Source organism: Apodemus sylvaticus, chromosome 16 (assembly GCF_947179515.1).
Source record: "Apodemus sylvaticus chromosome 16, mApoSyl1.1, whole genome shotgun sequence".
Classification (NCBI taxonomy): Eukaryota; Metazoa; Chordata; class Mammalia; order Rodentia; family Muridae; genus Apodemus; species Apodemus sylvaticus.
Window position 1 is genome coordinate 67,653,521 of NC_067487.1, and position 135,303 is coordinate 67,788,823.

General features: G+C 42.9%; 2 protein-coding genes across 2 annotated transcripts; both read left to right on the top strand.

The window, feature by feature from the left end:
* The first annotated feature begins 54,290 nt into the window (after positions 1-54,290).
* LOC127666550 (40S ribosomal protein S25-like) lies at positions 54,291-54,653 on the top strand. The gene has a single exon (XM_052159429.1). The coding sequence runs from the start codon at positions 54,291-54,293 to the stop codon at positions 54,651-54,653; it is 363 nt and encodes a 120-aa protein (XP_052015389.1).
* Positions 54,654-56,396: 1,743 nt separating this feature from the next.
* Jmy (junction mediating and regulatory protein, p53 cofactor) lies at positions 56,397-120,612 on the top strand. Its single transcript, XM_052159388.1, has 11 exons — positions 56,397-57,900; positions 76,360-76,533; positions 86,448-86,598; positions 90,127-90,296; positions 101,536-101,701; positions 102,086-102,273; positions 102,780-102,866; positions 108,129-108,224; positions 109,385-109,973; positions 111,120-111,430; positions 115,394-120,612. Exons 1-10 carry the CDS (start codon positions 56,908-56,910, stop codon positions 111,425-111,427), a joined length of 2,922 nt encoding a protein of 973 aa, XP_052015348.1. The 5' UTR covers positions 56,397-56,907; the 3' UTR covers positions 111,428-111,430; positions 115,394-120,612.
* The last annotated feature ends 14,691 nt before the right edge of the window (positions 120,613-135,303 follow it).

Genomic DNA, 135,303 nt, shown 5'->3' on the forward strand with positions numbered 1-135,303 from the left:
TATTTTACTTGGCTTTGAGAATTACTGGTGGGGGTGGGGGCTGGGGGTGGAGGGCGTGGGGTGGGGTAGGGAGCGTAACCGCTAATCTATGTTTCTAACTGCTGGAACCCCAGCAGTGTACCCCAAATTCTTGCTGTCTCCCCCAGCCCTGTGCTCACAGTCCACAGTCCATCTCCCCCTCATGGTCCTTCCTCCTCTCTTCATGTTCTTCTCCCTTCTCGCCCTGCTCTCTCCTCTCTTCTCTCTCTTCTCCATCCCCAACCAGGTAACTGAAAACCCACCTACACCCTAATCCTTCCAGTAAATGGCTGTAGCCACTTAAAAAAAAAGATTTATTTATTTATTATATGTGAGTACACTGTAGCTGTCTTCAGACACCCCAGAAGTAGGGCATCAGATCTCATTATGGATGGTTGTGAGCCACCATGTGGTTGCTGGGATTTGAACTCACGACCTTCAGAAGAGCAGTCGGCACTCTTAACTGCTGAGCCATCTCTCCAGCCCAGCTGTAGCCACTTTTATTTAACCAGCAGTTTTAAATCAAGGTACAAAGTTTGCACAACAAAAGCTTATAAATGTGAGAATTCACCGTAGGCCTAGACCTTCTGGTACAGAATTTAGCACTGCAATACATAACAACAGATCAGACCTCAACAAAAATCATCTATTAACCTAAAAAGTGTATTTGGAAAACAGAGTGTTATCAAATGTTATCAAAACTCATACAACTGGGCTAGGTCCAGGGACTTGAACTTGTAATCCGGAGGCAGGAGCATCTCCTAGCTAAGCCAGCTAAGCTACATAGTGAATTCCAGCCCAGCCTGGGCTACTCAGGGAGGCTTTGTTTCCAAAAGTAAAATAAAATTAGCCTCTAACATGGATATATTGGTTTAGCAATAAAAATATAAGATTTTTAAAAAATGTGTCTTTGCCATGGAAATCTAAAATACTCGGCTTACCAATTAAAGAGCCCTGGGGCTCTCCAAGCTGAGATACACCCATGGGCTCTCTACTATCGACGGCACAAAGAACTTGTGTGTGCATTATGCAAGAGAGGAAACCAAACCCAGAGGGAGCAGGGAAACAGTACTGTTTTAGATCGTCACACCAGCAGCAACACCCCTGAAAATGACACCCCCGTAGTATTGTTTTCCTCCGCAGAGTGTAGAGTGAGTTTCACAAGCCCTCCGTGCACAGAGCCCTGTCTATGCCTGCCGATCCTCCTCCTCTGGGCCTCTGTCTGACTGTAACAGAGGAAAGGGGAGAGAGAGGAGCCCATCTGTCGCTGTGGCGAGCAGGCTTGTCCGGTTTCCATGGTGCCGGGCCAACGGATACAGTGGCAGGATCGCCCTGTGAGCCAGCAGGGATTAGAATCAGCTGAAGCAGACTGCTCTGAAGATGGGCTCCAAGTCATGAACAGAGGCCAAGGTGGCTGCCCTGGCCTGTGCCTCGCACTGGTGAGAAGAGAAGGGAGCCCAGACACCTTGAGCGGCCGCCCTCAGCGGCTTTCTTCTTGAAGGGAACCTTGGCTGCAAACTTCTTTGGGTTTATTCTTTTCCAAGTTTTCTTTCAAAACCAGAATAAGGAGAAGTACTTGGGCTGAGATAAAGAACTATGCGAGGGTTTCTGGGTTTTTAAGACCAAGTTGTTCTTTCTAGCTTAGGCTAGCCTGAAATTTACTATGTAGCCCATGCTGGCCTCCAATTTACAGTGACCTTCCTGCCTCAGCATTCCAATTATGGATTACAGGCATGAACTACTATACTTGCCTAACCAAAACTTTTTCTGGAGGTGCAGAGGACAGGGTCTTATTATGTAGTCACTAGCTGGCCTTGAATTCAATGTAGACCAGGTTGACCTAGAACTTACTTCAATCCCCCTACCTCTCTAACTCTGCTTCCAGAGTGCAAAGATTACTGGCACATGCCACCACACCCAGCAAGAAGTGATTTTTTAAAAAAATATCAGAAAACAATAAAATAATAAAATAAACTATATTGTGATATATGTAGTCAACTTGTCATTTTAGGGTTTCTATTGCTATGATGAAGCACTATAACCAAAAAGCAAGTTGGGGAGAAGGGGCTTTATTTGGCTTATACTTCCATATTGCTGTTTATAATTAAAGGAAGTCAGGACAGCAACTCAAGCAGGGCAGGATCCTGGAGGCAGGAGCTGACACAGAGGCTGTGGAGGGGTGCTGCTTACTGGCTTGCTCGCCATGACTGGCACAGCCTGCTTTCTTAGAGACCCCAGGCCCCACACACAGTGGGCTGGCCTCTCCCCTATTGCTTACTGATTGAGAAAATGCCTTATAGCTGCTCCTCATGGAATTTTTCCTCAACTGAGGCTCCTCCTCCTCTTCGGACTCCACTCCTCCTACAACTCCTCCTTCTCCCATGACTCTAGCTTGTGCCAGATTGTCACAAAACCAGCCAGTACAAACTTAAAATTTGAGCTTTCGTAGAACACACTTCCTTTGCACAGAACTAGTAGTTCCCTGTTCTACAGGAGACGGAAGTTTCTCAGAACCTTAAGCACAGACCAAACATTCGACTCTTTGGGTCCTCTCAGTCTATCATCCCTGCATGCCAGGCAGGACAATATTTGTAGGAAGGGTTTGAGACACCCACTGAGTCGCAGGTCTAGCCACAGAATGACCAAGGAAGGAGAAGAAACACACAGACCGGAAACCGAATTACTGGCACTCACTTTTATTAAGGAACCAGGCCCAGCTTGGGGGCAGATATGTTTAATCTCAGCTGGCTGGGAGGCAGAGGCAGGGGGCTGGCTCTCTGTGGGTTAGAGACTAGCTTGTCCAAAGTGAATTCCAGAACAGCCAGGACTATATAGAAAGGCTCTGTCCTAAAAAGCAAACAAACAAACAAACAAATAAAGAACTAATTTGTCTCGACCTTTGATTTTTTGATGCCAAGGATAAAACCCGTGGCTTTGCAGCTGCCGGAGAAGCACTCCACTGCTAAAGCAACCCCCAGGCCTCAAGACTGTTCAGAGTGGATAGTCCAGGAAATTTTGCCACCTACAGAGGAAACTAGAGTGCCTTGTTGATAAACAGCGGCTTCCTTTCGTCAGAAACCTTTTTTTCTGTGGGTGTGGGTGTGCTCAACAGCTGGTTTCTTTGGTCCCTTTGTCAAAAGCTTGGAGAAAAGTCCCCTGCGGTCTCTCCAGACTAGAGGAACAGTGAGGAATTCTGAGCCATCACAGACTCACAGACGTGTGTGTGTGTGTGTGTGTGTGTGTGTGTGTGTGTGTGTGTATGTGTGAAGATATGTGGGCAGAAGCGGGAAGATTAGGAAACGCCACACTGCTATTAGGCCTGTCATCCAGAGCCAATCATCCCAAGCGTCAGAAACAAAAGAGGAGACTAAAGCTCCCTCCCAAGAATGATGTTGATGATACTAATTAAATTAGCAGATACACTAAAAGCAACAGACAAAGCAAATCAAAGGTACTTCAGGGCTGTGCAGACAGAAAGGACTTCAAAGCAAAAGAATGATGCTCAGCCTCGCAGAGGAGTCTAGTCTTGCTGACTAAAGACAAACCTCTGCTCCGCGAAGCAACGTGAAGAAAGCCATCCGTGATCCTAATAAACACGGCGGTCATTTTGAAAGAGGGGAAAAAAATAGATTTTTTTTTTAATGGCTCCTGCATACTAGTGTTTTTCTGAAATGGTGTATGTCGGGGGAGTCTAGCAAGAACGTCTCAAACACACTTAGTCACTGGGGCAGTGGTTGAGCAAGGACTTCTGCAGTCTGTTGTCTCCGGAGGCCAAGACCAGTCGGACCAGTCTGCAGATAGGAAGAAAAATAAATGGGAAAGAACAGATCAGAGGACTGGCCCTGCGCAGAGGAGGAAGAGCCTGTCAACAAAGTACATGGACAATTCTCAGCTCAGGTGAAGGGAAAACTCATCGTCCCCTTAAAAAGACGCTGATGGAAGTTCAGCAGCAGACTTTCCATTATCAACCGAGGGCAAGTTACTCTGCATTAGAAACAAGAGCTCTTGCATGAGAATTCGATCTCGAGATGCAAAATGGCTCTGAGACATTGTCTCACTAATCTAAAACCACTGTGAAGCACTGGGGGAGGGGCAGTGAGAGGAAGGGGGGGCTAAAGGACACCATGTGACTGTGACTCTAGAGTTGATGGCCTCAATGCCCCATCAGATTATGACTGAACCAGTATTTGAGAGGATTAAAGCTGGTGAAAAGAAGGAGGCAAAGACACGCACTTTAGAACATTGTCTTCTAAACTCCGGTAAGTCATCAAGTTGTCTTCCAGTGAGGAACCGAACATAACCGTTTTATTTTGGTTTTTTTGTTTTGTTGTGCCAGGGTCTATGTAGCTGTCCTGACACCCATTATGGAAATCAGGCTGGCTTGTAACTGACAGAATCGCCTGTCTCTGGCTTAAAGGTGTGACCCATCACACCTAGCCATCATATATATCTTCTGCATAACCATTACAGTATAGACTTTTTTTTTTCTATGTAGCCCAAACAGCCTTAAACCTCCCCCAAAAGGTGTGATTACAGTTATATCCCAGCACACTGGAGTGGAAGTCCCCTCTTGAGGTTCCTTCCCCCACAATATCATGGGATCAGTTGGGGCTTTCACCCTAGGGATCGTATGGGTAAATGCAGATTTCTGTTTGTCTTATCTTTTGTTTATATTTTGTTTTGAGACAGTCCCTCCTCCCTGACCCTCTCTGATATCTTGATTCAATAATAACTTCAAGGGGTGGCTATGGGATGGGATTAGTGGCTATGGGACAGGGCTGGGGCTATGGGATGGGGTTGGGGCTATGGGACAGGGCTGGGGCTATGGGATGGGGTTGGGGCTATGGGACAGGGCTGGGGCTGGGGCTGGGGAGTAACCAGACCCTTTCATCACTAGCATCTCCAATAGAAAAATACAGTTTCAATTCAAGACCAGCTGGATGATAACCTCTGACCTACTTCCATACCAAAACTCTACAGACAGATATAGCATTATCTGCCTTTTACAGATATTGGGGATATTTCTAAGGATGAACCCTGCCCAAAGCTCCCTCCTCTGAGTGAGAGTTAGGACTGTACCCCTGGCTTGAGGGGCAGAGGGTTGGGTCAGAAATAGAATTCTGATGTCTCATGGTTTTAAGGCTGGAAGGACCTTAAGAAGAATACAAGACATAGACATCCCCAGTACTGTAAATCTTGCAAAACTGGAAACTAAAACCAGATTAGATTCCCACAGTGCGCCTTTCAGAAACAATAGTTAACCATTATTGAGCACCAAACCCCATAAACGTTTCCTGATACTTATCTAATACCAGTTTCCCTCTGCGGAGCAGGACACTGTCAGCACATTGTAACCAAGTTAATCATGGCTTCATGGGTGAAACAACTTCCTCAAGATCAAAGGCTGGTGGGTGGGGAAGACAGGATCTGACCTTGTAGGTCTAGACCCAGGCTCTGTCCCTAACACGTGCTGCTGTAGGTCGGCATGCCTTCACATTCTAGACCCTCATAACACAGTGCCAGTGACTGCCACAGAGAGAGTGTCTCTGTGACATACATATATGAATGTGTATATATCACAATAGAGTACATGTCTAGACTTCCTGTTCTGGTCTCAGTTCTGCCAATTAGCCCTGAGAACAAGGGCATATCTCTTGACATGACCGCCTCATAGTGCCTTCATCTAAAACAGGCTGACATGAAACTGAAGGGTCACAAAGTCACCCCAGGCTTACTGGCACTCACTTGTCATCCTAGGACTTGATAGGTTAAGGCAGGAGGATTTGGGGTTCAACGGCAACTTTGACTATATAACAAGCTCAAGACCAGCTTGGGCTATGTACCAAAATCCTGTTTTCTTAAAAAAAAAGTAATAATAAGCCAAATGTGGTAGAGCATGCCTTTCATCTTGATGCTCAGGAGACACGAGCAGGTGGATCTCTGTATCGGGAAGAGCTGATACTAAAATCTAAAATCTGGTTCCCTAATTGGTTCTTGATTTGGTCAATAAAGAAGGTGGAAGTCAATTTCTGGGCAAAGAGAAAGGTGGGACTTCCAGGTCCCGGGAGGAAGAGAAGGAACACAGGAAAAAAGGAGGTCATTCGGCCGGGCTTTCCAACGGGAGGCACAAAACAACCATGTAAGATCTTGGGGGGTTGGAAACAGCGGCCTCTGCCACTGACAGATGCCTGGAATAGGCTAGCTGATAAGGTCAGGGCAGGAGCTTCTTCACCCAGCAGTTGTGCTATCTGACAAGTTCAAAATTAATAAAGCTGTCTAGTGCTTTTCTACTATGGAGCTAAGGTGGGCAGGAGAAAGAGCAGCAGAGGCTTGGTGAAGCTAGTCGGAACTAGCTGGGAGGAAAGGGCAAATCGGGAGTGAGGCCCGCAGCAGCCGATCTCAGAGCTAACCTGGGAGGGGCTGGCGGGAGCATGGTCTCCGAGAGAAGCCTCAGCAAGGGCTGTGGCCCCGTGTGAAAGAGCAAGTGTGTTTTTAAAATGACACGCAATAGATCTCTGTGAGTTCAAAGACAACCTGGCCCACAAACTAAATTCCAGGCCAGCTGGGGCTACAAAGTGAGACCCTGTCTCAGAGTAATACTAATTATTTATTATTATTATTATTGTTATTGTTATTATTATTATTATTATTATGTCCTAAGGTAAAGAGTGAATGTCTCTGCACGTCTTGCAGGCCTCCCGTGGAGTCCAGAAGGTATTGGATCTGGAGTTACAGACAGTTGTGAGCCACCATGTGGCTGCTGGGAAATCACACCTGGGCTCTTTGGGAGAGCGAGCAGCCAGTGCTCCTATCCACAAGCCATCTCTCCCATCTCTTAAATTATAATTCTTAGCCTATATTTGTATACCGTATAGGAAAGGTCCAGGAATGTTTTAATATTACGCAGCTGTTGCAGAAAGCTGTGGTAGTTAATGCCTTGTATCTGAAGCACAGGAGGAGGCACGGCAGGGATGGCACTTTTTTTGCAATGGTCTCTGGACCCTGCCCTTGACATAATGAGATACAGATGCCAGACAGCATTGCTGAGAGCTGTGGAAAGACAGACGTCCAGAGGAGGGGAGGAGGTAGCTGAGGGAAGTGTGGAATGCACACAAATCTAACCATTCAGACTCTTTAAGATTCTGCAGCAACACACATCTCATGTCCTGCGTTGGTTTCTGCACAGGAATGGTTGCAAGCGTGAAGATGCATTGACTTCCCACGCAGTGACCAGCTGCCAAGGAATCGGGATGGAGAGGCAGGATCTGTCTAAGGGCATATTAATAGCATCATATTTGAGTGTTCTAAATTTTTTCCTGTATGTTTTATCTTAGTCAAACAAGACATTTACATGTCACTCTTTTTGTGTATTGGTTCATATATTAACATAATCATAAAATATGCCAAATAAAATAAAAGCCTGTTGACTCAGAAGTAATTAAATCTCTCAATGAACTCACGACTATTTGCTTTAACTGCTTCACTCTCCTGATTAAACAGCAGAAATAATTTGATAAATTATCTAAACAAATCAGCACTTGAAATGAATGGTATAGATCTTCTAAAAGCGAAGCTGTTTATTTTAATCGGAGAACAATAAGAAGGCTAAATTACATAAGAGATAGGAAGCCGCAGTCAAACTTATTACATTTCCTCCCCCCTTCCTGAGTGGTAATCTAAATTTAAATAAGTTTCATTTAAATCAATTCCGTCTAAATTGCCTGCATCAGTGCAATCATCTTGAATAGTGGATGAGGCAGAATTTAAGAAAAAAAAACATACTCAGAGATTCATAGGATGAATAATAAAAAGCACACCGTCCTCTTATTCTAATTAGAAGAAACATCAAGGGTAAAGAAACAACTTAGGGGACATATGATATAAAAGGAATTCTATGGCCTCATAAAAGGGACACAGTAAGAAAAAGTCCCCAAACGAATGTCTGTCAAAAACTGCCCAGTTACAGTCAGGGTGGGGGAGGTTGTGCATCAGCTAGTGACATTATCAACTAGGATTCTTAAAAGGATCCTGCATAGAAAATGAGAAGTTAAGAGGACTGTCAATCAGCATGCTAAAGTTTCATCTTGTCCCTCCCTCATCAGTCTACAGTGTCTAAGATTTATCCTCACCTTGCTGTATGTGGCCATCTTTTATTCTAAAAGTTGTCTCTTCCAAGTCACAAGTTAATCTGTGTAAAATAGTCACATGAAGTTCTAACTCAGAGAACACATTCATTAGAGCACCGGATGCAGTCTCTCACATTTATAATCCCAGAACATGGGAGGTGAAAGCAGGAGAATCAGAAATTCAAAGTCAGTCTCGGCTACAATCTGGCCAGCCTAGGCTACACAAGTTCCTGTCTACAGAAAGGAGGGGGACAGAGGGAGAGAGAAAAAGAGATGGGGAAAGAGAGTGGAGAGAGAAACATACACAGAAAGAGACATACAGAGTGAGACAGAGATACAGGGAGAAGAGAGAGACAAAGACGGAGACATGGAGAGATTCATGGTGAAATGGTTTGGGCATAAAGAAGCCCCCAGTTCTCTTTGGAGTTAAGAGAAGTTTGGATTCCCACTCTGCTGTAATTGCAGTTAGCATGGGTATTTATAAAACTAAATTAATACAATGTCATTTTTTATCATCAGCACCAGAACTTCATTTCATTGGATTATTTCCATTCTCCTACTGACCTGTGACCCCTGACGTTGGAATCTTTTGTTTGCACTGGGTGTGGTCTCGCACTGGACAGAACGCCAGAGCGAAGCAGGATGCAGGTGTGTAACTACACAGAGGAATGCTAGCTGCTTTGGGTGGGTGTTCTACCCAGCGCTGCTTCAGACTAATTTCCTGTGATCTGGGGCCTTAAGTCTGACCTGCTCGATTGCATTAGCCAGCAGCAGGATAATGCCATAGCCTCATAGTCACCAGACGAGTCAGTCCACCCTCCTGAGGCAGGTGTGCACATTGTTAACATCAGATGTTGTTAGAGCTGGCCTCTGTGGACGTATTATTTGGTAAAGAAATGTGTTCTCCTCAGGGACTTTATTAGAAGCCCACATTTTTTTAGGATTATGAGAGCAGTAGCCCAGGCGTGAATAAAACTTTGGATCCTCCTGCTTCAGCGCCCTTCCAAGTGCTAATGTTCCAGGCGTACACACCACCACACTGGGGTAGAGAGACAGATGAGCCTCACACCACACTCAGAACCGACTCAGAAACTCTAAGAGGCTCTGGTGTGAGCAAGCTCTCTGTCTGGGTGATTCCAACATGCACTCAGTTCTCAGTGTTAGAGTGTAGTGTGTGTGTGTGTGTGTGTGTGTGTGTGTGTGTTATTGTTTTCTGCCATAAAGATCACTGAAGGGGCTTAAAAAAGAGGATTGGGGGTTAAGGGAGTGTGGCACGGTGGTGTGGGGGAAGGGAGTGCCTAGTCGGGCCCTTGTCCAGGCACCTCTTCCCCCTGAGGGACCACACGCACACAGACATGGTATAGAATAGAGTTTATTCAGGGTAGAGGATGGGAGTTAGTGGTAGAGAAAGGCAGAGAGAGAGAGACAGAGCGAGCGAGAGAGAGAAAGAGAGAGACAGAGCGAGTGAGCAAGAGAGAGAGAGAGAGAGAGAAAGAGAGAGAGAGAGAGAGTAGTGGAGGCTGGCCATGACCACATGGAGAGAGGGGGGAGGGGAGGAGAGCCCAAGGGGCAGAGAGATGAGAGTGGGATGAAAGAGAGCAAAGAGAGAGAGGGAGGAGGGGCAAGTACCCCCCTTTATAGTGGGCCAGATCTATGGGGCGCGGCATGCCTGGCTATTGCCAGGTAAATGTGGGGTGGAGCTTAGACAGAACACCAACAATCACTCCTTGCTGGGTGTGGTGGCATGTGCCACTCTGGAATTAGAGTAAGAGAGGCAGGGGGATTGAAGGAAGTTCGAGGTCAACCTTCTAGGTCTGCGGGGCGCCCGGCCTTGCAATGCTAGTCTCTAGGTCTCTCCTTTTTATCTTGGCCAGGTCCTATAGCTAAAACCTTCAGCCCCAAGAGCCACACACACACTCCCCTCCCTTTCCACCCTCTCCAGTGCTCGGCTCTCCTACCTCTGCCCTACCTACGAGCTCTTATCTTCTGGGCTTTTGGAGCCTGAGGCAGGATGGGGGTGGGTAGGGAGGGATGATCATGAGCACCGCACAGCCTCCATCCAGGCGTTCTCTAGGAAGATCACCTCCTCCCTCTCTTTCTGACCTGCTTCTGCTGCCTCTCCTAAGACCAAGAACTGAGCAGTGGGGCCTTGGCTGCAGGCCTACAGCTCTGTAGGTTCTTGCTTCTTGCAGCCCGCAGTCTCCGACTCGGTTCCCCAGAGCCCTCTTGTCTGTTCTGCTTGTTTCCCATTCCTCTCATAATCTCCCCTCTTTCTATCCATTAGCAGCTTCTAGAAGCTGGGGCTGCTCTGTGATCCATGTTGGATGGAAGGTGACCACCACAGGGCAGCCAAGGTACTGCATATAGGAAGCAATGCATTGATTGTCTTGTCTTTATAGATGTATTATGGGCGCGACTTGGGGTCGCATCAACATGAGGTATCAGGACTGCCCCTCTGTGAGGGATTTACATTTAGGGGTCTTGGTTTTGGTGGAGTCAAAGTCCCAAGGGTTATGTTTGTCTCAAAATTTCTGTCATTCCCCTCTCTGCCTCGAGTTGCTCACACACCGAAGGTGGCTTTGATCTTCCCCATTACAAAAACAGAGCTTTACGGAATGAGGCCCAACCAGGACTTCCTGTGGAGCAATTTACACATTTGGGGCTTTGATTATACCTGCCAAGTCCCTTCCTGCAGTATGTAACCGCACATGTGATTGCTTCCGCGGAAAAGGATGTGTCCAGTTCCCACTAGGGCAGGAATCCCAAAGGATCCTGAGTCCCACAGTCCAACCTGCCAAACGAGTTTGTGGAATCTACAGCGAGCGTCTGAATTTCTTTTCTATGTCACTCAAACCCATTAATAGAGGGAATGTTGGCTGGGCATGGTGGGACGTATAATCCCAGCACACAAAATGTCAGAACTCTAAATGAAGCTAGATGATCTGAAGTGAGTGAACCCAGGCTACGAAGCAAGTCAGCCTGCTGCACAGCATCAAAACAGTAACAGCAGCAGCAGCAGTGACAACAACAACAACAACAACAACAACAAAAATGGATGGCTGACCATTGGCTTGGCAGATGTTGACTTCTGCCAGAATTTGGAAGAGTTCAGGCATTAGGCAGCAGTTAAACTGTCTTCAGTTAAGTAAAGCAAGGATTGTAGCCCAGGGATGGGCACTCAAAGTGTGTTTTATGTGGGTGCTGAAGGTCCCAACTTAGGTCTTCATGTTTATAGCAAGCACTTTACCCACAGAGCCATTCCCTAGTACCAGGAACTAAGAGTCTCATTATGTAGCCTTGGCTAACCTAGAACCTCATCATATAGACCAGGCTGACCTTGAACTCACAGAGATTCTCCTGCCTTGGCTTCCTGAGTGCTTCAATTAAAGGTGTGTGTATCAAGTGGCCCTAAAAAATATCTGTTTTTTATTTTTGTTTTGCTTTGGGTTTTTTGTTTTTGTTTTTTTAGGGTTTTTTGTTTGTTTGTTTTATTTTGTTTTTGAGACAGGGTCTCTCTATGTAGCCCTGGCTGTCCTGGAACTCATTCTGTGGATCAGGCTGGCCTCGAACTCACAGAGATACACCTGCCTCTGTCTCCCAAGTGCAGGGATTAAACACATGTGCCATCATATGCAACCTCTAAAACAATAATTGATGAGAAAGAATTTAGAAGGAAGTTACTACATTCTGAGGATACTGGATGTATCCCAAAGAATTGCATGATGTTTTACGTTTTATAAGATTTTATGATTGCCTTTTTCAAGGGGAACATGTGTGTGTATGTGTGTATCTGTGTGTGTCTGTGTGTGTGTGTGTGTGTGTGCCTGGTAGAGCAGAACTATAATTCTAGCTAATCTGGAGACCAAGGTAGGAGATCATAGGTTCTAAGGCTACCTGGGCTATAGAACAAGTTCAAGGCCAGCCTAGGTAATCCAGAAAGACTCTACCCCCACAAATGAAAAGGTAGAAAGATTTGATCCCCAGCACTGGAGCCAAAAGCATATATATTTCTTCATCTTTACAAATATCAGGCTAGGTACTTGAAGAAGGACACTGATGGATCTGGAGTGGGGGTACAGGTGGGGGACCCCAACGAAGACAGTCTACTTGTGTCAGCTTTGGGTGGAAAGAAGGCTCCAGTGTGGAAGGCTGCACGGCCTATGTCCTATGAGGGGACCCTGGCCAGCGTGACAGACAAGGCTCCTGTAGGCCTTACGTCTCTCTTCTATCCCCTCTGCATTGCTAAAAACCATTAAATTATATTCCTAAAGCTAGTCACCAAGGTCTGCTCCCTTATTTGGCCACTTCCTCCCCCTGAGGCTGACTACCAAAGTCAAGCTATCACAGTGTTGAAGTCCAGCAACGAAAAACGTCAATTAAAATCAAACACCTCACCTTACACGGGGTTTCCCCTTTACCTTTATAAACCCCCATTTTCTTGTGACCCACAACTTGTCTCCTCTCTATCCAGAGGCAGTCCTTTGTCCCCTGGGACAAATACCCCTCCCCTCTCTCTTGTGCTTTTCTGATTCTCCCTCTTCATCTATCTCTTGTCTTTGTCCCTTACTCCTGACCTCTGTCCCTCCGGGGCAAATAAATCCCCTTATTCTAAGTAGTTGGTCTTGGGGTACTTGAGCTGACTTGCAAGGTCCCAACATACTAGATCTGAAAGGGACCGTTGGAAAGTCTGTTTCTGTTGGATATCAAGACCAGCAAGTATATTTAAAATTTGTTTTTATTTTGAGATGGGGGTCTTGTGGTGTTAACTGGGCTGTTCTTGGCATTTCTTCTAGGCCCCACCCAACAGTTACTTGGCAACAGTCAGGTAGGCCTGGCTTCCTATAAAAGGGGCTGTTTGACCCTTCATCTCTCTCTCTCTCTCTCTCTCTCTCTCTCTCTCTCTCTCTCTCTCTCTCTCTCTCTCGGACACCATGGTAAGATTAATGACCCCTTGGTTCTAGTTATTAATTTATACTCAGGATGCTGCAAGTGATAAGATTAATAACTCCTATTTTTACCCAAAAAGGGAAGGTCTTCGCTACTACTCCAAGGATGCCTCCCAGTCCAATACCCACGGAGTAAAAACTCTAAATGGTTGCTTAACGGTGCTTTAAAAAGAAATTTTTACAACTCTTCCCAGTGATCCAGAAAATGGAAAGGTTCCTTTGTCCAGGCTTTGCTCCCACCCACGTGCTCTCCGCTCGGCCCCTCCACCTCTGCTCTCACTCTGTCACTCACCACAAGCCTCCGCTCTCTAAGTCTGCCCCTCCTCTCTCCCTTGCTCCTGCTAACCCAACCCCATGGCACCATGGGATACTGCAATGGAGCGGAGTTGCTGGGAGGCAGACAGAGTGCAGCTACAGTTGCCTCTCACCCTCCCCACACGCCTGGCCTCTCGCTTTGCCCCACTCTCCACTGCCCAACACCAAGCCAAGCTGCCGCCTACACTAATGCACTCTCTTGGCCGCCGCCCGCCGCCCAGCCGTGTTCCTCACACTGTAGCTTAGATTTGTTTGCCTCTGCTACCTTCTGCCAGTCCATTCTAAGATATACAGCCACACTTCTGCTGTTCCCTTCTAAGGTATAACAAACACATGGATTTCCTCCACATGGGTCTATCACTTCAGCGCCATCTAAGCTAAGGGCAGTCACATGACAGTCTGAAGCTTCAAAGCCATCTTGGTTAAAGCCAGTCTCATGACTAACCACCATCTTTGTTATGGGCAGTCCCCACTTTGCTGTCTTTAGAACAGCCTCCAATCTTCATCCTGCCTTGACAAATAATAATTTTAATGCTAATTTAAGGATTTACAACAGTAAAAATGGTTAAAGACCACTGCCTTATGTTTAACCTTAATTTTGCTACTGTCATTTCTGTCAGTAAGTTAACTTTTTTTACTAGATACATTAAGACAAATAATTAAACAATACAGATTGTCTAACTCAGATATACTTAATAGATACTGGTTCCCAATCTGGTTAGAAATCTGCTAAGTATAGCATTAAATGTTTAACCTTATTATGACAGAAACTCCCAAAGCCTAACAGTGATCTTCCCCTCCCCACCCCCCCCATCCCCGCCACACACAACCCCTCCCTCACCCCAAAGTCTCTGAGAAGACACAGCGACAAGACTGCCTAGATTGTGGTATGATAACCACTGAGAAACATTGCTCCATTGCCCTGCCCGCTGCCAGGGCTCAGCCTAAACTGTGGACAGAGGACACCCAGAGAGTTAAATGTCTCATATTGCCTAAGACAAGGTGAGTCATTTCTCCCACGTTCCTACTCCATAGAAAAATGCTTCTTGTCTTCTGGGTCTGGAAGCCAGAATGACTCTGTCTGAGTTGTGATGGAGACCACAGGGACCTGGGAACTATTTAGGTAGTGGACTATAGACCAACCTCTGTCATTTTAATTACTACATGACATCTAGATTATAATTTATTCTTCCCAGATTTCTGACTATATTGACAGCTAAGCTAATTGCAGCTTGACAGCTAGAAAACAGACCTCTAGCTCCTTATCCCATATTAGCTCATTAGTCAATTCATTAACTAGCTAAGTATGACAGATCTCTTATCAAAAAGAAAGACATGTTTGTCTACTGACAGATCTCTTATCAAAAAGAAAGACATGTTTGTCTACTGACAGATCTCTTATCAAAAAGAAAGACAGGTTTGCTCACAAGCCTCACAAGTTCAGAAGTAAGCTCTCACAAGCACAGCCTTCTACTACTTCCTTATCTGTGGAGAACTTTTGGGGCCTGTTTCTAGAAACTTGAATTTGACATTGGGCTAGGATATGGAAATAAGCTCAGGCACGAATTTGACTTTGGACTAGGACAGGCAAGTAGGCTCAAATAAGAGTATTTACATTTGGCCCAATACAAAGCTCAAGGTGATCACAGCAGAGGAATGTGGCGTTTCTTTTATCTTGGACATCCTGGTAAGCCCCTAGAAACATTGATCACAGGACTTTGTTTATTGCCTTGTTTGTTCCTTAACCTAGAACTGACCTTATTACTTGCTTGTAATTAAAATGGTATAAAAACAGACTGGGAAAATATCAACCCGCTTCAGCCTCAGAGCTGTCTGGAGTCATGCTACAGTGTTGTCTAATTGTCTTTTTCCTTTTAATCCTCACTCCCTCCCTGGAGAACCATTAACTGACTGAGCTGGCTTGGTCACTCATCTAAACGTAGCTTCCATTGACTAAATGCTTCATATTTCCTTGCCTTGTTACGCCACTGTCCTAACATTTACCAGCGGAGTTCTTATAAATTTAATAAAACATTCCACTATATGATCTACTTTTATAATCACAAGTTCAAATTTTAAATTTCTTTTGTTTGTCTTCTAATTTATTTAGTGTTTCTCATGCTAAATCTACGCTCTCAGCTAGCCTAGTTCAAAAGCTAAGTTTCCTTTGGTTGCCTTTTTACTATAGACGTAGGGTGTTTCTCATGATAAATCTATATGATCAACTATATTTTCACAAGGTCAAGGTTTTAAGTTTCCTTTGTCTTTTCTCTGTAAGCTTAAAAATGCCTCTCATTGTACTAAATTTATATATATTCTGTCTCTTAGACAGAAAAAAAAAAGCCCTTCTGGCTCCTTCTGCTCCATGAAAGGTGTTTGTCTTTCCTGAGCTCACCTTAAAGACTGTGTTGTTAACAAATTTATTTTTCTTATAAACTTATAAGCTCCAGGAAACCCATTTCATGGACCAAATAGACTCCATCTATATAAGTACACCTGCCAATCAATAGCCTAAGTCCCCACTTGCTATCTATCCCAGAAGGTGGGATTCCTCTCCTGTTCCCTGGTATTAGAACTTCCCTCACCCAAACCACTAAGATGTACAACTTAAAAAAAATGGGGGGGGGTCTCTCAAACCTACTTTACTTTATTTTCCAGTTTTTGTTTTTTGTTTTTTATTTTTTGTTTTTTTTTGTTTGGTTGTTGTTGTTTTTGTTTTTGTTTTTTTGTTTTTTTTGTTTTGTTTTGTTTTTTTGAGACAGGGTTTCTATGTATAGCCCTGGCTGTCCTGGAACTCACTCTGTAGACCAGGCTGGCCTCGAACTCAGAGATCTGCCTGCTTCTGTCTCCCAAGTGCTGGGATTAAAGGCGTGTGCCACCACTGTCTTTAATATGTATATGTGTTTTAGTATCTTGCCAAGTCAAGGCGTTTATATAAAACCTACATCCCGGACAGCTTCACAGATGCAATCCACAGATGCTCCAATCTACTTTCCCAGACACAGATGCTTCTGCTGGACCTGCCCCTTCTACCCACTGATGGGTCCACAGACCCTGGACAGCAAGGAAACAGCCAACTCTCGGACTGGACCAACATCCTCATCCACATTTTAAGTTCCCAGAAACACATTGCCCCAAAGTCAACAGGAAGTAGCTAAAGGTCACTGCGACCCTATTTCTGCTTCACCTTCACCTCTTTCTAGTTTCTCCTTTTTAAATTAAACCAAAACTGAGGAATGCTAGCATTCCTTCTAGGCCCCACCCAACAGTTCCCTGGCAACAGTCAGGTAGGCCTGGCTTGCTATAAAAGGGGCTGCTTGACCCCTCCGTTGCTCTCTCTGACTCTTCTCTCCCTGACCCCTTTCTTCTTCTCTCTCCTTTCCCCTCCTCCCTGTTTCTCCAGTGTTCCTAGCTGACTCCTCCTCCTCCTCCTCCTCCTCCTCCTCCTCCTCCTCCTCCTCCTCCTCCTCCTCCTCCTTCCTCCTCTTCCTCCTCCTTCTCCTCCTTCTCCTTCTTCTTCTTCTTCTTCTTCTTCTTCTTCTTCTTCTTCTTCTTCTTCTTCTTCTCTCTCTCTCTCTCTCTCTCTCTCTCTCTCTCTCTCTCTCTCTCTCCTCTCCCTTCTCAACTCCCCTTCTTGGGCCCTAAATAAACTCTATTCTACACTATATCTGTAGTGTAGACTTACACTGTCTTATGACTGGTACCTCAGGGAGAAGGGATGCCTCAGCATGGGCCCACCGAGGTACCCCTCCCACCAATGTGTTTCTGGGAACTTAAAATATGAATGAGGGTTGGTCCAGTCCCAGAGAGCTGGCTGTTTCCTTGCTGTCCAGGGTCAGTGGAACCATCAGTGGGTAGAAGGGGCAAGTCCAGCAGAATAGATTGGAGCATCTGTGGGTTGCTTCTCTGAAGCTTTCCTGGATGTAGATTTTATATAAATGCCTTCAGCATACTTTACTCTACAAAACATATCCTTGGCTCTTTAAAAAAACAAACAAAAAAAACACAACAACAACAACAGTTTTATAAATCAAGATCCTCCTGCCCCAGCCTCTGAAGCAGCTAGGATTAAGGTGCACAACTACACCCAGCCAGAATAGGTCTTTTACTAACAAGAATTCACGATTACTCTTGGAGCCATGCAAAGTTTTTCATCTGTCCCTGAATTAGAGAAAATGAAGTAAATAAAGAAGTGGTTTGTTGTAAATGATGGGGTTTGGCATCGTTGTAACTCTGGGGGGAAAGCCGATGTGTAAATATAGCTCTGAGCAAATACCACGGTGGAGTTGTGCAGAAGGGAGTTTGGTAAGGCACCTGGCTCTGGGTCAAATGGCCTAACTCCCAGAGACAGGGCCAGCCCAGACCTTTCAATCAGCCTCTGTCCTTTAGCCTTTACACAGGCTGACTTTTCTAAACATAAAAATATGGCAGTGGGCTTTGCCATCTTTGTGTAGCCAAGATCCATGGTGAAGATTGATTGGAACTTGAAAGTACCACCCTTTAAGTTTGGTTTCCATGTTTTCTTGGGATGAAAGCCAGGTCGTGATGGAGTGCTAGGAGCTAAGGGTTGTTGGATGTCACTTGAGATGTACTGAGGGGCAACATCAGTGAGATGGAACATGAAACTGTGCGGCTGTTAGCAGCAACAAGACAATCGCACTTCCAAAGAAGCATTAGAGCCTCACAAAGTGGAGGAGAGGTCCCAGAAACCTCAGAAAATCTGAACCCCGAAAAGCTATGCATGTTTCAACTCTGTGAGGAAGGGCACAGAGTGACCCACAAGTAAGGAAAACCCCACAAGCTGAGAAAGGCAAATGCTGTCATGCAACACACTGTCTGCCAGACTTATAAAACAACAGTCGGCCAGCACCTGGAAACCAAACTCCTACGAATAAAAAGGAAGAATCTGGCTGAGAAGCAGGCTCTAAGGGCTTGAGGGCTGATGTCAGGGGAGCATAGTGACACACAGGCACACACAAACACACCCAGAGACACACACACAGACATATGTATACAAACACACATATAAACACACACAGACACACAAACACACAGACATATGCACACAGACACACATATATTCACACACAGACATACACACACAAACAGACACAAACACACACACACAGACATACAAACACACAGACACATACACAAACACACAGACATATACACACAAACATACACACAGGGACAAACACACAGACATACACACACAAACAGACACAGAAACACACAGACACATACAGACATACAAACACACAGACATACATACACACACACACAGGGACAACACAAACACACAGACATACACACACAGAGAAACACACAGACATACACACAAACACACAGACACACACATACAGACATAGACATACAAACACACAGACACACACACACAAACACACAGACATAAACACACAGACAAATGCACAGATAGACACACAGACATACATATACACAAATACACACATAGACACACACAAACACAAGACACACAGACATATACACACAGACACACACACACAAGCACACAGACATGCAGACACACAGACAGACATACACACAGACACACACAAACACACAGACACACAAACACACAGACATATACACACAGTCATGCAGACACACACAGACATACATGTGGACACACACAGACATACATGTAGACACACACAGACATGCAGACACACAGACAGACAGATATACACACACACAGACATATGTATACAAACACACATATAAACACACACAGACACACAAACACACAGACATATGCACACAGACACACATATATTCACACACAGACATACACACACAAACAGACACAAACACACACACACAGACATACAAACACACAGACACATACACAAACACACAGACATATACACACAAACATACACACAGGGACAAACACACAGACATACACACACAAACAGACACAGAAACACACAGACACATACAGACATACAAACACACAGACATACATACACACACACACAGGGACAACACAAACACACAGACATACACACACAGAGAAACACACAGACATACACACAAACACACAGACACACACATACAGACATAGACATACAAACACACAGACACACACACACAAACACACAGACATAAACACACAGACAAATGCACAGATAGACACACAGACATACATATGCACAAATACACACATAGACACACACAAACACAAGACACACAGACATATACACACAGACACACACACACAAGCACACAGACATGCAGACACACAGACAGACATACACACAGACACACACAAACACACAGACACACAAACACACAGACATATACACACAGTCATGCAGACACACACAGACATACATGTAGACACACACAGACATACATGTAGACACACACAGACATGCAGACACACAGACAGACAGATATACACACAGACACAGACAGATATACATACAGAGACAAATACACAGACATACACACACAGACATGCAGACACACAGACATACATGTAGATACACACACACTCACACAACACACACACACACACACACAGACATACACACAAACCCACAGACACATACACACAATGTGCCGTAGCTTTACAGCAACATTTGAAACAAACAAGAGAAATACAGTTGGAAGCTCAGCCTCTCCAACCTTGCCCAGGCCTGGCACTACAGTCTATATAACTTGCTGTCTGTGACAGAGGGCCATAGTTACACGAGCTTTCTGTTACAGTCCCCACGTTATAGGTGATGAACAGGTGAATGAAAGAACTCATCCCAGGCTCTCAGGAAATGAGCAAGGTCTTCAAACTCTTAAGTCTTGCCCTGCGCCCTCTTCATACCACAGTCCCCAACGTTCCCAGCACCAGGGTCCACAGCAGGGCCTCTAGAGCCAGCTCTATGAACAGAAGGTTTCCAATCCAAAATCAGATTACATGTTTAGCCAGCAAGGCTGGTGCCACCCAGAGACCCATTTCTAGCCTTATTTAAACATAGCACACTCCACCAACACACAGATATTGGATGAGTGTCAATGAAGTCTGGGTGCCCTTCTCCCAGAGGGAAAATCAAGGAAGCTCTAGGAATCTGTGGAGCAAGGCATAGACATACAAGAACTGGGCCAGGGAGCTCTGAATTCCAGTTCTGATCGTCACAGTTGTGGGCCCAGTGCCTCATTGTCTTCCACTGGTTTAGGAAAAGGAAGGACACACTGAATACCCCCATGCTGTTATGTCTGTCAATAGAGTCAATTCAGGCTGTTCACGGAGAGGGGGCTTCTCAAGTATGCTCAGAAAGAATGAAAGTGGATGAAAGCCCCATGGCATAATTACTTCTCTTGCTTCATTTTTTCTGATCAAGTGGGTTGACGGCCAACTTGAATCATTCATTTTCTAGTAATTTTATTTCCATGTGGACAGATCTCTAGCAAGGATCCCCAAAGAGCCATGCAGGTGACGTCTGTTCACTGTTGAATTTACAGCTCCCAGTGTGGAGGTTACATCAGGATACAGCAAGACCTTGATGTAGTACAAACCCCTGAAAAACTCAGGAACTGAAGTTTTGAAACAAAGGATGGCTTCCTGTACGAATGAGGGGGTCAATGGAGGCTTACAAGGGGGGCTGGGGAAGCAGGGAAGGTGAGGGTTTATAAAAGAGGTCATTTTGGTGGGGTGACCAAAGTTGTGGGAGATGGGCTGGGATCTGGACTGGATGGTGAGCAGCTGGGAATCCCTTGATAGCCTATGTGTAGAGAGGGCTGTGGTGACCTCTTCTAGCCTGGTGTCTAACAAAATGAAAAGCCTGCAACGGTGCTGACACACTCACGCGTATGGCCATTGGTTTGTACGAGATAAATTACCTTGGATACGACACGATATGAAGCAATAGATCTGCACGTTGCTCTGAGGTAGCACCAGGGCAGCTCAGGCAGTTCTTCTGTCTCCAGCACATCTGGTGATGTTATTTGTTACCTTTCTTGTTCCTGAGTCAAAATCCCTAACATGATAGTTTTCCTTTGGCCCAGAGGTTTAGATGTTTTGTTCCATCACAATGAGGAAAACACAGAGGAGCCCAAGAACGCAGGTGAGTGTGGTGGTGGTGGTATTCCCAGGGTATGGACTAGGAAACAGAACCAGGATGGGGTTTTTTGCCTTCAAAGTTCAATGACCACCTCCACTACCCAGGGCCTGCTTCTTAGAGGCTCCACGGCCTCCCCAGAGAGCATCATCAGCTTGGGACATGCCTGTTCAGACCATGACGGCAGCTACACCACAGAAAATGTGTGAGAGAGGAGGAGCACAGTTGGTTCTTGTAATCACCCTGTAATCATGAGCTGGAAGGAATAACATCTCATTATCACCCCAAAAGAGAAGAGGTTCTTTGTAAGTCATCACAAGAATACAATCAGTCTAAAGTCTGGGCCTTTAAGTAGTGTGGATCATGCTAACTTCTGTTAACACTGTTCCTCTACAGTCAGATGGCCTCTGCCAGGAGAACCAGAGGGTCAAGTACATGCACAGGTGTGTGTGTGTGTGTGTGTGTGTGTGTGTGTGTTACTTGTGTGTGCTGTGGTAGATGCTATGAGAGTTCTGACCTCAGAATGTCACACCAGCTTCCAAGGTGAATTGTTTTGTCTGGCAGATAGGGTCGTCATTCTGAACAGCCAAAATAGACCTGGCAAATGGTTCTCCCTGGAGTCTGACCTATATGGGCTAGATGCTAGGACAAGAGTGTGGCACTAGAGCAGCCTTGGATTCATGCAAGGTTGAATTCAGAATTCTGGGAATATGGTTGTTCTAGATGGCCCAAGTTTCCCATAACTCAGCCTGAATGGCGCCTTCTCTCTCCCTAGGCCTCTCACTGGCTACTCCACTGCCCACCCATCCTGCTGAGGAAAGACATCATGTCTGGGTCAGCGAACTAAAAAGATCAGGGAATGAATAATTACCAAGGTTTTTCATTGATGAAGAGGAGGGGAAACTGAAAGTACTAACTGAACAAGAGACTATTCAAGGTGATTTCAGAGCACAGCTTCCAAACTGGAGTAACAATACCTCAAAGAACACAGGAAAACGATTACATCCCACTCACCTGATGTGGGCCACAGGGCTGGGGCTGGGAAACTAACTCAGAACCAGATTTGGGGCACAGAGAGAGCCTGCTACCAAAGAAACAGAGAAATAGCCTTTCCCAGGGAAATGTTTAAAAAGAGAGCTAGAGGAAGCAGCCAGGGAAGGAGCCTGGACGCAGCAGGAAGTCAGGCTAAGTCAGGCTGGTAGCGGATCTCTGCTAATCATCATTTACCTGGAAGAATGGAGGGAAGGAATACAGATAGACAGGAAATCACATCACCTGGCATTCAACGCGGGGGCTGAGAGGGTGGGCATGGGTAAGTGACCAGACAGTTACAAGCAGCACTCTGTAATCATGTCAATTACATGAAACGGAAGAACTGGCTTGAGTATGAAGTTAGTTTTATTTAGGGACCAGATGTAAGATGTACAATGGCTTTACAGCGGAGCCACGGGCTGGGTGTGGCGATGGGTGTGGCGATGTGTATGGACCTTTAATTACAGCACGCGGAAGGCTGGTGGGTCTCTGTGAAGGAGACTAGGGGAGTACATTCTGAGCCAGCCAGGGCTGCAGTTGCATAATGAGACCTGGGATAGGGAGGAGGACAGGGAGAGGGGTGGGGAGGGGAAAGAGAGGGGAGAGGGAGAAGTTGGAGGACAGAGACAGGGACAGGAAGAGAACAGCCTATGATCTGGAGGTACTTTAGGGTCAGGAAAGGCTCTAAGATGATTAAACTCTTTAGCAGTTTTCTGACCTTGACTATTTCGCTCTCTAAACATATTTTCACCTCTCTGCTCCATGGCTGCCCCAAGGTGAACAGCTTTGGCCCACAGTACGCCTCCTCATCACACCTATTGGAGGGTTAGCGATTTTCTTTCCTGGTGTCTAGCAGTCAGAAAAACAGCTTCACTTTATCTTGGTGATGAGGGCCTTTTATTCTTTTTTTCTTTTTGGTCTTGTGTAGGAAACTAGTTCAAAGCAAGTGCCACAGTTGTGTAACTACCATTCCTAGTGAGATATTATTTATAGTTTTAAATAATTTTAATTATTAATTTTTATGTACTGTGTGTGGGTGTGGGGTTTTTTGTTGTTGTTGTTTTGTTTGTTTGTTTGTTTTGAGACAGGGTCTCTCTGTGTAGCCTTGGCTGTCCTAGAACTCACTCTGTAGACCAGGCTGGCCTCGAACTCAGAAATCTGCCTGCCTCTGCCTCTCGAGTGCTGGGATTAAAAGCGTGCACCACTACAGCCTGGCTCTGTATGGGTGTTTTGCATGCATGTTTGCCTGTGTGCCATGTGCATGTATAATATCTGAGGAGGCCAGGAGAGGGTCAGAGCCCCTATAACTAGAAGAGTGTGTGACTGAGCCATGCTGGGGATCGAACCTAGGTGGTTTAGAAAAACAGCCAATGCCTTTAACTGCTGAACCATCTCTCCAGTCTCACAGTTTCAAATTTTAAACAATATACTAATTGTGCCCAGGTCACAAGCCTTAAAACTCAACTTAGAAGTCTTTCATGCCTTTACATACTTTCTCATGGCATTGTACAAATGAATTTGTTGACATAAAATAAATAAATAATAATAAAAAAGAGGGGCTGGAGAGATGGCTCAGTGGTTAAGAGCACTGACTGCTCTTCCAGAGGTCCTGAGTTCAATTCCCAGCAACCACGTGGTGGCTCACAACCATCTGTAATGGGATCTGATGCCCTCTTCTGGTGTGTCTGAAGAGAGTGACAGTGTACTCATATGAGTAAAATAAATAAATAATAAAAAAAAATCGGTTGATCTTAATTTTTCTTAACTCATAGACTGTTTTAAGACTAGCAATAGGTTATCAGCTAAACTATACAGAAACTACATAGTCCCCACACATGTCCACTGACTGACCATCCACAGCCTCCTCCATCAATATCCTGTGAATTATTTTACTCCACGGACCAAAGCACTGTCAGCTAAATCGTATGGCATATATTAAAAGCTCTTTTTCCTTTCTTTCTTCTCTTTCGATATTTCTTTTCCTTTCTTTTTCCTTTCTTCCTTCCTTTTCTTTTTTCTTTTTTCTTTCTTTCTTTCTTTCTTTTCTTTTTTTTCTTTTTTTTTTTCTTTTTTGGATTTGGTTTTTCCGAGACAGAGTTTCTCTGTATAGCCCTGGCTGTCCTGTAGCTCACTCTGTAGACCAGGCTGGTCTCGAACTCAGAAATCCTTCTGCCTCTGCCTCCCAGAGTTCTGGGATTACAGATGTGCGACACCACCGCCCAGCACCTACCTTCCTTCCTTCCTTCCTTCCTTCCTTCCTTCCTTCCTTCCTTCCTTCCTTTCTTTCTTTCTTTCTTTCTTTCTTTCTTTCTTTCTTTCTTTCTTTCTTTCTTTCTTTCTTTCTTTCTTTCTTTCTATATTTTTCATTCCTTCCTTTCTTTCTAGATTTCTTTCTTTTCTTTCTTTTTTCTTTCTTTTGATGCTGGTTAGCCTGGAACTACTATGTAGACCAGGATGACTCCAAAATGACAGAGATCTGCCTGCCTCTGCCTCTCAGATGCTTGATTAAAAGTGTGTAGCACCACGTCCGGCATATGAAGAGGACTTGCTTACACTGAGAATCCGTGAATGAACAAATGTGATGACAGATATTTATCATTGGCATAAGGGAAATACTTTTGTATTTATTTTTTAATTAGAATATTTCTAACTCATCCATTCACTCGCCAGAGGCAAGGTTTTATTTTTTTCCTAAGCTAATCTAGAACCCCGGGGATCAAGTGATTCTCTTGGCCTCACATGCTGAGTCTGGAGCTACAGGTTCAGGTGGGCCAAGGAGCCTGCCTCAAGGTACTAAGTTTGACAAAACAGATTAGGGACTAAGACGTGACTTTGTTTTAGAGTGTTTTTCTAGTAGGCTCCACTGGGTTCCATCTCTAGCATGTGCCCACAAAAAATTCAATCGTGGAATTGGAAAAATATCATCATCAACTCTTCCTTCCTTCCTTCCTTTTAATATATCTTGAAAATACTTTATTTGGGATTTGTGAACATTTAAGAATTCTGGGCTGTTTTCCAGGCTAAAGTAAAACTCAACACCATCAGTCTTGCCTTTGTTCAAAATGAATGATATCAATTGTCGCAATGCGACTCAGGGTCATAAATCTAAGTGTGGGTGACATGCAGTGTAAAAATAGTTCCCTGATCGTCCCAGCTGCTTGTGCTTCTCACAAAATCAGCGGAACCATCTTCTAAGGGAAGATGTGGAAAGGTCAATTATTTTAGGGTCAAGAGATTAAATAGGAACAATTAAATTGTTAAAATCTAGAGAACAGTGCATTGGTAGAGAATCTACCTAGTAAAGGCCCTCGGTTCGATCCCTAGTACCAGAGGTGTGTGTCTAGATACGGAGTATCTAGTCATCTTCAAGAAAAAGGAACTGTCCCACAGACCCATGGAAAGGACCATTCTTCAACTCTGAGACACAGCTTCTGGGAACAGGCTTCAAAAAATAAGAGAGAGAGAAAAAAAGAGAAGTGATAAGGAATGCAAGAAGTTGTTCATAGCATCTAAGGGGTCAATGGGTGAAAAGCCTTTGAAGACCTGATGCCATTGGTTGAGTTCCTGGACAGGAAGCTGTAGGAAGCCTCAACAGTGGTATCTGCAATTGTGGAGGTGGTGCTGCTGGCTCAGGTAAGAGAGGCGTGGCCAGAGCAATTCATCACATCTTCTTGGTAGTCCCCACAGTGGCGGGTCCACAGAGAAACCGGCCCCATGAGAGCACTGCAGTGGGTGACAGCTTTCTTGAAGCACGTACTCTCAATGCAGGGGAAAGGCCAACTTCAGGGCAACCTGGATTTCAAGGGTGATCTGACCAGTTTGAGGCCAGAATGCTCAGTGACGTCATGTCCGGAAGGAGGAGGGGGAACAGTGGCTAGGAGATAGCAAAGAAACATGGAAATTAATCGAAAACTTGCTAAACATTGTCAGTGAATAAATGATAACAAGATTCAGTCCAATATATGAATGAGCATAGTGTCCGGAGATGTTTTTCTCATTCATTATTGATCTGCAGTTAATGAACAGTTGCAATATAGCTCAAATGCTACAAAACCGGGCCAGATCCAGATAGCCCGCGATTGTGCCAGACAGCTCTCTACAGAACACGAAAGAGTCATTTCAGAACAGACTTTCAGAACTAAGCGGCAGCATGGTAACACTTACCTACAGCCTCAGCACCCAGGAGGCACAGGCAAGCGCATCGTGAATTCACTGGCAGCCTGAGGTACGTGGTTAAGAAAAAAGTGGGAGAGACGTATATCAAGTATAAAGTATCAGAGATTTATTAGTCTAGGTTTCTTAAACTTAAGAAAAAGGATTAATTTAGAAAAAGGATTTTTAAAAAGTCTTTGTGTACAGACCATGCACCCATATCCTAGTTTGCATGTGGATGTCAGGACAACCTCCTGTGTTGCTCCTAGTCTCCTAGTCTTCTGCCTTGTTTGGAGACATAGTCTCTTGTTTGCCACTGTGTTATACCAGGGTAGCTGGCACACACCTCTCACCCTTCCTAATGCTGAGGCGCGGTCGTGTGGTGACCCCAACCATAGCATTATTTTCATTGCTACTTTACAACTGCTATTTCACAACTTTTATGAATTATAATGTAAATATTTTTGGAGATAGGTTTGCCTGAGGGGTTGCCACCCACAGGGTGAGAACCACAGTAACTAAGTTATCCCCTAGAGAAGAAAGGAGAGTTCCTGGCTATGTGGAAGACTTTTAAAGCAGCTTTTTGTGAATTGTTTCATTTAAGAGTTTGGGTCATCTTTGTTCATTTTTCTGAAAATCTACATTCACCAAATTGAATTTTGCGTTTTGTTTTGTTGAGGCAGGGTCTCCCTATATACTCCTGGCCGCCCTAGAGTTTACTCTGTTGACCATGCTGGCCTTAAACTCATAGAGATCCTCCTGCCTCTGCTTCCCAGGTACTAGGATTAAAGGCATACATGACCAAGCCTGGCTCTGAATAGAATTTTTATTGTTCTCAAACTCAAAGTAATACTTCTGCCTTAGCCTCCAGAGTGTGTGCCAGGGTTACAAGTCTGCTGTCTGTCTGTCTGTCTGTCTCTCCCTCTCTCTCTCTCTCTCACTCTGGCTGAGGTAGCACATGTCTGCTCTAAGATGAAGCACTTCCTGCTCAGAGGAGGACCCCTGTCACTGGTTTGTCCTCATCATTGCCACCACAGGCATTTACCATGCTAGGCTTACTATCTTTAGCTTGTTTTACAGGAAGTTTCCTTAAGGAACCTGAGTGTCCGCTTCCTACTGCCTGCCTACCTCACAGCTTTGACCTAGTTCCTCTGACTAGATAGATGTTTTATTGTTATTGTTTTTAAAATAGTACTTTTTGGTAAACATAGAAAGAAGCAGATTTCACTGTCCTCATACATATATCATTGTATCAACACTTTGTCTTATTTTCCCTACCTCCCACACCGCATACCTCAGAGTCGGCGTTTAAAAGCCATCAAAAGTTCTTTGCTTCTTTTGGGGGTTGTTTTATCTTTTGTCTTGAGACAGGATCTCTATGTAGTCCTTGTTCTCCTGGAGCCTGTTATTTAGATCAAGCTGACGCCAGACTCAGAGATCCTCCTGCCTCTGCTTCCTGAGTGCTGGGATTAAAGGTGCGCACCATCATGACTGCCCTAGTTCTCTCTTCTTAAGGTCCCCAAAATATCATAAGAGATCCTCCAGCTGTCGGAATGCGACCTTCCTTTCTCGCCTCAGAGGGGGAACCACTGAAACCCTGTATCTCAGGCCTTTTCTTTTAGAGATGTAAAAGACATTGTCTGTTTATCCAAGATAGAGAAGGAACCAGCAGCCAAAGAAGGGATTCTAGTTAAATCTAGTTTGGTGAGCCAATGAGTTTATTGGGGTTACTTACAGGAGCATGGGTGACTCAGAAACAGCTGTGTGACCCGAGTTCCACCCCCAGTCCATTGTTTACCTCTCCTATAAAACTGGTGACAGCTGTGGTGTCTTGAATGAAAATGTTGCCCAATGTCGTGGGTTTCTAGTGGTTCCCAGTTAGTGATTCTGTTTGGGGAGGTAGGGCTGCCTTCTCAGACAAACTGAGTCACTCTGGGCAGGCTTTGAGAATGAACGGCCTCACGCTGCCTCCTGTTTGAGCTCGCGGCTTCTCGGCTGAGGTTGAGATGTGATCGCTCTCCTCCTTGAGTGGCTCCCAGCTGCCATGTCTTCCTTGACATCATGGATTCTATCTCTCTTGAGCCATAAGCCAAACTCTTTTTTTTTAAAGATGTATTTATTTACTTATTGTATGTATAGGAGTACACTGTAGCTATACGGATGGTTGTGAGCCATCATGTGGTTGCTGGGAATTTGAATTCAGGACCTCTGCTCACTCTGGTCGAGCCTGCTTGCTCCAGCTTAGAGATTTATTTATTGTTATATCTAAGTACACTGTAGCTGTCTTCAGACACACCAGAAGAGAGCATCAGCTCTTATTACAAATGATTGTGAGCCACCATGTGGTTGCTGGGATTTGAACTCAGGACCTTTGGAAGAGCAGTCAGTGCTCTTAACCAATGAGCCATCTCTCCAGTCCCAAGCCAAACTCTTAAACTGCCTTGGTCTTGTTATTTCATCACAGCAAGAAAAAGTAACTACATAGGGACCTCCGAGTGTACGCCTTGTGAGCCAGCCTCTTTTCTCCACAAAGGGATTGTTAATAGGCTTAATCTCTCAGAGATGAGGGTCATCTGTTGGTCATCACAGTTGCTCTAATTCAAGATGGCCCCAGTCTGGAAACTGATATGCAACAGCCAGGTATTAGAAGATAACCAAAGGAGATTTGTGGGTGTTGGCGTCATAAAATTTACTGCAGCTCCTAAAGGTGCCAGGTTGTCTTTGTATCTTTGAAGCTATAACTTCAATTACAATAATGTTGTTTATTTTTACGTTTTGCTTTTGAGACAAGATCTTTTATAGCCCTGGATGCCCTAGTACTCACTGTGTTGCCCAGGCTGTCCTTGAACTTGTGATAATCTTGCTGCCTGAACCTCTGGGATTATAGGCATGTGTTAACATGCCCAACATCAAACTTTTGATCTTTTAAAAATGTCTTTTTTTTTTTTGGATTTGGTTTTTTCGAGACAGGGTTTCTCTATATAGCCCTGGCTGTCCTGGAACTCACTCTGTAGACCAGGCTGGCCTTGAACTCAGAAATCTGACTGCTTCTGCCTCCCAGAGTGCTGGAATTACAGGCATGCACCACCACCGCCTGGCTTTAAAAATGTCTTGAAGCATTCTGTTTAACCTTTGAAGACTCAAACATAAAGCAAAGACTTAAGAAAACTATAGCATTTTATCGAAGGCCTAATGTCTTCAGAAAGATGAGAGTTGTAGTTCTCATTGGTGAGAACTGGTCTAGTGCTGGTACTTAAAAAGAAAAAACAAAGCAAAAATAAACACAAATAAGCAAACAAATAAAAACTTCCAGGCTGGTGAGATAGCTCAGTGGTTAAGAATACTGACTGTTCTTCTGAAGAACCTGATTTCAAATCCCAGTCACCACATGGCGGCTCACAACCATCGGTGATGAGATCTGATGCCCTCTTCTGGTGTGTTTGAAGACAGCTACAGTGTACTTACATATAATTAATAAATAAATCTTTTAAAACAAACAAAAACAAAAAAACCTTCCATAAACCACAAAGACAGTATGAAAGCTAAACAAACTGAACTCAAGCTAGTAAGAAGCAAAATTATAAAATCATGAAAATCCAAAGAGAAGAAAATTCCCTAGCTATATGCTAGAAAATTCTGATTCAAAATGCTTTGCTTTCATCTTTCCTTTCTTAATTTTGTTGTCGCTAGTTTTCAGGCAAGCTTTTGCTCTGTAGCCCTGGTTAGCCTGATGCATTTTACCTGAGCTTTCTCAAATTCAAGACAATCCTCCTGCCTCGGCCTCCCAAATCAACCACTCTGAGTTATTTTTGACGTGCCTTGGGGGTGGGGGTGGGGGGTGGATACTGGAGATGAAGCCTAGGGCTTTGGGTGCCCTAGGCAGATGTTCTTCTATTGAGCTACATGTGCAGTCCACACTTTTTCTCTTTTCTTTCTCACCACATAGCTGTGACTGCCCTGGATGTCACCACATAGCCAGGCTGCCCCTTATACTCTCAGAGATCCACCTGCCTGTGCCTCCCAAGTGCTGGGATTAGAGGCGCTCCCTGTAACACCTAGGCAATACATACATATTCTTGAATTAATACTTTCCTGAAGCAGTGTTGTGTTAATCCGCTCGGCTGGCCGGCGCATGCTTCTCCCTACTGCCTCAGTGCTCTGAATTCTTGGATGAAAGGCGCCCTAATCAGCACAATGGTTGGGCACTTCCCAACCTCTCTGTGGCTAATGCGTTCTCCCCTCCGATATTTCCGAATTATTACTATTAAAACCTATATTCCATCCTGGCTGCCATGGAGCCAGGCCTGCAGCCCTCCTGGGCCACAATCCCCAACTCTCACACCTTGGCAGTCTCTCTGGTCGGGACCTTCTCCTTCCCCAGCAATGACGACTTTCCTCCTTCTACTTTCCGTGATTCCCTTCTCTGGGAAATCTAAAGTCCTGCCTCTGTCTCCCTGCCCACCACCAAGTTTATTTACTAATTAGATCCAACTGGAGGCAGGGACCCACAGTGTCTTACAGGCAGATGTGTGAGTTTGGGAGCTGAATTAATACCAATAGCATTAGAACTAATCCACAACACTTCCCCTTCCTTTTTCTTAGACAGAAAAGTGGATTTTTCAGAAAGGGATTTTGCATTTGTTCAAGTTATTTTCCTAAAAACTTAGTGCTCAAAAAAGTATTGGGGCCTTGGATTATATGTTTGTTTCTCAACATCAGACAAGAGATGTCTAACACTGAGAAGAAAAACAAAGTTTAAAAAGTTATCTCAAGAAAGGCAGCAACAACACTCAATGGTAGAGTGATTGCCTACTGTGTATAGGGCAGTTATCCTTAGATTCAAGAAAAAGAAGTTTCATTTTGGGAAGATTGCTGGAGCTAGGAAGTTTGTTCAAGGCCAGTCTACACAATGTGACAAGAACATGCCTGGTGTTATGTGGTATATATTAAGACAGGAGAATCTAAAGTTCCAGGCCAGCCAGGACTACGCAGCAAGACCCTGTAACAGTGCTGGATATTTGTAGCAGTGCTAGGACTATAGATTCATATAATCACATTCAGCCTTGTTACGTGGGTTCTGGGATGGAACCAGATCATACTCACTGACAGAGTACGTGATGAGGATGCTGTTACTGCCTGGACCGTGAATGAACTGGGATGGCCCAGAATGGGCAGTTTAAATTCGAACCCATCCATCTGCTTTCTAAATCCCTGTTCATCCAGGAACTGAGGCAGGGGGGCTGTTTCAAGTTTGAAAACAGCCTGGGCTATGTAGTAAGTACCAGGACAACTATAGCTAGCTACACAGTAGGAGCCTGCCTCAAAAACAAAGAAATAACTACTTAAAAGTTAAATACTAGAGCTCAGTTGACAGAAGGCATGTCTAGTATGCATGAAGCCCTGGGCTCAGGCATGGTGGTGCATTCCTGTGATCTTAGCACTTGGGAGATGGAAACATAAGGACTGGAAGTTCAAAGTCATCCTGGACTGCGTCTCAAGTTCAAGGACAGCCTGAGCTACATACGACCTTGCCCCCACCCTATATACATATTATATATATATATATATATATATATATATATATATATATGTGTGTGTGTGTGTGTGTGTGTGTGTGTGTGTGTGTGTGTGTGTAATTTATATATAAGTATATATTATATAATTTATATATGTTATATAGATTTTTAAATCTATATGACAGATATAAATTTATTTTATATATACATATATATATATTTAAAAATTAATCTGAGCTCAGCCACTTGGAAGTCTGTGGCCTTCTCACCTACACAGCAAGAGTGAAAATAAGGCTATTCTAGTGTCTTAGCAAAAATTAATATTAGCATTCATAGAGCATCTAGACAGTGCCTAATTCTGAGTGAGCCAAAGATATGCTCTGAGCAGTTCCTTGTTATTGTTGTTAATTACTTTTTTAAAAAAAGAAAAAAAGGAAGCTGGAAGAAAGAGTCAGGATAATCTTTGGAAAGCTTTCCTGAGAAGGAAATAGCTAGCTATAAATATATCCAAAAGCTGCAGGAAAACGAGTGGCGTTCAGCACATGCTAACCCCCAAACATGGCGCCGTGGCACCAGTGCAGCAGAAGCAGAGAGGGCTCAGTGCCCTTTTCCTCTGAAGCAGGTCGTAAAACCCTCATTCCAAGGGTGCCCTCCTCATCCTGGCAGGAAAGCAACGTGTTTATCCTCAAAGACACAGAGCCGCCCAGAAGAATCTGAACAGACAGGCTTGCTGAGTTCACCCTCATTTATTAGCATGAGCTCATGATCTCTTTGTTGAAGCACACCCCTGCACTCCCGTCTGCTCTTCACCAAACCTAAGCTGAAACAGCTCTGCTCTTCCTTTGGCTCTTCATGTCTGAAGGCTTCCGGGCCACATAAAATCAGTAGTAATAAATTTGTGTGTTTTTCTTCTATCAATCTGTCTTTTATTATATATTACTTAATCACAAACCTTGACGTGGGTAAAAGAAAACACAGCCTTTTCTCCTCTGCAGAACCAGTGGGAAGAGACTGTAAAAATGTGTCCCTGGCCATAGCTAGGTAAGAGGGTTGTAGAATGATGGAGCTGGAAAGATAAGGGGAAATAATGCCGAGAGCTCCTTTGTCATGGGCCTCCTTTTAGTTAGAGTTGTTCACAAAGAAGGTTGTAAATTGGAATCTCGTGGTGGTGGAAGAGCCTTTTCAAACGTGAGATTCCTTATTCTCGTCTCACAGAGGCACCTCCTCCCTGGATATACCACACCTAAGGAGCTTAGTGCTGATGTTAGTGAGCACAAAGAAGACTTGGTGACTCAACCACTCATTTGTGCTAGAAAACATTCCTTCAGTTTCTTCTACCTTAGGACACTCATTACAGATGTCTCACTTCTACTTCCCAATCTTCCCTGTCATTGTCCCAAGTGCCTAGGTCCCCTTCTCCTAACTTTACTATTCATGAATACACTAGGGATTTCTCCCTTATTTTACTCTGTGTTGCTGTTGCTGTTTTCACATTTATTTACTTATTATTTATTTATTCACTTTACAACCTAATATCAGCCCTTCCTCTCCTCCCAGTACCCCCTTCATACAAGTCCTCCCTCCATTCCACCTTCTCTTTTGAAAAGGGGAAGCTCACCTCAAGGTGTCAAGTTGATCCAGGAGTAGGTGTATCCGCTCCCACTGAGGCTATTCAGGGGTGTAGAGTCCATAGGCAGACAGGCAGGCAGGCAGGCAGGCAGGCAACAGGCCCAGGGGCAGCCCCTGCTCCAGTTACTGGGGAGCCCACATGAACACTAAGCTGCTCAGATGCTACATATGTGTGGGGAGGCCTAGGTCAGCCCATGCTCACTCTTTGGTTGTTGATTTGGTCTCTGGGATCCCCCAAGGGTCCAGGTTAGTTGACTCTGTTGGTCTTCCCGTGGACTTACGCTCATCTTCAGGTCCCTCAATCCTTCTCTTCCACAAGACTCCCTGAGCTCCATCTTATGTTTGGGTGTGATGCATCTCTTTCTATTGGCTGCTGGGTGGAGCCTCTCAGAGGACAGTTACACGACATTCCTGTCTGCAAATATAACAGAGCATCATTAAGAGTGTCAGAACTTGGTTCTTGCCCCTTGGATGGATCTCAATTTGGGACAGCCATTGGTTGGCCATACCCTCTGTCTCTGCTCTGTCTTTGTCTCTGCACATCTTATAGGCAGGACACATTTTGAGTCAAAGGTTTTGTGTGTGGATTGCTGTCCTTATTCATTCACTGGGAGTTGTGTCTGAATACAAGAAATAGCCACTTCAGGATTCCCCACTGCTAGGAATATCAGCTAGAGTTGCCCCCATAGACCCTCTGGGATCCCCCTACACACTGTCACCAATCTTCCTTCTCTCTCTCCCATTCTCCCTATGCATGATCTGCCCTCCTTCCCTCCCCAACCCCTCTTCCACTCAGCTCCTTCCTTCTATCAGCTCTGATATCTATTTTGTTTCCCCTTCAACCATTCTCTCTTGGGCCCTCCTTGTTATTGACTTCTTCGGGTCTGTTGATTGTATGTGGTTATCCTGTCCTTTATGGCTAATATCCACTTAGAAGTGAGTACATACCATGGATGCCCTTTTGGGTCTGGGTCCCCTCACTCAGGAGTGAGCTGGTTCCAAGGTTGTGAGTGTGGGAGAGATGGCCCTGCAACTCATCAGCCCGGCAGTGACACGGGCAAGGGAGAAATCATTCCCTGGCCCCTGTGCTCCTTGGCACCTACAGCAGCAGGAGAGCTGGCCCTAAGGTCATCAGAGTCAGAGAGCAGGCCCTGTCCCTCACCTGCCGCAGCACTGTTGAGAGCAGTCTTTGTACCTTGCCTGGTCAGCACAGTAGACTGTCCAGGGATGTGAGGGTTGTGGGTAAACTGGCCCGAGGGCTAGAGTGTGGGAGAACTGGCCCAACTTCTTGTCTGCTGTGTGGTAGCAGCAGCAGGGAGAGATTCCCTCCCTTCCCTTTTGCCCTCATCAGGGGTGGTGTGCAGGAGAGTTGCCCCTGACTGGGTCATGAGTGCAGGAGATTTGGCCCTGCCCTTCACCTGGGCAGCATAATAGAGCTGACCCTGATGGTGGGGGGTGGGGTGGGGTGGGAGATGGGGAGGGGGCACATCCAATCCTGAGGGTATAAGGATGAGAGAGCTGGCCCTGCAGCTTGTCGGCCATATAGTGACATGGGCAAGAAAGTGATGACCCCTCCCCCTTGTCCCTTGCCACCAATGGTAGGCAGGAGAGCTGGCCCTGAGGTCATCAGAGTGGGAAAGCTGGCCCTGCCCCTCACCTGCTATAACATTCCAGAGAGCAGGCCCTACCTCTTGTCTGCTGTGGTGCAGACAAGGGCGAGATGCCTCCCTCCCTGCCTTGTTTCTCACCATCTATGGCCTCAGGGTCATGAAGACTGGCCATGTCCCTCACAGACTGCAATACTCAGGAGAGCAGGCCCTGGACCTCACCTGGGCAGCAGGTTCGAACCGGCCCTGGTAGTGGGCATTGTTGAGAGCAGAAGAGCCAAAGGTCTGAGCAGCTCAGATGCCTCTGAGGCCCAGAGCCAGGGCTTTGAATTGGCCCACCCAATCATCTACCTCATCGCATGAAGGGGCTGGTCCTACAGATTCAAGACTACAGGGTCTCCATGGTCCAGGACAACAGGATATGGGAGAGGAGTCCCAGTGTGGTTGCAGTGTTCATCCACAGGCTTCACACCAGACCGAGGAGTCATCGTAATGAACACTTGCAATCAAAACCATGTGGGCAAAGTGTGACATACTAGAGCTTCCACAGTGAGATGCCTCTGCTTCGGGAGGAAGTTCAAGGGTGGGGGACTGGTGTGAGGGAGGTCCGGGAGATGAGTGGGATTGGAGTGAATGATGTGAGATTCATAGAGAACCAGTAAAAAGTTAAAAAAAAAAAAAAAGATAGATGGCAAGATGGCTCAGTGTGTAAAATATTTACCTCACAAGCCTGGTGATCTGAGTTCAGTTCCCAGAACCCACTTAAAGGAGAAAGGAAAGAACTGAGTCACAGAGCTGTCCTCTGACCACCAAATGTATGCTGTGGCACTTGTATCTACCCGGCCCATCCCCAATGTCCTACCGCCGGGGCCTCTCGGGAGACAGCTATTTCAGGCTCCCTACAGCAAGCATTTCTTGGCATCCACAATAGTGTCAGGTTTGGTGACTGTGTGTGGGATGAATTCCCAGGTGGGTCAGTCTCTGGATGACCTTTCCTTCAGTCTTTGCTCTACATTTTGTCTCCATATTTGCTCCTGTGAGTATTTTGTTCCCCTTTCTGAAGCACCCACACTTTGGTCTTCCTTCTTCTTGAACTTCATGTGGTCTGTGAATTGTATCTTGGGTATTTGGGGCTTTGGGGCTAATATCCACTCATCAGTGAGTGTATACCACGTGTGTTTGCTTGTGATTGGGTTACCTCATTCAGGATGATGTTTTCTAGTTCCATCTATTTGCTTAAGAATTTCATGAATTCATCATTTTTAATAGCTAAGTAGTACTCCATTGTGTAAATGTACCACATTTTCTGTATCCATTCCTTGTTGAAGGACATCTGGGTTCTTTCCAGCTTCTGGCTATTATAAAGAAGACTGCCATGAACATAGTGGAGCATGTGTCTTTGTTATATGTTGGAGTATCTTCTGGGTATATGCCCAGGAGTGGTATAGCTAAGTCCTCAGGTAGTGGTATGTCCAGTTTTCCCAAGAAACACCAGACTGACTTCCAGAGTGGTTGTACCAGCTTGCAATCCCACCAACAATGGAAGAGTATTCTTCTTTCTTCACATCCTTGCCAGCATCTGCTGTCACCTGAGTTTTTCATCTTAGCCATTCTGACTGGTGTGAGGTGAAATCTCAGGGTTGTTTTGATTTGCATTTCTCTGATGACTAAGAATGTTGAACATTTCTTTAGGTGCTTCTCAGCCAATGGACATTCCCCAGTTGAAAATTGTTTGTTTAGCTCTGTACCCCATTTTTAATAGGATTATTTGATTCTCTGGAGTCTAACTTCTTGATTTCTTTGGATATATTGGATATTAGCCTCTGTTGGATGTAGGAAACCGAAACTGTTATAAGCAGTTGTGGGCTGCCTGATATGGATGCTGGGAACTGAACCTGCATCTTCTGCAAAAGCTGCAAGCTGTAAGTGCTGCTAACTGCAGAGCCGTCCCTCCAGCCATGTAAATGAAATTTTGATGCATTGTATGCATGTGCACACATGCACAAGTATGTGTAAGCATGTGTGCATATAGCTCAGCATTCCCCAACATACCGTGGCACATGTAGAGGTCAGAGGACACCTCAAAGGAATCACAGTTTTCTTCCAAATGTATATCAGGGGGGACTGTCCTGTCCTTCCACAGGAATTGTTGTTGGTCTTTGTGTCAAACAGACCATGAGTGCTCTGAGGTAATAGTGTGCTGCTTCCACTGCTCACCTGTTAAAGACTGAGGCTTTGGCTGCTGAGTGTTCTCTTTCTCATGGACTACTATCCTCCATCTCTGCCTCTGTCTCCATTTGTGCCTCTGTTCCATCGTCTCCTTTCCCGTCCAGTTCACTAACTGGGAAATATGATGTCACGCTGCGAGTGTCCCTGTGTGGAGGCCCACAGGGTGCAGACTGCAGCCTCTGGGCATCGGGCGTCCATGTGAACATGGAAGATAGATCCCCTAAGACACTTTACCCAGAGCGTATGAGAAACCCCGAGGCAGAATCATCCAATCAAGCTGATTCAAAATCCTCGAGTCCCAGGAACTCGGAAAGCTAATAAGTGTGTTCTTTTAAGTGGCTGTTTTCCAGTAATTTGTCATGCAGCCATAGAAAGTTAATATGGATGATGGTGTGTGTCAGATGTCTCTAGAGGGCTTGCTTCCCGGGTCACAGTTAAATGAAAAAAATTTTTGGAGCAAAAGCCAGGAATCAAACATACCCCTCCTCTCCCTCTTCCTCTCCCTCTCCCTCTCCCTCTCCCTCTCCCTCTCCCTCTCCCTCTCCCTCTCCCTCTCCCTCTCCCTCTCCCTCTCCCTCTCCCTCTCCCTCTCCCATATATATATGCTTACAAATACAGAGGCAGATGCTCATAGCCAACCATTGTATGGAGCGTGGGGTCCCCAATGGAGAAGTTAAAGAAAGGACTGAAGGAACTGAAGGGGTTTGCAACCCTATAGAAAGAATAACAATATCAACCAACCAAAACTCCCAGAGCTCCCAGGGACTAAGCCATCAACCAAGGGGTACACATTGCTCCAGTCGCATTTGTAGCAGAGGATTGCCTTGTCAGGCATCAATGGGAGGAGAGGTCCTTGTTCCTATGTAGGCTCAATAGATGTCCCAGTGTAGGGGTATCGAGGGCAGGGAGGTGGGAGAGGGTGGGTGGGTGGGTGGGTGCTCATAGAACAGGATAAAGGGTTTCCGGGAAGGGAGAAACCAGAAAAGGAGATAACATTTAAAATGTAAATAAAGAAAATATAAGCCGGGTGGTGGTGGTGCACGCCTTTAATTCCAGCGCTTGGGAGGCAGAGGGAGGCAGATTTCTGAGTTCGAGGCTAGCCTGGTCTACAGAGTGAGTTCCAGGACAGCCAGAGCTACACAGAGAGACCTTGTTTCGAAAAACCAAAACCAAAAAAAAAAAAAAAGCCAATTATATATATATATATATATATATATATATATATATATACATGCATACATACATATATATATACATATATAAAGAAAGAAAGAAAAAGGATATGCTATGAGCAAACTTTCCATCACTTTATACTTTTTCTTAGATTCAGATCTGAATTGAACTGGTATTCTTAGCAGGTAATAAAACATGAAATTTATTACATAATAGGTTGGGTAGTTTTCAATATAAACAATGTGGCTTGAGTTATGAATGGTTATTCATCAGGCAATTAGGAAAACTCAGCCTATATGGCACACTTTTTGACACTGTAGACCAGAGAGTGCATATCAGTACACAATGGCCTTCTGTGGCTGAAGGCTGGTGCTCAGAAGAGGATGCCAACATCTGGCATTATTGATCAGAAGGAGGATAATGGCTCTCTCTGTAGCCAAGCCATCAGAAACTGTTGGCTTCTGGCCACCTTGTCCTTGTGCCTTTAGAGAGATGTTTCATTCTCTTGTTCTTTTTACCTCCAGGTTTCTAGACAAAAGTCACTATGTGATTCAGGTTGGCCTCAAACTCCAGGCGATTTGCCTATGCCAGCTTCCTGAATGCTGGAATTCCAGGCAAGTACTACCACACACAGTACATACCTCACGTGCTCTCTCTGATGCTCTTCCCTCTCCGCTCCTTCTCCTCTACCTCCCGACCTCATTTCTGGGATAGGGCTTGACTATGTAGCTTAGACTGAACTTAAACTCATGACTCTCTTCCTGCTTAACCTACTAAGTGCTGAGATTACAGCTACGTGCCTCTTCATCAAGCTATCCCTGGTCCTTTGGCTCTCAATTTTCTGTCTTAAATTTCTGGTGCCAGGCTTCTACTTTAGTGATCAAAACTTATTTCGAGCTGCAGAGCCCCTGCTGCTCATGGTGTTACCCTTGCTCTGTTATCCCAGGACATGTTCTTCTCTCCCTGCCCTCTGACCTACCTGATTTAGACCTGGTGCCTGTAATTCCTCCTGGTCCAGCTAAAAGGTCCAAGTTACACACAGTCTGTTTTTAAAAATAATTTCTGTGAGACAGTCTTATTATGTATCCCAGGCTGCCTTCGAACTTATAATTCTTCTGTCTTGCCTTCCTAAATACTGAAATTACAGGTATATACAGTCAGGATTGGCGACAATCTGTCTTTTTTAGGGATTTTTGTTTTACTGTCTGATATGGAGGATCGAACCTAGAGTCTCACACACATTAGGCAAGTGTTCTTCCACTGAGCCACACTCCGAAATCAATAATTTACATTTTCTGACCTGTCCATTCAACCACCCATCCACCCACACATCCACCTACACATCCATCCATCCATCCATCCATCCATCCATCCACCCTCATTCAATAATTCCAACTGACATATATTCTCCTCCACTGGTTGCGTACCTGTGTTCCCCTATTCAACCATGCTGGTCCTCGTCATGGAGGGCAGATTCTGTTTTTGTTCTCCTTGAATCTGGACTTGCTTGTGACTTTATCTGACTAATAGCATAGATCAGATCTAGATCTATGTCTGGCCATAAAAACAAGACAGACTCAAAGACCCAGAGCCATTGTATAAAATAGTCCAGCTATTTTGTTGAGAAAAAGGCAGTGGGGGTTGGAAACATATTTTTGAGTCCCAGTCAATCTTTCCTTTCCAACACTACTTGGAACAGAGAGCTACCATGCCCATCCCCCGTGCCCAACCCACTGGAACAAAGACAGGGTCATTGTTGTGAGATATGAAGTTCCCAGGGTGGTTTGTAGTGGGACAATCAATACCATACGTTAAAATGGGAAGCACTGAAACAAGCAGGAAACTTCTAGGAACGTTACCAGAGTCAATTTGTACATCTACCAGTTTAGGACTAGGTGGTATTGAATTGGGTCAGAGAGAAGTTACTGGTTTTAGAAAAGCAGTGGCTGGTCCAGGAGCAGTGGCGTAATTTATATTTCAGCACTCAGGAGACTGAGGCAGGTGGATTTTGAATTGAAGGCTATATAGTGATAGATAGGTGTGCCCTTACCCCAGCCTTGAGTTGGCCAAACCACGGATGGTTTTTACAGCCTGGTTGGAGCCAGCAACTGACCTCGATGTATTTGTATTTTCCTGCCAGAGCCTTGAGGAGTTGACTGCCTACTGAGCTCACTTTCCAACTCAATCCAGCTGAAACAAACCAATAGAACTCAGCCAGAACAAAGAACCAGTCTCCAGGTTCCCCCCTATATATTCTGGGTTAAGATATTAAACATTGGGCCTTGATCAGAAACCTTTGTCTTGGCTTCATTCCTTTCTCGTTCGTCCATAACATTCCATTCCCAGCTCTCCTTTCAGGTACCCAGTGTGACCAAAGATGCTGGACAGCTATAGAGAGGGGGAGGGGAATAGGGAAAGAGGGGGAGGGGAATAGGGAGAGGGAAGGGGAGGGGGAGAGGTAAAGAGGGGGAGAGGAAGAGGGAGAGGGAATGGGAGGGGAGAGGGAAAGAGGGGGAGGGGAAGAGGGAGAGGGAAGGGGAGAGGGATGTACCTTGCTGATACATTAGGGTCATTAGAGGTCTTGTGACAAATCTCTTAACCCCACCCTTTATCATCCTGTTTTATATTATGTGGAGTGAGAAGACTTGTCCCGAGATGTGACTGATGTTGTGAATGAGCTGTGAAGACCGAAGAAGGTGCTGAGCACTTGGCTTAGTTTGGAAAGTGCTTGCTGTGCAAGCCTAAGGCTCTGGATTGGAATCTCAGCACTAGGGATTCTAGAAGCAGGAAGATCTCTGGGTCTTTCTGGCCAGCCAGCCTGGCTGAATCAATGATGCCCAGGCTCGGTGAGAGATCTTATGTTCGATATGTTGCAGAAAATAATCTTTGATAGCAATAGTTTTCATTTGGGTGAATGGATATATAGCAAAACATCATCAAATCAGGAGCTCAAAACTCCAGCAGAAACTGAGTGGGGAAACCCCACTGAGACACTCAGCTGGAATTCCCCAGCTAGTCGTAGGCAGAGTGGAGTGTCCCTTGGGTGAGGCTCCCAAGTAAAAGAGCAGATAGAACAGGCAGAGATTATGTCATCAAATTGGACTCTCCTAACATCCAGCAGAAGCCAAGTGGGGACTGTCAGCTGGTTTTCCTGATGAGCTTTCTCTCCATGATGACTTCTCTGCCTCTCTTCTCACTGAAGACACTTTTATGTCGTGGGATAAATAATAGTAAAATAATAGTAACCTCTACTGGAAATGTCCACCCTCCAGCTGTTCTCAAAGATAGAATGTTGTTACTCTTGGGCTGTTTTACTGTTGTTCTCCCTCCTAGTCTGAGTTCGGGGGAGCAGCCCACCCCCATATAAGGGGAAGCTTGACATAAACATAAAAGTATGCTTGGATCTGATGACAGATGATATAGGGTGACTCTGTTCACACAGCCACCTTCTCAATGAATTCAAACAGCAGGTGACAATTTGCCATCCATCCATCTACCCCTTCACCCTCATTCAATAATTCCAACTGACATATATTCTCCTTCACTGGTTGCATACCTATGTTCCTCTATTCACCCATGCTGGTCCTCGTCATGGAGGGCAGATCATTACACTTTGCCTCAAAAATAAGGCAGATAGCTGGAGGGGATGGCACACCCCTTTAATTCTAGCACTTCTGAGACAGAGGCAGGCAGGACTGTTAGTTCAAGGCCCTTGTGGTCTGCACAGTGAGTTCTCAGTCAGTCAAGGTTATCATGGTGACACCCTGTCAATGATGATGATGATGATGATGATGATGATGATCTATGACCAGTTATTGAGTCTTCCACACACATGTGTACACACATGCATAAGAATTCATCAAGTCAGGTGTTAGCAAGCACAAGATCGAGAAGTTTGTATTACTTTAGAAGAATCAGAGAAAAGAGCTGGCAGAGGGTGGTGCAATGGATTCGTAGGAAAGGAATATGAATCAGGGAGCTAAGACAAGAGGGAAATGTAGTGGACAGACTGCAGAATTGGATGACTTCTAAAGACCTGCTGAACGCACCCGGCACCATCCAGAACGAGGCTCCTGCTCACAAGTGAAGGCAGAGGAAGGGTTAAACCAAGGGCAGCAGATTAGCTTTTGGGGAGATTAGAAGGCACCTTCTCTTGACTTTTTTCCCTCACAGCGAGAATTCATCTTAACTAGATAAAAAGGCAAGACCAAGGCCAAGTGTAGGGGCACAGGCCTTTTATTGCAGCACTTAGGAGGCAGAGATAGGTGGGTCTCTGTGAGTTCTAGGCCGACCTGGTCTACATAGTGAGTTCCAGAATAGCTCCAGGGGTACACATTAGAGAGACCCTGTTTTTAAAAATTAAAAAGTAAAACCAAATACCATCTGGGAGAATTTCGAATGATGCAACCTAAAAATAAAAGACAGTTTAACTGTGGCAGCCCAGGTGGTCCTAGAACTCTCCATTGTTGCTGCCTGAGCCTCACAAGTGACGGTATGATAAACATGTACAACTCCTCTTGTCTTAGAGAGCACATCTGCAGCCAGCCCAGGCGCCTAGAGATTTTATTTTAAAAAATAAAATGAACAGACTTGAATAAAAAAAGAGTAAAATGGCTGGGTGGTGGTGGTGCACGCCTTTGATCCCAGCACTCGGGAGGCAGAGGCAGGCAGATTTCTGAGTTCGAGGCCAGCCTGGTCTACAGAGTAATTTCCAGGACACAGAGAGACCCTGTCTCAAAAAAAAACCAAAACCAAAACCAAAAACAAAACAAAACAAAACAAAAAAAAGAGTAAATAACTTGTTATAGTAGCCTGAGAAAACTAATAAATAACTGTCCATATTGCCCACACACCTTCAGTGCCAGCACTTGGGAGGCAAAGGCAAGTGGAGCTCTGCATTTAAGGCAACCAGAGTGAATATAGCCAGGGACACACACACACACACACACACACACACACACACAGAGAGAGAGAGAGAGAGAGAGAGAGAGAGAGAGAGAGAGAGAGAGAGAGAGAGAGAGGGAGGGAGAGGAAACAACATTGTGATAGTTTATATATGCTTGACCCATGGAGTGGCAGTATTAGATGTAGCCTTGTTGGAGTAGGTGTGTCACTGTGGTCATGGGCTTTAGGACCCTTATCCTAGCTGCCTGGAAGTCAGTATTCTGCTAGCAGCCTGCAGATGAAGATGTAGAACTCTCTGCTCCTCCTGCACCATGCCTGCCTGGATGCTGCCATGCTCCCACCTTGATGATAATGAACTGAACCTCTGACATGTAAGCCAGACCCAATTAAATGTTGTCCTTTATAAGAGTTGACTTGGTCATGGTGCCTGTTCACAGCAGTAAACCCCTAAGACAAACATATAAAATATATATATACATGTAAAATAAGATTGGGCAGGGAAGATGCTCAATGTTTAAGAGCATTTATTGCTTTTGAGGAGGACCCAGTTCAGTTCTCAGAATGCACACAGTGGCTTACACCCATCTGTAATGCTAGTTCGGGGAGATCCAATTCTCTCTTCTGACTTCCACAGGCAATAGGCACAAATGTGGGGCACATATGTCCACATAGGCAAAACACTAATACACACAAAATGAAGTTAAATACTTGTAAAAATATTTTTTTTTTTGAGACTGAGGGATTGGGGAAAAGTTAAAGTCAGCCGGGGCTGAATAATGAGATCTTTTTGAAAAATAATTAATTAATCAATATATTATCTTTTGATAACAGTATCTCACGATAGCCTAGAAAATTCTGTGTTACCAACTGTTCGGCTTTGCACCCAGGGACCTGGGACTGAAGTGCACATTTCAAAGCAGCAGACCTGGCCTCGGGGTTATCCCAGCATCTCTCAAGTCTCTACCTGGCATACCCTGTCCCCAACCCCGAACTTTGCAGCCCAGGAGCTGGGCTGCCCTTCCCCCAGAGGCTCCTACCTCTCAGGATCCCAGATTACAAGCATGTACTAGCATGCTGGGCTCAAAACATACTTTTAAAAAAAGGCTTATAATGATTGGAAAACAAGATGAAAAATTGTACTTGGAGATGTGTCTATTTCCTCTCTCAAAAACGCTTGGTAAAAAATGTAGCTATTGTGTCGTATCTAGACCTTATTAATATTAGGATTTACTACACCACGAAAAATTAGTACAGTAGATTCTACCCAATGAGGAAAAAGCCCAAACCCATTTTGTAGTTTCCTTTGAATTGCAAAAGGAAAAAGACATCATTGCAAATGTAAGTGAACCTCTATGCTGGCAATTGGTCTTGGGATATTCTGGAAATGTGTCCATTTCTAATTTCTGGGAGTACGTCCTGGTAGTCCATCAAACTGGAGTTGAGGACTAGTCTGTGAGCACCTCGATCCTGCTCACAGTGTGTCCTCGATGTGTCACGAATCAATGAAGGAGTAGTAGAACGCCTTTCCAAGCCCAGATGGTGTTCACGGCAGCCATGAGAATGAGCCTTGGAGCGCTGAGTGTAAGCGGCAGATGCCCAGGCAGCCGCTTTAGGATCTGCCACCCTTCCCCCGGGCTCCCAGCCGGTGCTGGCGTGAGGCAAGGAGCTAGGCAGGGCTGGTCGGGCGGGCGGGCGAGGCATGGCCTCGCCCACACATCCTTAGCTACATTCTACTCGGGAAGCTCTCTGAGCTTTCCTTTCTTCCCTTTCCTTCCCAGCAGTCGGGGGTCACCTCAGCCTTCCTGTTCTCTCTTTCTCTACATCCTTCTTCTCCCTCCCAGATGCTTTCAAATCTCTTGCACCTCCGATCCCACCAGATGTGTGTCGCTTAGAGGATTTTTAAATAACTGTTTCAATGTCTGAATTTCAGAGGAGCTCCTAGAAGAAGGAAAAGAGACACAATTAAGGATGTACTCAGGGCTATAAGTGGTAGCAATTTAAATGTTCTAGTCTGGGTGTGGTCCGCAGCAATACTTGTGTGCATGTGCATACACATACATTCATTAAATGTTCTAAATGGCTATTATTATGTAAACTTACACATCAGAATTCTTGGATTTTATTTGTTTCTTTTGCTTTTGGACTGGTATTACTATGTACTCCAGGGTAGCCTTTAACTTGCAATCTCTCTGCTTCTGCCTCCCCAGTCCTGAGATTGCAGGCATATATTGCCACATGTAGCTTGGAGTTCTTTTAAAAAATAACATTAAAGTCCTTTAAAGACGTTAAAGATACATTGGGTGAGAAGAATAGCTTACAGTGGGATCTCATTTTTGTGTAGATAAATGGAGAAAGAAACATAATAAGACATACACCAAAGGTTTTTTTGTTTGTTTTGTTTTTATGGTGTTGAGGTTTTGGGTATGCTGGGCTAGCGTTCTAACGACAAAGCCATGCCCTCAGTTCTGCCACAGACAGTTTAAAGCAGTTGTCTCTAGGTAGCATTTCAAGTTTTTAGTTCGAGTGTGGAGGGACAGCCCTTTAATCCCAGCATTCAGGAGGTGAAGAAGACAGGTAGATCTCTGTGTTCAAGGCCATCTTGGTCTACAGATCGAGTTTCAGCACAGCCAGGGTTATGCAGCGGAAACCCTGTCTTGAAAAACAAATTCCCCCTTGTTTTGATGATGCTAGAGAGATGCCTCAGCAGCTAAGAACATTTGCTATTCTTGCAGAGAACCCAGTTTGAGTTCCCAGCACCCGAATGGTAGGCACACATATGACACATTACATACAAACACACGTGCAGATGAAACACAGAATAAAAATAAATAAATTAAATAAATAGAACACAACTTACTGTTTGGGAGCTGGAGAGATGAATCAGTGCTAAAAATGATAAAGTGTTCCCTTTTCTTCTTTTTTCATTCCTTCCTCCCCTTTCTTGTTCTCTCTCTCTCTCTCTCTCTCTCTCTCTCTCTCTCTCTCTCTCTCTCTCCTCTTTCTCTTTGAGGCAGGGTCTCACTGTGTAGTACTGGCTGTCCTGGAACTTACTGTGTAAATGACACTAGTCTTGAATTTATAGAGATAATCTGCCTCTGCCTCCCAAGTACTGGGATTAAATGTGTGCTGCCCATACTTGGCATATACTACCCTTTCACGGAGGACTTAGATTCAGTCCTTAGAATCTAATTCAGGTAGTTTCCAACTTCCTATAACTCCAGCCCCAGGAGATCCCATGCCCTTTCCTGGACTCAGCGGGCACTAGCACTCACATGGGTAAATACCCACACATAGCACACATACACACAGACACAACTTAAAATGGTACAAATCTTGGACCAGGTGTGGGGGTGAGCACCTTAATCCCAGGGCTTGGGAGGTAGAAGCAGGTGGCTCTCTGAGTCTGAAGCTGGCCTGGTCTACATAAAGGAGTTCCAGGACAGTCAGGGCTATGTAAAGAGATCTCTCAGAAAAAAAAAATCTATATCTTGATATCCTTAAAAAATAAATAAAACTTTGTTTTAATTTGCCTGAGGTTTTAAATATATATGCATGAAACACACATTGTTTTTTGCAGTGTCCGATTTTCTTAAGCTTTAAAGAAACTGTAAAGTCTGTGATCATGCATGGTGCTCATAGGTTCCAGGTGTCACTCTCCTGCCGTCTAACTCTCCGTACTCCAATCTTCCTAATGGCATTGCCAGCGTGCCATCCCTGAGGGCCCCCTGTTCCTGTCTCTCTGTCCCCGCAGCTTTATGACTGCAGGCTTGGCCCAGGGAACCTCTCTGACTGGAGTCTCCCTCATCCCCAGGCTTGGTTGAGATCCTGACCTTCAGGGCACTGCCTCTGTCTTCCTGAAGGGTTGAACGTGACAGCCTTGAGATGGGAGTTTCACCGAGTGAAACTTGATTTTGGAGAAATGAGATGTGGGGAAGAAGCTGGCAGACACGTTCTCCATTCTTGCATAATTCCAGGCACTTTCCTGAGGGTGATTTTTTCACCCTCAGTGTCTCCTAGGTGGGGCGTGGAGGAAGCCCTGAGCGTGTTAAGTCCTGAGTGGGTGTGTGCTGTTGATGTGAGCCGGCCAAGTCAAAGACCAATCTCTCATCACTACGGGAGTGTCAAAACTCATGGGGACGGCATCCTTAGATTTAAGTGTTTATGCTGACATAGCCTTCTCCCATGGTGTGAGAAAAGCGCTCACCATAGCCTTCTCCCATGATGCACAGCGTTTTTTCTGGGATGCATAGCTACTCCCTGGGATATTTACTACTTGAAGACTTCTTTCCTATAGAGACAGATCCTCCTGAGATTAGGCGACCCTGTCGCCTTGCTCAGATGTATAATGAACACAGTAAGGCTTCCAAGGCTGCAATGGCTTCCCGTCGGAGCCCAGACCCTGACTCCGCCTTTTCCATCTGACCCTGCCTTTTCCATGTTGGTGTACCCTTGCGTTTGCCATTCTCTTGCTGCTTAAGTCAAGTCAATTCTAGGAGCCATGTAGCCCGTGGCAACCCTACCGACGCCAGGACCTTTGGGCATCTTGGCAGTTGTAAAATCAGAATATGATATAAAGCGCCATGCAGGGCGATAAAGGCAAATGCAGACAAGCACTGTGCAGACTTTCCCTAAGAAAGCAGAAGAAATTGGGCTGGAGAGATGATTGAAGGCTCAGTGGTTAAGAGCACTGACTATGCCGGCGGTGGTGGCGCACACCTTTAATTCCAGCACTTGGGAGGCAGAGGCAGGCAGATTTCTGAGTTCGAAGCCAGCCTGGTCTACAGAGTGAGTTCCAGGACAGCCAGGGCTATACTGAGAAACCCTGTCTCGAAAAAAACAAAAAATAAATAAATAAATAAAAACAGAGAGAGAGAGAGCACTGACTACTTGTGATGGTTTGAATAACCCTGGCCCACTATTAGGAGGTGTGGCCTTGTTGAAGAAAGTGTGTCACTGTGAGTGTGGGCTCTAAGACCTTCCTTCATCCTAGCTCCCTGGAAGCCAGTCTTCTGTTTGCCTTTTGAACAATATGTAGAATGCTCAGCTTCTCCTGCACCATGCCTGCCTGGATGCTGCCATGCTCCTGCCTTGATGATAGTGGTCTGAACCTTTAAGCCAACCCCCAATAAGTGCTGTCCTTATAAGAGTTGCCTTGGTTATGATGTCTATTCACAACAGTAAATCCTGAGTTCAATTCCCAGCGATCACATGGTGGCTCACAACCATTTGTAATGGGATCTGATGCTCCCTTCTGGTGTGTCTGAAGAGAGCTACAGTATATATATATATATATATATATATATATATATATATATATATATGCATACACACACATAATAATTAAATAAATCTTTAAAAAAGAAAGAAAAACTTGCTGCTCAGTTGCATGAAAAAAGTAGACACTTCAGATTTCCAGATTCATGTTGTTTGTTTGTTTCCTTTGATATATAATTTTGCTATTTTGCCCAAATAACCTCAAATTTGAGGTTTTCTTGCCTCAGGATCCTATGTCATGGATGGCCACCACCAGAAACCAGCTTGTCTCAGCTTTTAGCTGAGCTCATATACTTTTTTTTTTTTTTTTTTTTTTTTTTTTTTTTTTTTTGGTTTTTCAAGACAGGGTTTCTCTGTGTAGCCCTGGCTGTCCTGGAACTCACTTTGTAGACCAGGCTGGCCTCGCACTCAGAAATCCGTCCACCTCTGCCTCCCAAGTGCTGGGATTACAGGCGTGTGCCACCACCGCCCGGCAAGCTCATATACTTCTTAAGTGGCCTTGGCCCATGATAAATTATGACAAAGGTCGCCAAGGTCCCATTCTTCTTGAGTTGGCTCCATGCAGAGGCCGAGCAAGGCTTTACTACCAGCAGTCGGCCACTTCTGTCCAGCTCACCTGTCCTTGAACAACCATTGCTGCAGGAGGGACCCTGGTTTGACTTCTTGCTTTGAGGTCTGACGATAGGTTGTTGACCCCTCTGTTCAACTCAGTCTCCTTTATTCCCTCAGTGATGTTCATCTATAAACACCTACATTCTTCACTCTTGTGGCTTGCCTCCCAGAGAGCCTGCCGCCACAGGAGATACTAAAAGTGGTCCCAGAGAACAGGGAGGAAGGTGGATTTGGAGACTGATCACTTGCCTTCAAGCTGATTGCCACAAATACTCTCATTCTTTTTATTTTGTTTTTTTTTTTGTTGTTGTTGTTTTATTATTTGAGTAAGGGTCATACTATATAGACTTGGTGGACCTGGAACTCATGTAGACCAGGCCAGGCTCAAACTCACAAAGATCTGCCTGCCTTTGCCTCTCAGGGCTAGGATTAAAGGAATGCACTATCATACCCCATTAAGCACCAAATTCTTAATGATAAATCAAACATCAGCGTTCTTAATAAAAGATGATAGTCCTTAGGCGACCAAAAGAGGTGGCTCGGCTATTGAGTACTTGCTTTTCTTTAAGAGATCTAAGATTTGGCTCCTAGAATTCACATGGCAACTTATAACCATTTTAAACTTCAGTTCTAGGGAAACCTTTACCTCTTTCTGGTCTTCTTGGGTACCAGGCACAGATGGTGCTTACACATAGAAGCAGACAGAACACTCATAATGTGGTTTGTGAATGGTTTGGAAAGTATGGATTCTGCCAGGCCTGGTGGAGCATGCACTTACTATCAGCATTTGGGAGGTAGAGGTAGGCAGAGCTACATAAGCAGGTTTCAGACCAGCTAGGCCTACGGAATAACACCGGCAGGGCCTGATGCCCTCCCTAGCAAAGGGGGAAAAAGAAAGCAAGCAAGAAAAGAAAAAACGTGGATCCATGGATCCTTCCTTACCGAGGTTGACCTAATGACCTTCTAAGATGAGCTCCTGTGTATCATTAACATTTGAGAAGTTTGTGGTTGGTAGCTAGCAGACTATTGCATGAGATCCTTTCCTTTTTGTCTGGAAGGGCTCCCTCCAGCACCCCCCCCATAGGAATAAATATTTTATTCCTATGAGGTTGTGTTTCCTGTTCCCAGAATCTCAGCCAGCACCAAAAATCAAGCCACTTATACAGTATGTAGTCTACAGATGCAAAATATCATAATATCCAACTGGAGGCCACTTTACAAATGTATTATAAACTGTCTTCTGTAGAACTGGCTGGCTAGGTGCAGATTTAGCTTGGTATGCTGTGACCCAGCTCACAGGCAATATCCTGAAAGGCTGAGTCTACCACCCTCCAGGCAACGGTATAGAGGAGCAGTTTTCAGCCTGTGGGCTGTGACCCTTTAGGGGCTGAGCGGCTCTTTCACAAGGGTTGCCTAAGACAATGGGAAAGCCATGGATATTTACATTATAATTGGTGGCAGTAGTAAAATTACAGTTATGAAGTAGCAATGAAAATATGATTGGGGGTCACCACAACGTGAGGAACTATATTATAGGGTCACAGCTTTAGGAAGGCAGAAATCTACCAGCATAAACAATGAATTATAGACATTTATAAGGCATTATGTTCCCAGTAGGAAGAATACATGAGTCTGAGAATCAAGAGACAGAAGAATGGCCTCATCCCATACACTCTTGGAGACCGGCAGGAGCTCACCACAGTTCTGGATTCTTCGGGGTTAGGTGTCTTGGGATTTACTTTTGCCTGGGACACAGCAAAGGACCTTGGTCTTGAAGGCAGCATCTTCCACTGGACATTTTGAGTTCTGTCAACTAGGACAAGATAAAGGATCAGTGTGTCATGAGAAGAGGCTTTGCCTGAGCATGAGTTTGCTGGAAGGAGAAACGCAGGACTGAAGTGATGGGCTGGGCTGTCTGCCCCTGGTGGCTGCTTTGTTTTGTTTTGTGAGACAAGGTCTCATGTAGCTTAGACTGGCCTCAAATTCACCATGTAGTGTAGAGGTATCTTAATCCAGCACCTTGACTACTCTGGCTGGAATATAGACAGGTCCTTAGTACACACCTTTAATCCCTCTGGCTGGAATACAGACATATTTTAGTACACACCTTTGATCCCAAACAATGAAGGTTAAATGAGTTTGTAGAAGGAAGCACCATTGTTTGAAAGTGACGTCTAATTGAGAGGAAGACAAAGGGGTGAATCAGAGAAAGATTTGACAGAATGGGAGAAGCCCAACTCTCACAAAAACAGAGAAAAGAGAGGATGCTTAAGAGAGCAGTACAGAGAGAAAGTGAGAGAGGGCAGATTTAGTGGCAGTTGTAGAGAGATAGGTTGCAGGGGGAGAACAAGCTAGACACAGGTGAAGACAGAGTGCGCCAGAAGAAGGCGAAGGAGCCAGAAGATTGGAACAGATTGTCAAAGATAGTACGAGCCCAGGCAATTCAGCCAGAAGCTGGAAGAAGCCAATTTGAATCTGTCAGTGTGGAGGGGAGTTTTGAATAAGAACAGCTGAGTTGACCAGTCAGCCAGAGTTCAGAAATATCTAGAAAGGGTGTATTATTCAGCCTTAAGTCTCAGAGGCTGAAAACATTCTAGGCCTAGATAAGATTGTATGGAGGCTAGACACTTCCAGGACTAGGCCTAGGTTAGCAGACAGAGGCAGTAAGCCTCTGAGATGACAAAACCGTCAGGCAAATAAAAGTTACATTTACAATGTAGTTGAGGCCAACCTGAAACTCCTGATCCTCCGGCCAAGTGCCAAGATTACAGGCTTATGACACTGTGCCTGCTTAATTATAACATGTATGGTGATGTAATAATGGTAATGACATACGAACAAAATTACCAGGATTCAGACCTCTCAAGAATGAGGATTTTGGACCTTGTAACCAGGCGAGCAACTGATGCTAGCAGGGAGAACAGGGGACTTTGGAATGCAGAATGGAGAAGACAGTGAGTTAGGTATGTCTGTGAAAGCAATTGGAGTCATAGAGGTTGTAGTTTATCCTAACCTCCTTTTAAAAATATTTCGCTTCAAATCAGGAGGCTTACTATTTGGGGGAAGCAGCTCCCCAAATGCCTTTATGAGACAGCCATGTGGCTCACAGGGCTGTGCTGGGGTAGATATGAAGACGTACAAATCAAGTCCTCCTTCAAGAAAGGGAGGTGGGGCAGGGGCAGGGGCAGGGGCGGGGCTTCATGTCTGAGACAAGCCTAGTCTACATGGCCAGAGTACTACAGTGAGATCCTGTTTCAAAATAAATAAGTGTATACATAAAGAGATAAATGGTAAATTAGGACTCTCTTCCTCACAGCTACCAGAGGAAGATATGGTGGTTCACGTCCATAATTTCAGGAAGGTTGAGGTAGGAGGTGGGCAAGTTTGAGACCAGTCTCAGCTAAGTAGTAAGACTGAGTAAGACTCAAATTAACTAAGCATCAGAAACAAGGGTTGACCCCAGCTATAAGAAGTGACCACTGACAGTACTCAGCAGTTAGGGTCTTCTTGAGCCAATTTCAAGTTTCATGTCATGCTTTTCTCGGGGTAGGCCTCCTATGACCAAGCAAGGCTTCACTGTGTTCATTAGAGATGGACCCTGAGAGTCACACTTTGCTTTGTAGCTTCGCACGTTTCACCACGTAAGGCACTAAATCCTACTTAGATCTCTTTTCCTTTATAGATCTCACTTACCCTTTAAGTCCCAGTTTCTTTTCAGGGTCTGTTTCTGTGAAAATCTAGTGTGGCTGGCTGTCAGCGAATTTAGAACCTGCTCCCTCAACTAGTCATTCACTCTCCTCCCATTGAGACTAATCCAGAGTTCCTGTTCTCTCACATACAGAGTTAAAGTTACTCATCCTTTTCATACCTGCCTTGCACGGCATTGTGAGGATAAATTGTATAAGGAAATGCTATGCTTCTTGAAAAATCACAAACTACTAGAGTTTCTATTTAAAGACCTAAAGTGTTAAAGTAGTTCCTGGATTACCAAACGATCCTCTATAGTTTTCAAGCCTTTTCAAAGTTGCCGTGGTATGTGTGCACTTTTTCTGTAGTTTTACCTATTCCCAGGGAGTAATTTATACACTTGACAATCAGATATAGACCCAAATAGAGAATTCTAGAGTACTACAGTAACGTGTCATGGGAATTCGTTTCGTTTCTTTTCATTTCGAGGATAACAATGACTAAGATAGGGGAAACTTGAAACATCGCGACTTCCCATTTGAAAAAGCACAGTAGCAAGAATGTTAGGAGAAAATGCTTAACACCTGTGTAAACATGAATCCACTTTCCCCTTGATGGTTTGTGATAAGATTCAATTTTATAGTTGTAGATAAATATTACAATTAATACACGTACATCAAATGTTGTTCTATTTTGTGTGAGGAAGACTAACCTTGTGGCTCAGACTGGCCACAGGAGGCAATCCTGCCCCAGACTTCCAGATGGTAAAATTATAGGTCTAGCTACCAAGCCTGGCATAGATATCTTTTAGACATATTTAGCATGCATAAATACGTCTGCAGGTTTATACATGTGTATATATAAAATGTACTGAATAAAGAGAGCTGGTGATTTCAAACTCTATCAGAAAAAAAAAATAAACTGCCTTTCCCCCCACCCCCCAACATCTTAGTGAGACTGCAATGATCCACACTACTCTCTGAGTTTTGCCATGCAGCCCAAAGATGACAAGAAGAAGAAAGATGCCAAAAAGTCGGCCAAAAAAGACAAAGACCCAGTAAATGAATCTGGTGGCAAGGCCAAAAAGAAGTGGTCCAAAGATGACGTTCAGGACAAGCTGAACAACCTCGTCCTGTTTGACAATGTTATACACGACAAACTCTGTAAGGAAGTTCCCAACTGTACGCTTATTACTGCAGCTGTGGTCTCTGAGAGACTGAAGACTCGAGGTTCCTTGGCCAGGGCAGCCCTTCAGGAGCTGCTTAGTAAAGAACTTATCAAACTGGCTTCAAAGCACAGAGCCCAAGTAATTTGCACCAGAAACACAGGGTGGAGACGCCCCAGCTGCTGGTAAAGATGCATGAACAGATTCAATCAACTGTACATTTGTGAAAATAAAACTTTATTGAATCAAAAAACAACAAAACAACAAAACCAAAAAAGGAAAAAAAAAAAAAAACCCAAGCAGTCATCTGTTTATCAAAAGGACAATTTTTCTATAACATTACTGTTTGTATTGCTGAAGACTCCAATTTGCAGTGGGTTTTTTCCTTCAGTATTTTATTTATTTATTTTTGTGTTGCTGGAGATTGAATTCAAGACTTCAGGCATGCTCTGTAAGCACCCCAAGCACTGAGTTACAGCCCCAGACCTCTCTTCTCTTCTCTTCTCTTCTCTCTTCTTTTCTCTTCTCTTCTCCTCTTTTCTTTTCTCTTCTCTCTTCTCCTCCTCCTTCCTCTCTTTCCCTCTATTCCTCTTCCTCCCCGTCTCTGGTAGTCTGGAGCTCTTCCTGTAGAGCAGCTGGCTGTAAACTCCCAGAGATCTGACTGCCTCTTCCTACGAGTTCTGGAATTCAAGGGGTGGGCCACCACACTCAGCTCTCTTTCCATATTTTTATCGGTATATTTTTGATTTGCATGGGAGAGCTGACACATATGTACAATTACAAGCCCTGAAAATACAAATTTCATTATAAGAATTCCAAAAGGTTGAAGTCATTTTTTAATTTTTCCTGAATCTTTGTGTGTGTGTGTGTGTGTGTGTGTGTGTGTGTGTGTTTAATCCAACAACAGGCCTGGGTTTCAAGGCAGATGTGTAAGGTTTAAAATGTTCAGCCAAGAGATGGATCGAAAACTTTTGACTATCAATTTAGATGTCAGGTCAATACAAAACTGTGTAGCTGACAATGTGAAAGTGACCCAGATGATTTTCACATATTTTAGAAATGCGGCTTAAGGTAAAAGAACTAATTTCTATTATACATTACTGTGGTGCACCTGACTGGGACACTGACAGGAAAGATGACATCAATAATATAAAATGGATTGTAAACCTACCAGACAATGTCAGGAATGTTTCAACATAGTTTAGTATGAATAATTAGATTTTTATGGCTTGTTTTTGAAACAAGGTCTTTTGTAGCCCCGGCTGGCCTTGAATTCCCATATCTTCTTGCCTCTACTCACCAAGTGTTGGGATTATAGTCATACACTGCCTTGCCAGGCTGATAAAAACTTTTTGTTTGTGCTTTTTGGGAACTCTGATAACTGAATAGAACTTCAAAACTTTAGTGCAGCCACTGCCCAAAGAGATTCTCAGAGCAGTTCACAATGAGGAAAGCAGGAGCAATAAAAGATGGATAAAATGAGACGGATGTTCTCACTCTTTAGGACATGAATGACTTTTCCTACTGTTTTAGGATTCTCATGAGTTGTCTTTGCACACTTGCCTATCTTAAATTGTGTCTGAAGGATGCCAGGGGAGAATGGAACCTTTTGGCTTAGCCTTGTAAAGTAGGGCAGAGTTCCTGGACTGTTTTGGGTACGTTCTGAACAGCTGTCGATCCAGAATGACTCAGGGTGAAGGAGGACTACATAAGGGTCCCAGAACAAAGTCTCAGTGTCCCTCTGCCTTTGCTCCTCTCTCCCGGGGTTCAAAGCTACCAGTGCGGCCCGGCAGAGCAGTCTCTCCTGCAGAAAAGCGTCACCCCGCAGCAACAAACTCCGGGCCGGGAAAAGGGGGGCGGGGCTGGGGCCCCGGAGCGCGGCTGCGCGCAGGCGCTGCTGGGGGACGCGGAGGGGGGCGGGACGCGCGCCGCCGCCGCCGCCGCCGCTACCGCCGCGTCAGCAGCGTGCCGCACGTGCCCGTGTTTACGTCCCTCGTGGAGCCGCAGACGTCACAGCCGAATGGCAACATTGTGGCGATGCTGAGACTCGAGGTTTAGGAGTCTGCGTTCTGGTTCTGGCTGGCTCGGCGCGGGTGGCGGGAGGCAGAGAGGCAGCCCGGAGGTAGGCCCCGGCGAGCGGCGGACGCGCGCCCCGGTGCCTCCGCACTCAGTCCCGCGGCTTCGCGCAGGCGGGTCCGGCGGCCCAGGGCCCCGCGCTGCCGCAGCGAGCGGCTTGTAAACAGATCCGGCCGCACGTGACCATGTGAACTACCTGCTCCGGGCCGCGTATTGTCTCTTCTGCGAGTCGCGCCACAAAGGAGCCGGTGGATGTGCGGCCGGCGGCGCTAAGATGGCTGAAGGCGCCCGGCAAGGGTGAGCTGGGGGCGCGGCCACCGCGGAGACTCGGCCGGGCGGCCCCCCTCGGTCAGGCCCCGGAGCTACCATGTCGTTCGCGCTGGAGGAGACACTCGAGTCCGACTGGGTGGCGGTGCGGCCCCACGTATTCGACGAGCGCGAGAAGCACAAGTTTGTGTTCATTGTCGCCTGGAACGAGATCGAAGGCAAGTTTGCTATAACCTGTCACAACCGGACGGCCCAGAGACAGAGGAGCGGTTCCCGGGAACAGGCGGGGACGCCCGCGTCTGATGGGAGTCGCGGGCCCGGCAGCCCAGCGGCCAGGGGTCGGCCCGAGGCCGCTGCCTCTGCTACGTCGCTCCGGAGCCCCGGTCCACGGAAGAGCCAGGCCCGGGCGGAGGGCGGCTCTCCGCGCAGCGCGCGCAGCCAGAGGGGGGATCCTCCTCGGGGTCCCGCTGGCAAGGGACTGGAGAGTCCTCTCCGTAGCCCCGCGCGGGCCAAGGCTAGCCCGCTCCGCCGAGGTGCGGAATCCCGAGATGCGACCGCCAGTGCCTCGCCAGTCCCGCCGGCTCCCCCGGTGTCGTCGGTGCGGGTGGTGAGTGCCTCCGGGGCGGTCTCCGAGGAGATCGAGGTCCTGGAAATGGTGAGGGAGGACGAGGCGCCACAGCCGCTCCCCGACTCGGAGCAACCGCCGTCTGCGGCTGAGCTGGAGCCTGCGGCTGAAGAATGCAGCTGGGCCGGGCTTTTCTCCTTCCAGGATCTGCGGGCCGTGCATCAGCAGCTGTGCTCAGTCAACTCCCAGCTGGAGCCGTGTCTGCCGGTGTTCCCCGAAGAGCCGTCCGGCATGTGGACGGTGCTGTTTGGGGGCGCCCCCGAGATGAGCGAGCAGGAGATCGACGCTCTATGTTACCAACTCCAGGTCTACCTGGGCCACGGCCTGGACACGTGTGGCTGGAAGATCCTTTCCCAGGTGCTGTTCACCGAGACGGATGATCCGGAGGAGTATTACGAAAGCCTCAGCGAGCTGCGGCAGAAGGGCTACGAAGAGGTGCTTCAGCGGGCCAGGAGGCGCATCCAGGAGGTGAGTGCCCAGTTCAGGCAGCGGGCCTGGCTTTGATGTCTCTCTGCCTAGGGCTGGAACCTGGGTTTGGGGTCCGCGACGTGTCTTCTATCCGCGGGAAAAGGAAGAACGGGAAGGGCTCCTGATAGGCTTTCTTATCTCAGCGATGGATCTTTGGGAAGTCTTTTTTTTTTTTTAATACCCCTCCAAAAAGTACCCAGTTTACTAAAAAATACAGGTAAAGAAGAAAGCATTTAGAAAAGCAGGTATTCTGTAAACTAAGTGAGTCTTACTCTCCCTCTAAAGTAACTTGCCCAGACATTAGTTCTTCTTTCACGCTGTCATGTTTATGAACTGAAAATAGTTGTCTTATGGGACAAAGTCGAGCCGCTTGGGTTTGCTTTGCGAGCTCTGGCAACATAGGTAGGTAGGAAATTTTACTTTTCAGTGTTTTGCGGGGCTGAAAGTGTACCACTGAACTACACCTCGGCCCTAAACTCATTGTTTAAAAAGTGTGTTGCCTTGTCCAAATGAGAATTGTCATAAATAAGATTTTAGACTAATGAAGTCTTTACAAAGAGCTCAAGTTTCACCCCTGTTTTAGAGAGTAGGAAGGTCAAGGGCAGGAATACTTTTATATGTAGTGGGAAAACTTTTAACATACTCTCTAATTCTTTAAATAACAGGAAATAAAGACTACTTATGGAGCTCTGCAGTGTATATTTACAAAGTCATACCTCTTCTGTAGAAACGTACTGAAATGTAATTTAATAAGGGGTGACTTCTAATGGACAGTGTATAGTTTTTCAAAGCAATTTACTGTTTTTGTTTTTTGTTTTTTTGTTTTTTGAGACAGGGTTTCTCTGTGCAGCCCTGGCTGTCCTGGAACTCACTCTGTAGACCAGGCTGGCTCAGAAATCGGGCTTGCCTCTGCCTCCCAAGTGCTGGGATTAAAGTGCACCTCCACTGCTCGGCAGCAATTTACTGTTTTAATGTCACAATATTCCGTGCTGGAGAGAAGCTCCTTCGTGGAGTTTTTATTCCTGACTTGGTGTCATTTGTATGTATATTTAGCCTGGTGTTAGGCCAGGAACCTGGAATGTTCTTAGTTTCTTCATAGAATATTTGCTGTTTGTCTGTGCTAGACAATTATTTCTCACAAAGTATACCATACACTCCAAATACATTTACAACTTCCTTATCAAGGCTCTTCACTCTAGTTCACACCTTTAATCCCGGCCGGCGCCCGGGCGATGTTTACCATACAGTAAATCAAAGGGAAGAAGGGCAGAGTCTGACACATCTTTCCTTCAAGACAGTTTGTCACTGGGCAGTTCTGACTGTCCTGGAACTCCCTAGTCACACCAGGCTGGCCTTGAACTTAGAAAGATCCACATGCCCCATAATGCTTCCTAGAGTTCAAGGATCAGTTTTCATTCCCCCTTTACTAGCTCACTTCGTGGAGACTTCCACTTTGATAATCTTTTTGGGCAGAGGTGACACATATGACATTCTTTTCTAGTGTTCATATTAACCTGCATTTCTTTTAAGCCTTTAAAGTAGTGTTTTATTATTCAATGATATGCATATATGGGCTGGTTTCTTTTTCTTTCTTTTTTTTTTTTTTTGTTTTTTTTTTGTTGTTTTTTTTTTTTTTTTTGTTTTTCAAGACAGGGTTTCTCTGTATAGTCCTGGCTGTCCTGGAACTCACTCTGTATAGACCAGGCTGGCCTCGAACTCAGAAATCCACCTGCCTCTGCCTCCCAAGTGCTGGGATTAAAGGCCTGGGCCACCACCACCGGGCTATGGGCTGGTTTCTTAAACTAGAAATTATAGCTACTGTTTTTCTAAACTAGAAACGTTTTATCTCTTAATTTAGAAATGTCTGGTTTCAACCTTATTGATACTTAATAAAAGGTGGTTTTCTTTCTTTAAAAATGAGCCTCCAAAAACTGAATTTTCTAGAACTCAATTTTGAGGGTTACTTTTTTTCTTTTTTAACTTCTTTAAAGATCTATCTATCTATCTATCTATCTATTTATTTATTATATGTAAGTACACTGTAGCTGTCTTGAGACACACCAGAAGAGGGCGTTGGATCTAATTAAAGATGGTTGTGAGCCACCCTGTGGTTGCTGGGATTTGAACTCAGAACCTCTGGAAGAGTAGTCAGTGCTCTTAAATGCTGAGCCATCTCTCCAGCCCCTGTTAACTTTTTTTCTAAAACACATTTTCTAAGTTAAAAATGTATTAATTAGATGTTTTATTCTCTTTAAATAAAAAAAAAATTAAAAATTAAATTAAGGTCTCATTTGGTAGCCAGAGAGGCTTGGAAACTGACAGGTAGCCCAAGTTGGCCCCAAACTCTTGATTCTATGGCTTCAGCCTCTTGAGTGCTAGACTTACAGGTGGGAGCCACCACCTATTTTATTCTCTTTAGCAGAGGTAAAAAAAAAAAAATGGAAACAGAATAATTTTTAAAGAGTCCTTTGTCTTGGGAAACAAATGTTTATTATTATAAATTCATTAACAATAAATACATAATTTTTCAGTTCTTTATGAAGTTGACTTGAGTGGTATTTTGAGAATAGCTCTCAATGATAAGAAGCAAGTTTGTCTATAATACCTGCCCAAAGTTATACTGGAAGATCCAGTTCCGTGTGGAGATTAATTAGTGTCTTCTAGGAACATGATGCTAGTGTATCAAGAACCTTTCTAAGTAATTTTCTTTTCTTTCCTTTCCTTTCCTTTCCTTTCCTTTCCTTTCCTTTCCTTTCCTTTCCTTTCCTTTCCTTTCCTTTCCTTTTCTTTTCTTTTCTTTTCTTTTCTTTTTTTCTCCTCTCCTCTCCTCACCTCTCCTCTCCTCCCTTCTCCTCCCCTCCCCTCCCCCTCCCCTCCCCTCCCTTCCCTTCTCTTTTTTTGAGACAGGGTTTCTCTGTCTCCAGGTGTAGTCCTGGCTGTCCTGAACTCTGTAGACCAGGCTGGCCTCAAACTCAGAAATCCGCCTGCCTCTGCCTCCCAAGTGCTAGGATTAAAGGAGTGCACCACTACCGCCCAGCCTCTAAGTAACTTTATGTAGGTTCTTAATGTGTCCTACTGCTCACATTCTCTGTGTTAGTGGTTTGCTTGTTTGTATCAGGGTATGTGGAGTGGTTTGTAGTATGCTAAGTGAGTGATCTGCCAGTGAGCTACAATACCTCATCCCTTGACAGTAACATGGTTGGTAAAACAGGACTCAAAGCTGTGAACAGTACAACATCTCACATCAGCCTCTCTAGAACTGAAATGCTAAACATGCTACTTTTGGGGGGGGGGTGTTAAAATCTATTTTATAGCAATCCTATGTTACTTGTATTAGTTCTGTTGAATTTATTTTTCCTATGTGGTTTAGTATTGTTTTTCAGTCAACATAGCTTGTGGAATTGGACAAAATTATTTATATTAGACATGTCTGGTAAATCACAAATGTAATAGATAATGATACTTTAAAAATGTAGTTATTTTTTATATTTTTCCTTCAATTTCCTTGAATATGTTACCTACCCTCATAGTATGACTTTTCCTAGCTATAAATTCCATATTTGTTTCTGTTCAAGATCAGTGAATTGCTTAAGGTAAGTTTTATCTCCAGTTAGGGTATTCACACAAGTTCTTTTATGTAGCAGGCAAATCCTCTACACTGAGTTACAGTTCTAGCCCTCCCATTTAAAAAAAAAAAAAGCATAGATCAGCATTGTAACATCAAGGCCTTGACAGGGTTGAAGTCCCGTTTTGCCACCACTAGTTCAGAGCAGTCAACATTAGTGGCTTAGGCATGTCCTTTTAATGTAAAGTTGTAGGTAAATATAGTTTTTATAAATTGATAAATGTAATTCTTCAAGGAAGATGCTTTTAAAAACTAGATTAAAATTCTTAGCTTTTAGATTTTGAGACAGAATACCCTTACATAGCCCAGACTGTCCTCGGATTGATGACCCACTTCCCTTAGCCTCCTGACTGGGATAATGTGGGCAGGTGTCCCAACTCTGGGCTTGTTACACTTTTACAGCAAAAAGGCGGCATAGGGGCTGGAAGAGTGGTTTATGAGTGCTTGCCGGACTTCTGAAGCCCTGGTTTCAATCTCCAGCACTGTAACCCTCCCCTAGTATCCCACACTGTAGATTCAGCACTTAAGTGGGAGGTCGGGGAGGAGGATCAGAAAGAAGTTCAAGGTTATCCACTAAATACATAGCAAGTTGAAGCCAACCTGTAATACAGGAGACTTGGCCTCATAAAAATCAGCAACATCTAGAACAAAAACTGCCGTTGTAAATTGTCTGCTCCTCTATGAAAGGCCGTGAGGCTTGGAGTTTTAATATTTGGAATAACCTTAAGATCTGATATGGGTTACCAGATCTGTAGTCTCAGCCACTCAGGAGGTGTCCGTGGGACAATCACAGGTTTAAGACCTGCCCCAGTGAACTTGAGTGAAATCCTATCAAAAACTAAAAAAAAGAGAGCTGGAAGATAGGTCAGTGGTAGAGCACTTGCCTACAGCGAGTAAAACCCTAGGTTCAAAAATAGGGGTGGGGGAGCTTAAGACGCTCTCCCATGTCTGTTTCTTACTGAAAGTTTTTGCTTATGACACACACCTTGGGGAAAATGACTGGAGATTAAATTCATGAGGATTTATAAGTTATACAATAATACAATATTATAAATTATTTTTAGATGACAGATACATTTTAAGGTCATATCCTCCTACTTAAAGCCTGTCTAAATAAAAATTTGTAGTTTTGTCTTGGAGTTTTCAATGGATTTATTGTAGTGTCTTCTGTTATGCAGCAGGAAGGCAATTTTTATATGCATATAAGTGCCATCAAGGCCTCTTTGAACAGTATAGCAGTAGATCTTTGCTGTTGGTCCAAGCTAAGGGTTGTTACTGTGCATCGGTGCTTTAAAACTTAACTTCAACCTAGATTTTGCAAGTAATTCTTGTATAATCACAGCTATTCTTCAAATAATTGATTGTGGTGTTTTAGCTCATAAGCCTCAATTATAATAGAGGCTTGTTTAAGATCTAAAATTTGGTTGGAATTTATTATTTATATGAATATTCTGAGTTCTAACATCTTTCAAGTTAAAACTATTGAGAGCAGAAAGTGCTGTTAAAAGAGGCAGTGTACAATTTAGCAGGGTTTGGAATCAGAACAGTCTGGATTTTGATTAGGACTCAGTACATCTGAAAGCATGCTTAGCTATTCAGTCTTTTGGATGAGAGGCAGAGAAATAACCAAAGGATGCCTTACAAATTAGGACTGTATGAAATTGGTAATTACCTAGCATTTACAAATATAGCTTCCATTAATAGGGCTTTGGATTGTAACTTATTAGCACCAGTTAGGTCGTGAGCTCTAAATATTCCTGGTGGACCCCACCGTGAATGCTAGACAGTACTCTACCATTGAGTTAAGTCTCCTGTCTAAGTGAATGTCCACCTGTATTATTAAAGCCAAAGTTGAGGCTTAAATTGGGCATAGCTTTGGCTAGAGTTACTCTATGGAGGAGTGACAAATACAGTTGCAGGCCTAGGTGAGTACTGCCAACCTTGGGCCTTTTTTGCCATAACTTGCTACTTGTTTGATTTCTTTTTCTTACTTGCTTGCTTTTTTTTCTTGATTAAAAAAAAAAAAAATCATTAGAAAAGGGTCTCGGGAAGCGCAGCCTGGCCTTGAAGTCCTCCTGATGCTCCTGCCCCTGTTTTCTTATGATGCCATTATAGTGGTAGGGTATCACTCCTGGTTCTTTTGTAGTTCCTAATGTAAATCATTGTGGTTCTCCAGCTTCCTAATGCTTTGATTCTTTAATACAGTTTCTCATGGGGGTTTAATACAGACCCCCCAATCATAAAGTTAATTTCATTGCTACTTTATAGTCTTAATTTTTCTACTGTTAATGAATAGTAATGTAGGTAATCTGTGTTTTCTGATGGTCTTTAGGGGATACCTATGACCCACAGGTTGAGAACTGCTGATCTAAATGCTTACACTCTTTCTTTGAAGCCATAAGATAAGGAAGGGGTCAAGGTTGCATAGTGCCAGTCAAATTATTTCACAGATCAAAGCTGTGTTTGACTCCTCCTTTCTAGAGCAGGGCTAATTTGTACAGACTCCTTATTAATGTAATGGTGTATATATTTGGAAGGTGTGGTTATAGCCCTGGCTGTCCTGGAACTCACTCTGTAGACCAGGCTGGCCTGGAACGCAAAAATCTGCTTGCCTCTGCCTCCCAAGTGCTGGGACTAAAGGCGTGTGCTACCACGCCCGGCTAGGCTTCACTTTTAGCAGCTACACTTTCTAACAGCGTCGACTAGGAACCCATCAGTAGACTAACCCATTGTGCTCAGATCATTCCTAAATGGTGCCTCTGTCTGACAAAGCTTCAATACATGAGCCTCAAGAGGAAGGTCATATGCATACCACAACAGACTACAAATAGTTATTGTCATTTTTGGTATAGATGGTAAAGTTCTCACTACTTTTGTAGCATTTTGTGACATACAGTACCAACTTCTGGAAACAAATTGAAAGACTGGGATTCTGAGGTGGCCTCACTCATGTGCTGGCTGGCTGGAAGTATTTAGGTTGGCTTACAGTGTGAGGTTGCTGTTCATCATGGTGGTGAAGCCCTGGCAACATGGAGAACCTGGCAGCGCTGCGCCTCTGCATTAGTAAGCAGAAGGTGAATGCTGGATCTCAGCTCACTCCTTATCCGGTCCACTCAGCTCACGGCATGGGTGGTACCACCCATCTTAGGGGACCTCAGTTACCTAATCTATCTAGAAGCTCCCTTACAAGGGACAGGGAGTTGTTTATGTGATGATTCTGACAGTTAGGACTAATCGTCATATTACTTAATGGCTTTTTTTTTTGAAAATCTTGATTTGCACATATACTGTAATCATCTAGTTCTGGCTGTCTTGGAGTTCTATGTGTAGACCAGGCTGGCCTCAGAGTCATAGAGTCTCCTTGTTTCTGCCTCCCAAGTGCTGGAATAATGATGTTTATTATCACACCTGGCTTTTTTATGTATAAGGTTTACTTATAGAAGTACTTTTATAGTGAGTCATGGCTTATACCTATAATTCCAGGGTTTGGGACGATGAGGCAAGAGGGAGGTTCTGTGGCCTTTGGGCCAGATCCTGCCTCAGACACACTCATATTCATATTCTGTCTGTCTGTCTCCCTCCTTCCCTCCTTCTCTCTCTCTCTCTCTCTCTCTCTCTCTCTCTCTCTCTGACTCTGTTTCTCAATCTAAATCTATAGGAGGAGCACACAGTGTGTGATTTTTTCTGTTTCATCTTTTTGAGTCAGGTATCACCATATATACAGCCCTGGCTGGCTTGGAACTATGCAGACTGGCCTGGCCTCATCCTCCTGCCTCTCCTGGGTACAAGGACAGGACTAAAGGCTCCCTCCACCATGCCTGGATAGATATTCTCAAGTTCTGTTTTATATTGTTCTAGCCAGGAGTAAGTTGGTTTAGATGTGGGCATATTTCACTTTAAAAATATTTCACAGATATATCCTATTTGAAAAGGGGGGAAAGCCTTCTCACAGAGTAACTCTTAATACTACTTATTAGCCTCTGTGCTGCTGCCTAAAATCTACTTGTCTTCTGCTACTTTTAAAACAACTGAGTCATGGCTTTTAATCTTTACTTTCCCCTTCATAATTGCACTTAGAACATTTTATTTTCTATACTAGTGTTTCTTGGTGGATCTGAAAGTGGGGAGAAAGATGTTAATTTCTTGTTTTGTTTTTAGTTTAGAAATCCTCCTTATTGTTTATATTAAGTGCATTTTTGGTACTAGGGAACTAAATAAAAAAGTAGCAGTAAGAAGGGGTTAATGGAGACTTAAAAGAGAAAATGTATAGATTAACTTCCTAAGCAGTATTAAACCTTGAAAGTTTCAAGGGAATAATAAGTCATTATTGTTTTAAAAGGAAAGTATGCTCATAGTGAAGCTGCTTTGTAAACAGTTTGTTATACTCGGGCTCCCTGGTTCCTTAGATTTGACTATTTTTCTTGAACTGTTTTTTCTTCTGTGTTAAAGTTTGTGGAATCTGAAGCTACTTTTTAAAAAGGATATTTTATTTGTCTTGGTGAATTCCTGGACATAGATTAGATAAAGGAACAGTTCTTAACAGGAGTGTTATCCTGCTTAGACTTTATAGATTGGAATTGGGAGGGATCTAAAAGTACGCTTTGGTTCTCTTTAAAGCTGTGTGACTGCACCATTTTCCAGCGCCCCATGCAGCCTACTGTTTTCTCACAGACCCTGGATGAGGACAGGCCACGTGTACCTAAGAACATGAGTTAGTCTGGGAGCATTGGTAACTTTTTCTTGGACTAAACTTTTGAGAAGTTACTGAGTTTCTCTGCCTCTGGTTCTTCATTTTTGAAGAGATGTAAAATTGAGCCTACTTCAGGTCATTAGTGAGAAATACCTGCCCTATGCCTAGTGTGTAGAAACTCAGAGAAATAAATAAAAACTACCATTACCATCATTCTTTGTCCTCTTTCTCCTGGGGTACTGTAGACTAGCTGGCTGCTGGATTTCTCTGGAATCCAAACCAATTTCTACTAAAAACCAGGTTGGCAATTACATCCATGTTTGTGATGATGGAAGCTGGCCCCACAAAGGTAAAACATTCCCAAACTGATACAATGTCCAAATAAGACTAGCAGATTGGTCTTGGCTTTGTGCATCATCAGACACTCCTTCAGCTCTCCCGAGATATGCTACTGCTACAAATGGATCTGATTGTTTTGGTTGATGTGCAGGATATTGTGGTCCTTTTGGTACAGTTAATTATAGTTTTGATTCTCCTCACCCATACCCCAGAGTTCTGTACCCTGCTTCTAACTGGTGTCCCTTTCTTTGTTTGGGTTTTTAGTTTTTGAGACAGTCTTATTGTATTGTCCGGTCTGGTTGTCTTAGTTAATGTTCTATTGCTATGAAGAGACACCATGGCCAGGGCAACTGTTATAAAGCTAAAGTATTTAGTTGGGGTGGGTGGGTGGCTTACAGTTCGAGAGGTTTAGTCTGAAACTTCTTGTTACAGTGGGAAGCATGGTGCTGCTGGAGAGGTAGCTGATCAGCAGGTCTGCAGAGTGAGTTCCAGGACAGCCAGGGCTACACAGAGAAACCCTGTCTTAGGACGTGGTAGGGAGAAAAAAGAAAGAAAAAAAAGGTGTAGCCCCTTAAGCTTTACTACATATTATACTCTGTGTCTTAGTTAGGGGTTCTCTGCTGTGAACAGACACCATGGCCAAGGTAACTCTTATAAGAACAACATTTAATTGGGACTGGCTTACAGATTCAGAGGTTCAGTCCATTATCATCAAGGTGGGAGCATGGCAGCATCCAGGCAGGCATGGTGCAGGAGGAGCTGAGAGTTCTACATCTTCATCTGGAGGCTGCTAGGAAAATACCAACTTCAGGCAGCTAGGATGAGGGCATTAAAGCCCATGCCCCAGTGACACACCTCCTCCAACAAGGCCACACCTCCACTCCCTGGACCAAGCATATGCGACTATCACATTCATAGTTATCAGCCTTTTGGTGGTTGCATATGGAATATTTACATCGCAATTCATAACAGCATCAAATTTACAGTTATGAAGTAGCAACGAAAATAGTTCTGGTTGGAGTCACCACTGCATGAGGAACTGTTTTAAAAGGTCGCTGCGTTAGGAAGGGTGACAACCAATGCATTATACTCTTCTGTTCATTATTTCTAATTTTTCTCCTTTCTACTTTTGATCATTATTTTAATACTTGCTCTTTCAAAATGTTGATTTTTTTTTTTTAAATTGTATTTCCATATCTTTACCTCAGTCTTGGGTAGTCATGGATTGTTGAGTCAAGAGTTCAACTGCCACTGAAAATATTTTTTTGAAAGAATTCTTATGCGCCTTTATAGAGTATGACATGTCTGATAGTTAAGAACTGCCTCTTGTAAAAGTTAGGGTATTCTGTAAAAGTTAGGGCGTGCTTTCTCTGTGCTCCCAGAAATAAGACTCAGATTCAAAATATATTTACAAATACCTTGACCATATAGCTAGGCTCTTCTCTGACTAAATCATAACTTAAAATAACCTATTCTAGTCCACATTCTGCCATGTGGCTGGTACTGTGCTCAGGTGCCATGCCTCTGTTCTCATCAGATCTTCCCAGGTGAATCCTGCCTGGAACTCTCCCAGAATCCCTTCTGCCTCCTGGATGTCCCACCTCCTATTTCCTGCCTTTATTCTCTCTATAGCCTGCAATTTACCTCCTTCTACCTTTACTTTATTAATATGCCTTTCAAAAGAGTTGAGTTTTATTTTATTTAGATGCAGGATCTCATGTAGCCAGGAGGTAGCTTGACTTTGTAGCCAACAGTGACCTCGAATTTCTGGTCCTCTTGTCTCTTTAGTGCTGATAGTGTAGACCTGCTCCATCATGCGCAGCCCAGTTTTTATCAGTCAGTTTTCACCATGTGTGTATGTGTGTACATGCTCATGGAGGTCAGATAGGTCCTCAGTTGCTCCTCACCCTACTTGTGACATAGATCTCTGTTGAGCTGTGGTTTCCATTTGACCTTCAGGAGCTTGTCTTTGCCTCCCCAGCATTGGGCTCATAGGTGCAGGCCGCTGTGCACAAGCTTTTTATCTGGCTTTATATATGGGCGTTAGGTATCTGAGCTCCCGAAGCATTTTACTGACTGAGACATTTTCCCAGCATGCCAGGGTTTTATTCTTATGAAGAGATATTTTATATGTCAATTTCTTTGAAAGGATTTATTCCTTTTTGAGAAGTAGAAGATTTATGTGGTATAAGTCAGTTTCATACAATGTCCTTATATAAATGTAGGTATTATGACACTATATACCTAAGCTACATGCTGTGGTCTTTTGAGTCTAAGTTACATGCCTGCATAACATATCACTTCATGGAATGTAGTAAGCAGTTGTAAGACAATGAGCACTTGTGTATATAAACAGAAGAGGCACTGTGAAAGCCTCTGTCCCTGGGAGGCTGGAATTGATGAATGGGTCTTGCAGGATTAGAAGTTGTGTGTGAGTCGGTGACGAGTAGGAAGACTTAGGGCATGATGGCCTGGGGACTGTGTGTCCACATGGGGCACACTGTGGGTTGTTACTGTCTGTGCCAGCTTGCTATCACAGTGACAGTGTATCTCATGTGGAGTTAGATAATTCTAACACCCATTCCTGAAGAAAAGAGGTACTTTTTTTCTTTTGCTATAGATTTTAGGGACCCTTGAAAATAATTATGTTTGTAGGGCACTAAATGATAGTTTAGTACATTTGTATATTATATATTGATTTAATCAGGTTCTCATTTCACATTTAGTTCTTTTAAATATTTGTTATTTTGGATTATATGAACAATAGTAACTATAATGATCTATGTAATAGAACCCCTAATTATTCTTCTATGACTTTGTACCCACTTAACAGTTTATCCCTGTCCTCACCTTTACCTCTACTCCTCCTTTTAGTAATAACCCATCCACTCTTCTGCCCACTAGGTCTGTGAGTTCAGCTGAAAAAGTACTTCATTACTTGTTAAGAAACTAAAGAAAACTGTGTCCTTGTGTTAGAGGAGGCATTTTTCATTAAGCATATTTTTGTTTTAGATTTAAAGTAGTTAAGAACCCATTCTTTACCAGTATCACACTGAGGTGGAAGCAAATGAAAAGGCTATGTAGTAGGGTCTGGTCCAGCCTGTAATCCTACCTGCTTAGGAAGCTGAAATAGAGTGGCCAAGTTCAGTCCCTACCTGAGCTACAGGAGTTCAAGTAACAAAGACTTCATGGCAGAACAAAGTGTGTGTGTATGTGTTGGGGTGGGGAAACAGACATGATGGTTCCCAGTTAATCCCAACACTCTTGGGGGAAAGACCGGAGTATCTGTCTATATAATATCAGGTTAGTCAGTTATAGTCTAAAAGAGTGGAAAAAGGAGCTATGTGTCTCATTTGGCAGAATACCTGTTCCCCATCCAGAAAGCCCTGGGTTCAGAAGCCTAGCATTTGGAAAAGAAGGGTTGGAAATACAGGTAATAAAGTGTTTATCTAAGTTGTGTAAACAAGGCTATGCACACACACATTTGTATTACTTATTAGGCTTAGGTAGTTACATGTAATGCTTAATAAATCTTTACTTCATGTTTCTATGTTTGCAAAATAATTCCCTAAAAGGGCAAAAGAGCTTTATTAAAAAAAAAAAACTTTGTATTTATTATGTGTATAGGTGTTGAGCCTGCATGTATGTCTGTAATCCATGTGTGTGCAGTGCCTGTGAAGAGAGTATTAAATCCCCTGGGACTGGAGTTACAGACGTAGATAGTTTTGAACTGTGGCTGGTGCTGGAGTCCTCTAGGAAAGTTGACCGTGCTTTCTGGCAATCTCTGTGTCAGATCTTGAAGTAGAAATAATACAGAACTTTACTTTCCATACCCCTGCTTCTCTGTGTACCATTTCTGTCACTGCTTATGCTGTCTGTGCTCATTGGTCTTGGGCCCTTGCAGATACTTTGCAGGGATGTTTTACATTCAGGTACATCTGCATTCTTAGTGTGTCAGGGACTGCTCTCAGACTTGTCAAGCACGCACCGTCCTCATTTAGAGACTTCTCACATTTTAAATGTCCTGTTCTTCTGTAACAGCCTCAATCCTAAACAATCTAGCTGTCTAGTTTCTTTCTACTCCTGTATTACTTATGGTATTCTGTACATTTCACAGCTTATAACCTGTGAATGTCCAAAGTACAGTTGCTTTATTCTCTGAACTTTTTTGAAATAGTGATTGTCTCTCTTCCTCTTTCTTTTAGTCACCCTTCCTCTTTCTTTTGGTCACCCTTCCCCATGCTAGGTAGATAGTGAAACACCCCTGTGCCAGTCCATATTAAATTCCATTTTCATGGATTACAGGAGACAATTTAAAGTCTGTTGAGTACATTGTAATCTTAAGTACATTTCATTTATTTTAAGATTATTTTCAGTTTATTTAGATAAGATAGAATAACTGAAATGAAAAGTTATCATTGCTCTTAAAGTAATCTAATGTTGGAAAACGTGAAACTTTATAGCAAAGACAGATTAATAAATTAGTATTGTTAGATGAGATGCCCTGCAAGACACTCTGTAGGAGTATTAAGTTCAGTTGCTGCATAGTTGAGTACTGCTCTGTTAGAGTAAAAGACATGTTGGAAATACTGGATAAGTCTTTTAATATTTGAAAACATTTCTACCCCAGTTCTTGCATATATCTGTGAAGCTTATTATAAACTAATAAGCATATAGTCACTTGATGTTTTTATTTTGGCAAAAAAATAGTATCTACAGCTGTTTGTACTTCATTCGCCTTTCGTGTTCTTGAAAGCCTAGCTCAAGCTAATTCCGAATCTTAAGTTTTATAACCTTGACTTGTTGGACACCATGTGAGTGATGTCCCTGAGGATACTAGGGAGAGAGACCTTTGTTATTTGGAGATGTTACTGCCATTCTTTTTTTTTCTTCTTCTTCTTCTTCTTCTTCTTCTTCTTCTTCTTCTTCTTCTTCTTCTTCTTCTTCTTCTTCTTCTTCTTCTTCTTCTTCTTCATTTCTTTAATTATTTTGTTGTTTGTGAAACTTGTTTAATCTTTCATTGTAAACAAAGTGTTTCATTTTCAAGTAGAATTAAAGATAAGGTTCATGTATGTACGTTTTCTTTCAAGAATTTATTGCCTTTAAAAGGTATAAATGAAAAGCTTCGATTAAAAATTTAGACTCCCCCTTCCCCCAGTCTGACCCTTCCTAACTGCTTTCATTGCTTTGTTCTGGTGTAGCCTCCAGCATGCTTTAGAGTGGTAGGCCACACTGAAGGGAGACATTCTTGCCTCAAGTTAGAACACTGCTGGCATCTGAGGAGAGCTCAATGGTAAACTAATCAGTCATCTCCACTGTAGGAGGAGATATTCTTTCATTACCTCAGTGTTACATAGGCTGCTAAATAGAGACAAATCTATACTTGACTTTGCCACTTTGGAGAAGTCAGGAGGACCCAGGAAGAAGAGAGGCATGTATCATTTTTAGACTAGCATGCCTCATCCCTTGGGAAAGGCGTAAACAGTTTTGGATATTGTGGTGAAGGGATGATTTAGTCACCCTTCTCCCATTTCCTGCTTTTTGTAAGTTAGAATTCCTTTGGGAAGTGGAGAAGGAATGTTTACAAAACCTTATTAGAAATCTATACAGTGGATATAGTAGTGTATACCTGTAATTCTGTAACCCAAAAAATTGAAACAGGAGGAGTTGAGTTCAAGGTTAGTCTGGTCTACGTAGTAGAACCCTGGCTTAACAGGAGGCCACTTCCTGCCCCCTACCCTCCCACATACATATTTGGCTGATTTTTTTTAAAATATATGAATAAAACACCCACTCTCATTTCCATCTCCCATTCTTCTGTCTGTTCAGTTCCTTGGAGGCACCCTTATAGGAGTCTCTTCTTTCAAATAGTTACCAAGATCTTAGAACCTTCTCTACTACACTAATCCATATATTCTTTCTGTTATAACAAGCTGTAGTTCTTTTAATAGTTATATAATACCCCATTGAGTGGATTTGTTTTGATTTATAGATTAAAAGTTTTGAGACAAGGTCTCATAGCTTAGGTTGGCATCAAAATCCATATGTAAGATGACCTTGAATCGATCTCCTGTCTACCTCCTGAGGGTTAAAGGTTCCTGGCATGTACAGCTACATCTACTTTATGTGGTGCTGGAGACTCTTGCATGCTAAGCAAGTGTTCACCTTTTCTGTATCTATATGCTGAAACAGTTACAAGTCAAGTGTATCTGTAAGGTATAGTTGCTGGATCAGGGGAATTACATCTAAATTGTTTTTCTGCCAGTTTTCACTCCCCCAGGCCCTTTGTGTCTTACGGGAAGGAGCGCAGAGCAAAGCCAGCACGATGAAAGGAACACACTCAGTGATGTATTTTTGTTAGGAAGAATCTGTATGTGTGTGTCAGCCCAAACTGGGTAGTGAGCCCTGAGCCAGCTGACTTGGTTATGATGGCCTCCCATCTTTTATTCCTGATCTAGATGTGACGACTGTCTCATCCCACTGGTGAGTTGGACTTCACAGTCTGGTGTAGTTGGCTAACTGCAAAGGGGAAGAAAGGAGGTTCAGGGATTATGGACCCTTGTCATGCTAACTACCTGCATCCTCTTTAACACTGATATTTTCAAAAAACCTCCAGAACTTACCAGTAAAACATTTTTTAAAATGGTTATAACTCTTACAGATATTATGTTCTGAGATTCCATTTTCTCTCTCTCTCTCTCTCTCTCTCTCTCTCTCTCTCTCTCTCTCTCTCTCTCTCTCTCTCTAACAGGCAGGGTCTCTAGCAGCCCTGACTGTCCTAGAACTCACTAGGTAGACCAGGCTGGCCTCGAGCTCAGAGATCTACCTGCTGCCTCCCAAGTGCTGGGGAAGTGCTGGGATTGAGGGGGTGTACCACTATACCCAGCCCTGTTCCATTATTCTTTTTTTGTTGTTGTTGGTTTTTATTTGTTTGTTTGTTTGTTTTTTTGAGACAGGGTTTCTCTGTGTAGCCCTGGCTGTCCTGGAACTCACTCTGTAGACCAGGCTGGACTTGAACTCAGAAATCCGCCTGCCTCTGCCTCCCAGAGTGCTGGGATTAAAGGTGTGCGCCACCACTGCCTGGCGAGTGTGCAGCTTCTTAAGATTCCCAGATGCTACCTAGAATTTTGGTGGGGCAGGGTAGTAAAAAGTTTTTTTTCTTTCTGATAAAATGACAGTTATGATCACATAAATGTTCCATGTTTATGGTAAGTTTTCACAGGTCTGAATTCATTGTTCATGATACTTGGTGCCTAAATGAGGTGTAATAACTGGCATTTTTCCCAAGTGGATGTTATCTTTTATCTTTATTATTATTATTGTTGTTGTTGTTGTTATTATTATTATTATTATATTTGATCTTTTTTTACAGTCCAGTTCTTATCTCCTTCCTGGTCTGCGCTCTGACTGTTCCTTACCCCCACCCCTACCCCTTCCATTCCCAAGAGGATGTCCCAACCCCTACCCACTCCCTGGGGCCTCAAGTCTCTCGAGGGTTAGATGGCATCTTCTTTCACTGAGGCCAGACCAGGCAGTCTTCTGCTGCATATATGTCAGGGCATCATATTAGCTGGTGTATGCTGCCTGGTTAGTGGCTTCCGTGTCTGAGAGATCTTTGGTCCTGGTTAGTTGAGACTGCTAGTCTTCCCATGGGGCTGCCCTCTTCTATTTCTTCCAGCCTTTCCCTACTTCAACCACAGGGGTGCCTGGCTTCTGCCCTTTGGTTGGGTGTAATTATCTGTATCTGACTCATTCAGCTACTTGTCGGGCCTCTTGGAGGGCAGCCATGTTAGGCTCCTGTGTAGAAGCATACCATCCGTAGCCTCAATAATAGTGTCAGGCCTTGGGGCCTTCCATTGAGATGGGTCCTAAGTTGGGCTAGTTATTGAACCCTTTCCCTCAGTCTCTTCTCCGCATCTGTTCCTGAAGTTCTTTTAGACAGGAACAATTCTGGGTCAGTTTTTGACTGTGGGATGGCAACCCCATCCCTTCACTTTGATGCTCAGTCTTTGTACTGGAGATGGATTCTACAAGGGCACTTCATCTAAGGTCCCTCTCTTTGAGTCCTGAGAGTCTCTCACCTCCCAGGTCTCTGGTACATTCTAGAGGGTCCCCCCACCTCCTAGGTCCCTTGGTTGCCTGTTTCCATTCTTTCTTCTGGCCCCAAGGGCTTCACTGCTTTCTCCCCCCGCCCCCCATACCTGGTCATGTTCCTCCTTTCCTCTCCCTGTCCCCTCTCCTACCCAGGTCCTTCCCTCCCTCTGCCCCTCCCTCCTCCATTTCTTCTTCTTCCCAAGTGTGATTGAGACATGCTAGCTTGTTGACCTTGGTTGTATCTTGGGTATTCTCTGCTTTTTTAGCTAGTGTCCACTTATTAATGAGTACAGACCATGCATGTCCTTTTGGGTTGAGTTTCCTCACTCAAGATGATATTTTCTACTTCCATCTATTTACCTGCAAAATTCATGATGCCCTAGTTCTTAATAGCTGAATAGTATTCCATGTGTAACTGAACCACATTTTCTGTATCCATTCTTCTGTTGTGGAACATCTGGCTTGTTTCCTGCTTCTGGATATCTCACATAAGGAAGGCTGCTATGAATATAGGTAAACACATGCCCCTGTGGCATGCCTGTCATGGAGTCAGCCATCTCAGTGTGCTCAACAACGAAACACATTCTTTAAAAGACTACTTATTTATTTATTTATTTATTTAGGTTTTTTTCGAGACGGTTTCTCTGTGTAGTTCTGGCTGTCCTGGAACTCACTCTGTAGACCAGGCTGGACTTGAACTCAGAAATCCGCCTGCCTCTGCCTCCCAAGTGCTGGGATTAAAGGCGTGCGCCACCACTGCCTGGCCTTTTGGTATAACTTTAAGCATGTTCTTTATTTTTCAGATTTTAAAAAAAGTTACTTTTTAAAATCTTTTATGTGTAGGTGTTTTCCTGAATGTATGACTGTGCACCATGTGTGTATGCCTAGAGGCCCTGGAGGACAGAAGAGGTGTAGACTTCCCTGTTAACTGGAGTTACAGTTGTTGAGCCACCGTGTGGGTGCTGTGAATCAAACCTGGTCCTTTAGAAGTATAAACGTGCTGAGAATTTTCAAGTTATTATAGTTTCATCGTGGTAAAACAAATAAAAAACAAAAAGCCATATTCAATATACTAGTTTTGTTCCATTTTTAAAGAGTTTTTTGATAGATCTGTCTTCATGCTTGGGAGGTAGTGGGTTTGTGTGTGTGTGTGTGTGTGTGTCTGTCTGTCTGTCTGTCTGTCTGTCTGTCTGTCGCACACTGGTGCTGGTAGGTAGTTTTTGAGATAGGATCTTATGTAGCTGAGGTTGCTTTCCCATTCACTGTGTGGATGAGGATGCCACCAAAGTTCTCTGTAACTTCTCCTCAGCTACCTGAGCTGACACTACTCCAGTGGGCTGGGCCCTCATGCATCAGATAGTAATCAAGGAAATGCCCCTAGAAATGCCCATAGGCTAGCCATCTTCCATTGAGATTTCTTCTTCCCAGTAGGTTTGTGTCAACAACCAACCAGCCCAATGATAGAGTATTCGTTGGCTTTGTGTCATTATGCAATTGGAGAACATTTACTAGATGACAGTTTAAAGGCAGGCAGGTAGTATTCCTTCCTCTGAGTCAGGTTGTGGTCTTGTACAGTGAGACACTGGAAGTATAGAAAGGAGTGATGACATTGAAATTATGTGTTTACTTCCTTCTTGATTCTGACAAGTACAGTATTTATTATCAGTTACTGTATTTAGTTTTCTTAGTATTGTAACTTTCTTGTTTACAGCTCTTGGACAAGCACAAGACTATAGAAAGCATGGTAGAGCTTTTGGACTTGTATCAGATGGAGGACGAAGCCTACAGCAGCCTTGCAGAGGCAACAACTGAACTCTACCAGTATTTACTGCAGCCATTCCGAGACATGCGAGAGCTGGCCATGCTGCGAAGACAGCAGATCAAGGTATTTTTTTTTTTAAGCCTAAACTGTAGCCACTCTGCTTAGTAGTTCTGAGGCTTGCTAGTTGGGCTACTCAATTGCTGTAATTTTAAACTTTTGAAAAATGTTGAATTGTCAGTTATTTGAAAATATGCACTTGCATATGTCAGAAACCTAAGACTGGATTAGAATTTACTTAACTTCTAGAAATCAACTGTAGACATTTTTTTGAAAATCTAACCTGAAAGGCAGAAAACAACTAGATGTTCTGGTCGCCCCACCCATTTGAACTGTTGACTGTTGCACCTTTGCAATTCACTATTGACTACTTAAGATTCTGTTAATTAACACAGTGAGTGTGGAGTATCCACTTGAGAAAATCTGTGGACTGTATGAGTGAGCTACTGTCAATAATCACTCTGTTCTTCTTAGGGGGCAGTGTGAGAGGTAACAGTGATAATTTACTGTATTTGTTTTAAGCTGTTACCTCTTACACCATCAACCCCTACTGTTTTATTATTTGTGCTTCTTAAGAATGCTTATTGCATACAGGCATATTTCCTAGCAATTCACTACATCCAGTTAGTGAGTTCATAGTGTGTCAGATTAATATGGTAAGTGGAACTATTACACAGATTACTCACTGGGATCATTTATGTCCTTGTCTGTAGCTTGTAATAGACATCAGTGTAGGTTGGTGTAATTCATTTTTTTGTTTTTGGTGGGTTTTTTTGTTTTTTCTTTGTTTGTTTGTTTGTTTGTTTTTGAGACAGGGTTTCTCTGTGTAGCCCTGGCTGTCCTAGAACTCACTCTGTAGACCAGGCTGGCCTTGAACTCAGAAATCTGCCTGCCTCTGCCTCCCAGAGTGCTGGAACACATTTTAAAAAAAGGAATTATAATTGTTTGCAAAGTATTTGGAATAAGCACAACTAAAATCAGTTGCTTATTACATAGTATCTTATGGATATGATATATTTTAGTTTCTTTGAAGAGCATTGTCTTAGGGTTTCTTTTGCTGTGATAAAGTCCCATGGCTAAAAGCAACATGGGGAGCAGAGGACTTTTTCAGGTTACAATTCCTCATCATAGTCTTATCACTGAAGTCAGGGCAGGAACTCACACAGGGCAGGAACCTGGAGGCAGGACTTGATGCAGAGGCCATAGAGAGGTTCTGCTTATTGACTTGTTCCCCATGGCTTGCTCAGCCTGCATTCTTATAGAACCCAGGACCACCAGGCTAAGGGGTGCACTGTTCACAGTGAGATGTGTGCCCCCCACCAAGCCTGAGTCCTATCGTCAATCAAGAAGCCTTACCCACAGGATAATCTAGTAGGGGGCATTTTATCAATTGAGCTTCCTTCTTCTAAAATGACTCTGGCTTCATATCAAGTTGACATCAAACTTAACCAGCACAGTAATTGAGAATTGAGACTTAAATAGAAGATTATAGTTAAGCTAGCTATAGCAATAAAATTTCAAAAGTTTAAACATTTTTTTTTTACAATAGTTAAATTGAACCTAGGATTTATATTTCAGGCAGCTCCTAACCACACTAATTCCTGGATCTTATTTCATCTTAATTTATAAGATAAATTGGTGCCTAAAGTAGAGGTAGAAACTCTGACCCATTGGTATGATGGATATTGTGTGTAGGGATGTCCACAAGCCTTGAAGTAGGGAAAGTAGCAATATGTATGTTTAACTACTGCACTATTACTGATGCTGAAATTTATTCTACTGCTATGTTTTTGTATGTATAGGTAACAGATTTGTTTTGAGTTGATAGCATTATAAATGCGTTTCTAACTGGTTCTATAGCAGTTTTGGTTAGTCCATAGTGCTGCTGTTACTATGTCTCCAAAAGGATCGCCTTGGATGGGCGGGACTAAACTTAAGGCGGGCTTACTGATGTCTCTGGAGAGCTGAGTCTGCTCTGTACACTGGACAAGACTTCAGGTGTGACACTGAAGCTCAGATTGTGGAATATTTGTCATTAAGCATTTCTTAGAGAAGGTCTAAAATAACTCTTGAAGCATCTCACCGAAGGTGTTAGAAAAAAAACAGTGGTAGAGTATATGCTCAGCACTACAGAAAAAACAAGTTAAAAAAATGGATTAAATTAAAAAGGAAAAAGATGGAGAAGAAAGGAAACAGACAAAACTTAGAAAAAATTCTGTGAAACTAACCTTTGATTATGTGAAAAACATATTTCAGTGTAGGTTAGAAACTTAGTCTAAATGTCTTTTTAAGTCAGCAAGTACAGGTTGTGTTTGTGTGTCCTTTTTCATTTTGTACAGGGTCTTTGTTTATGTAGTTCTGGCTGTCCTGAGGCTCACTAGGCAGATCTACCCTGAGCCTTTCTCAGTTTGCATTTCCATCCCCTTTTCCTCCCAGAAGTAAACCAATACAGCAGACAAATAAGACACACACTGGAAAAAGTTAAGTACAGCCTAGTATTCTTAGAAAGATCGAGTTAGCTCTCTCCTCTCATAGCACTCTCACCTCTCTGCCCCTTGGGCTCTCCTCCCCTCCCCCCTCTCTCCACTTGGTCATGGCTGGCCTCCACTTCTCTCTCTCTCTCTCTCTCTCTCTCTCTCTCTCTCTCTCTCTCTCTCTCTCTCCCTCTGCCATGAATAAACTCTATTCTATACCAAAAACAAAACAAAAAATAGAAAGATCGTGTTAAAAATTCAACGGAATCTTAAATGTTCAAAAGGAATCTTATTAGGAAGAATATGTAAGTTTAATGGAATTTTGGTATATAGCCAGTTGTTAGCTTTGGGTGGAAGTGAACAATTTAAAATTGACAAAATTTAAATGCCACCTTCATTAATAATTCCTGTACATAAAACTTTCAGTAATTATTAAAATGTGAAAATAAAAATGAAGTACTATAAAGCAAGAATTGTAAAATAATGTGGAGATCACTCTATAGTAGACCACGTGTCTTAGCATGCCTAATGCCTTATCCCAGTAGCTCAGAACAAGTAAGCACCAAAGCTTTGCCAAAATTACAGGATGTCTAACTGGAGAGGTGTAGAGCATATTAATAGATGAGAAGACTTAATAATGTTTATAGTATGTCAATATGTTGGTCTGTTTTCAGTTACTGAAACAAAATGTTCAAGGCAGGGTCTTTTCCGTACCAAGGAAAGGTGCCAGCTCTGGGGAGAGCATCAGAAAGGCAGCTCTGGTGCATGCAGTAGTAGAGGTGCAGGAGTGAGGAGATGATTGATGGCACAGTCAGGCCTTAAGCTGAAGGGAGACTCTTTCACCAGGCACACCTTCTTAAGGGGCTTACCAAACTTGCATTACCCACCACCCTGGGAACAAGTTTGTAACCGATGATCCTCTGAGGTTAGGGAGACATGGTTAAACTATGGTAGCAAGGTCTCAATTGGTATATTGAATAAAATCACTTTTAGCAGTGCCTTTATAATTTATTTTTATTTAAAGTTAAAACTATTCATCATTTGTTTTATGTCTTATATATCATAGAAGGGCAAAATTGAACTGGATAACTTAAATAATTTGCCATATTTTGGTGAGAACCCTTAGAATCTGCTATGTTTTAAAGAGTATTATATATTGTTAAGTGTATTTTACTGCGTTGCATTGATCTCTTGCACTTAGTCTTCCTTAAAGAAATGTTGTGTCCTTTAACCAAAACTTGCCTATGCCCCGAGTCCCTCCCTTTTACATGACTTAGCACTGTTCTACTCCTCAGTACAGGCTGAATGGCATTTGTCTGTCTTGGTGATGACCACACACATTCATCCCATCTCTTCACTATTGTGAGTAATGCTGAGTTCACATTGGATACACATATCTCAGCGTACTGACAGCAAGCAAGTCCTTTGTGCGTGCGTGCACCTAGATGTAGGACTGGAAGACTTGTGGTCTGTTTCTCCTTGTCTGAGGAGCTTCCATAATAGTTACACTAATGTGTTCCCACAGCAGTGTACAGAACCTTCTCTTTCTCTACTTCCTTTCCAGTATGTGTGACCTTTTGCATTTGTAAATAGCCAATTAAATAGGGATAAGATAAGAAAGTTGGCCAGGTGGTGGTGGTGGCGCACGCCTGTAATCCCAGCACTCTGGAAGGCAGAGACTGGTGGATTTCTGAGTTCGAGGCCAGCCTGGTCTACAGAGTGAGTTCTAGGACAGCCAGGGCTATACAGAGAAACCCTGTCTCGAAAAAAACCAAAATCCAAAAAACCAAAAAAAGAAAACCAAAAAAAAAAAGAGAAAAAAAGAAAGAAAGAAAGAAAGAAAGAAAGAAAGAAAGAAAGAAAGAAGGAAGGAAGGAAGGAAGGAAGAAAGAAAGAAAGAAAGAAAGAAAGAAAGAAAGAAAGAAAGAAAGAAAGAAAGAAAGAAAGAAAGAGAAAGAAAGAAAGAGAAAGAAAGAAAGGAAAGAAAGGAAAGAAAGAAAGGAAAGAAAGAAAGGAAAGAAAGAAAGGAGAGAAAGAAAGTTCGTTGTGGGTTTGATTTACTTTCCCTGATGATTAGAGCTATATAGCAATATGCCAATTAGCCGTATGTTCTGTTTCCTTAGGTCCTTTGCCAGTTTTATTTAAATTGGCATCTCCTATTTGGGTACTAATCTTTTATGAGATATATGGCAAGGAATCAAATCCAGGGTCTTTTGATGCCACTCAGATAACTTTGTTACTGGCCCATATCCTCAACCCTCTCAATGCGCAATCCAGCCTTGAACTTTGGATCTGCCTTGTTGGCATCCTGAGTAGCTAGGATTACAGGTGCATGCTGGTATAGCCATTCCAGTCTTGGCTGGTGATTTAAGCTCTGATGGGCTGGAGAGATGGGTTAGTGATTAAGAATGCTCACTGCTTTTCTAGAGGATCTTAATTTGGTTCCCAGCGCCCATAGTGGGTGGCTTATAACCAGCCATTTGTGACTCCACGCCGTCGTCTGGCCTCCACTGTCACTTTAGCACACATACATAACACATACACACAGAAAAACACGTATGCATAAATAAACACATAAAAGTAAGGCTTTTAAAAGTTCTTGATAATTGCTTATCATTGAACAAACATTTCCATTGCTTAAAATCGTTACATTGTACTTACAGTATCAATAAGTATATTCACAAGTCTGTTGGCATTTGCTTCACTGAGGAATCAGAAGTTAGGTTCTCCCAATATCTTTCTTAACAATGCACAGGAATACCATAATAACTTCTCACAAAATGTAGTATCCTAGCAGTGATGTACTTAAGAAGTTTTATGCCAGAGAATTTATATTTCTAAGTTTGTTTTACTCTGCTGGCTACCAAAACTGACACACACCTTTTTCCATGTTAATATTAAAACAGGCTCTGTTTTCTCTCTAGCCTTGAAATTCCAAACAGAGCTGTCATTGTTTTTAGCACATAATCCAGCTGAACAGGGCTGCTGTAACAGCTTCAAGTTTTCCAAGTTAGGAAAAGATGTTAAGAGAAGATTGTTGCTTAGTGCCTTGAGTACAATAAAATGATTAGCTGAGGTTTCTAGCAGTTGGTTGCAGCATTATAGCTGCTAAGTTCAAAAGCCTACGGAGCAGCAGAGGAAAAGTGGTGCGTGTTTATATTATTTGTGAAGGCGGAGACAGACACATAACCAATCCAACAGCATTTCAGATGGTGGAGGGATTGATTTGCTATTGTTAACTTCCTCCCACAAAAGCCAGAGAACAGCATTTCCGTTTTCTAGGTGGTTATCTCCTCCTTTTGTCTGTTGCTCGGAGGTTTGTTCATGCAGGTGGAAATAATCTCTCTTAATGTTTCTGAGCTAGGAGCTTTGACTTTGTGCATTCTAGGTTGTGTTTATTAAATTCTATTCCATAGTTAAATCTGTTGGGGTTTGACCAGAAAATTAAGCTAGAAAACCAATAGTGAGCATTCCAATAGAAAGATTTATTAACTAGGTATATAGTAGAGCAGGCAAGAAAGCAAGCTACCTCTAAGGAAGCAACTATAGAAAGAGCCACCACAAAGGGAAGGGACTGCATTTATTGAGTTAGAGGGAAGACTCCAAGTTTGGGATGATGCCTCCCCACAGTGCAGCAGAGTCAAAGGTATGCAGATAGAAGAAAGGAGGACACCTCCAACCTGCCCATTAACAGTATCTGAAAAGCATTCCAAAACTAGCATCCTCCTAATAGTAGGAGGATGAACTTGGAGATGAGGGAGGCTGAGGTGGAAAGGCCTCTCTCTGCTGGTACCAGGGATTTCAGGCACACCACACCACAATCATTTAAATGCATTGTTGATTTGATAAGGTATTTGCAAAACATCTTGTTAGTAAATAATAGAACTATGTCTCTTAATTTTGTGAAAAAAAATCTGTTTCAATAATATATTTCCCTTCCTTGTATTATAAATTTTTTGTGAGTATACTGTACCCTACTCATTTTTGTATCCTCTGAATCATCTAGTACACTGGTATGTGCCTTTCCATGTTTGCTTTATTTTTATTTTATTTTATTTTATTTTTAATTTAATTTAATTTTATTTTAGTTTTTGTTTGGTTTGGTTTGGTTTGGTTTGGTTTGGTTTGGTTTGGTTTTTTGAGACAGGGTTTCTCTGTATAGCCCTGGCTGTCCTGGAACTCACTCTGTAGACCAGGCTGGCCTCAAACTCAGAAATCTGCCTGCCTCTGCCTCTCAAGTGCTGGGATTAAAGGCGTGCGCCACCATTGCCAGGCTGCTTTTTTTTTTTAATTGTATTTTACATATATGAGTGTTTGCTCACATGTATGTATGTGCACCGTCTGTGCCTGGTGCCCATAGAGATCAGAAGGCATTAGATCCCCTGGGACTGGAGTTACAGATCCTTGCCACCCACCATGAGGTTCCTGGGAACAGAAGGAGCCCAGGGCCTTTTTCTTTAAACTGTATACTTAATATTTTCAAATATGAGTCCAAGAAGAGAATTACTATCAAGAATTCGAGGTGCCAAGCCAGAAATGCTAGCACACACTTGGAACCCCAGCAGGTCAGGGGGTTGGGGTGCTATTCCTGCCATATTATTTGCTATATTATTTGCTTGACACCAGTTTTATAATCCCAGAAAAGGGACTTGATGTCTTTTTTTTTTTTTTTTTTTTTTTTTTGGATTTTGTTTTTTTCTCTGTATAGCCCTGGCTGTCCTGGAACTCACTCTGTAGACCAGGCTGGCCTAAAACTCAGAAATCTGCCTGCCTCTGCCTCTGCCTCCCAGAGTGCTGCAATTACAGGTGTGCGTCACCACCGCCCAGCCGACTTGATGTCTTTTATAAAGACCAGGATATGTTGTATAGAGCGCAGTATGGTGCATTGAGAGGGGGAGGGGTACCTTAGTGGGCCCATATTCAGCCCCCACTCCTACCAGCCATATGACTGGTCTAGTATAGAATGGAGTTTATTTGAGGGCATGGGAAGGGAAATTGAGAAGGGCGTAGAGGCAGAGAAAGAAACGGGACACACACACACACACACACACACACACACACAGAGGGGAGGGAAAGAGGGAAGGAGGGGGAGGGAGAGGGAGAGAGGGAGAACAGATTGGGAAGAGGCTGGTCAGGAACACATGGAGAGGATGTGAGGGAAAGGGGAAGGGGAGAGAGGTAGAAAGGGGTCAGAGAGGCCAATCAGTCCCAAGCCAGGCCTACCTGACTGTTGGGCAGAGTGTAGAACTGCCAACAGGACACACACAGTTTTATTTCCCACTACTGATGAGACATTGAATTCTGACCGTTTGCCACCTCCTCTTCCTCCTATACACTGCACAGGAGGCACGTCACATTTTACCTTACTTGATCTTAGAGAAAAATGTGAGCTCCATGTTTCTTGAGCAGAATCCAGAAACGTCTGGGTAATGGGCCCTTAGCCCATCCGTTGATACAGCTTGTTAGCCTAAAGAAGAGATGAAACAGTCTCTTCCTGCTTATTAGACAAACAATGCCACTTCCATTGTCAAGTATATTTCATTCAAGGAAGAAAGTAGAATGTCCAGGTCTTTCCTTGGCTGTTCTTTTTTTCTCTTCACTCTTTTCTTTCCTCAGTTTTCTTCTGACAAGGACTCACTTGTAGATTAGACTGACCTAAAGTTTCTAACCTGCCTCTCAGCTTTCTGAGTGCTAGGATACAGGTGTGGCTTGAACCGCCATGCCTGGTAGAAACTACAGTTTTGGGGTTCTTTGTTTGTTTGTTTGTTTGTTTGTTTTAATGCTAGGGATTGAACCCAGGGTCCTGCAGATGTAGGCAGGAGCTCTAAGACGGACTTATATCCCTGGCCCTTAGAAAATGCAGTTATTCAACAGGGAGAAAATGATTGTAGAGAATGTGTTACCCAAAGATGATATCAGTAGTGTGTTTATATACTTTATTTCTTTGGTAATCTATTGTGTAATTGAAGTTTATTTTATCTATGATTTTGATCCACCTACTGTTATAGCATATTTTTATATTAAGAGAAACTCCGTAAACATTCATATTGAAAAGAATTGAATTTTATGATTGGTTTATACACAGCTTTCTCATTACATATCTGGTATTCATTTCCCGCTTCAGTTCAAGAAGCTCTCAGTGTAAATAGTTCTAGCTGTCACTCCTTAAAGATACTTTCTTGTGTGTGCACGCTTGTTCTTTGTGTGTGTGTGTGTGTGTGTCTGTCTGTCTGTCTGTCTATGTATGTGTTTGTTCGTGTTCCTTGGATGACCTTATTTACCCTTAATGGTTTTATCACTGCTGTCTTTGTGTTACTGATGCCCAGATTTATATCTCTGGCCCCCACCTTTACAAAATTAATTCCAACACATATAAAACAAAATCCTAGGTCTTTTAATTTTTAAAGTTCAATTCTTCCTCAAAGTAAGGGTGTTAAATTTCAGTTGGTTAAATTGTTAATTCTGTTTCTTGCACTGTTTAGAGAATATGGCTTGTTTTATTTTTACTTTTGGAATACTCGATGGTTTTTATTTTATTTTAAAATGTGCCATGGATGAGTTACAATTACTTGCTTTTCATTGATTTCTAGTATATGTTCAGTGCATGTTTATTTAAACATGCATGGGTGTTTTGCTTGCATGTTTATCTGTATACCTTGTGTGTGCTTGGCACCCACAGAAGTCCAGAAGAGGGTGTCAGATCCCCTGGGACTGGAGTTACAGATAGTTGTGAATTACATGGTGCTGGGAATTGAATCTGGGTCTTCTAGAAGATTAGCCAGTCCTCTTAACTGCTGAGCCATCTCTCTAGCCCTACTCCCCCTTTTCTGAGGCAGGGTTTCTCTATGAAGCTATAGCTATCCTGAAACTTACCCTGTAGACCAGACTGGACTCTGCCTCCTGACTGCTGGGATCAGTGGCATATACCAACACTCCAGCTCCTGGCTTTTCATCCTTAACAGTGTTATTAACATTCTTTCTCCCCTTTTGCTTCATCCTTCCAAGGACTGGGGCACCAAACATGGGCCACTATACCCTGCTTAAATGTATCTATTTAAATCAGTCTTTTGCATATGATAAAGCAGGATTATATATATGGATATATAGTCCATTTCTGTTCATTTCGTTTTCACCTTTGCTGTTTGTGACTTTTCTAATATATAGGTAGTTTAAAGGGATAGAGTGCTTGTTATATGCCAGACCTTAGGAAAACAGTAAAATAAAAGAGAGTTTATAATTGGTACCCTAAAATATGACAAATGCTTCATTTTGTGTTTATTTAGGGGGAGTGGACGGGAATGGGAGGATGAAAGAAGGTAGAAAGGGAAGAATAGAAGGACGGATTCCCATGTCAGAAGTCTTCAGCGCTGTTTAAAATCACTAACTACTCTTCTAGAGCGGATGCAAGTAGAGTTATTTTAACACTAAGTCTGACTAGTACCTGGCACATTACACACATAAAATGTTGGAGGAATGAGTAAAGATTTCCCCCTTTTCTCTCTAAAGATCTCCATGGAGAACGATTATTTGGGCCCTCGAAGAATTGAGAGTCTACAGAAAGAAGATGCCGACTGGCAGCGGAAAGCTCACATGGCTGTTTTGTCTATTCAGGATCTCACTGTCAAATATTTTGAAATAACAGCAAAAGCTCAGAAAGGTAAGCTTAAGGCTCCTTAGGCATTTTTGAAGATGAGTACTTAAGTTTTTTATGTTTAGAATAAGTGTAGAGTTTGGAAAGTGTATTTCACCCCATTGGACAGAGAGTAGCTAAGGTTAGCAATCAAGGTATCCTTTCAGTCAGTACCAAGGCGTATATGTATACGGTGCCTGTTCCTTAGAAGGAGCTGGAGAGAGCTGTCTTGGGGTAGCCACCAAGACTGCTTGGACATAGGTTTAAGTGTTTATTACCCACCTGGTGACTGTACTGGGTGTTTGAGATCTGAGCCTTTCTCGGGATGAGCTTTTAAGCACAAAACTATTTTCTGGGTTCATAGAAGTAGAACTGCAGAAGCCAAGAAGCAAGGTTAGTACATTTAGAGACTTCAGAACTATGGACTCTGATGGATTAGGTCTTTGTTTTCATTTGGCAGGTGGTACTGTCTGTGTGCTGAGTTTTATGGCCTGGATGGTACTTCCACCATGCAGTCAGTTGTGGTAAGGTCTGGAGGCCTTCTAAGGTTTGAGGCTCTCTTAAATACAGAAACAGACACAATAAGGTCATTTAATCTAGGATAAAGCCAGTGAATGGAAAACAAGATAGAAACAATTTCCTGTATATATGCACGTGAATGAATTTTTTACAGAGTTAAACATCACAGATTCGATTTTGAAATGTATCTTAGTTACAATAGACTGTCCCCCTGCAGTACATTCTACTTTATCCATCCTACAGTTGCTTTACTATTTGAATACAATTTTAAAAGATAGCAATTTAAAGTTTAAAATGGCAGAATTATTTTTGATATAAAACAGACAATGGGGATATTTTATTTGAGACCTTAAAATTAAGGACCAAGGAGATGCTGAGTGGAAAACTTCAGCTTTTCTTGTTAGTAGACTCGTTCTCACAGTACATGTTAAAAAAGATTCTTCCTCTTGTGGTAATTTAGACTAACAGTGAATGCAAACTTGAAACGTGTCTTCTTGTATCTCTCTTCATTTGCAATGTGTTGTCTTTCTCTAACAAAGGATTTTGCTTTGTATTTATTGAAGAGCACAGAAAATATGATATGAGAAAGAAATAATGGATTCTATTCTACAAAAATTTACAAGAGGTGTTTTACTGGTTCAAGCTGACCCCCGAGAGTGCTCAGAACTGCAGACGTGCTATTGACCTCTATACACACTTGGTCCCAGCATTCCTGGCTGACCTTAGGGTTCTCTAATGTTGCTGTCAACCTGCTGCTGCCTCTTTCAGCAGCAATCACCACAGCACAGCATATGGTATTCTGGATGAGGACATGGCAGTGTATGTAGCTGTATGATCAAAGCTATGCATTTAGCTTATTGTACAACACAACTACATGGAAAATTCAAAGTATAGTAAGAGTGGTTTCATTGTTTTCTTAAGGGAAATTTAGATAGGCTGAGCACACAGTAGGGAAATAGATTGAACACAGTCTAAAACAAGCTTAAGACATGTTATTAACATGAGTTCAGGGTCTGGCAAAAATTGAGTTTTGAAGACAAGCATTACTTTCAGAAAAAGCTATTCCCTCAGAATACACTACACTACGAGTAGCAGTGACTACAGCAGCAGAGCCCCGAGAGACCAGGGAAAGGGAGCAGAACTCCGAAGGAAGCAATTCTTCTCTGTCAGAACAGGAACAGGTGATTTTTGAAGACTGTAAGTCAAGAAATAGCAATATTTGTAAAGTAAGCCCCAGAGGTGGTTTTATAGCTGGCTGTATTTTAGCATCAGCAAAGCATGAATGGAGAAGGTAACAATAAGGTACTGACTTACAGTTGCTTTTTAAGATGTATGTAAATTATTAATGAAATTATTTATTTTTTAAAGAAAAGTTCTAGGGATAGAATGAGCACTGGCTGCTCTTCCAAAGAACCCACATCAATTCCCAGCACCTACATGGTGGCTCACAACTGTCTGTTAGCTCCAGTTCCAGGGAATCCAGTGCTCTTTTCCATGGGCATCAAGCACACATGCCGTGTACAGACACGCATTTAGGCAAAACACCTGCACATATAAATAAAACTAACATAAAGGATTTCTGAAAAATTTAAAGCAAAGCTTACTAAATTTTATACTGTAAAAGACAAATACTACAAAAATTAATCACTTTAGAAAATACAGTGATATTATCCCATGCTGTGAGTGTATCCCAGATTGCTCTTTGAGCTAGTCTAATCTCCAGCTTCGGTCATTTGTTAAAGTGTGATTGGCCTGAGGAGTTCTTTTAAAGTTTCAGGAGGCACCACTGCTAGTGCTCCTATCTGTGATAGGCTTTTTCAGAGAGTTTATTTTATATGTGCACGTGTCTCTGTGGTTATATGGATGTGAGTGCAGGTGCTCATGGAAGCCCAAGGCATTTCCTCTCCTGAGCTGCTAATTGACTTTGCGTCCTCTGGAAGAGTTTGGGAGTTCATAATTGCTCAGCCATCTCTCCATTTCTGCTTTTTAAAGTTGGAACATACCAGCTGTCTATCACTGATGAGCATTTGACCCAGTCCTGTTACCACAAACTAAGAAGCTCTTCCTTTCTGGGAGAGAAGAGGGGTGTGCTGGCTTTGAGTGCTTCTGGTTCCATCTGCACTCCCAGATGGCATTACGTCCTTCTATGTCTGGAATAAATAACATTAGGCCTCAAGTAGATTCACCTACTCTACCCTATGAGTGCTAGGATTAAAGGCATGCACCAAGATAACAAGAGAATTGTATATTATTTGACTGTGCATTAAAGGCATTAAGTTTAATTTATTGTGAGGGGGTCAGTGAACATTTTGAATATTTATGGGTTAGATTTCACCTAACGTATACATATATGCTATATCTCTGTGTATATGTGCACTCATCATGTTCACCCCAACCCACTTCCTAAATGCTAGTTTTGGTGATTAATTTATTTCTTAAGGTTCTTTTTTAAGATTGGGTCTCTCTATAGCCCTGGCTGTCCTGTAACTAACCACAATGTAACTCACTCACATGTAACTCACCATGCCCAGCCCCAATTTTCTTTTATTTTACAATTTATACATATTTTTAATGTATGTGAGTCTGTGAGTTATATGTACCACATGTGTACAGAATCCTGAGGAAGCCAGAAGAGGACGTCTAATTCTCTGGAATGAACTATTGTGCAGGTGTGGGGAACCAAACCCAGGTCCTTAGCAGACATGCCTCCCTCCTCAGCTGTCTCCCCACCCCTTGGTGAAGGTTGTTTCTTTGTTTTCTTTGAGACAGTCACTCACTATGTAGCTCTGGCTGTTCAAGAATTCACAGTATAGACCAAGCTGGCCTCAGACTTGAAGATTTACTTGCCTCCTGAGTGCTGAGATTAAAGGCATGTGCCACTACATGATAATAGATAAAGCATGATATTTGGATTATGTGATAGAGACATTAAGTATAATTTATTGTGGAGGTTAGTGAAATCTAAGGCTTTATATATAGTTCTTCATTGTCTAGTAGTTTTCTGCCTTAATATTTCTATGAAATTACTATTAACAGCTGTGTATGATCGGATGCGAGCAGATCAGAAGAAATTTGGCAAGGCATCGTGGTCAGCAGCTGCTGAACGAATGGAAAAACTCCAGTATGCAGTTTCTAAAGAGACTTTGCAGATGATGAGAGCTAAAGAGATTTGTCTGGAACAGAAGAAGCATGCACTTAAAGAAGAGGTAATGAAAGCTATCATTAAAATTTTAGAAAATGTAAAACATTAAGATTTGCATAAATAAGATTCTTGATTTTGATTACACTGTCAGTTAATTTTATGTGCTTTGTGTGTGTGTGTGTGTGTGTATACACACCTATGTGGATGTTTGTGTATGTGTTGGTATACACATGTGTGCAGATGTAGATGCATGTGTTTGCATGTGTATGCATGAGGCCTTGATGTCATTCCTCAGTTGATGACCAGTTTGAGAAAAGATCTTTCCCTGCCCTAGGATTTGTCAATTAAGCTGGGTTAACCAACCCAGGCATCTAGTTTCCCTGTCTCTCTAGCGCCTATGATACCTTATTTAGCATGTTCTAGTTTCTTTCTGATGCTGTGATAAAATATAGACCAATAGCTAAGGGGAGGAAAGGGTTTATTTGGTTTACTTCCAGGTCACAGCTCAACACTGAAGAACATCAAGGCAGGAGTTTGAAGCAGAAACCTGGTTGCTGGCTTGTTCTCTCAACTGGCTTAGGCTAGTTTGTTTAAACTACCCAGGACCCACCTGCACAGTGTGCTAAGGTCTCCAGCATCTGTTAACAATCATTACAGCCCTTGATGGATATTCACAGACCACGATAAAGACAGTTACTCAACTGAGATTCTTTACAAGTTGTTCTAGTCTGAGTAAGGTTGACAGTTGATAATTAGAACACATGGTTATCTTGTCTTACTTTTTATAGCTGTGCTAAGACGCCAGGACCAAGGTGTGGTTCTCAAGGCGTAGGGTCTGTGACCATACAGCAGGGAGCAGAGTTGCAGTCAAGCCACATGGGAGCAGCAGCTGATGGTTTCCATTTCAATCTGAAAGGGGGCACCAGCACAGAGCCACCTGGGAATGGTGATAGTCTTGACACTCCACAACCCATTCCCAGTGACATAAGCCCCCCCAACAAATCTGAGTCCTTCCCAGTCTACCACCTGGGACCAAGCATTCACACCTGAGCTGCCGGGGCCGTTCATTCTCAGGGGCCCGTTCTCATTTAAACCGCCATACTTTGTACCTCATGTTTATACCATTTTTATGAGATAATGTTTTTGATTGCACCCACTTAAGGATTGCCACCTGTGAAGATCTGGACACATGATATTTCATAGTAGCTTTTTGTTTAACAGTGACTAGTATATACCAAGGTACAAGTGGGGATTCATTGCTTAGTGAAGGAAATGGTTCTCTCTTTTTTTGCTTTTTTGTTTTTGTTTTTTGATACATGCTTTCTCTGTGCAACTTTGACTTGGAGCTTGTTCTGTAAACCCGCTGGCCTCAAGAGACCCACCCACCTCTGCCTCTGCCTCTGAGTGCTGGGCTTCAAGGCCTGGGCCACCACTGCCCAGCTGAAATTTCAGAGTCTTGAGGCAGTAGAACAGCGTTGGAAGTGGCCCTATCAAGGCCACATGACTTTTGTGTCAGGAGCAGAGCAGGACAGGGCTTAGTTCTCTTGACTGTCTTCATTAAGAAAACTTTGCTGCCCCTTTCCTCATCAGTTCTCACGGGTCAGAGGACTGCACTGACCGACTCACTGTTGCTGCTGTGGTTTGCATCAAAGTATGAAGACTGTTTGATTAGATTCATTGATTTACCTCCTCAGTCATATTTCAAGTTCCCTGCTTTATGTTTGATATTTAATAATTATTAATTTATTTAATCAGCTTTAGAATACTTATTGAGTGATTACTCTTAAACTCTTTTTCTCTGCTAGACTGGCTTTCCTGGCTGTCCTCCCAAGTTACTTGAAGTTTGAGTCTCTCCGGGACTGCTTTGTTCTATCAGTCTGTTCTAGCAGTCCTGTCCAATGGTGACATCTTGCTCTGTCTTTTTTCTTCTCCTTGTGGTCCCTATCTGCTACTCCCAGCTCAGGAACTGAAGCCCTACCTACCTCTCCTCTCCCCAGGAATTGGCTATTAGCCACTTTAACCAGTCAGAGAATAAAATCTAGCAAGGTTTACACATCATTTGGTGTACCTGAGAAAGTGCTCTCTTCTGGACTACAACTAGGCCTTGGAGGCCATTATTTAGCATTTGAATATGTAGCAGAAACAGACCAGCCCTAACACTGGTCTGCAACAGATTACCTTTACTGAAAAGGCATTCTGTCTCTGTCTGTCTTTTGTGTGTGTGTATCACACACATACACACACACACACACCTACATCATCTGTTGATAGTTTCTGTAAGTATTAGAAGCAGTAAATGTTAAGTATGTTTTTGAAAATGAGGACAGTGAATAATTTGAGTAATAACTGGAGGTTGAGGATAGTGTCAGAGCTAAACCTTAGACGGTGATCTAGATGCTTCAAGCAGATTTCAGTTGTTGAGGTAATGCTATTGAGCATGAGTATTTAACAGGTAAAATAGTGTTTGTGGAGGGTTGGAGAGATGACCCATTTGGTTACATATACCCTCCTACATTGGACCTTGTTTGATTTCCAGCATCCATGCGGTGCCTAGCTGGCTGTTCTGTCCCAGTAAATTGGTTGCCTCCTGCTGGCCTCTGTGGGCACTGCACACCTATGCTCAAAGACAAAACACCTGTGCACACAAAAAACATCTTAAGTAGATATTTTGGATATTTCTCCTTGCTTTTCCTTATTAATTTAATACTTTGGGATAATTGTTTATTTTAGCACATATTATTTTTTTTTCTTATATGAGATAGAATCTCCCTTTGTAACTTACAGGTACTCAGTTCCCCAAACTTTGGTGTTTTGTTTAATTCTTGGGTTTTTTCCCCTGCCTTTTGGAATTGTACAGAATTCAATTACCCCTCTATCCTAGTAACTCCTGATGCTGTGAAGAGATACTGTACCCCAGGCATTTAATTTGGGGGCGCACTTACATTTTCAGAGGCTTAGTCTATTTCATGGCATGCATGGAACAGTGGATGAGAGCTAAATCCTGGGCCACAGGCTGGGGAGGAGGGATGGAGAGGGAGAGAGAGATAGAGAGAGAGATATAGGCCTGGTGTGGGCTTTTGAAACCTCAAAGTCCATACCGAGTAACACACCTCCTTCAGGCCACATCTCCTCCAACAATTCCAATCCTTTCACATTAGTGCTGCTCCTAGTGACCAAGAACTAAGATATATATGAGTCCATGGAGGCAGGGGGGGGGGATCTTTTTTTTTTAAGATTTATATATTTATTATATGTAAGTACACTGTAATTATCTTCAGACACACCAGAAGAGGACATCAGATCTTGTTACGGATGGTTGTGAGCCACCGTGTGGTTGCTGGGATTTGAACTCAGGACTTCAGAAGAGCAGTTAGTGCTCTTAACCACTGAGCCATCTCTCCAGCCCCTGTGGGGATCATTCTTACTCAGTCTACCATACCCTCTCAGTTCATTCAACAAAAACAAATACTTTTCTCAGGGTTAGAGATAACTCAAATTTCAGTGATAGAGATAACTCAAATTACCTCCTGCCCTGTCTTCCCAACATAGAGTGTGTGTGTGTGTGTGTGTGTGTGTGTGTGTAGGGGTTTTCTTTGGGTAGTCAGTTCTCTCCTTCCACAATTAGAAGCCTTCTGAAAGTGGGATTTGGTGTTCTTGGGATAAAACTCAGGTTGGCCAGCTTATGAAAGCAAGTGTCTTGAGCCCACTGAACCTTCTCATTCACCCCACACATAGCCTTGAAAAACTAGTTTTTGAAAAACACAAGATATGATCATAGACTATAATGAAATTTGACAAGAATATGTGAAAATGATCGAGTTTGGTCAGAGTCAAGGTGGACCATTGGAGAAGTACATAACTTGACTGGAGAGTCTTGGGCAAGACAATTGCCTTGGAAGACTGAGAGTAGTGTAGGAGGGGTAAGAAACAGAGTTGTAGAAAATGATTGTATCCGTAAAGCAGCATGTCTCCATTGTAAGGAAAAGATTGCTATGCATGAGCAGTCACTCTGACTAATTGTACAGGATGCATTTTAGGGTCATTCTTAGGGAAACCCCGAATTCACAAATCTGATTTCAGTATAAACAGTAGAAACCAAAGCGTGTGTCCATAGTCAGCACACTCAGTCACTCACTCACAGCCCCTGGTAAGTTGGACTTTTCCTCCAGTAATGGATGAGGACTGTATTTAAAACCATGTGGAGTCAGGAAAACATTAAAACTGCACCTAATGTTGTTGCATTTGAGCAGTTGGTAAAGGTTAGATCCAAGTTTGCAATGCTTTAATTTCAAATAGGTTGGTAAAATGGTAGAATGTATGTTTTTATTGGTCTGGGTAGAGTGAGCTAGTCAAAGGTAACTGGATTTATATTATTTTAAAGAAGCAGTTATACTTCAAGAATTAGATAAAGTAGAATTATTTGATTCATTAGATTTATGTTGATTTTTTAAACTATATTTTTTATGTAATAATACCATTTGCATTAAATAACATTTGGAGTAAAATGATTTAAACAGTAAAAAGGGGCAAATTTCAGGCTACAAAACTGCCTTTCCCCCAGGTTTTTCTTTGTAAATTACGTTTTGTAAGTGTATCGGCATGACAGGTATGCTGAGTGTCAGGACCAGGTCTTGCTGCACTAATGGTCAGTGGGGTTAGAAAGCAAGCCCGACTTTCATAGTCATTGCTTCATGGGAGTGACACATTGGTTTCTTCTGGATTGCAAAAATGGTTCTTGATATTTTAATACCTACTCAGACAATTAAAATCACATCTATCATGAAAAAAGGAAAAGCTATGAAGAGACAAAAACTTCAAAAGACAGAACTTGCTTTGTAGATCAGGCTGAAGTTGAACTCAGAGACCTGCCTGCCTCTGCCTCCTGAGTGTAAGGGTTAAAGGCGTGCACAACCATGCCTAGCCATAGAAAAATAGTCTTCTCATGGTTTACGTATACCTTCTCTTCATCTCCTTTCTTACGTGCTGTACCCAAACTTAAGACTAGTGCACATAAATGAATGATCTGATCAAGCTCACATATACTTAACCAAATTTCACTGTAGTCTATGACCATATCTATAGCTTATTCATATTTTTCAAAAAAAATTACTTAAAAGGTTATGTGTGGGATCAGTGAGATGGTTCAGTGGGCTAAAGGCACTTGCCATTTTATTAGGGAGTGCAATTCTGTTGTGGAACTTTTGCATAGAATGCACATGATATCCAGCACTAATAATGAAAAGTTAAAATAGAATAAAGCCACTTAGTCACATAACAGAATAATCTAGCCGCGCCAGCCACAGTATTTACAGCGAACTGCATAATAAAGCAATAAAACCCTGTGTTATAGGCATTCAGTTCCAGTCAAAATTTTTTAGTCCCCACTGACAGTGTATGCTTGTTAGAATTTGGAAAAAATGTTGTGTATTTACTTTTAAAAAGTGTCTCTCCATATATCTAGCTGTTTCTTTCTAATAATTTTTTTCTTTTAAAGAATTTTGTTCATGTTCTGGATTCAGGTCTGTTACCCAGTGTAGACCTGCTTTTCTCCCGTTCTCTTGGTTACTCATTTGATTTTAAGATACTGAGCATGGAGCCGTGTGTAGTGGAGCATGCTTCTCACACCTTCAAGGTGGAGTTAAGTTCATCCTCAGCTACACAGGTAGGTACAGGACACCATGAGTGTGTGAGAAATCCCATCCCACTAGTGTCCTACCTCCCTCCAGGTTGAAAATGGATTTGTCAAGCTCTAATGTCTGCATTTAATACTACAGTTAATTTTTTTAATTTATGTATGAAAGTATGCATACTATATAGATGCTAGGTGCCATGGAGGGAGCCATCTGATTACCTGGAACTGCTGTTATGGACGCTTGCCTACCACGTGAGTGTTGGTAGCCCGATCAACAAGAGCAACAAGTTCTTGTACCTGCTGAGCCGTCTTCCCAGGCACTCCATTTGGTGTAGAATATATTGCTTTATCAGGGCTAGAGGTAGATGGATCAGTGGTTAAGAAGACTGACTGATAGGAAGCTTTTTTAAACAACCTGTATTAGGTTTTTAGGAGCCTCCAAGGCAGCTAACAACCTACTATATAATTCCATTTCCAGAAGGTTCCCACACTCTTATGTCTTCCTTCAGCACTACCTGCTTGTGGCACTTAGACATGCATGCAAGTGGACAATTCTTATACATAAAAATTTAAAGATTATATTTATAAATCCGTTTTGGCTTGTATCTATATACTGAGATGTTCCACAATGGCGGTTATTAATTCAAAACCTGTAATATAGGTTCTCAGTGTATAGCCCAGGCTGCCCTTGGGTGCCCTTGGGTGTAGCAGTGGGCACCCACACTCAAGTCTTACTGATGCTGAGATTAGGCTTCATGGCTTGCTTGAAAATGAGGTCTCAGAGCTGTCCTCTCTGAAGTAGTCATCTTCTTCTTTGTAGATTAAATCGTGACTTTCCCCTCTTTCATTTCCCTCTTATGCTTTCTTATTTGAGTTGTTAGGTGAAGTTGGGCCTGTCTGGGACAATTTACACTTTGTATTCAATCTCTGAAGAATTTCAGCCCCCTTCCATATTTCCCTGAGGCGTTTCTACTTGTCTCCCTTTATTGAGCTTGTTTCTTCTTGTTTCTTGGCTATCTGGATTTTTCTTTAAGTTAGCCTGTTTATTGCTTGTGAAATAGACTCTACCTTCATCTCATTACTTAGTGCTGACATGATCTGTCTGATCCTGAGCTGTTCTGGCGATACAGGGTGCCAAAGGCGAAGACACCTAACCCCTAACATTTTCAAGTACAGCTTTATATAAATAGACCTCCCATATAGAAAAGGAAGAGGTTGACCTAGAGGTCTGGAGTTTGTGTCATAATTTTCTCTAAGCCACATCCATGATTGTAATAGTTAGCTTTTGTGTGTCTGCATTATGTGTCTGAATTCTTCAGAGCATTTAAAAAAATTGTCAATCTTGCCAAGTTTATTCTTGTTGTATCTCTAATATAGGTATTGTGCTTTATATGTATTTAACTGTGATGTACTGTCAGTTTTAATAGCTATAATTTAAGGTGTCTGCATTACTCATGAGAAAAAGAACACATGTAAAATATTAAACCCATTCCAAGCAGATGTTCTGTTCTTTGTAACATAGCCCTACCCCATGATTTTAGATTAAGAGAGGCTTGTTTTGGTTTGTTTATTTTGAAACAAGGTCTTAATAGTCCTGGCAGGCCTGAAATTTACCTTGAACAACAGAGGCTGGCTTATTGAGTGCTGGGTATTCATTCTTTTTTTTTTAAACATTTTCTTTATTCGATATATTTTTTTATTTACATTTCAAATGATTTCCCCTCTTCTAGCCCCCCTACTCCCCGAAAGTCCCGTAAGCCCCCTTCTCTCCCCCTGACCTCCCACCCACCCCTTCCCACTTCCCCGTTCGGGTTTTGCCGAATACTGTTTCACTGAGTCTTTCCAGAACCAGGGGCCACTCCTCCTTTCTTCTTGTACCTCATTTGATGTGTGGATTATGTTTTGGGTATTCCAGTTTTCTAGGTTAATATCCACTTATTAGTGAGTGCATACCATGATTCACCTTTTGAGTCTGGGTTACCTCACTTAGTATGATGTTCTCTAGCTCCATTCATTCTTTAAAAAAAAAAAAAAATGTCAGTATTTCATTTTGAAGTGGGAGGAGACAGGACCAAGTAACCCAGCCGGTGATGTCTGGTTTCTAGGTGCCATGATCCCATGAGTTGATATATGGGAAACATCTAACATAATGCCTGCATAGAAAGAGAGCACAAGGTTAACCAATACTGCTCTAAATCTGATAGGCATTTTGTGTAACTATTATGGAGACTGCAAAGAGGAGAAAGATAACATTCCTTTGCCTTAGCTGTTTACCCACTTTAACATTTTAATGGTCACCAAACACACACAATATGGAGCCAAACTTAGGTAGTTATAAGAGAGTGGCCATGCCACATAGCTGGTGCTCCCCCTCATCCCTTGGTCACAGCACAGCTTCCTAGATCTATTGGCTGAAGAGTGGGGTGAAAACACAGTTAAGTAGATGAATCTGAGAGAACTGATTCAGATGTGAAAAGCACTTGAAATCTATGAATGGTGGTCAGTATTATTTTTATTAACAAGCCTGTTATGTCTAATAGAAGTAAATTTGAGACCCTAGACTGGACCTAAGCAGTAACCCATAAATGTCTTGTGGGGGGATAGTTCTGAAGTGCAGGTGTCTTGTATGAAGTATGTGTGGCTAGCCCTGAAGAGAAAAGGATTTGAAATAATCAACTTAGGAGAAAGTAGGATTCAGAAACTGCTCCCAACACTACAGATTCCAGCAGATGTAAGAAGGCAACAGAATAGCTTTTCAAGAACTGAAATGGAAAACACTAGCTTCTCATGTCCAACTATAAATTCTCTTTCAAGAATATTTCTTCCAGAATATAGGACACCACAATTGTGGCTACTTTGACATTGTCTTTAGATGCTTCAGAAGGCCCCCTGTGTAGACATAGTGTGCCCTGAAGATCCTGGTGGCTTCAAGTGACTTTACTACCAAAGGTCAGAGGGGAAGAACAGAAAGAAATGTTTACTGCCTCACTCAAGTGAGGCTACATCCCGTGGATCCAGTCCATGAAGGAGGTATATTACCACTGTTCTAGAAAAGACTATGGCAGAGAGATGGGGGTTCAGAATCTGACTGCGGAATGATCCCTTCTGTCTTGAAGGTAAGGGAAGCATGAAAGTACCTAAAAGATGCTTTGAACAAGAATCTAGATTTTGCTTTATAATCTAGATAATCACACAGATAACTGACTAGAATATTTTTCTTAATGTCTAAGGTCAAATCCATTTAGAAAGACAGAAAAAGAAATGATTAAGTTTGGATCTAAATATGTAGTGGTATACATTTAAAAACAACTCCAGCCAGATGTGATGGCCCATGCAGTAGGGAAGCAGAGATAGGCAGATGTGTATGGGTTTGAGGCCAGGCTAGTCTGTATAATTAGTTATATACACTACTGTGTATATAACTGTGTATAGACCCTATCTCTAGAAAGAAAAAAACATCCATGAACTAAGTCTGGTTAAACCTTTTAATAAATGTATAGGGCCAGGCGGTGGTAGCGCACGCCTGTAATCTCAGCACTCTGGGTGGCAGAGGCAGGCAGATTTCTGAGTTCAAGGGCAGCCTGGTCTACAGAGTGAGTTCCAGGACAGCCAGGGCTACACAGAGAAACCCTATCTCAAAAAAAAAAAAACAAATAAAATAAATAAATAAATAAATGTATAGGTAATTAATTTAGTAAATTATAAGTCATTAAGTGATCAAACAATAAATATAGACCCAAAAGAGCAAGCTCTCAATTAGGGTAGCCCTTTGACATGGGAAAGGTAAAAGAACATGAAAAACTGGGGTTCTGAGAAGTTCTCATGTATAAACAGATTCTACCAGTGACTCCCACACACAGGATAATGCAAGTAGGCAGGATTATCTATAATTTCACATTTCACAAGTCCTATAGAACTGAAAATTAATTGCATTCAGTATCTTTGATATCAAATCTAATCTTTGAATCCATCTGTAAGCAAACAATCTGAATTGATATTAAAGTACTTAGTTATTTTTCCATTTAATGTAACCAATTTCATTCCCATAAAATCAACAACACCTGTCTGGAATTTATCTACTCTGAATTTGCCTTGCTAAAACCCTGGTACATCTTGCTGGAATTCCTGAGTGATGGAATATAGCCTCAATGCTTTTAGGGATGTCTCTGAAATTTAAATGAGGTAATACATAAAGAACTAACAAAGGGCCTAATATACTTGAAAATTTTCCTTAAGGGAGAGAGAGAGAAAGGTGGCCCAGTAGTGAGAGTGAGTGCATGCTAGTCTAGGCTCTTAGCACCCATATCAAATGGCTAACAACTCCTACTCCAGGGGAGCCTACGCCCTCTTCTGGATTCTACAGGCACCTGTACAAACAATTTAAAATAATAAATGTAAAGAAGTTTAATTCCCTCCCCCCCAGACTAGAGAGAATGCTCAGTAGTTAAGCGTACTAGCTGTTCTTCCAGAGAACCCAGGTTCAATTCCCAGTACCTATATAGTAGCTCATAACTGTAACTGCAGGGGTCTAAGACTTTCTTCTGAACTGCACAGATAGCTAGCATGCCCATGATACACAAACATGCAGTACAAATACTGATATACATAAAAATGAATGAAAAAAACATAAATTCCCTTTCTTGAGTAGCTCCTACAAAGATATGTTAGAAAGTAATATAAGTAAAAAACTTTTATAGTGGAAACTAGACATGTTGTGTATTTTGGAATATTTCTATGAAACAGATTTGCTTTAAAAAATTGGCTTTTCCCACTATGTTGTAACCACCCAAGTTTGGCTCCATATTTTGTGTGTTTGTTGTGTGGAAAGGAAAATCTATAACTTAGCATCTGCTTTTGAACTGAGAAGAGGAGCCACTGATATTTGTGGTAGGGTAATAATACATTGTTCCCCTCAATGTGAACAAGCTGTGATGCAGAATATGATGCATTGAAAGCTTGTTTTGTGGTAAGTTATATTAAAGCTTTTTCACAAGTTTTATGACTTACTGCTTTGTTTTTGTGCTTTCCTTATGTGTAAGAGGTGCTCTTCTCTTCTTTGGTTCTATGCATATTTTTTTAAATGTATAGATGTCTCATGCAACCCCCCCCCAATCCTCCCCCTCCCTTGCACCCTACCTACATAGTGTAAGCTAAACCTAGACAGTTCTGTTGTGCAAGCAGGCCAGCACTTTCATAACTGAGTTGTTCCCAGCTCTCTAACATGTTTAGTCTGAGATAAATGTCTCAGTAATGTTGTCAGACTGACTTTGAACAAATTCGTTAGCAGGCTGGCCTTGAACTGATGATCTAACAACTTCACCTGAGTAGCTAGAGTTTCAAGCCTGTGCCACTAGGCCTGTGTTCTCCAGGCAATCTTCAGACTCCTGACCTTAAGTGGTGTTCTTTGCATTATCAGTTTCACACCCAGCTCAGAAATCTGATTTTTTTTTTTTTTTTTTACTTATTTCATTCACTCGTTTGTTACTTCATTTGTTTTGTTTTGTTCTTTTCTGTGGCCCTGCCTGTCCTGGAAGTCACTTGTAGCAGGCTGACCTCAAACTGATTCCCCTGCCTCTACCTCCCTGGATCTGGGATTAAGGGAGTGTGCTACCACTGCCTGAGACTCATTTCTTTCCTAAAGCAAGTTAATGGTGTTATTTTTTACTTGCAGATGCAAAGCTTACAGGGCGGTACTGAAGCTATAGCTCAGTTGGATCAGCTGGAATCTGACTACTATGATCTGCAACTTCAGTTGTATGAAGTACAGTTTGAGATCTTGAAGTGTGAAGAGTTATTATTAACTGCACAGCTGGAGAGCATCAAAAGACTTATATCAGGTACGATATGCACTTAACCACAGAAGTCCACAAAAGATAGAATATGTGGAGAAAGTGCGCATGGGTCCCAGCTGTGCTGCTCCTAAGATTAAAAATGTTTCAGAGGAGCCCTTGAACTCAAATGGTTTGTAAATTCAACAAACTGCACATTGCTTTTGAGTACTTTGTAGCATACATGCTTTGTTAAAGGATATTTCATCTAGAAGCAGAATTTTTGCAGATTTGCCTGTGTGGTATGTGGGAGAGTGAGGACTGTATTTATTTATTTTTGCTGTGTAACATACCCTGCTAAACATTTTGTATAGTTTAGTCTGAGGTCTATTTCTTTACTCTTTAATTACTCCTTAAAGAAGAATCTCATTCTTAACCACCATTCTATAACAGAAAAGAGAGATGAAGTTGTGTACTATGACACTTATGAAAGCATGGAGGCCATGCTGGAGAAGGAAGAGATGGCGGCGTCTGTGCACGCACAGAGGGAAGAGCTGCAGAAGCTGCAGCAGAAGGCACGCCAGCTGGAAGCAAGACGGGGCCGCGTCTCTGCCAAGAAAGCCTACCTCAGAAATAAAAAGGTATTGAATTCTTGTTTCTGGTCATTGCTTTATCCTTGATCCACATCTAATAATTCAAATTGTAATATGATTTGCCATTATTATTTCCATTCTTAGAACCAAATATCCATTACCTATTCTCAGCACCTTATATTAAATATATTTTTCTTAGAGGTTCCCGCTTACATACAATTAAATGGTTGCACTCTGTTCTGAGGGTGACTTGCTAACGGACATGGCTTCTGCATCCCTGCAGGAGAGGTTTCGATGGAAAGATGTCAGTATCATAGCCTTACTTAGTGAGTTTGGGATGTTAACGGAGTGAACTGACATAGCTGCTCAGAGTGAGACAGCTCTCTAGTGGTCAGGTCTGACCCTCCAGAGCTATAGAACGAGTAAGGCCTAGTGGTCTGTGGAAGGGGAGAGGCACTAGGCCTCATTAGCGCTTGTGCTTCTAATTAAAACAAGGCACGTAAACTTTGCTGTGGACTCACTTTAGTTAAATAAAACATTTTATATTTTTCTAGGAAATTTGTATTGCAAAGCACCATGAAAAGTTCCAGCAGCGTTTTCAGAGTGAAGATGAGTACAGAGCCCATCATACAGTACAGATAGTAAGTAGTGACCCCTGGGGCTGGGGACACCATGTTGTGGGCGCTTGACCTGCAACCTCAGGGTTTTCCACCTGTGTACTTGGTTCCTAGAAATAATGACTCTGAGACTTAGATATGACTCAGTGCCTAGGTCAGTTGCCTTGGCTCTGTTCTCTGACTAGCCGTAACTTAATTTCCTATTTATTCCTGTTCCGTGTGTGCCTTAGGCTTTAGGCAACATCTCCTCAGAGTTCCTGACTCTGTTCCTAGAAATCCTCTCTCTGTACCACAACTTCCACTTTCCTATTTCCTGCCTAAGCTCATAGAACCAAAGACATTTTATTGATGGGATACTTCTATACAGTATAAGAGATTCTCTCTACACTTGTGTCTGAAAAGAGGTAACTATTGAGAATATGAGAATTATGTCACTAGATGTCAGCACTGGGAATGTTTATGTTATGAATGAATGAAAGATCAGTTTTAGGCAAAAATAAATTATACATATGAGAATTCCTATGTGCCCCTCCCTGCTGCCCCTCCAGCTTTCTATTACTATTACGGTTGTACATGTGTTACTGTTTGTAGCAGTCAGGGTTGGCACATTGTTGCTGTCCAAAGTCTGTTGATTACATTGAAGTTCTTTCCTGGTATTGTGAGATCAGATGCAAAATGACATGAATCAAGCATATTAATTTTTCTGCCCTATGTATGTTTGGAATAGATACATGTTGCATATTCAGGTTGACTTATTTCCCTTAATCAGATTTAAAGTTTTGATTGCTGGACACTAAGATATAATTATATTGTTTTTAGAAACTGCCAAGCTGTTCTACAAAGTAAATGTGCTAGTGTGCACTTACCAACAATAAATGAGAGCTCTATGTTGTTGAAGCCTGTCCAGCTTTTTGTTGTTTTCAGAACGATAGCTGTTGTAATAGGTTCGGTAGTATCTCAGTAGTTTTAGTTCACATTCCCAAGCGCCATGGTGTTGAGCATGGCTTTCTATGATCATCCTTGAAGGATGTCCAGTAGAGCATGGCCTTAAAGTGACTGTATAGATGAACCTCCTCCTCCTCCCCTCCCCTCCCTGGGCCTCAACCACTCTAGCTTTTGTTCTTTTCTCATTGTTGAGTTTTAGAAGAGTCTGTTATCAGATGTCTTTTGTGCTATTTCCCTAGTACATGGTACTTTTAACAGTGTCCTCTGTGGAGAGTTTACTTGGAGCAAACCTGAGTTCCTAGTAGCTGTGTTTCATGCTATCGCGTGTCTCTTATTTGAATACTGTAAGGCTTTGTGCTGTACAGTTCACACTTAGGTCTATGACCCGTTTTGAGTTAAGTTGTATGGAAAGTCTAAGGCATCTGTGTCCACTTTTGCCAGGTTCCTGTCTGTTTTCCTCAGCACCACTTGTTGGACAGATTGCTCGTGTTCCACTGCAGTACCTTTGCCCTTTAGTCAAAGGTCAGATGATCTTGTCTCCTAGGGTCTGCTCGGAGTCTGTATTGTTAACCCCAGTCTTTTCCTTGCAGTCTGCCTAAATTTTAGAATACCACAAGGTAACTTGCAAGGTTGGATTAGGACTCTTGATAAAATTGAGAAACAATCTATTTTTATTGAATTTTTCTGTTTACAAACAAAGACTAATCATCTTATTTATCAGAATTTTATATTTTCTTCATTAAAATCTTGTAATAATATAGTGGTAGATTTCATTTTCTTGTCTTACTGCATTAGCTAGGACCTTTATTATAATTTAAGAAAGGATAAATGCAGGAATACTTTGGCCTTTTCCAGTTAGCAGAAAGCTCCGTCTTCTTACCATTACCATTAGGTGTGATGTCATGTTTGTCACGTTGAGGAATTACTGCTGCCCTGAATTCCTAGGTTGCTGTGTGTAACTAGTTTTTGTGTGCTACATTAGGAATTTCCTTTCTTCCCATTATTGTACTGCATCATATTTACATAGTGAGTTCTGTTAGCAGTGGGTTTTAATATATCTATATTTAGTCAACACAAGTAGCTTATAAATAATTGAGCACCAAAAATGCTAGCATGGCTATTTTTCTGTACTTGCTTATTTTAAAGCCTCCTTCCTTTGGCATCATACTAAAGGTCAGTAAACTTTAGTTCATCTTTAGTTCTTTAAGCTAACTTGGCACAGTTTAGCTAAAGCTGTCCCTTATTATCATAATTAAAAAGGAAATTAGTCACTTATCCTTAAATTATATGACTGTCTTTCTCTTAGCTAGAAATAGCAAATTAATTAATGGCCTTTTGATTTTCATTTCTATGTCTGTGGGTCAGAAAGTGCTGTGTAGAGTTAGACAAGGATTCAGACAGGGAATGAGGGTGCCCCTACTACTCTCTCTTGTACCCCTGGGTTATTAGCTTAGTTACTGGCATTCTATTCTTAAATTTGTCCCTTCTTAAATAACCATTCCACAAAGAATTTTCTAAGGACAGAGAGAAAGAAAAATCTACAGGAATCTCAGAGATAAACATTATCTTAAAATTTGGCCAAGCATCAGCATTAGATAGAGCATGTGATGTGACAGAAGAAAATAGAAGCAAAGTCAGTCTCTGTAAGCATGTGTAGTCAGGGAGTGGATGGGAGCGGCTTTAGGTGTGCCCATTCGAATTACCTCTAAAATTTCACACTCAGAACATGTAGTCTCCCTGATTGCATAATGCTGTAAGTGTACATTTTTGTATTGGGCATCATTCAGGGCTGTCCTTGCCGGCATGCTGCTGTATTCATATGCATGGCCTTAAGCCACAGGTTATGCATGCCCAGAATTTTCTATTACAATTGATTATTGCCTCTCAAAGCCTTTTTTGAAACATAAGTTATCTTTGTTGGAATTTCTTGGGTGATATATTGTTTAAAATAGAACTCCTAATACATTGATTGTATTGTTGACAGGTGATAGAAACCATGTAACATAAACGTTCAGCTCTGAGGGAGTTTAACATCTAATATTAACTCTAAAAACCTGAAGAAAGGTTTATTTGCTGACTAGTGTACTACCCCTGAACAAATCAGTAAATTAGAAAAGTGTGGTCAGAAAACAAGTTGTTTTTTCCCATTAAAAACATCCTCCACAGATATGGTGGTACACAACTAAAATCCTAGCACTTAGCAAATAAAGGGCGGACGATCACCAGAAAATTGAGATCATCATGGGCTACATAGAAAGATTCTGTCTTAAAAGCAAAACAGCAAAAACATAAAATGGGCATGTGGCATATGCCTGCAATCTTAGCAGGACTCTAGAAGCTGAGACAGAAGTATTCCAAGTTTGAGGACAGATTTGGCTTTTAGCCATGGTAAACTAGAAGATCACACCAGGCTAGGATTCAGGTCAGTGCCTTGATTAACTCTTATCAGAGAAACTTTTTCCTATGGTAAATGGATATTAACAGACACACAGTTGGACAGTATGAAGAGACTTTGGACTACTCTGCCCCAATGGGTTGTCTTCATCACACCCCTGCCCTCAAGGCTCAGGGATCTATCTGTATGGAAGAGAAGATGGGAAGATCCTAAGAACCAGAGACCATCTTCTAGCTACGACAGGATTGATGAACTTAATCATTCACAGAAACTGTGTGCACAGGTTCAAGCCTGATGGGGTCATAGCACTAAGAAGCTGCCTACAAGTAATTCCCACTGGCAAAGGAAAATATTGTTTTCTCCAAAGGAGTCCTACTGGGTATATCAACACACTCTGTGTTCTGACTGTGCCATATCCAATCCCTGGTCTCAGATTCTCACAACACTGCATTTTTGGGCTGGCAAGGGCTCGGTGAGTAAAAGTGCTTGCCGTGTATGTCTGTGACCCAAGTTGGTGCCCAAGATCCTACAGTAGAAGGAAAGAATTGATTCTAAAAGTTGCCCTCTGGCAGCTAGAGAGATGGCTCAGTGGTTAAGAACGCTGGCTTCTCTTCCAGAGGCCCCGAGTTCAATTCCCAGCACCCATATAGCAGCTCATAGGTGTTTGTAACTCCTGTTCCAGGGGATCTGACACCCTTATATAGACATATATGTAGTCAGAACACCAGTGTACATAAAATAAAAATAGATGAATTAAAACAAGTTGTCCTTCCCTTTGAGTCCCAAGAGTCTCTCACCTCCCAGGTCTCTGGTACATTCTAGAGGGTCTTCCCACCGCCTACCTCTGAGGTTGCCTGTTTCCATTCTTTCTGCTGGCCCTCAGGGCTTCAGTTCAGTTTTCCCCACCCAGATCCTCCTCTCCCCCACTTCCTGTGATTGCTTTCTTCTCCCTCCCAAATGAGATTGGGCCCTCTTTGGTTTGTTAACCTTCTTGATTGTATCCTGGGTATTCTTTCCTTTTTTTTTTTTTTTTTTTTTTTTTTTTTTTGGCTAATATCCACTTACTAGTGAGCATATACCATGCATGTCCTTTTGGTTACCTCACTCAGGATGATATTTTCTAGTTCCATCCATTTGCCTGCAAAACTCACGATGTCCTCATTCATAATAGCGGAGTAGTATTCCATTGTGTAAATAAACCACATTTTCTGTATCCATTCTTTGGTTTGGTGTACCAGTTGTTTCTAGCTTCTGGCTGTCACAAATAAGGCTGTTATGAATATAGTGGAACGTGTGCCCCTGTGGCATGGTGGGGCATCTATCTTTTGGGTATATGTGTCCAGGAGTGGTATAGCTGGGCGTGTCAGCTCCCCCCTCCCCCCTCCATGCCATGTGTGATGTAGTATGTAGTAGATTCATAAGTCAGTGAACAAGAAGAAATGGACTTGTTCTTAAACAGTCTTGCCCAGACTGACTCAGAATGCCTGCCGTCCTCCTACCATGGGTGTGAGCCACTTGTTAAAGCTGGATTTGCAGTGGGGCAGATCTCTGTGAGTTCGAGGCCAGCCACAGCCTACAGAGTGAGTTCTGGGGCAGCCAGAGATGCACAGAGAAACCCTGTCTTGAAAAACAAAAACAAACAAATTTGAAAAGTCACTTATATATGAGTTGGCTGAATGTAAAGCCAGAAGTCATTCTGACTAAATTTGTTTCAGCCCAAACTCCTGAGACAAAACAGTGTTTAGTTTAAAGAAATGTCATCTTACTTTATCTGACCAGTGTGAACTTATTGGAAGTATAGAGTTTTACATTGTCAAAGATTTTCTTCAGTGAATCATCTTAACTAATTTGTTTGACATATTGGGGAAAATCTCCTTTCCTTTTCTCTTGTTAATAATTAAAATAAATTGGGCACAGTATAATGCAATTACTTTCTTTTTTACCAGAAGAGAGACAAGTTACATGACGAAGAGGAAAGAAAAAGTGCCTGGGTTAGCCAAGAGAGACAGAGGACACTGGATAGACTTCGAACGTTTAAGCAGGTGATGGAAATGCTGACTGGTTTACATTGCTTCTTAGAAAGAGCCATAGGACACTCTGATCGTAGGATTTCTGTTTAGAATGCATTCCCAACTGTAAGAGTTTAATTGGCTTCTTTTTCTGTGTCCAGCTCAGTCATTAATATTCTTCTGACCCTTGCTGTGCCACCTCCTGAGTATAAAGAACAGTGTGTCCAGAAAGCCTGGATTCTTTTGAATTAAAAAAAATTGTTAATGTCAACATTACAAAAACACTTCATTTCACTCCTTTCAGAAAATTATCAGGCATTTTTTTTAAACTGCCTTGTAAGTCCCCCCATTTATTTAAGTATTGAAAATAGTTTCTTAGCTTATGTATTAAATAGTAATTATACATTTGATAGAGTTTATTGTGAGTTTTATGTATTGTTTCTTCCATTGAAGATTAAAGTTACATAGCTAGTGTATTAGTTAGGGTTTTACTGCTGTGAACAGACACCATGACCAATGCAAATTTTATAAAAACCAACATTTAATTGGGGCTGGTTTACAGGCTCAGAGATTAGTCCATTGTCATCAAGGCAGAAACATGGCAGCATCCAGGAAGGCATGGTGCAGGAGTGGCAGAGGGTTCAACATCTTTATCCAAAGGAGGCCAAGAACAGACTGGGCATGCTCAGGTATCTAGGAGGAAGATCTCCAAGCCCAACCCCACAGTGACACACTTCCTCCAACAAGGCCACACCTCCTAAAAGTGCCACTCCTTGGGACGAGCATCTACAAACCATCACAGCTAGTTTTCTTGTTTGTGAGATAAGGTCTTGCTATGTAGCCCTAGGTAGACTGGAATGTATATAGACTAGGCTGGCCGCAGACTTTTGGGTGCTGGCATTAAACATAAGGCTCTGCATGTGGCATTTAATTAGGCAATAGTGTAAGAGGGAACAAGGCTTAGCATATTTGATAGTAGATAGTAAAGGCGTTGGGGATAATTGTTTAAAAGGTATTGACAGTTAGGCACAGGTATTCTAGTTTGCTTGTTTGTTTGTTTGTTTGTTTGTTTCCCAGTTTCTGATAAAGTTAGAAAAGAGCCAAATCAATAACATTCTGTTAAAGAAATAATAAGCATTTGTTGGCAAATCAGTTTACTACAGTATACTCATTTGATAACTTTGATATTTCAGAGGTACCCCGGACAAGTCATCCTTAAGTCAACCAGATTAAGAGTGGCTCACTCCAGAAGAAAAAGCACAGCAAGCCCTGTGCCCTGTGAGGAGCAGTGTAACTCTCTCCCAGCAATGCTACAGGGGAAGGAGAAGACAGAGGTGGGAGAAGGGGGAATCCAGCTTGGGTCTTCACAGCCAGCAGATCCTGGGAGCCTTGTCCAACTTGAAGACTCTTCATCAGTACAACTTGAATCCACCTCATTACCTCCTCGTGCTGTCGGCTCTGAACTGCCTCCTCCCGAGTCAGCTCCACTGCTGACTAGTAGTGACCCCAAACCCTGTTCTCTTCCACCCCCTCTTCCTCCAACACCTCCCCCTCCCCCTCCACCCCCTCCACCTCCACCTCCACCCCTGCCTGTTGCAAAGGACAATGGGGCCACCACCACAGCAGAGACACTGGAGAAAGATGTACTTAGGATGGAGGGTGGTGGGAAGAGCATCCCAAAGTCAGCCAGTGCTCCCGCGGCACACCTCTTCGATAGCAGCCAGCTGGTCAGCGCCCGGAAAAAGCTCAGAAAGACTGCTGAGGGTTTGCAGAGGAGGAGAGGTGAGTGAACAGGACCTATCTGACTCTGGTATGAAGTGAAGCACGGGGAAGGAGCTTTGCATTGAGTTTGTGTTGCAAAGCTTAAAATACAATTTTTGAACATAATTTGATAGCAAATAAACATTCAGGGTCACAGCAGAGGAGAGTTCTTATCAACTCACCGCAGCAGGTGTTTACCAAGGTGTACCTTCTCTCGAGCTGTTAGTCGGCTTTCTAAAATAGCATCTGAAGTGACGGTTGATTAAGTAGCACTTTCTATGCTAGCTAAGAAAAGGTGTGAAGCCATTAGCAAGGCCATCTATTTGGTCACAGTTTAGTATTGAAGGCTTAAGAGTGATCTTCATATAAAAAGACAAAGAACAGAAGTTATATGTGCAAATCATCACATACCCAATATGCATCAATAAAGCTATTTCCTGTTTCTAAACACCTTTCCCTTGCTTTTGAGGTACTGTGTGTTTGCATAGGGGCAAACAATACGGAATATTACATATTAATCTGAGGTTCTGTAAAATCTTTCATAACACAATCTGAATAGAGTCTCACATGTGAAATAACTGAAAAAGTGCATTGACAGTGAACCAACATTAAATTATGTGTGTGGGGGGGAATATGTGGGAGTGTTGGGGGGGCATGGGATAGTGTTTGTGTGTGGGGGGTGTGGGAGTGTGAGGGGTGGGAGTGTGTTAAGGTCAGAGTCAACTTTTAAGATCGTTCTCAGTGGTTCTGTGCCTTACTTACTGAGACAGTTTCTCTCTGAACCTGAAGCTTTCCATTTCAGATTGACTCCCTAGCCAATAACTCAACCCCCAACCCATCAGGCTCCGCCTGTGTCCTTGCGTCTCCCAAGTGCTGGGGTTATAGGTGTGCACAACTCTGTCCGGCTTTATAACCCCAGGATTTGGGGTTTCTAAACTTAGAGCCTTGGGCACATTAAGGACTTTACCCACTGAGGCTTCTTCCAATATTAAATTAAAAAAAAAAAGATGTAACCAATTACTGTCTTACTTTGGATTGTTTGTGGGTACAGTGGGAAGTCTCACATGTCATATTAAGACCTGTCCTATTCAGCATGCATTGGAGGTCACACGGGTTGACTTTTAAGTGTAATAATCCTCACTGGTTGTTTTATTTTGTTTTCCAAAGTGAGTTCACCCATGGATGAAGTGTTAGCGTCCTTGAAGCGTGGTAGTTTTCATCTGAAAAAGGTTGAACAGCGGACTCTGCCTCCTTTTCCTGATGAAGATGATAGTAATAATATTTTGGCGCAGATAAGGAAAGGGGTAAAATTGAAGAAGGTTCAGAAGGAAGCTTTGAGAGAATCCTTCACACTTCTGCCTGATACAGACCCTTTGACACGGAGCATTCATGAGGCTCTAAGAAGAATTAAAGAAGCGTCCCCAGAGTCAGAGGATGAGGAAGAGGCTTTGCCTTGCACAGACTGGGAGAACTAGCAGGTACGCGATCTGTAGTCTTTAGTAGCCAGCTTTATGGCTTTTACTTAGCCTATGGGCTCCAGCACTTCTTGAGTCTGTGGTATGTTCATCATATATGGCTCCATTATAGCCATATAATGGATAAAAGATATGTGAGTTCCAGGTTTCAACTGAAAAACATTATGTTATTCAGCTCAGTGTCTATTTTTTTATACAACAGTCCCTCTGTGACTACTCATGTGTATTTCTAGTGTATTACTGTTGTAGTTGTTTTCTTTTCTATATGTGCCTTTTAAGTTAGGGTCTCTGTATTCAGGCTGGGCTGGAACTCCTTGTGATTTCCTTGCTATCATGGTATGTAGTAACATGGTATGGCCAGCAAAGTGGTTTGTTTTTTATTTCAGTTTTTAATTGTGTGTGTGTTGGTGGGGGGGGGCATATGTACATGTATGCAGTGCCCACAGAGACCAGATAAAACCATTGCATTGAGTCTTTGGAGATGGAGTTACAGGCAGTGTGAGCCTGCCTCTGACATGTGGTCTAGGAATCTCTTTCAGGTCTTTTTGCAAGGTTTCAAGAGTGTTTAACCATTAAGCCATTTCTCCAGCTCTGGAAAAGACTTTAAAAGACTTCTAGCTGCATGTTTTTTTCTATCTTGCTCATTAAGAATATCTACTGTATAGTTATATTCCAAGTAAAGAGACAGTTTTATTTTTAATTTGACCAGAAAAGCCTTTTTAACTAAACTTCTTAAGTTAGGCTTACTAAATTTTGATCCTTTCTTAGGATCATAAGGGAGTTTTCTTAGGCTAGTCTAAGTTGTTTGGTTATATAGCTTTCTAAATATTCAAAACTATTCAGTCATACTGTCCTATTGCCTATAATAAACATAGCTACATTAATAAATAAGTTATAAACAACCTGAATCCTGTGTACAGTATAATTGGTTATACATATGCATCGTAATACTTGCAGTTTGCTGCTTGCTTACCCCTGTGGGAGGCACCTCGACCCCCTTTTTGAGATGGGATCTCACCGTGTAGCTTTAGCTGGTCTGGCACTAGATCAGGCTAGTCTTTGTCTGCCTTCTATCTGCCTCAGTCTTTATGAGTTCTGGGATTAAAGGTGTGTGCCACCAAACTCTGTTGCCATTTATTAAAAGCTAATTATCAAGTGATTAACACAAATTACACTATGTTAAAAGAATAGCAATTATGGCATAAGTTAGTTACATAGTTAAAGGATTGATAATTTTATTGTCAGAAATAAGATAACTTGTGCAAAATGTCCATGTAACATTATGCACTGAATTCTGTTCTCTGATAGACTCTATGGTATTTAGGGAAACAGGAAGACTTAGCCAGACTTGGCTGTACTGTTCTGCAGTGCCCAGCCATGCTCATGAGGGTCACGGCTTTGAGGCCAGCCTTTCTTTATTCTGTATCAGAACTCCATCTCTAAACAACAGCAGACAAGCAAACACCACAGAGGGAGGGAGCACTCTTTCTGGAGGGCATATATACAAGACAGCTATTTTTTTTTAACCTGGGCATAGTGGCACACACCTTTAATCTCAGCATTCAGGGGCAGAGGAAGGATTTCTGTGAGTTCAGTCCAGCCTGGGCTACATAGTCATCTCCAGGACAGCAAAGACTACAGACAGATCCTGTCTCAAGGGGCTTAGGGAAAAGCTTATTTTTAAAATAATTTTTAGCAGAGATGTATACAGGATCTTTGGACAGGAGGGTGTGTACCGTGATCTTTGACTATGTATGATCTATGAACTAGCCTTAGGGACTTGTTAAGTGTGGATTCCTATCTTTGACTCCAAATCTGACTAGGTGGATATTTAATGTACATGCAAGTGTACATGGATTTTGAAGACTTGGCACAATAAAATGTGAAGTGTTCAAACAAAGCATTACTACTGAAAGGATTTTTACTTTTACCTGTTCCTTTTGCACCTAGAGGTACTTAGGAAAATAGCTCTCCCTGTATCCTCATCATCAGCATGTGCCTGGAACTTACACACAGCTCTAAAATCACATTCTCTATAGTCTGTGACTGTGCATAACCTTCTCCCCGTGTTTTCCTTTATTGCTGTTATGTGCAGAGACCCTGATTTTCAACCATTTTCTCATATGTGTACATTATACTGCACTTGATAGAAAAAGACTGGCATTAATTTTAAGAAACATAGAGAAGCCGGGCAATGGAGGCGCAGGCCTTTAATCCCAGCACCTGGGAGGCAGAGGCAGGCCGATTTTCGAGTTCAAGACCAGCCTGATTACAAAGTAAGTTCCAGGACAGTCAGGGCTACACACAAAGAAATCCTGTCTCAAAAACCCCAAAATAATAATAATAATAATAATAATAATAATGTAGAGGAATAGATATCAGTGTTTCTAATTAGTGTGTTGATACTCAGAGACTCAGGTTGTCTTCTTAGCATCTTTTCAGTAGTAGATATTTGCATGTCACCTCCCTCTTTATTTTTTCTCCTGCTGGCTTCTCTGTGGCTTATACGTGCATGGGTGCATGCGTCACCACTAACTGGCTAACTGTGTTGCTAGCTCGCTGTCCTCAGTTCTTTTGCTACAGCAGCTCCGGTCAGCATTTCCATGTTTGCCTTCTCTTTCCACCAGGTTTTGGCTAACAAGTAAGTCAGGGCCCGAGCCTTCTGTATAATTCAGCTGAGGTGATTTACATGCCTCAGCATGTCTGTCAGGACACTGTGAGGGAGTGCAGGGGCTGGTAGTTCTTTAAATATTGAAAGAAATCCAGGGAAATACTTACTTATCAGATGTGTGATCTATACACCTTTAGAGTTCTTTTGAAAGATGAATGTTGCTCTGCCTCATCCTGCTGTAAGGCTCCCCAGAGATAGCCATGGCTAGCAGTGTCCTTAAGTAGCTTTCTAAACATGAGACAGAATTAGAAACTTTGACAAGGTTCTAATTGTGTCCTGAAGGGTCTTTCTCAAACTTCATAGTATCACAGTGCAAAGAGAACGGGCCCATATGTCATTCTAAGAAAGCTGTTAGTAATCCTTTATGAAGGAAAAATGGAATACGAGAAATTTCTCCTAATAATTTTTATCTGACAGGGGCTACAATACCTTTCAGTATGTAGCGGACATAAAATTGTGAAATAGTTTACCCCTCTGCACTTAGCCTTAGGTATTAAGGCCCCAAAAGGCAGGTTTTGATTCAGATGCCTAATTTTATGTTGTAATTCCTGCTAGCACATCTCAGTGAAGTATTCTATTAAAACAGAAATGTACTTATTAGAAAACTATGAGCTTTTTAGTCTAAAAACTAGTTAGCTTCTGAGTCCCACTAGCTGTGTTTTAGATACTCAGTGCTCATGTATAGCTTCATTAGTAGAAAATGCAGAACTGTAGTATAGAAACCTGTTGCTTGTTGATGTATATTCAAAGAATGGTTTTTATCCTTCTAATAGGCCAGTTGATAAAATCTGTCAGCCTCTATTGAAGTTTAACAACAACCATTTAATAGGTCCCACTCTCCTAAGAAGAGCAGAAACAAAAGGGAATCTAACACTCAATAGTGGTCCAAATCTATATTAAATGACTTTCATTCTTACTACTTTATACAAACATCATGGGGCTGGAGAGGTGGCTCAGCTGTTAAGATCATTGGCTGCTTTTTCAGAGGCCCTGGATATAATTCCCAGTACTGACATGGCAGCTCTGTAAGTAACTTCAGTCACAGGGCATCTGACACCCTCTTTTGGCCTCCATAGGCACTGAATGCACACAGTACACAGATATACTCAGGCAAACACTCAATGACGTAAAATGTAACTTAAAAAATTACATTTTTCTTTAAAGGAAATCCTATACCATTACTATATAGGTGACTATATATTCATTGATATTTCCAAGAGTAAGAGGGAACAGACTTATGACCTACATTTAAGAGGCATTTTGTTCTAATCTTGTATTATTTTGTTTGCAAACAGGTGATTTAACAGAGGGAAGAAAAATACCTATGGATGAAGACTGGCTCTGATCCTTTGGGGAAAAATTTAAGCTCTTGGTTCCAAAATTGGATTCCATTAGGTCCTGAGTATATTGACAAAGTATATGAAAAGAGGAAGCACAAGAGAGGCTAGTGCAGTGTTCCGACTGCAGTGCGGACGAGCCTCCTGGACGGCTGGCTGTTCCTTACACCCCTCTCCCCATCTGCCCAGGCATAATCCCACGTGGCCAGTTCCATCACTAGGAATTCGAAGAACACTGGGTTGGCAGAGGTCTGCTATGGGAGCTGCTTTGGGATTTGACTTTCAGTGAACTGAAGATAACTCGCTGAAGCACATCAGCTTATAGAAACAGTGACATGCTACAGAAGACATTTATCAAGGTAGTTATGGTCAGGAATTTAAAAAAAAAAAAACACATGAAATGCACTTAAAATTTCCACATTATTCATCTCCAGAGATGTTCAGTATCTGAGAAGCCAATGGAGATACACCTATTAATGTGTGCACCAGAACATGACACATTTAACAAGGCATATTTTTAAGAGGCCACAGTCTTACATTTTGTAAGAGTTTGAAGTTAAAATTTCCATGCTTTTAAAATAGCGTTTCATAATTCTGAATTTAGAATAGTTTGAATTTTATGTGCATCCTGTTTATGAGAAGCAATGCTTTGTAATTTGATAATGTTCTTTTTAGTCTTTTTGTTTGAACTACTGCTTGATTACTATAACTCACGACTTTCCTATTGAGAAAAATCAGGATTCAACAGTAGGGGATACAAATGATAACACCTCGTGTCACGCACCAGTGTGAGCGTGTATTGTTCTGTTCCATGGTGAGGAGCATGTGTTCCATGAAGGTCCAGAAGGCAGCCGCCGGTTCCGAATGCCTCCAGCTGGCATTACTGTTTCTTATTCTGTGGATAGAACTTTAGGAGAGCATTTGCTGCTGTCGCTAAGTCTTGAAACTTACAGGTGTAGATCCAGGGCTGACCCGGCTGTTTATCAATGGGGCTGGCACGGAGTGTCAGTGGGATTATGTGGACATGCGTGAAGGACCCAGTTTACAATACATTGTAGCGTGTGCTGATGACGGAGACAGGCCTTGGCTTCATATGGAGGAATTGAAATACCAAAAAAGAACTTCATTCCTAGGAAGTTCTTCCCCAGGGTTGCCCAGAGACGTCCCTGAAGTGAAAGCCTCTCAGTGTCTGCCTTGTTTTCCCCCAGGAACATGGCTCCCTTCTTGTCACTTTTAAGAGATGTTTCTCTTTAATTATGAAAAAGATTCTTGTAACGGGTTATAGAAAACCAAATCTTTGCACTTATAATATTCATGTTTATTGATGAGACTGGGAGGTCATGGAGCATTTACTTTATATATTGGTTTTAGTCCAAGCATAGTTCACGCATCTTGTCTGCAACAATTAAAACAGCTCTGATACATAAGCCTCATTCTAAGGTGATCTGTGTCCTTTATACCCCAGTAAAGCACCAAATGTGTTGAAGCCAAAGAGTCATTGGCTACATAAAAAAATATTTGAAAAGCTTCAGAACTTAACAGATATTCTAAAAATCACCCATTGTTTATGTACTTGTAATATTTACAGATCTTTCCCTCTGTGCATTATATATTCAGGTTCTTTACTTACTTTTGCGACCAGGTTCTGCTATGTAGCCCTGGCTGGCCCAGAATTTGCACACACACTCATTTTAGGCCACACTCAGATTTGCAGCAGTCGCCTTGTCTCTGCCTCTCTTACAGGTGTGTACCAGATGCCTGAGTCTGGTTTGTTTTTGTTTTTGTTTTTTTCTAAGATTCATTTTTAAAATCATTGTAAATGTACACAGAAGCTCTGGCTTGGTAACTGGGAACCAAACTTGGGTCTTCTGTAGGAATAGTACATGCTCTTAATCTCTGAGCCATCTCTCCAGTCCCATGTTTTTTAAACTGTAGGAAAATATGGAATATAATTTAACAAAAGCATTGTAATCAGTTTAAGCACGAGATGCCTGGGCTCTGTAGTGGGGATGAATTGGAACAATGAGACTTTCCCAGCACATCCTGACAATCCATGGTTCCAGCATGGAGCCTTCAGCCTGTTTTCAAGTAAATGATTTCCCCCAACATGCCAGGTTCTCTGCCTCAGGAGCCTTGGTTTGTGGTGGAGTGTAGATCGGTAGTAAAGTGCAAGACCTTATGTTCCACCTCTAGCATTTCTTCTTAATCTTAAAGAAACGATTTTTACTTCATAAAATCACACACATTGGAGTTATACGATTTTAAATAACTAGTATACCTGTTCATCAAATCACCAGATGAGCCCTCATTAATTTAAGGTGATTTTAGGGCCCCAGGAAAGTGACAGTACGCATGATGTGGTTTTTCTCCCATCTTACTTTCCTAGACACCTAATAAAACACAGAAGTTTTGCTTAATTTTAGATGCAATCAGCAGACCAGAAGTGATTAGCTCTGGCCTTCATAGTTCATTCATGTGTTTAGTTGTCATGGCATTCAGCCAGTGTTTCTAGTGTACGTAAGTTAGCCTTCCATTGTGTCCATTAGCCACCGACATCGCGTGTCTGTGCTGGTCCCAAGTGTTTTATACTGACCTTGGGAGAGCAGGAGATGACTTGGGATGCTCAATCTGGTGTTATTCTTCATACATACTTGAATGTCAATTTCATATGTCCCTGATACAACCAAAATTATGTATAGTAGCTAATGTACTATGTATAGAAAAGGTATGTCTAGATTAAAAGTCCTAATTGTTTTTTAGCAGTAAGAAATTGCTGGAGAATGAGGATTTTTAGTGGCTAAGCATTGACCTTATTTAAAAAGTACTTTATGTAGGGGTATAAAGTTAGAGACAGCATAAAAACAATCATTCCTGAGTTGTTCATCATGCACTTAAGACTTTTTTGCAAAATTATTCCTTTTTTTCCCCCTTCCTGAGATACGGTTTCTCTGTGTTGGCCCTAGCTGTCCTGGAACTCCCTCTGTAGATCAGGCTGGCCTCAAACTCAGGGATTTGCCTGCCTCTGCCTCCTGAGTGCTGGGATTAAAGGCATGTGCCACTGTACCTGTTGGAAAATCCATTTTTAAAAAGATCCTGCTGTGGTATGGACTTTCTTATTGTGAACACTTTGACTCTACAGTGTGTTCAGAGGTTCTCTCTTCTATAAATATGAATGTAGAACAGTCCTTGGTGCCACAGTATGTCCTAGAATGTGGCAAGTTACACAATGTACTGCAGACACCACACACTAAGGATTAGAATCCAGTAGGAGACAGCATGACAGCACCCACATGGCATGGGGATATCGACAGTTGTATTCTCTAGACGCCCTGAGACTTCTTTTTGGAATTCATTCACAGAATATGTTTGTATTTATTTTAACCAATACTTTTAGGCCAGCTTTGTAATACACTCATCAACAGAAATCAGCGTGCATAGTGACTTTGGGTCTTTAATGGGCCTATCAGGGAGTTTTGAGCTTTCTTACATTTTACCAGGTAAAATAACTAAAAGATCCTGAGCAACTGCAGGACATTTCAAATAATTGCAGACAACTCAAGATGCAAGCATCTGGCAGGGGAAGCAGAGACCTTTAATTTTTCATCGTTGCACTGAATATAAATGATTATATAAAGCTATTGTGCATATTGAACATTTTATTTGTGTTTGGTGTTGCCAATGACCCGCAAGACTATCTGTGGAAGAGGGTGAGGAGGCAGACGCACTTACTGCCAAGCATACTGCGTTCATGTCTCCCCGCTCAAGTGGTCAGGCCTGAACTTGTGTTGAAGCACATTAAAATCCTGCCCAATTGCTTGGAAATAAGAGGCAATGGTATTTTTATTCTATAAATATAATGTAACTTAAAGGTTTTCCAGAAAATGAGTTTATATCGTTATCTAAACTATCCTGTGTGTAAACAGAAGCTTTTTAAAAGTAGGAGGCAGCTCTGATGCAGAGAGACAGTGAGAGACAGTCCACTAAATGTTCCCTGAGTTATGCTAAAGATGTTCTTATTTTAATTTTTTTATTTTTTCCACTGTAAATGTACAATTTGGCATTTGTACAGTTTAATGGATTGAGTTCCAAGTTTATAAATGTACAGTCTCTTCAGAGCACATTTATTGGGCCACTGTAAGGTGCACATACAGGAAATACCTGAGGTCGACATGCTAAGGTGTTCATGAGTGCTGCTTCATTTTGACCCTCAAAGGATCATTTGTTTTGGGCGGAAGAGGAAGTTTCATTTCCTTTGTGTTTGTTTTTGTAGATTCATTTACAGTTAACAGTGGCCCAGTTTGAGGCATTGGAAGTATGTAGGAAAGACCTTGATATGTTTAAAAACAAAAGGTGTGGGAGTTGAATTTTAACAGGGGAAAACATTTTTACTTGCATGTTGTACAGTTAACTGTCAAGGGGTGTAATGCGGCATTTTAGGTTTCTCCATGCAAATTCCTTTGTCTTTCCCTTCCGTGTGGTTTCCCCCTCATTTGTGTGATGTAACGGGTTCCATCCTATAGCAGTTTCTTACAATGTTTTTGTCCACACTGCCTTGTTGAATCTCTCTGTACTGTATGCACTGCCAAGTGTGAAATCATAATATGTAGTTTATTGAGAAACGGAAGGCTGCAGATCATTTTTGCATGAGTAAAACCCACTGGGGCTAAAGAAACTGACACTTTGTTCTTTTTATTAGTTTTGGGTAAATGAAGATCCCAGTGGCAGACTGACTCACCATTACTAGCTTTGTCAATGTTATAAAGGCAGAACACTATGCACTGTGCTTGGCTTTACAGATGGCATCCCACCATGATAATTAAGTGGATCGTCCACAGCATACTATAAATGCCATCTCTTGCAAATTTGTATAGGTAAATATGCTCAATTAACACTCTCAAGTATTACAAGTATATGGAAACTACTAAGCAGGCATTTATAGCAATACGATGAACTCTCCAATCACTGTTTTGACTGTCGCCTTCTGCTCCTTAGTGCAGCCTTTCTGCATTGTAGTTGCTGCTTTTTTTACATTTCACACTCCTGACTTCAGAGTTAAGAACTTGCTCACCCAGTGTTGCACTCACCTTTCTTATTGTACATGCAATGTAACAACACACAGTTTTGGTGCTTAACAATATTTCTTTTTTTCTTTAATAAAGGATATTTATTTGAATTAACTTGATTTTGTTTGTTTAAATATTATCACCAGTAACATTTTATTTCAAAATGGAGCATAACTATTATATAATTTTAATAATATGTGTTTTATTATTATTTACTTTCTACTGTATGAATACCTTGACAAGAGGCAACTTAGGGGGAGAGCTTACTTTGGCTTAGAGTTTAGGGGAACAAATCCATGATGATATGGTCAGGAGACAGCCTCCTTGTGTTCTGTTTGCTCTCTCCTGTCCGTTCAGTCCAGGTAACCATGGGATGATGTCCACACCACATACTACACTCGCTGAAGGTCTGTCTTCCTCAGTTACATCTATCGGTAAACACTCTTCCTAGGTATGTCCAGTGCTGCATCTCCATGATGATTCTAAGTACTGTACAGTTGATGATTCACAATTGACAGTTACAGTTATATAGAACCAGACTCACAGGCTCTCCGCCTCTGAACTGATTCTTCCTTGAATGCTGTTGTGAAGTAGTCATGGCAGCTTTACTTGTTCAGTGTATACATATGTACAAAGCTTGAACATATTTTCTCAAACTTTTAAATGTCTTCATTTCAGGAGTTAATTCATACGTATTTAAATTGAAAGAGATTATCTTGATACTTGGAAACAGCTAACTACAGAGGAGTAGACACTGGCCAGTTTCCGTCATAATAGTTTAGTAGCAGAACAGGTAAAATCTACTTATCCCCAAGGCCTTGGGACTTGGATTAACAACGTTTCATGTAATTGAAAGCCAGATTATGTCAGTTTGGGTTAGGAGTCTGAGGCAGAAGGTCAGAGTCTAGCTGCCTGGAATACAGCCCTGCACAGGGCCCTGTGGTTCTGAGGTGAGGTTTGCCCAGTTGGCAGCAATTCTCTATAAGTAGATCATTTTCATACTGAAACAAAGACCCAAACTTCTGACAGACCAGGTTTTCTAGTCATTCTTATTCTTCTCTTCACTATTTGGTCTCCCAGGCAAGGCTGTGACCCCTCTTTTCAGACACAGGCGATTGTGTCTGTGCAGTGCAGTGCTCAGCTCTATTATCCTTGAGCCAGGACATAACTCTACAACACCCCTAAACTGTGAGAAGAGGTGCTGGTCTATGTCCCGATACCTGGAAGGGTTTCTTAGCTGCTCTGACTTACTTTCTTGTTACCTAAGGTTTGGAAATACCAGGATACAGGGCCTCGCACTCCCTACCACACACAAGCCATATGAACATTAAACTTGGGCTTTCATAATGGCTGAGCCAGAAATCCAACTCATTCTTTCCCACGATTCAGTAATTCTTGTGGATAGGTAGTTTTCTTCTGGCCTGTGACTTCAGCTCACTAGCTGTCTAGCTGTTTAATTAATGAGTTTTTCATTTGGATCTCTGATCTAAAAATGGTGTCCTTGACTCTATCCCTGTTAAGATAAACCCACACCTGTCCACTTTTTCCCACCTTGCACAGTTCATCAACTGTTGCTCTTAGTAGACTTTTCGATGCCTGCCCACACCTCACTCTCAGTCTTACCAAAGTTGACTCTGACTTCCTGTTTGGCATGAAGCCATCCTCTGGTTTCGATCTTCATCTTTCAGCTGTTCTGTGGCACTGTCTTGCCTCTGCATTCTTCTGTAGAGTGGTGGAGCCATGCCCCTCCCCTGTGGTGCATTTTGTGGACTCCAGGAGTCCAGCTCACCCTCTGCCATCGGCTCCTGTGCTTCCCGAGCTCTCTGTAGACTTTCTCTGCTGGAGCTCTAAGCAAAGCCTCTCCTCCTAGCATTGTCGTGCATCCCACACTCCAGCACACAGTGAGCAGTTTTGCATATCTCATTCATATAGCCATGTCTTTTTCTCTTTTGCACTGGCCCTTATTTTTTAATTTTAACTTTTAATTGGATATTTTACTTGTTTACATTTCAAATATTATGCCCTTTCCTAGTTTCCCCTATGCAAATCCTCTATCCCACCCCCCTTACCCTGGTTCTATGAGTGTGCTCCCCCACCCACCCATCCCCTCCTCACTGCACTAACGTTCCTCCACACTGGGGCATGAAACCTTCACAGGACCAAGGACTTCCCCTCCCATTGGTGCCAGAAAAGGCCCCTTCAGCTCCTTCCCCTAACTCCTCCATTGGGGTCCCTGTGCTCAGTCTGATGGGTGTCCGTGAGCCTCCGCATCTGTTTTGGTCAGGATCTGGCAGAACTCAGGGGACAGCTGTATCAGGCTCCAGTCAGCAAACACCTCTTGGCATCAGCAGTTGTATCTGGGTCTGGTGTCTGCATGTGGGCCGTATCCCCAGGTGGGGCAGTCTCTGGTTGGCCTTTCCTTCAGTTTCTTCTCTACTCTTTGTCCTTGTATTTCCTTTAGACAGGAGCAATTCTGGGTTAAAATTTTGAAAATGGGGGTGGGTGGCCCCATCCCTCAACTGGGAGGCATTGCCTAATCTCTGGATATGGTCTCAGACAGGTTCTCCCTCCCCTGTGTGGGATATTTCAGCTAATGTCATCCCCTTGGGGTCCTGGGAGGCTCTTGCTTTCCTGGCATCTGGGACTTTCTGGTTGCTATGCCCAGTTCCCCATCCCCCATTGCTACACACCTCTGTTCAGTTTCCTGACCCTCTGTACATCTCCATCTCCTCCCATACCTGATTCTGCTCCTCTTTTCCCCTCCCCCTTCCTCTCTTCCTCCCAAGTCCCTCCCACCCCTTACTTGTTTATTATATTGTTCTCTCTTCTAAGTATGATTGAAGCATCCACTCTCTGGTCTTCCTTTTGAGCTTCATGTAGTCTGCGAGTTGTATCATGGGTATTCTACTCTCTGCCTAATATCCGTTTATAAGTGAGAACATACCATGTGTGTTCTTTTGTGACTGAGTTAAACTCACTCGGGATGATATTTTCTAGATCCATCCATTTGCTTGCAAATTTCATAAAGTAGCATCTGTTCAGGATTGAGAGTTCATCTTGTGGTAGATTTTTCGAGTATGAAGTGCCCTTCTGTTGTGGATGGACCTGGTGCTGTTCTTGTGAACCAATTCCCTAATGAATAAAGGAGCCAATAACTGGGCAAGTAGGTGGGACTTCCAGGTTTGACTGAGGAAAAGAGGAAGCAGGAGACAGTTGGTTCTCTTTGAAACTGGGACAGCAGAGGGGTAAGATGTAGCTGCTAGAGATGTGTAGCTTCTAGCTTTCATAGTCTATGAGAAGTTTGGTGTAATTCTGATAGGTCTGCCTTTATATGTGTTTTGACTATTATGTGAAGGGAGGAGTTTCTTTTCTGGTCCAATCTATTTGGAGTTCTGTAGGCTTCTTGTATGTTCATGGCCATCTCTTTAGATTAGGAAAGTTTTCTTCTATAATCTTGTTAAAGATATTTACTGGCCATTTAAGTTGGGAATCTTCACTCTTTACCTGTTATCCTTAGGTTTGGTCTTCTCATTGTGTCCTAGATTTCCTGAATTTTTGGGTTAGGAGATTTTTAATTTTTGTATTTCTTTGATTGTTGTGTCAATGTTTTCTATGGTATCTTCTGCACCTGAGATTATCTCTTCTATCTCTTATATTCTGTTGGTGATGCTTGTGTCTGTGACTCCTGATTTCTTTCCTAGATTTTCTATTTCTAGGGTTGTCTCCCTTTGTGATTACTTTATTTCCATTTTTAAATCCTGGATGGTTTTGTTCAATTCCTTCACCTGTTTGGTTGTGTTTTCTTGTAATTCTCTAAGGGGTTTTTGTGTTTCCTCTTTAAGAGCTTCTACCTGTTTACCTGTGTTCTCTTGTATTTCTTTTAAGGGAGTTATTTATGTTGTTCTTTGAAATCCTCTCATCATCATGAGAAGTGATTTTTAGATCTGAATCTTGCTTTTCCGGTGTGATGGTGTATCCAGGACTTGCTATAGTAGAAGAATTGGGTTCTGATGATGCCAGGTAACCTTGGTTTCTGTTGGTTATGTTCATACGCTTGCCTCTCACATCTGGTTATCTATGGTGTTAGCTGGTCTTGCTGTCTCTGTGAGTTGTCCCTCACTTCTGGGAGACCAGCTCTTTCCTGGCAGGATTTGGGTATGGAGAGCTGTGGCACAGGGTCAGCTAGCTCCAGGAGCAGATGGAAACTCATATATCCATGTCTTAAACCTTTGTATCTGAGCACATGTTCTCACTTGGAGGTGTTTTATTTAAAGGGAAAGTGTCACTAGCAATAGCTTGAGTTTAAGTAACTTGCTTACCCTCTTCCTGTCCTTGCCTTGTGAGTGCTGGCGTTACAGGTCCATGCTACTATGCCTGGTTCTTATGTGGAATATACAGAGATCATGGGCAAAGTGAGCTTATTAGGGTTGGCCCCCACCTATAATCACCAGTGCTTGGTCACAGTGGGAAAGCTGTCAGCATAAATCCTCCCCTTGCTGCCTTCACTAGGAGCCAGCCTTGTTGACACCTTGATTTTGCACTTCCAGAACTGAGATGTGAAGCTATCAGCCTGTGACAGCTGGATCCAGCAGCCCTAGAAAACCAAAGTAGCAGCTATCAGATTTCTACCATGGTGTCATGTTGCAAGACATTTCCTATCCATTCACATTGAGGTAGTGAGAGGCCAGTGATTGGAGGGGAGAGAGGAGGAGGAGCTAAGGGGGGAGAGGCTCAGTGGAGAGCAGGAGCGGGGAGGGAGGGAGACTCGGATATCCAGATGGCTTCATTTCTGGCATAATCTCACATAAATTCATACACAGCTTCATGCATGCAGAGTTCCATTTACACATTTTCCCACAAATCCAGTTGGGCCCAACTTGCATGCATTCTCACAATTACATACAGCCACACATGCATGCATTCTCACAATTACATACAACCACACATGCATACATTCTCACAGTTACATACTTACACACACATCCATACTTACATATGCATCTGGAGCAAAAAGACCAAGGCCGGTGCAGAAAGAACTCACTCATTCTGGATGAAAAATGAGCTCCAATCTTTATTGCATAGAGAAAGCCTTTTAATGCTAAATGAATTAAACCCATGTTTGTAAGTAAAAGGCTTTGTTCCTTTTAATAAGACTGAGCCTGCCTCGTCCTTGCCATGGGACCTGCTCTGTCGTCCTTCTGCTCCTTCTCTCTGCAGTGCCTTCTTTTTTCGTCTTTCCCTCTGCATTCTGCACACAGTTCTCTTAGGTTTTTTTTTTTTTTTTTAATGCTACCTATAGTTTCTAAGTTATTCCACTCTGAATTCTCCTTCTAATCCTGTTCTCTTCTGACTAAAAACTTCTCAGTTCAGTTCCTCTCTCAACTCAGTTCTTTTACCTCTGTTCTTCAGTTCGGACTCCTCTCTTCGTTCTCAGCCCTTAAACATCCTTCAGAATAGTTGATCACGTGTTACAAAGCTCATCACAAGTTCACCCAAAAAGTCAAGTCATAAATTGAAATAGAAGTTTATCAGAGGATGTTTACATGCATATCCATTAGGAGTAATTATTTAGCTAAACATCTATCACCTGTCTTAGCTCTACAGGTTCATTGAAAGTTTAAAACTGTAAGTTATTAGTGAAGCTTTATATAGATAAACCCAGTCAATATTTTATCTTCTGTCCTAGTGCCTACAATAAATCATTAGTTCCCTTTAATTACCTTTGGTTAATTGGTTTACAGCCTCTTGGAATGTGCTCTGAGTAGGAGAAAGTCTGGTTGCCATCTAAGAGCAATTAACAGGTGACATTTGGGAGACTAGCAGAGTTCTCACTGCAGTTTTGATTATCATAAAAGGACCTAATAGCAGTCCCATTATAAAAGAGCTTAATAATCACATATAATTTTAGGAATCTTATAGGATCATCATTAAAACTTAAGTCATTTGTCTTGAGCTATTTGTCTACACAGTATCACTATAAGACAATACATATTCGTGGATCTGCAGAGATCTGCTCCAAAGGGGCATGTTAACACTTATTATTATATATGACTAATAATAACAGGAAAAGCATATTAATAGCAGGAATCTTTCCTAAAATTAGTCCTTAACAGCCTTGCTTAATGAGGGCTCAATTAACTTGCAGATTATGTAATAATCTGAAGCAGGCCATTTCAGGACAATCACCTGCTAGTATATTAGTTTGTTCCATTATGGCTCCTGACACATTATGAAATTGGGAGTTTCTTATACATGAATGTATTTGGTTAACTATTCAAGTTTAAGAGTCATTGGATACTTGGAAGGAGTGGGTGCTGTGCAGGAGCACGGGACTCCCGTGGTTTACAGAGTCCATGGAGGAGAGGAAACACAGCTAGGATGCTGTGAGAGCTAGCTCGGATAGATTGGCTTGGAGGTGACAGTGAGAGCTGCCCTGAGTGAGACCCGCCGGGACTTAGTGCAGAGGCCTGGCGGGGTGGCACCCATTTATAATTATCTACCCCTATGTCGTCACCTCAGGACCTTTGCTTTTTCTCAAGTCTGTCTAGTTACCTGACTCAACCTGTGTGGCAAGTCAGAGCAACCAGTTGTCTCATTGAGTGCCCCTGCATTGCTGGCACAGTTGCTTCCAGACGAACCAGGTAACTAACTGTATCCACCCGACGAGAAGCGCTAACACGGGTCTCTGCCTGAGACATGGCCCTCTGCTCTGACAAGTAGTGGAATTTCCTCGGAGGTGACAAACACTAGGACATCATGGCTGCTTCATCTGAGTTGCTTCTGTTACAAGTTAGACAAGGAAGTGAGAAAAGATAGGAAGGAAGCAAAATACTTGACTGGAGGTGGCTCTGTGAATTCAAAAGTATCTACCACAATTAACAGTTCTGCTGAACTTTATAAATACTTCCATGCTATGAAACTTAGGTGATAATGAGTTAAAAAAAATAAGCACTTTTAAAAACGTCAGTAGAGAAATGGGAGGAAAAATTAGTATAGCATCTACAAAACCAGTTAGCCACCTTAGTAACTAGAGTACACTGAACACCAAGACACGCACCCGTAAATGGTTACACTTTAGACCAGCAGTTCCACGTGTAGACATGGACTTGGAATACTGTGTTGACTACTGATAGTGCTATAAACAGGCACTACAATGGAAAATTACAGGACACGCACAGACTGGGCATGATGCTCTCCTGAGACACAACCTTATGGGGTGGATCTACGTACACCTGAATCAGGAGACAAGTGTGCTGGTGGTAGCAAGCGGTAATAGCCAACAACTCTAGGAGAACCAGTGTCCTATCAGCAGGTGAGTGAAGTATTCCTAAAACATGAATGTACTTAGTGGGGGGCAGCAGGAGAAAGGGTTTAGCTTAAGACTGCAATTTGGGTGAATCCCACAAGGAAGAAAACAAAACCCGAATGTATACTTGATATACATGGTATATATGATTCCAGTCAAGTTAAAATCAAGCAAAACTAGTGTGTTTGCACAGTTATTAACAGCACAGGGACCATACCTAGCTGCTTCACATCATCATTAGCTGGCCACTAGTGAGTCAGATACAGCGCCCTGGTGGCAGTAAGGACAGTGCAGGGTGTGTGTGTGTGTAAACTTCTGATGTCAAGAGTTTGTTTTTTTTTTTTTTTTTAATGTGTATTTCAAGCCATGTAGGTGTGATTTTTTAAGAACAAAACCAGCTGCAAGGCAGCAGTGAGCACTTGCCTGGTCTTGCAGCTCAGAATGAAGAGGCAGAGGGTGTGTCTGTGCCTCATTATTAGAGAGCCCTGAACACCAAATAGAGTCCTGCCACACAGACAGACAGTGGAGTACTGCTTTCCACTACCAGAGACAGTTTTGAAACAAAACCGTTGAAGATTAGACCGATGTCCCATGATTCGGAAAAAGCAACAATTAATGTTTATTTCCTTAATACTGAATATTCATATGGCTCATTTGCATCACAAAATAAATACTTTTCAGTAAGTTACATTTTAAGTTAATAAACAACTTTGTGGAAGGAACTGAGTGCAGTCATGCACACACCATCTAGTGCATCTTCCTGTACAGTCAGCCCCAAAGAGAAGACCATGGGCTGCTATGTGGGAGGGAGGTTGTTAGCTGGCAAAGCTGGCTTCCACACCGCTGCTCCACCCTAAGCTTCCATCGCATGCTGCAGTCTCCAGGGTTCCCACCAGAGAAGAGAATGAGCTCCTTAGAGGCACTGCCAAAACACTGCACGCGTGCAACCAAAACAGCAAAACCTAAAACACAAAAATACGATTTGAAAACTGGGAACGGGGATTAAAACAACTCGCATACAAAAAGTAAGATGAAATACATCCATGAATGTGCTGTGATTATGAAGACAAAGATGGACACTTGGAAAACAACTCAAGACTGTTGAGAGGTGTGGTGACACACCTTCATTCCTAGCAAGAGGATGGCAGAGGCACGTGGATCTCTGAGTTGGAGCCCAGCCTGGTCTATAGAGCAAGTTCAGTGCAGCCAGGACTACATAGTGAGACCCCAGCTCAAACATTAAAATTGAGGTCTGACACTGAAGAACTGAAGAAAAAGCTGGCCAGAAGTGACAGTGGACAGTTGAGAGGTTAACCCGCCAGGATATAGCTAATTCTGGCCTGGGAGGGATTTTCCTGTTGGTAGGAATTCGGGCTCGACTTACTTCCCCATGGAGCAGCAGTTACCTAGAACAGTCCAGCAATACAAGGACTCCAGGGAGAGCTCCAAAGGGCAGTACTGAGTACCTCAGTGGGAGACATGTTAAGAGGTTGGTGGGATCCAGTGACGTGTACAGAGTGAAGCAGAATATACCCCATGAATAAAGTTCTTAAGTTGTAGAGCTGGGCAGAGTATTTCAGGTAAAATGCACTAGTGAGTGCTTGTGTGATATGCTAAGAAGATAAAAAGGCAAAGTAATCGGAGTCACTGTGCTCCACTAAGTAGCCGAGGAGCCAGGCATAGGGACACCCAGTTGTAATCCAACGTCCAAGAATCTCAGGCTCAAGACCTGCCTAGGCTACAGAGCACGACTTCAAGAAAAAGAAAACTACCCCAGCTCCTTTGTGATGTGACGTCAAGGTCTAGATGAAGTGGGAAGACATGCTCCCTTCTCCCTGACACCTACCCCAGTTCTCCATGGGAGTTCTCATGGGAGGATTTTCTTTTGACAGTTTCTGTTGCCCATCTGTATTAAATTAAAAAAACACACATCACCAGTAATGGGATCCTACTTGATCACATAGTACTTTTAATACATACTCAGCAACTTGGCAATTCCTCAGTGTATGTGTATCCAGAGAGCAGAGAAAAAAGCCCAAGACTCCCTTGACAGTATCCATAGTAGAAAGCTAGCTACATCTGTGTTAGCCACAGTACCACTGGCCTTAGACGGCAGCTCCTGCTGGTGTCAAGACACCCTGATTGCTTCTACCAGCTTGATTTCCAGTTATCTTCCTCTCAAAGTTCCCATCCTAATTACTAAGCCAAACTAGATTTTCTGGAAAATCAGTGAAGAACATTTATGTTACCAGTACTGTAGATATTCCAAGGGCCAGAGCACAGCTCCCAGCCTGTGTCCTATGCCCATGTCCCCTGCACTGTCCCCTGAGAACACAGCATGACCTACAGAGGGAGTAGATTGCCCAGGCCTGACACGTGCAGTGGTGGGGAGGAGGGCAGAGCTATGGCTGACTCGGGCTTGACAAGCTGTCACTGGGCAACTACCAAGACCCAATTTACTCCCTAGCTATGACTGATTCACTGCAAGAATGCAATACTCCTTCAATCAAGAATGTGCTGGCATTAAAATGCTTAATAGCCACCAAGAAAGAGTATGAAGAAAAAACATCACTGATGAAGCGGCGTTTCCCAGTTGGAGGTGGTTCCTACTGAATAATTTTGTACTGTTTTTGCACATGTAAATATGAATGGAAATTTAACATGCCCATTTCCACCATGCAATGAGCTTTTATAATTGCTGCCAAGTTCTACAGTAGTCCAAATGCCTCTTACTCAGTCACAGGCTGAGGTTTGCCCATTGTTACCTCACAGCAGGCAGAGCTGAGCAGGCTCTGCTCAGGCCTCAGCTAGAAGCCAGGCATTGTAAAGCTTGTGTAGGCTGTGCACAGAGCACAGCCGCAGCACTCCCAGAGGGCAGTGACTTTAGACTATTCTGGCTATGAGTGCAGGCCTGCCCCTTACTGTCTGTTTGAGCCTCAGTTTCCTCCTCTGAGACATAGGCTTGACAGAATCTCTAGTTTTCCAATCTTCCATCTTGTAGTTTTTGAGTCATGCCAACTCAAACAGATCAACGAAGGTGGTCAATAAAATGGGAGTGTGTTATAGGCCCAGGCCCCTGCCTACCAGCACAAGGGGAATGGATCCTTACCCAGAATGAAACAGGTGCCAGCTAGGGGCAGAATGAAAGACAACGGAACCACCACCATCTGTCCCCTCCTTCCTGTCCAGGCAGCTGGCTCGCAGAATCCACAGGGCCCCGTCAAAGAGGAGCACCGGCTTGGCACAGTGTTTCTTCCTGAGGCAGATCTTGTTTGGGGGAAATTTTACCCCAACCATAAAATCCATTTGTTTCCTACAAATTCATGTATGCTGGCCATGGCCAGAAATCCAAGGGGGTCTCACTCGAAATGGCTGCTTCACTAACACTTTGACAACATTGGTCCCACAAAGTCTTAGTACACATGCCTTTTTCCCAGTCTCAGCTTTAATGACAACTTACACAACCCCTCACCACCACCCTGAGGAGTAATTTACATCTAAACTGTGTCCCCCTAAAGAAACAAACTGATGAGTTTCTACAGTTGTACACACTGACAAATGCCACCAGGACAGACTGTCCACAGCAACCCATATTTCCCGCTAGAGTCCTCCCCTTGCTGCTCCTCCCTTCTTTCTCTGCTGGGGATGGACCCAGTGCTTCACCAGAGCTACACCCCCAGCCGAGTCTGCACTCTTGTAGTCTTGTCTGCTCTGCCCATACACCACGGATCTGCGTTTTTACCTCTAGGGAGGTGACTTGCTACCTTTCACCCAGCATGGGATTCAACACTCACCCTTTTAATTACTGGGTAAGCAGTCTAGTGTATGACTGTAGTACTGTCGTCTGTTAGCTTACACCACACAGTGATTTCTGCTTTGGATCCACTGAGAATAGATTCATAGATCGCTAGTGTCTACAGGATTGTGCACCTTTACTTTTCTTAGTAAATAACTGGGAGCTGAATGTTGGCTTGGATGGTAGGGGTATATGTAACATTCACAACATTTTGAGGTTAACACAGGACTTCTGCGCATTGCCTTTGAAGAGGGAAAGATGAGCTTCTTCAGAGCGACAACCTTCAGCCCCCTCCTGTTCCCACGATGCGATGAATGCTGAGAGGACTGAAGGGGAGGTAGTCGTAAGCTAGACACCATTTCCCACGTCTGCAGAGGAAGGCATGGGGGCTGGAGCTGAAGGCACTTGCTAACCAGGTCCAGGCTGTGTCAGCAGCTCAGGGGGTGTCTGTGGGGATGAGGAGGGGCTGTGTGTCTCTCACTAGCTGCTATGTCCATCAAGGTTGAATGACCTTGGTCAACTGTTACTATTGGGTGACACATCTAGAGTCTGCAGCTAGGGGGCAGTGTCTGTCAGGAGTGTCACCACAACTTCCTGAAGTTTGTGGATTTTGAAGAACTCTCGTTTCTCTGGGCCAGCCTTTAGGAGTTGGGGACAGTCCCATTTCTTTATGGGACACCTCATGCCACACGGAATGTAAGATGGCATTCCTCGTAATAAAAATGGAATTACAAACCACTACTTCACAAAATATTTAGTTACATACCTCTTAATATTAAAATCATATTTCAGTATAAGATTCTGGTTGAAACTCAACATTTTTCTCCATTGTGGCTACTGTGTATTGTTCATGGAAGGATATTTAAGAGCATTCTTAGTGACAGCAGCAAGTATCTTATTTTAGCAGAACACCCCTTCATACATGACATTTTAAGTATTGCAATTAAGTAGTCAAAAAATAAATATTTTGAGGCCAAAAAATCAAGTCACTTGAAGACTTAATCATAACCTCAACAACAAACAAAATTATACTTAATCCCTGTTCTGACTACTTTTGTGTCAACTTGACACAAGCTAAAATTAAAATCTGAGAGGAGGAAACCTTAACTGAAAAAGTGCCCCCATCAGACCAGGTTTGGCAAGCCTGGGGGCATTGGGGAAAGGATCAGTGTGGTAAGCAGCCCTAGGACCGTGTTCTATAAACAGCAGAGCAAGCCATGAAGGGTCAGGCAGTGCCCAGTACCCCCATGGCCTCGGCATCAGGGCCTGCTCCAGGTTCCCACCTGGTTTGAGGTCCTTTCTTATCTTCCCTCAGTGAATTCTGATTCTGGATATGTAAGCCAAAAGAAACCCTTTCCTCCTGTTGTTACTTTTGGTTATGGTGTTTTATCATGGCAATTGTACCTAACCATGAACTCAAGAGTCTGGCCTGTCTCTGCCTGCCCAGTGCTGGATTGAGTATGTCGCCACCACCTAGCTTCCAAACCTATTCTCGAACCTTCTATCGGGCAGAGTGATAATGATACATTGTGTTTATGGAATTCTCAGAAAAGCAAGCCTTGTCCAGCTTACCTCAGAACAAGCTACCTCGTCCTTACCTTAGAAAAATAATTTGAGATGAGCGATCTTTTCTTACCAGTAAACTAGGCATCACAATGAAAACATTCCCACGGCAGATCCACAAAGCCTGCAGCCATGATCCTTGGCATGAAAGGCACCTTTCCTTGCAGCAGCAGGAGAGCCACACAGGTCACACGAGAGCAGCCTAACTTTGGGTGTGAGAATCCTGGCATCGCCACAGTCACAATTCAGCCTTGGGTTTTGATATGAGCAAAAACAAATTTCCAATCAAGAGATCTTAAGAAAGAATTGGAGCGTCTGCCTCACCCATTCCCTTATGCTGGCTGTTCCTATGTGGAAGCACAGAACTGGACGTCTGCTGTCACTTTTCCAGGCCATGTCGACTGTCCTTCAGAGTCCTTTCTAATTCCTTTCTCCATGCACAGGGCTTTCTATCAGGGCTTTCCCGGCTTCCTGTCCTCTCTTCGCTCTCTCATTTGTCTGCCACAGCTACATCCTTTTCTGGTCACCCTGAGTCTCATGTCTGTCACAGCTACATCCTTTTCTGGTTGCCCTGCATCAATTTGCAATCCCACTGCTCTCCTGGGCAGGCGTCAGCTCAACAAGCCCAAGAAGCAAGCAGAGCAAATTCAGGTAGCCCAAAAGAGCTCGCCTTCAGAGCGGGCCAAGGCTAGACCAGCAGACCAGCAGCGTCCCTGCAAGTTCATGGTGGCAGCTACATTTTCTCAAGCCTCAGCTAGGAAACAACAACAACAACAACAAAACAACAAAAGTCTAAACGTTTATCTACTCATGGGTTAGAGTGTGGGCTGAGCTCATCCGGGAAATCCACATGAAATTGGATGGACAGAACATAAATGTTTCCTCTGACCTTCACATGGGCAGGCTCATCTTGCCCTAACAAATTTTAAACATTTATTCTGTCCAGTAGAGGACATTACGGCTTTTGTCAACCTAAGACTTAGGCTTTCGTCTCTTCCCTAGCATCTATCCAGGTTCCATGCTAGGGTGAAGGTACTTGGTGTGAGGCTGGGCACGTGGAGGGCTTCTGTCCATACTGCCACGCGCCGGAACACGTGAGCTCTCTCCTCACCTTCACTGTGTTCTAGATCAGCCGGTGACCACGTGCTCCCGATCCTGGCCTCAGTCTAGGCACAGCAGCCTTGTTTTTCTCTCACCCCTGTTGTTAAGGGCGGCTCTCTGGCTGGAATACTGCATAGCCATTTATCCTCTATGGAGAATTGTTCTGTAGCTCAAGCCTGGACTCCTGCACATCTGCTTTATTGACTGTTTCTAGAGTCATCTATGACTATTTATCATCAATGCTGGTGGGATGGGAAGGAAGTCTGTGTCCAGCGCCTCTCCCTAAAGACTTCCCAACCCCAAACAGATGCCCCTTCTTCTGTCCTTCCTTACCACACTGTGTCGGTTCTCAACAATCCCAGTTGACAGAACTCAAAAGTGGAGACACTGCAGGAACCACTCAGCCCTGGGGGCCACCAAACCAAAGGAGAGCCTTTGCGGGTACTGAATTGGGGTGGGATTGAGGAGAAAAGGGAATATTGAAGAGAGATTACTAAATATCAGGGAAGAAGCAGAAAGTAAAAATGCCAAATGCCTCCACCACGTACCTCTCACCGCTCGTTACGCTTTGTTCAGCGTTTGTCATTTCCACTTCTTCTTTACCTGGACTGCTACAGTGAAGCCTCTCTGAATTTGATCCTGTGGAATTTTTGAGTCTCTTGACTGTCCCAGTGACTTAATTTCTCTTTAGTGCAACTATATCATGCTACGTCAAGGGTTTCACTGATTCTCATCCTTGAGCCGAGCATGCGGTCTGGGCTCTGTCCTCTGCTGGGCCACTGGTGTGCCCAGTCAGGCTCTCAGTGCTGAGATGGGATGTGCTCTCATGTGGCCCCATTCCTTGAGTTTTCAGTGGACAATCACTCCTCTGAACAGCACAGCTCAAATGCTGCCTCCTCCAAGATGACCCTCCATGCGGCCTTCCCCACGGGAGCTCCTCCTACAGTGCCGATGCAGGCAACTGAGTGGCTCCCTCACCAGTCTGTGTGCTTGTGATGGGAGGACTGGCCTTCTTTTCTATTGGTCACAGTCCTGGCAT

What these genes read in the sequence shown, in the direction of transcription:
- Jmy (XM_052159388.1), top strand. Translation starts at nt 56,908, where the DNA reads ATGTCGTTCGCGCTGGAGGAGACACTCGAGTCCGACTGGGTGGCGGTG. An exon ending in CATCAAAAGACTTATATCAG is followed by an intron (nt 101,702 to 102,085) that starts GTACGATATGCA and finishes ATTCTATAACAG; the next exon opens with AAAAGAGAGATGAAGTTGTG. An exon ending in CCTACCTCAGAAATAAAAAG is followed by an intron (nt 102,274 to 102,779) that starts GTATTGAATTCT and finishes ATATTTTTCTAG; the next exon opens with GAAATTTGTATTGCAAAGCA.
- LOC127666550 (XM_052159429.1), top strand. Translation starts at nt 54,291, where the DNA reads ATGCAGCCCAAAGATGACAAGAAGAAGAAAGATGCCAAAAAGTCGGCC.